At 51.0% G+C, this 117,636-nt stretch overlaps 2 protein-coding genes, 3 long non-coding RNA genes and 1 pseudogene across 9 annotated transcripts in view; 4 read left to right on the top strand and 2 right to left on the bottom strand.

Annotated features, from left to right (window-relative positions):
• Window positions 1–12,893, top strand: part of COG7 (component of oligomeric golgi complex 7) — an 83,092-nt gene extending 70,199 nt beyond the window's left edge. Inside the window, exons 15-17 of the mRNA XM_082714678.1 lie at window positions 2,598–2,712; window positions 9,827–9,970; window positions 12,472–12,893. Coding sequence (XP_082570804.1) covers window positions 2,598–2,712; window positions 9,827–9,970; window positions 12,472–12,638 — 426 coding nt within the window. The 3' untranslated portion in view covers window positions 12,639–12,893. The remainder of the gene's footprint in view (window positions 1–2,597; window positions 2,713–9,826; window positions 9,971–12,471) is intronic.
• Window positions 12,894–15,787: 2,894 nt separating this feature from the next.
• Window positions 15,788–72,922, bottom strand: SCNN1B (sodium channel epithelial 1 subunit beta). Its single transcript, XM_082714699.1, has 13 exons — window positions 72,827–72,922; window positions 38,115–38,433; window positions 35,979–36,255; window positions 33,568–33,758; window positions 26,292–26,395; window positions 23,695–23,858; window positions 23,342–23,449; window positions 21,081–21,198; window positions 20,038–20,113; window positions 19,631–19,688; window positions 18,918–18,979; window positions 17,746–17,821; window positions 15,788–17,480 (listed from the first exon to the last, which is right to left on the bottom strand). Exons 2-13 carry the CDS (start codon window positions 38,423–38,425, stop codon window positions 17,100–17,102), a joined length of 1,926 nt encoding a protein of 641 aa, XP_082570825.1. The 5' UTR covers window positions 38,426–38,433; window positions 72,827–72,922; the 3' UTR covers window positions 15,788–17,099.
• Window positions 21,205–65,458, top strand: LOC309854968. 3 transcript variants are annotated; one of them, XR_014306504.1, is made up of 9 exons: window positions 23,757–23,868; window positions 26,117–26,519; window positions 27,221–27,680; window positions 27,816–27,955; window positions 36,411–37,689; window positions 40,499–40,666; window positions 52,800–52,902; window positions 53,270–53,485; window positions 58,215–65,458. It is a non-coding gene; the product is annotated as an uncharacterized lncRNA (long non-coding RNA). The 3 variants fall into 3 exon arrangements; XR_014306505.1 differs by lacking the exons at window positions 36,411–37,689; window positions 40,499–40,666; window positions 52,800–52,902; window positions 53,270–53,485; window positions 58,215–65,458 and adding an exon at window positions 21,205–22,943 and having other exon boundaries at window positions 23,621–23,868; window positions 27,816–28,050; XR_014306506.1 differs by lacking the exons at window positions 36,411–37,689; window positions 40,499–40,666; window positions 52,800–52,902; window positions 53,270–53,485; window positions 58,215–65,458 and adding an exon at window positions 21,205–22,943 and having other exon boundaries at window positions 23,589–23,868; window positions 27,816–28,050.
• LOC309854980 lies at window positions 29,909–31,364 on the top strand. Of its 2 annotated transcripts, none has more exons than XR_014306519.1 (2): window positions 29,909–30,106; window positions 30,240–31,364. It is a non-coding gene; the product is annotated as an uncharacterized lncRNA (long non-coding RNA). The 2 variants fall into 2 exon arrangements; XR_014306520.1 differs by having other exon boundaries at window positions 29,909–30,116.
• An 8,949-nt stretch (window positions 72,923–81,871) lies between the features above and the next one.
• LOC309854973 lies at window positions 81,872–94,319 on the top strand. The gene is made up of 3 exons (XR_014306512.1): window positions 81,872–82,067; window positions 90,445–90,618; window positions 93,843–94,319. It is a non-coding gene; the product is annotated as an uncharacterized lncRNA (long non-coding RNA).
• A 7,875-nt stretch (window positions 94,320–102,194) lies between these two features.
• Window positions 102,195–103,189, bottom strand: LOC309854268 (protein FAM32A pseudogene; annotated as a pseudogene). The gene is made up of 2 exons: window positions 103,101–103,189; window positions 102,195–102,531 (listed from the first exon to the last, which is right to left on the bottom strand). The product of its transcript is annotated as a protein FAM32A pseudogene (transcript).
• Window positions 103,190–117,636: the final 14,447 nt, after the last annotated feature.

Here is a 117,636-nt window from a genome sequence, read left to right as displayed (position 1 = left end):
CTGAGACGCTGTGTGTTACAGTCGGAGTGGATTGAGGAAATGATGTTGCTGGAAGGGACTGGAGAGGTTGTTGAACGATTTTACAGTTGAGGAAATTGAGCTGTTGGAGGAGTAGGGGAGGCCCAGATTAGTATCCAGGCCAGGGCCCTTGTCCACCTGCCGTAACCCCCCATGAGTTCAGGTCTGTACCTGGGGGCTGATGAGCTGAATCCGGAAATGAGCACTTACCGGACGCACGCTGTGTGCAAGGACAGTGCGCGGCTCACATCACCGCCGTGAGGTGGTGCAGGGTCCACACAGACTTTTATCTTGACAGCAACCATGTGAGCTGGTTGGCGGTAGCGTTCACGGGCAAGCAGTGAGGTTCTGGGCAATGGAGAGGGGCCGCTCTGTTAGGACGCCGGGCGCTCTGTGCATGTATCATCCTTGGCACAGCTGTCTGAAGTCAGTAGGAGACTGTCCTCCTGTCAGAGATGCGGATCCCAGGAAGATCACACAGCGGCAGAGCCAGAACTCAGACCCAAGGCTGTCTGACCACAGAGCTCTTCACTCTCCCAGTGTCACTGAGCTTACCCAAACCGAACAGCAAGGAGTATGTATTGAATACGTGGGAAGAGCAGACAAACGTCCTCATTGAGCCGGTAGGCATCCCTTTCCACACTGACTGCAGAAAGATGAATGTAGACAGAATTCCCGAGGGAGACCTGGAGTCGTGGGGTCTGTCTAGCAACCACAGTGGTCCCCACAGGCTCAACCAAGCAGCTGAAGTTTGAGATGTCAGATTATTGAAATTTTGCCCCCGAACGACACTCTGCCTCGCCGGTGATGCCCTTTCCCGCACAGAGCCGCGTGGGCACTCTAGAGGGGCACCATGGGAGATAAGACTTTGAAAAATGAAAAGCAACATAGATGTAAGGTATAACGATCCTGACATCTCACTGCAGGTAAAACTGGGTGTGTGGGTTTAGCCAGAAGGTATGGCCCCAGAGGAAAGCTGTACCAAACACAGGAGTATGCCTGGGGTCCTTGCACATGGTAGGTGTTCAGGAACGTCTGCCACGAGGAATTAGAATGGAGGGATCCGAGCGCAGAAACCAGCATCTGTCCCTGCCTCCGGCCTTGTGGGGAAATGATGCATTTGTTGCCGTGTTCGAGCTGCCGTGTACAGGGACAGCTGTGACTAGTGAGGAAAGTGGCCCAGATGCCTAGTTTGAGTAGGGGATCATACTAAGGAAATGCAAAGAAAAAATGCTGATTGGATTTATGTTACCATCCGTGTGCCTCCTTAAAGGAAGAGCAGACTAACCCTGTTGCGTTAGCATGATGGACTAGAGGATGTTGGGACTTAACTAGAGTCAGCCCACGGTCAGTGTTTGGAAATGTTTGGAATCTCCCTCTGGGCTGGGAGATTTGGGGAGTCTGGGTGTGTGTGAGGCCAGGACAGGAAGATCTTACTTGGATAATCCTAAGGCTTTTAGTTGACAGAATCAGTATCAACTCTAAGTTTAAAGGTATGGAACAAATATAGAACCAAAAAAAAGCAACAACAACAACAAAATAAAACAAAACAAAAAGCAACAGGCTCAAAGACCTTTTTTTTTTTTAAATTTTTTTTTAAGATTTTATTTATTTATTTGACAGAGAGAGATCACAAGTCGGCAGAGAGGCAGGCAAAGAGAGAAAGGAGGAAGCAGACTCTCCGCAGAGCAGACAGCCCGATGTGGGGCTCAATCCCAGGACTCTGAGATCATGACCTGAGCCGAAGGCAGAGGCTTTAACCCACTGAGCCACCCAGGCTCAAAGACCTTTTTTTTAAAAAAAAACAAAAACAAAAGGCAGTATGTTGTTGTAACCTGAAAATCAACCTTATTTTGAAACAAAAACATATACTTACCTTAAAACACAAAACAGGAGTTTGAATAGAAATTAGCGTCTGACGTATACCCGTGGTGACAGTCATGTGCATCCCGCAGATGTGACCAACATTGTGGTATTTGTGGGCTTATCCCAAATGTCTCGTACGCCTGTCTTCTGCAGTTCCCCACCAGCCAAGAAGGCGTTGTCCATGTTTATTTCTAGAGTCTGTATTATGACATCAGTAGTGTTCCCTCCAAATTAATTTATAATTATAAATGGCATTTCTTCCCAACAAAATTCCTTCCTTCTCTTAGATCCCTTCTAAAGGGGAGACGCACAGCCAAGTTCAGAGGACAGGATTCAGATTCTTGCTTGGCCGGGCACCTCTGGGTGTTAGCACTTTCCTGGTTTTGCACCCATGAATAGTCATCATTTATGTTTATTTGCACAGTTGCTTGTCAGTGTCCATTACCTCATTTCAGGTAGAGATTGCACTGAGTGCATTCCAAGAATAGCGGGGCCAGGAGTGTGAGGGTGAATCTGTGACGTCCATGCAAATTGCCGTTGATTTTTGTAGGGGCCTGTCATGGCAGTATTAGCACAGGCTGGAAAGATCAGAGTTGGGGTTGCCCCAGGCTTCATGCTTTTGTCTGCCCCCGGTTTGCCTTCACACGAACATGCTGCAGAAATAATGACCGTATGTGGCAATGTGGGGCTGAAAGTGCTTTCTTCTGTTTCAGATCGGGCAGTACATCATGTCCCTCCCCCTGAATCTTGAGCCTTTTGTGACTCAGGAGGACTCTGCCTTGGAGCTGGCTCTGCACGCTGGGAAGCTGCCCTATCCTCCTGAGCAAGGTGAGCAGGGCCTGCATGGAGGCCAGGAGGGGCTCACTGTAGCCCCATGCAAACCTGGGGCCCACCTGTTATCCCCCTGGGGAACTTCTGCAGCACAGAGTGGATTAGGGAGGAATTCCCGCAGTGCCCCTCGGGTGGGGAGGCAGGGGCAGGAGGTCCCAGGGTAAATTAGATGTACCCACGGGAGGGGGAAGCTAGCGCTCCAGGCAAGGGTCCCACCTGGCCAGTGCAAGCCCCTTCTTTGGACCATGTGCCGAGTAAAATGGCCCCCGCAAGAAGAGTTTTCCTCATTAGGACAAAAACAAACTCTTCACTGTAGAAGTGCTGTTTTCTGTCCAGACGCCTCTGGTTGGAGCTTGTTCCTCGCTCTCCCGAGGCTCCTGGATCTCTAAACTGACAAGAAGATACAGTAATTACAACTGTTCCTTTTCCCATTATCTGGGCCCTGACACGTTTGAACAGAGACCACATACTTTCTGATCAAAAATCCTCTTATTCCTAATAAGGGATTTTATAGGCCTCCCTTCATAAGGCTGAGCAAACAGAAAAATCACATGGTATAGAAGAGATTTCAGCAGCTTACAAGAAGGTACAACCCTGAGAATAAAATCACACTGAAAAGTTTAAACAGATGCTAAAAGGCATACCATATAAATGCAAATAAAAAGAAATCAAGAAAGTGATGTTGAATCAGAGCAAAAGATAATAGATGGGACCAAAGTGAGTCATTACATTGATAAAAGGCAGATCCCACAGTTAGCCTGTGACAGTCAGGTACACTAACATGTCAGGTGGCACAGCAGTGAGCGCTGTGAATGAGAAGCTACCCAAAATAGGAGAAACTTTTTTTTCTTTTTTGGTTAGATCAGCCAAACATATTTTATTCCATTTGATAAGCGTTTGAAATCCAAGCTGTAATTAAAGCTGATTTGCTGCTTTTGTTTTTGAATGTAAAATAAAAATCAATTTTATATTTTGGTATACATTACATTTTATTGGTTATGTTGTCCATATGACAAAAATTTTTATTATTAGCAAGTTATATTAACTATAAAAAATTGAAATGAATTAAATTGAAATACAGAAAGTTAAAACTAAAGATGGAAATTACACAAAAGGAAAGTGATTTATTGATACATTTTATGCCAACTTGGTTATTCCTATCCCATTAAACTGTTTGGTGTCATAATCCTAAAATTTTAGGATTTTGAGAGACAAAACCACGTGAGTATTGAGAATGTCGTGCACCTCTCTTTCAGGCTTTGAAAGGAAAATTAATGAGGCTAAAAGAGGAATTATTCAGTATAATCAATACACTTGATCACATCAGTACATTGGGCTTTTTAATCCCACAGAGAATAGGCATTGTCAAATTTCTGTAAATCATTTGTGAAGATGTTACAAATAAAATCTCTGTGAGTTTCATAGGGTCATACACATTAAGGGAACTCATCATTTTTGGAAAAAAAGGATAATTGTATACAAATTTCACAGTTAGCTACAGTACGAGTGAATCGCAACTCAGGGGTAGGGAAGGGAAGACTCTTTGAAATGAAAGCTAGAAACTAAAGGAAGTTGAAAGTTGAATGTGAGAGACTAAAGCAAAACAGCGACACGGCTGGTAGTGGCAGTTCATATCCTTGTTGTATAAAAGTGCCCACGGATCAGTAAGAAAAAGATGACACCCCACGGAAAAATAAGTAAGTAAGATGAAGGCATTCAAATAACCTCAAAACAGGAAGAAATGTGTAACTTTAGTAATCCTCAAATGGCTGTGAGGAAAGTAATGTATGCCTTTATTTTTTTTAAAGTAGGCTCCACGCCATGTGGAGCCCAGTGCAGGGATTGAATTTACAACCCTGAGATCAAGACTCGAACTGAGATCACGAGTCGGACACTTAACCGACTGAAACACCCAGGCTCCCTGAATGTATGCCATTTTCTAACCTATCAGACTGACTATGTAGAAAATATATACAGAATTATATATATACACATATGTATGTTTGCACTGAATATTGGCAAGCACAGAGGAGAGCCGTTTAAATTATGCAGTTTGGATTTTTGGAGTTTGATACACGTGCATGCACATGCCTACACACAGACCCAAACACGCCGGGTGTGAGACCAGTTACACTGGAGTCCCAGGTTCTGCTCGTCTGGCTTCCAGAACGGCTTCTTGTTTCTTCTTCTTTTTTTTTTAAAGATTTTATTTATTTATTTGACAGATAGAGATCACAAGTAGGCAGAGAGAGAGGAGGAAGCAGGCTCCCTGCCAAGCAGAGAGCCTGATGTGGGGCTCGATCCTAGGACTCTGGGATCATAACCTGAGCCAAAGGCAGCGGCTTCAACGCACTGAGCCACCCAGGCGCCCCTGGCTTCTTGTTTCTTATGTTCCTCTCATATTTTTTTCAAGAATATTTAAGTCAAATCCCACGCATCCTATTATTCCATGCACAAATACACCATCATGTATCCGAGATCGGACACCCAACCAACTGAGCCACCCAGGTGCCCCACCAACATGTATCTCTTATTGATGCCGATTATGTTCAAGTTCAAATTCTTGGGCAAGAAAATAGTGGTGCTGTGTCTATGTCTGTTACAGCACACCTGGGTGAGTGGAAGGCCTTATTGTCCCACTGCAAGGAAATAACATACACATTTAGTTAAACTGCAATTGTTTTCAGTCATTCATTCACTTACCAAACTGTTACTAATTGCTGGGCATTTGTTTGGGGCATTGTCAGGAGGGAAGAAACTCCAGCCATAAAGTAAATTTGTAGCAGAGATGGAAAACAGCAACAGGCCTTTCCAGGTATTTCCTTTTTTTTTTTTAAGCCTTTCCCTCTCAACATCATATTATGAAAAATTTCAGAGAGAAAACTGGGAAGAATTACCCAGGGGATTTCTAGCATGTTAACATTTGCACATTTTAAGAACTAGATGGTAAGCCGCCAGTAGGAGCTTTGAGGCTTAGAATAAATGGCTTTTCATAATCAGTGTAGTTAGAAGGTAGTTTTAAAAATCCTTACAAGTCTTTTTCCCACAAGGAGATGGAATGTTGGGAACTTTGACGTGATGTGTCCAGAGGTCACACACAGCATGTGCTAAAGCAGGGGCATTTGCAGGGAAACTGCAATCCCTGTGCCCACCACGTCCGCGCTCTCGGTGGGGGTGCTGAGGATGGGCTGCCGTGGGGTGGGGTCCCCCAGAGGTGGCTCGCACCTGCCGGATGCAGGGCAAAGGTGCTGCCTAGGTGTGGTGCTGGGCCCCCTGGAGGCTTCCTTCTGTGTGGCTGGGGTTACGGGCAGAGGGGACAGCTGGTAGGCCCTGACACAGAGTGGCCCTATGGGGAGGCTCAGGAAGGTCAGGACTACACATTCCCACAATCAGACACAAAAGCTGAGCCTGGTGCTTCATCTACCTGGCTTTTTAACACCCTCCTCCTTTTTTGTTTTTGCTTTTTTAATTATTTTTTTTTTCAGTGTTCCAAGATTCATTTTTATGCACCACACCCAGCGCTCCATGCAATACGTGCCCTCCTTAATACCCACCACCAGGCCCTCCTAACCCCCTTCCCACCTCCCCTCCAAAACCCTCAAATTGTTTCTCAGAGTCCACAGCTTCTCATGGTTCTTCTCCCCATCCGATTGCCCCCAGCCCACTCGGCTGTCCTTCACTCAATGTCCTCCATGTTATTCCTTATGTTTCATGAGTAAGTGAAACCATATGATAACTGACTTTCTCTTCTTCACTTAGTTCACTCAGCATAATCTCTCCCAGTCCCATCCATGTTGATACAAAAGTTGGGTGTTCATCCTTTCTGATGGAGGCATAATACTCCATTGTATGTATAGACCATATCTTCTTTATCCATTCGTCTGTTGAAGGGCATCTTGGCTCTTCCCACAGTTTGGCGACGGTGGCCATTGCTGCTGTGAACACTGGGGTACGGATGGCCCTTCTTTTCACTACCTCTGTATGGGGTAAATACCCAGCAGTGCAATTGCAGGGTCATAGGGTAGCTCTGTTTTTAGTTTCTTAAGGAATCTCCACACTGTTTTCCAGAGTGTCTGTACCAGCTTGCATTCCCACCAACAGTGTATGAGGGTTCCTCTTTCTCCACATCCTCTCCAACACGTGTTGTTTACTGTCTTGTTAATTTTGGCCTTTCTAACCGGCGTAAGGTGGTTTGGATTTGAATCTCCCTGATGGCTAGTGATGATGAACATTTTTTCATGTGTCTGTTAGCCATTTGTATGTCTTTTTTGGAAGACATGTCTGTTCATGTTCTTCTGCACATTTTTTAACGTGATTATCTGTTTTTTGGATGTTGAGTTTGAGGAGTTCTTTATGGATTTTGGAGATCAGCCCTTTGTCTGTAGTGTCCTTTGGGACTATCTTCTCCCATTCTGTGGGTTGCCTCTTTGTTTTATTGGCTGTTTCTTTGCTGTGGCAGAAGCTTTTGATCTTGATGAAGTCCCAAAAGTTCATTTTCGCTTTTGTTTCCTTTGCCTTTGGAGACAACTCTTTTATTTTTTATTTATTTGACAGAGAGAGAGAGATCACAAGTAGGCAGAGAGACAGGCAGAGAGAGAGGAAGGGAACCAAGTTCCCTGCCAAGCAGAGAGCCCTGCGCAGGGCTCAATCCCAGGACCCTGGGATCACAACCTGAGCCGAAGGCAGAGGCTTTAACCCAGTGAGCCACTCAGGCGCCCCTGGAGACATGTCTTGAGAGAAGTTGCTGTGGCCGATGTCGAAGAGGTTACTGCCTATGTTCTCCTCTAGGATTTTGACGGATTCCTGCCTCCCTTTGAGGTCTTTTATCCATTTTGAGTTTATCTTTGTGTACGGTGTAAGAGAATGGTCTAGTTTCATTCTTCTATGCATAGCTGTCCAATTTTCCCAGCACCATTTATTGAAGAGACTTGTCTTTTTTCCACTGGATATTTTTTCTTGCTTTGTCGAAGATTATTTGACCACAGAGTTGTGGGTCCATATCTGGGCTCTCTTCTCTGTCCCACTGGTCTATGTGTCTGTTTTTGTGCCAGTACCATGCTGTCTTGGTGATCGCAGCTTTGTAGTAAAGCTTGAAATCAGGCAGCCTGACGCCCCAGTTTTTTCTTTTTCAACATTTCCTTAGCAATCCGAACAGCCCCTCGTTTTGAGATTTCTTTTCTCACCTGCATTTTGTGTATCTTGCTCCCATATCTTGCTTCTTGTCCTTGCCCTCTAATTATTCCTGCCTGCTTAAAAACCCACAGATCCCCTAGAACGTACTGGATGAGATCTTGCTCCTCCCCGGCCCGCATTGGAGACCCTTCTCAATCCCACAGTGCACAGCCCCATCTCCTGCCCCGACGTGCTCACACCCCAGCCACTCAGAGGATTTTTTTTTTTCCTGAGTAAAAGTCTCCTGCCCCGAGAGTCCCACTAGCATCCGAGGAGTGATTGCCCGGGGCGCCTCTCTCTGCAGCTCTGTGTGCACACGCATGTCAGCAGCAGGACCATTTCCCACGTGCCCTGTTTGTCCCGCGCGCTTCTGTAAACCCGCGTGTGTGCGCCATCTGCCCGACTGCCCTTTCTCCTCCCGTGTGTCTGGGAAACTGTCCCTCGTGCTCAGGAAGCCCGGGGATGAGCTCCCACTTCCGGGCTCCTGTTGGTCTTTGGCGACGCCCTGGCTACAGCCCCGACATGGCTGCGTGATGGGGCCTTGTCTGGCCCCCGGCCAGAGTTTGCCTTCGGGGCGCGGGGGGCAGTGTGGACCTGGCAGGGCCTTAGACGGGACTCGTCCAGTTAGCAAGCAAGCAAGTACCTGCCACTCTCTCGGTCCCGCATGGGCGCCCCGTTCCCCACCCCACAGAGCCGCCCCAGGCCTGGTAGGCTTATCCTGTCCTGGGCCAGGGTCTCAGGGAGGGAGGGCTATGCCCCAGACCAGCCACCCTGCCTGGCTGCGTTGCCGGCCACACAACCACCGGGCCAGCGGTCCATTTCCAGGGTGCAGGCCCTAGACCTTGTGTTCTTAGCCTTGTGCTCAGTTATGTTCATCCTATTTTTGGTTTTTAACTTTCTGGTTTGTGTTTGTTGTACAGATGCTACATGTAAAACAAGGTCACAATTTTAGAAAGAAAAACCATGACATCCCATCGGTGAACACCGTGGGGTTTCCATTTTCCCATGTGCGGATGGTATTTGACTTGTAGCTTTGTGTTCTGTATTACTACTGTTGTTATTGGTGATACAGCAGCATATTGCTTATCTTCTCCTACATGTATTTGTTTTCTCTACTTGTCCGCCTGCTTTTTTTTTGTTGTTTAATATCGGGCCTCAGGGTGCAAGGCCTGTCGGGCTAGGATGGCGGCTCCCTCTCCCCATCTCCCTGCCCCAGCCTGACTGGCTCTCGCGACCTTGCTGTTGACCTACAGTCATTGCCTCTTTGCCCTGAGATGGGGTTCCTACGATTCTAAGGGCACCCTCATCGACCCAGGCCTGTTCCCCCAACCCTGCCCGCTCCCGCTCTGTATACAGACTCCTCCCCCTTCCCCACAGGTGATGTGACACGGAGAGTCACCACGTGTGCGGCACTGGGAGTGTGTCACACACTCCATGCTTGAGGCCCAGACCAAGGCGTCACGTGACTCTCACCACAGTCCCGCCGAGTTGGGCTCTCAGCACGCAGCTCATCCATGGTGGAGGGCCCTGGGCCGGGTCTCCTCCTGCCGCGGTGCCTGTGCATCAGTCGTTGCCATGGGCCTGTCTCCTGTGGGCCGTGCTGGCTCGCCCACCTTCTCTGCTCATATGGGCTGCGTGTCCTCTCCCGGGGTCCCCCTCCTGCCCCACTCCCGGCCTGCGTGGCTGCACAGAGCCCCTCGCCTTCAGGCACGCGGAGATCTCTCTCCCTCACCTGACTGCGCCCTCTCCGGAATCATCCTCGTACTCCGTCCTTACCACCAGTTGTTCTCTGTCCCCGTGTTGCCCACGGAGACTGCAGCTCCCTGGTGTGTGCGGGCATATGGCCCCCGCCATGGGCCTGGCCGCCTGGAGGCAAGAGCCGCCGCCGGTGGGGTCCTCCCGACCACGGTCGTTTCTGACGCCCTTCCTCCCTTCCCAGGGGACGAACCGCCCGAGCTGGACAACATGGCCGACAACTGGCTGGGCTCCATCGCCAGAGCCACAATGCAGACCTACTGCGACGTGATCCTGCAGATCCCCGAGCTGACCCCGCACTCCACCAAGCAGCTGGCCACTGACATCGGTGGGTGCCCCCGGGGCAGGCGGCCGGAGCGGTGGCTGTGGCCCATCGCATCTGTCGGTGCCCCCACCCTCCAGCTCTGGGCTTGGCTGCGGAGCTTGTTAGAAATGCAGACTCTCTGGGCCTCGTCCCCAGAGATTCTGACCTGGAAGTCTGGGTTGAAGGCTGGACCTCTGTATTTTGAAAAACGTCCTGGGGGATGCTGGTAGGCTGCCCTTGAGGGGGGCTTCCGTGAGGTGGGTTGAAGTGAGTGACACAGACTTGCCTTTGCTGCCTGGCCTGCTGCTGCTTCTGTATAATTCCCCGAACCAGTGCTGATTAGGCTGCCACCGTGTCCCAGGCATGCCAGGCACTGAGCCAAACCCTCGTACCCACATTGAAGGCCACCTTCAGGGCCCCCCTGTGGGGTTGGTGCACAGTGGAGGTCCCCCCCGCCCCCAGTGCTGGTGAGGACACGGAGGCATAGGACAGCTGAATAACAAGGCCACGTACGATGCCTGTGTGCCTCCCTGGTCAGAGGGCCACATGCCCACCTGCTCCTGCTGGCGCCCGCCCCCCTGCAGGCGGGGCCCTGAGTTGTGGGTGCTGTGGGCAGGAGGCAGGGGAGTCTCCCCAGGGTCTTGGTATCCTTCCGTGGACCCGTCTCCTCTTTACCTGAAGCAGCTCTTGGGGTGGTGGGGAGAGGGTCGTAGGAGCCTTAGAGATCAGCTCCCTGGGGAGCCAGACAGAGCTGTGACCTGGGCATCCACGGGGCCAAACCAGGCTATTTTGCTACAGAAGAACTAGAAGTGAGGTGCTTTCCTCCGGGTCCCGAGACGGGCCACTAGGGACGGAGCCAGGCCTGGAGTCCAGTGTCCTGACTTCACAGTCAGCCCTGCGCAGTCGCAGAGAGCAGCCAGCTCTTCACTGTGGCTCTGGGCTGTGTTTAGGGAGGAAGGATGAGGCAGTCCTGGCGCCCGGAGGCGGCGCCTGTTGGTACAGGCAGGCGCACTGAGGACGGAGCCAGTCGGGACGGGCGAGATGCCGGCATGGCCTGCGGGTGCCGGGGTCCCTGTTCTTTCTCCCTCTGTGTTCAGCTCCCTCTGAACCTCTGGTCCCGCTCGGCACTGACCAAGCAGCCATTCCGTGCGAGCCACAGAGCCTGGAGCCTTAGCCACTCCCTGGGCTTACTGAGCTTCCGCAGCAGGGAGCGTGGCCGGGACGGGCTCCGGATGAGCGGAGCTCAGTTTTACGGGTAAACTCAGGCGGGTGACAGGTGCCTGGGACACCGCTCAGCCTGAGTTGGACGTGAGCCAGCCAGCCCGCCAGGGCAGAGCAGGCACCTCCGGTGGGCTGTGGCTGGAGCCGGCCATGGACAGAAGGGCAGCAGGGGCTTTGGGGGGGGGGGTGCTGTCTGCCGCCCTTGAGGACGGGATGAAGGCGGAGCCAGAGGACACCACAGAGCACTCCCCTCAGGTCTGGCTCAGATGTGCCCTGCGGGGAGGAAGTCAGGGCAGCACTCATTTGTTACCTGTGACACATCGGGTGCTCTTGTGGCCTTTGGCCCATTTCATCCTCTTGACAGTGCAGCATCGACGGATGGATGCAGGGCCTCAGAGAGAGGGGTTCACCGAGCTCACCCCAACCTTGGAAACCAGTTTTCTCCTGCCGCACTCTGCCAGTGTCGCACAAGCTTGCCTGGTGGTTAGAGTCGTGGGGCTTCTCTTAGAAGGATCCTGGGCCCTCTCTCGGAGTTTCTCACCGATGTGGTCTGGGGCGGGCTTGGGAATCGGTCTCTAGCCCGGGCCCCAAGGGGTGAAACGGGAAGTGTGGGAACGTGCAGCGCACCAGGCCCCCAACCCGGACACCGTCCTTGTCTACACGGGGAGCTTGTGCTGGGAAGTCTTAGTCGCTGCTCGTATAAACCTGTGTGTCCCCGGACTCCTTGGGGTCTCCATGTGGTCAGTGGGGTCCACTGGGGAGTGTGGTCAATCGCTCAGGAGTCCCAGTGTAGCACTGTGGGGGGTGGGCTCGTCCAGCTGCAGAGCTGAGTGTGCAGTGCGTGGTGGGGGAGGGCCAGTCCTGTATGCAATTAGAACTCCCAGATTTGGGCCAAACTGACAGGGTTTCTTTTTCGTTCTTCTTCTTTTTTTTTTTAAAGATTTTGTTTATTGATTTATTTATTTGAGAGAGAAAGTGCAGGGGAGCAGGGAAGAGGGGCAGAGGGAGAGGGAGAGAGAGAATCTCAGGCAGACTGTGTGTCGAGCGTGGAGCCTGACGTGGGGCTCGATCCCAGGACCTGAGCTGAAATCCGGCATCGGACGCTCAACTAGTTGGGTCCCCCAGGTGCTCCTAAGCTGACAGTAGGTTTAATCCTCTTGGAAAACCGCTCAGAGTAAAAAGGCCTGGCTGCTCGGGGCAGAGTGGACACCTGGCATTTTGGGGGGTTCGGGGTGGACGTCTGTCTCCGTCCCACTTGGTGCTCAGTCTGTTGAGCTGTGTGTGTCTGCTCCCCATCCGTACAGACTACCTGATCAACGTGATGGATGCCCTCGGCCTGCAGCCGTCCCGTACCCTTCAGAATATCGTGACCCTCCTGAAGATCAAACCGGAGGATTACAGGCAGGTCAGCAAAGGCCTGCCCCGTCGCCTGGCCGCCACAGTGGCTACCATGCGCAGCGTGGACTACTGACAGCCCCCCAGTCCCCCAGCCTGGTTGAGAAGAGGCCTGGGGCTGGGGTTCCGGGGTCACAACAGCTCTCCAGAATGGATTTGTTCAAAAACTTCTGCCTGGGATTGGGCACGGTTCATTTCAAAAAGACTTGTTTCGTTTGTATAATCAAAAGGGGGGGGTGTAAATTAGAGGCGTATTATTTATTAGAGCAGGATTTTCAGATGATTTTCTGAATGATCCGATCTGAAGATTGATAAATACCGTGAAATGAAAGAAGGCTGTTTTCTTTCCTTTGCTCAGTGAATATTTGGGTGCCTTCCATGTGCTGTGCTCCAGGCCCTGGGACACAGGCCAGAAAGGAGGGGGGAGAATCACCAGAGAAACCAGCGAGGAAGAGGCATCAGGGTGGAGGGCAGCCCCAGACCCACAGATCAGAGCCATGCCTGGCAGCGAGGGACCGACGCAGACCAGGCCCTGGGTCACATCCAAGGTCAGCGGCATGGAAGTAGGAAATCAGGTTAGAGGGGAGCTGGGGGTCAGATCACGGACCAGCCTGCCGGCCATGATGAGGACTCGAGCTTTTACTTTGTCTCATTCGAAAACTCAGGGGGTGATGGGGACCTCAGGTGTTTTTGCCAGTAGCTTCTCTGTTAAGACGAACAGAAAAAGGTAATTTGAGTGACTCAAGAAAATAGCATCTGAGCTGTCTCAAGAGCAGGAAGTCCTGTGGCGCCAGCTTTGGGCACTAACTCAGTGGCTGGAGGAGTCCGGACCAGGACCAGCACTTCCTGTGATTTTGACCTTTTCTACACGTGCCGGCTCCTTCCCCCGGGCAGGGTGACTCTTGCAGCCACAGACATCACACCGCGGTCCAGGGGGAGGGACGATGGCAGAAGAGACACCGTCACTTCTCCCTGGAGGCAAAGGCCTCCCGAGGGGCCCCCATGGCTGTCTCCTCGTTTGCTCTGGTGGGTTCTTGGCCACCGGGCATCCTCCCAGCAGCAAGCAAGGCTGGGAGCGCGGGCAGCAGGACACCTCTAGCTGGGGTTCTCTTGGGCAGGATGGTCGTGGGGCATTCAGTGGCATCCCTGGCCTCTGTCCACCAGACGCCGGTGGCGCTGTCCAGCTGGGACAGCCAGGAGGGTCTCCGGACCTTGCCCAAGGGCCAGACTCCCCTCCAGCATGGAAATCCTGACGTGGACCAGGCAGGACTTTTTGCCTAGGCTGGGCGCCCTGATGCCATGTGCAGGCCCGGTTTCTGTTAAAACAAGAGAAGGGGGCACCACTGTGTCTGTGGGGTCCTTTGTTGGAATTCATGTGTCAGGCGTTCCTGCTGCAGCAAAGGCTTGTTTCTCTCTGGGATGCCTCAGCGGCCCCGGGGATTATTCCCATCCCCTATACACACAAAGGCATTAAGGTGTGGGCGGGTTAGGGGCTTGCCTGGTGCCCGCGGCGCCTGTGCTCCTCACCATGGAGCGCAAGGCGAGCCCAGGACACCTATCCTGGCCAGGACAGTCAGCTTGTGCTGGCCTCCGAAGTGGCACCACTGTGCGCACAGCCTCGCGGAAACTGGCCCTCACAGGCGGCCCGGGCCAGTGCCGCGCTGTTCCTGTCACCGAGGGTCTCCCCACCTTTTGTCCCCACACCCACTGGCCCTGAAAGAACCCGCACCAAGAAAAATACTGTGTTTTCTCATGTGGTGGATCATGGGCTGTCCCTGGCAGGGATCGAGCCTGGGTCCTGCCTTGAAGAAGTGAGAGCTGGAAACCTGGAAGGCAGAATGTACTATGCAAAGTGGAAACCTCTTTGGGGTGACCTTTGTGCCAGTGTCCAGGAGACCTGTTTGATTCTTGGCTTCACCACCTCCCGACTGTGTGACCTTAGGGAAGTAGCTTCCCCTCTCTGAGCCTCATTTCCTCTTGTGAAAGATGGGAGCCACAGTAGTACCTAATCAGGGTTATTTGAAGAACTGGTGAGGTCCGGCAGGGGTAAGGCACGTAACAAGTGCCCCTTCCCACTCCTGCTTCACAGTGTCTCTGAACAGAACCTCTCACAGCTCAGGATGAATGTGTGTCCCGGGCTGATTCAGTGACCTCCATTCTTGGGGCTTTTGCTGGGACACTGTGAAGAAGAAGGTTTCTTCCCACCATGTATAGTTGCTGAGCTGAGGGAACGGAGCCTGAACTGTGCAGGGAGGAGCAGCACGTGGAGGGCACCTGTTTGCGAGGGACATCAACATGGAGTCACCTGAGTCAGCCCGGAGCTGGGGAAAGCACCAGATCTAGGTGAACCCCAGGAACAGCCGTACTTGAAATCACTGAACTTTTATTACAAGAACTAACGGACTTCCTCTTTTAGCTTAAGTCAGCTCGAATGAGTGTGACCCAAGAGCTGGCAGAAGGAGCTCAATAATAACCATTGCTCTGCCTGCCCCACAGCTTCAGATGAGACGGAAAATAGGAAAGCTCTGGACTCCTAGAAGGGTATTCTTGTGACTGCTGGCAGCGAGGGGGTGAGGCTGGAGTTTCACCTTCGTCACCTAGTGGGGAAGTGGTCTGGGGCACCTGACTTCACCTGAGTCTCAATGTGCTTACTCAGTCATTCTGAGAATTAATTGAAAAAAGACGTACAAAGTACTTGGCCTAGTGCTTGGCATGTGGTGTTTGATACAGTGTAGCCATTGTTTGATAAGGACAACAAATAATCATTGTGTGGTGACAACTATCCCTAGTAATAAAAGTAGTAGTCGTGGGAGTTAGCGTGGCAGCCACCGAGAACTGGACCCCAGCCTGCAGACTCGCCTGGCCCCGAGCTGGGAAACCCTGTTCCCCCAGGCCCTCCCCACACAATGCTTCCCAGCGCTGTCTTTGGCTGGAGTGGCACCAAGTCTGGGGCACCGCCTTCCTCCACAGGTGCCACTGTGGGCACTTCATGGGAGGTCGGCTTGTTTGCCTTCCCAGCCAAGGACCCAGGTGTTCCCCAGTAGCAGGGCGGGGCCCTCAGAGGTCCAGGCTCTACAGCCAGCGCTGCTTTGTGACCGGGGCTGGCAGGTGGTCCGCTCTCCGCACCTGACCAGCCCCATGCTTCTTTGGTAACAGCTCTCTGGTCTCTCTTTGGAGAGCCATCAGGGTTCCCATGCTTAGCAATTAAAAATACAGGACACGCAGTTAAATTTGAGTTTCAGAAAAACAACAAATGATTTTATTAGTATAATATGTCCCAAATATCTTTTTAAAATTTTTAAAATATGTTTATTCATTTAGAGAGCGAGCGTACACACAGGGGCAGAGGAGGAAGCAGAGAGAATCTGAAGCAGACTCCACACTGAGGCAGAGCCCCATAAAGGACTCAATCTCACAACCCTGAGATCATGACCTGAGCCGAAATCAAAAGTCAGCTGCTTAACCTGCTGGGTCACCTAGGTACCCCTGTCCCAAATACTACTTGCATTTCTCACACTAAAAAAGTCAATTCATAGTCTATCTGAAATTCCTATTTAACTTGGGGGCCTGTATTTTATCCGGCAGTCTTTGGCCTGGTGTCCCCACCACCTGATTCTGCTGGGGGCTGCCTGGCCTCGGGTGTGGGCAGGGTCTGGCCCATCCAAGCAGCCGGTCACACTGATTGGCTCAGAGACAAGCATGTGACCCAATCAGTGACCAGTGAGAGCCTAGGAACTTGCAGAGACAACTGGGAAAGAGGTCCTTACCCGGTGAGTTTGGACTCGCTGGGGGGACTTTCAGTGTGAGGGGAACCTGCCCAGGAAAGCTGAGACCAAGAGACACCGTTTGAGGTCCTTGAGATTCTCTCACTTAAGCCAGCTTGAGTCTCATTCTCTTTCTCTCTGTCCTTGCCACCCACAGAAGAGTGGCGGATGGCACTAAGTCACAAGTAGACTGTGGGGACAACGCCGAAATCACCTGCTTGAGAGCCTTACCGCGGCCAGGCCCTTGCTTTCCAGCCACTATGGATGCTGCTTTTATTTTCTAGAACAAAACACGGGCCACCCGGCAGCACGTCCCCCCACCCCCTACCCTGCCCCCGGGCCCGATACTCTTCCTGCTCTCCACAGATGCTCACCTCACTAAACCCACGCGCAGAGGTCAGCCAAGACGGTGGGGAAAGACAGCACAGCCTGTCGGGCTGTTTGTCTCGGGAGCAGACCGTGCACTGGGAAGAAACTAGCCTGCTGCAGGGGACAGTGTCCCAGGGTCTCTCGAGCCAGGCTGGGGACGTCCCAGCCAAGGATCAGGTCAGGTTGGGGGTGTGGGCAGGAACCAAATGAGCATATATTTCCCACATCTGTACCCGCAACGTGACCCTACAGAGCCCTCAGCCTGGGACTGGCCAGGAGCTGCTGGTCTCTCTGTAGAGAGACACAGACTCTGGCCTTGGATACCCACTGTCCTGGCTCTTTGGAGAGTGAAGCTTGGGGCCACGATCTTGGCTTCTCGGGTGTGAGTTCTGGTTTCCCCGGGTCTAGATGGCCTCGCCCTCACTGTCGGACTCGATGATGTCCAGCGGCTGCAGACGGAGGGAGTCATAGTTGGGAGGTGGGGTGCCCGGGATGGGCACGGTCTGCTCATCAGGGTAGGTGCCGGGGTCGGGGCCAGGCCTGGCCACATCAGGCTGGAAGCCAAAGTTGGTGTGAGCCTCCACCAGCTCGGCCACGGTGGGCGGCGGGCCAGCATAGCGAGCCTGGGCGCGTCTCTGCCGCAGGTTCTTGGCGAAGGCCACCAGCTTGATGACGGTGATCCACACAAAGTCGATGAGGATCTCTCCGAATTCGATGAGGCACAGCACCGAGCCCCCCATCCAGAAGCCAAACTGGCCACCCAGGTTTGAGAGCAGCCAAACGATCTGTGGGGAGCAGGGGGTGGACGGCCTGGTGAGGGTGGGGGTCGGGCCACAGGTTCCTGCCTTGAACCCCGCCTCACGGCTTCCTGGGAGGTAGGCCATTGGCCAGGAAGGGGGGACAGGGTGACTGACTCGACCCACGGAAACCATTTGGGACTCCAGGACTCTCCCAATTCCCCTGTAGGGCTCAGGACCCTCCCCCAACCTCAGGGTGCAGGGTGGAGGGGCAGCGGGGCAGGGCTGAAGTGTCAGGAGCCCCCAGACTCACATTATTGGCTGCCGACTCCTCAATGGTGCGATAGTTGAATTCTTGGAAGTAGATGTTGAGCTTGACCACTCCCTTCCTGTAGGAGCAGCAGGAAGGACTGGTGTCCCCTCCCCAGGACAGACACACACACCCCCATACACACACACACACACACCCATACACACACGCACGCACGCACACACAGGAAAGACAGCCAAGGGGCTGCCCCAGTCCTCTACCTTGAGCTGCTCACATGTCCACTCCCAGGATGGGTGAGGTCCAAGCAAGGGCCCAAAGTGTGGCCCTCCCTGGTCACTCGGGGCCTTGGGGCTACGAAGGGCATCTCTGCACAGCACCCCCTCTGGGGACCCCAAGGACCGGCTCTGAGCTCCCCTTTCCCATCCCCGGGGGCGGGGGTGCAGCACATACACAGTAGGCTCTGCATGGAGTCCTAAGCCTTGTCCCTTCATCAAGGGACCTGGGGCCCAGGCCGCTGGCTGCGTGGGCTTCCCCTTGGCACCCAGTAGTCCCCAGGAAAGCTCCGCTCTCCCACACCTCCAGTCTTCTCCCTGAACAGCTCTGCCTCTCCTTATTTGTCTGAACAGTTCCTGCCCCTCCTCGGAGAGTTAGCTCAAGTCCCCCGCCCTCTCCGGCCACGTAGCTTCTTCCCTGCGGTGCTCCCAAAGGAAAGGTCTTACACAGGCTCCCACCCCCATCAGCCCTGTGGGCCTATTTCTGTTCTCGGCACTGGCGCTTCTTCCCAAGAGTATGGACCTGTGTCTTCTGTGCTCAGTTCATGTTCGTGTTGGATGGAGGAAAAGATGGAGGAATGGGTGGACGAGTAGTTGATGGAGGGATGAGCGGCTGGCTGGAGGGATGGGTGCGCGGAGGAGCAAACAGAGAGATGGACGGGTGGGAAGATGGATGAGTAATGGAGGGTTGAATGGATGGGGGGTGGGGGGTGGTGAACAGGTGACATTTGGAGGACTGGCTCTCCTTGGCGAAGTGGCAAACCCTGAATTCCATGCGCTGGCTTCTCTCCCATTCCCAGGGCCGCCGCCTCCAGGCCTCCTCCTGGACCTGACCAGTGTGAGGTGTCTGAGTCGCGGCCCTGTATCCAAGCCCCTCCCTTGAGGCTCTGGTTCCGCTCGTTCTGTGCATTTCCCCCAGCCCCACCCAGACTCTAGGCTCACCTGCTCAAGGTGATGTTGGTGCTCTGGTCCCGCTCCTGAGACAGGACGTGGAAAATCCAATCCTGGAATCCAAGAAGGCAGCTGAAAAAATATGCACCTGCAGCACCGCCTCCCAGTCACGGGCCCTGCCCCCAGTCAGGGACAGACCACAGCCCCGAAGCTTCCCGAAGCCCCCTGGGACGGTGCTGGCACAGAGAGGAGAAAAGTTCTAGTGCACACTGGCTGCTGCTGCGGGGAGGAGGCACTCTGGGCTCCAGACACCTCCCCCAGAAGCCCAGCCATGGCGCTGGCTCTAACCCAGCTCCGGCCCTCGCGTGTGCTGTGCCTCTGCCCGCGTCACATCCTCCTCCTCAGCCCACCGAGGCCAGCTCAGCTCATGCTGCAGCTTTCACTCAAATGTCGCCTTTGCTGGGAGGTCTTCCCTGACCACTCTGTCTAAAGTGGTTTCCCCTGGTTACTCTCCGCTCACCCTGTCTACTTCCTACCATCATCAACTTGGAGATGATCTAATTTCTGTGTATTGTCCATCTCTGCCACTAAAATGTAAGCTCCCTAAGCGCAAAGGGCTTAGCCTCTCTCCTTCACTGCTGTGTCCCCAGCACAGCGCCTTGGGAGACACAGGTGGAGGGACAAACAGCCTGCAGACCTGTGCCCAGACCTGTCCCCCAGCCCAAAGGTGGGCGGCCAGGAGCCCGGCCACTCCACCGCCTCACCTCAGAGGCCTCGGAAGGCCAGTCGGCCATGGAGATGGTCATCTTATACTGGGTGTCACTGCAAGAGAGAAGGCAGTCCTGTGGCTGTCACTGTCCCTGCCAGCGCTGCCCCCCACCCCGGCTCCCCAGTCCCCATGCCCCCCACCCTTGCCCCCCACTTTCTATGCCCCCCCGGCTCCTCAGCCCCCATGCCCCCTACCCTTGCCCCCCACTTTCTATGCCCCCCACCCCGGCTCCCCAGTCCCCATGCCCCCCATCCTTGCCCCCCACTTTCTATGCCCCCCACTCCGGGTCCCCAGTCGCCATGCCCCACAGCCCTGCCCCCTGAGTCTCCGTGCTCCTCACCCTGGCTCCCCAGTCCCTGCACTCCCGGCCCCTGCCCCCCATTCTCCGTGCCCCCCACTCACTTGCAGGACTCCTTGCACATGTTGATGCAGGTCTCCCTCTGGGCCACACTCATGCGCAGGCGTGAGTAACAATAGGCTGAAAAGGACGAGGCGGGGGCAGGCGGGGAGAGTTAGAGGCAGGGCTTTCTACATGATCTCCTCTGGCTGTCCCCTGCCTTCCTGGCCATGGCCACCGAGGCCAGTGGTTCAGGGGGAGGGGGTGTGTTCTCCGTCCAAGCTCTCCTGCCATGGAGGGTCATCCCCTCCCATCCCGCACCCCTGCCCCCCCCCATGTCCAGCCCTTTTGCCCCAGCCTGACTTTGGGGAGCCTCGACCCAAACATTCCAGACTCAGCTCAGCAGGCTGACAGCAGTTTTCCCTCTGTCATCCCCACTTGGGGCTGGTGGGCAGGGTGATGGGGTCATGCGTGAAGTGATGGGTGATGGGGAGGGAGTTTCCCCTCTCGGCTGCATATTTCCTTGGTTTTATGAGGTGGTGGGGCTCTCTCTGCTCCCCAAAACATCCATCATGTTTGGACTCCGGGGCTGCTTCTGTGGCTTCAAACTCTTGGAGGCCACCTCAGTCTCCCCACCCAGCAGCGCACAGAGAGACCCTGTGAGCTCACACCCATGGACACACATGCTGAGGCTCGTACGTGTGGCACTGTGGTTGCACGCACGCGCACACACACATGGGCACGCAAACCAGCATGCACAGCTGCAGACACTGGAAGCAATCACACCCATGCGTGAACACATGTGCAGACTCGGTCCTGGGTGCTCCCGTGCATACATACAAATGCCCTCTCCCGTGCATGCGTGCACACACACACACACGTGCCCTCACCAGCCATTGCATGCCAAGCTCATGCGTGTGCAGACGTTTACACGGCACACAAACACAGGAGGGAGGGGAGCCTGGGCTGGGGCGCTGCAGACCGTGGAGGGGCAGGACTGGCCACCACCACCCCCGCCTGGCCCTGCTGAGGGCATGGAGCTCTGCCCCCCGCTCTGCGCTCAGAGCCCCAGCTGGCCGGGCAGCAGTGCCCAGGACTGTGCGCTCACCCCAGTCTGGGAACTCCCGGTTGTTGCAGTATCTCTCCCCGCGGGGCAGTGGGTACAGGTAGTGGGCACAGCTGCAGTTCTGGATCATGTGCTCTTGGAAGCAGGAGCGAATACAGGCCTGCGGTAGGAGGGCAGGAGAACACGGCTGTGACTGCGACGCTCCGCCCCCAGCCCCAGAGGGTAGGGGAGCCGGGGAGCCAGGGAAGAGGTCCCTCTGGCCGAGGAGATGCACCTCCTGACCCCTTGCAGCCTGGGCGTCGCTGTGCTGCTCGGTCCCTGGTCCCCACGGAGGGACTCGGGCCAGACCCAGCTCTCTGAGGATGGCCCCGCCACCTTGCAGAGCTGGAGCCCCACACAGGCCATGGGGCGGGGTGGCTTGGTCCAAATGCCACAGCCAACTCTTGGTAGTTCTTAATAACCAGGCTGCCAGCCTTGATGGAGCAGAGTGTCCCCTCGTGGGGACGGGGGAGGAAGAGTGGATTTGGTGCCCTGGGATTGCGTGGGATGACTCCACTCGTGCTGGGGTCTCAGGTCACCCTGACCTGCTTCCAGCGCACTCGGAGGCCAATCGCAGTCACTCATGGGAGGAGCAGGGGTGACGGCTGCCCTTGTGGGCTAAGGTCAGGGGGGCCTGGCACCGCATGGGGAATGGGAGCGGCTGGTACTCCTGTGTCTCCTCTTGTCCAGCTTCGCGAGTCCGGGGCGCGGAGGAACCCTTGCTCCAACTCTTGCTGTCCCCTGCTCTGGGCTCTGCCCCGCCCGGCACAGAGCCGGCCCCTTCCGCCCCAGCTTCTCCTACTCCCCCAGCTGCTCCTTCCCAACCTAGCACGCCCCGTCCTGTTCTCTCTGACAGGGCCGCGGCCTCCCTATGGGCACAGCCGGGAGGGGAAGAGCAGGAGTGAGGGGCCAGCGGGGTCGGACGAGGAGCTCTGATCGGGGGCCAGGGCCTCACAGTGTTCCAGACCTCACCGTGTCCCCTGGAAAGGAGGAGTCCTCTCCAGGCCCCACAGCAGAGGCTGGGGTTGGGGGGGGCGGGGGCAGTGGGAGGATGCAAGCAGAGTACCCGACCAGGGCCTTGGTCTTTGCCAAGGTCTGACCAGAGGGATGGCTGCATGGGACAAAGCAAGAGTGGAGGTTTTTCTGGAACGGGGTCTCTAGGCTGGGCCTGACGGATGTCTCCGTGGCCCCCCCTCCGTGCTCCCCACCTCCCTATGCTGCCTGTCTATGCCTTTATTAGCTCAGAAGGTTCCCCCAAGTTCCCCATTGTAGGCAGAAGCGCCTCCAGATAGAAGGCGGCCAAACCAGCCGGGGCAGGGTGTGGGGCGCACAGGTCAGCCGGACAGGGTGGGCGGGAGGGCGGGGTGGTGCGTGATTTTCAGAACTGGGGCAAAAGGGAAGCCCACACCATGCCCAGAGCTCGCAGGCACAGAGGCAGGCCCTGGAGTTCCCCTCATCAAGCCTCAGTTTCTTGATCTGCAGAGGCCGCCCAGGCTGGGGGAGAAGGGTCAGCCAGGGTCACGTTCGTCACCTGCGTGGAAGCTTTAGATGGTCCTCTCTGCCGGGGCTGGGTCTTGGGACAGGCCCCCCAGGCTGCCCCTGAAGGTCAGGGCGAGAGGGAAGCCCCAGCTACAGCAAGGGAGATCGAGGCCGGATACAAAGAGGGACTTTTCAGGTAAGGTGATGAGACCTTTGTATTGGGGCCTGGACACCCCGATTTCCTCATTCCTGTAAGATCCTCTACATCTTAGCGTCGCTGTGAGGAGTGAATGAAACACTGAATTTCAGTCAACGGCCCCAGCAGTGCCTGCCCGGCGCACGATGTGCCGATCCTCTCGGGATACTAGGAATTGTAGCAAGTAAGTGGTCTGTATAATAAATACTGTTACTGTCCCGTGGGGTGTAGACGGGAAGAAAGGATCATGTAATACACGTGACCCCTCAGCACAGCCTGTCTCCCACACAAGCGTTCTTGGGAGACCCCGGAGTGAGATCCCTGTGTTCTGGGCATCCCCAGGGGCACAGCTGCCTGGTGGGGACGAGCAGTGGCTGGCCCTGGGCCCTGGTGAGCACCCAGGGACAGGCCTGGCTTCGTCCCAAAGGCCACAAACCCCACCAAACTACCCTGTGGTCACCCACAAAAATCCAGTACAGCCAGTCCTGCCCAGGCCCAGCCGTCCCGGACCCTGAGCCCTGAGGCCTTGGGCCTGCTGGATGCGGACTGCCAGGGTTCCCAGGTCCCCAGGCCCACACTGTCTTCCCACCTGGATAGAGTAGGTCGTGTTGTAGTCGCTGTAGAGGTTTCGCACGGGAACGTCGGAGCCATTCATGGTGCACTGGCTGTAGGGCTCCCCCATGCGCTCCAGCTTGTCCTGTGTCCAGAGAGGTTGCTCCTGGAGGCCCCGCCCCTCCCCAGGAAGCCCCCTCGGGACCTCCCTCCCAGCAAGCACGGGGGTCGGGGGGGTGCCACAGGCCCGGTCGGTACCAGGCCGTGCCCACCCTCCCCCCCAGCATGGTGGTCCTGGTGGGGTTCTGGCCAGCAGACACGGCAGGAACGGACCACAAGGAGGCGTCCCCCCTCAGCCCCGCTCAGGCTGCCCCCGGGCCGCGGCCATACCACCAGCACCCCGATGGATGTCTCTGTCCCTGACATGGCGTAGATGCCCTCGTCTTTGATGAAGGGGTAGGACCTCTGCTCGTGGAGCAGCAGCCGGGCACCGGCCGTGGACGTGAGGAAGGGCACATAGTCCTCTTGGCCTATATCCAGGATCAGCTTCAGGCCTGTGGGAAGGTGAGGCTAAGGGCTGCCTGAATTCGCTCCCCAAAACCCATCTGTCCAGGCCTTCTCCCCACCCTCCCAAGGAGACCTCTACGGCCCACCTAGGAAGCTGGTTCTGCCTTGCGAAAATTGAGACTTCTTGCCTTCTCCAAGGCCCCCTCCCTAGCTCAAGCCACCCTGGCTCCCCCCAGCTCCACAATCTCTTTTCCATGTGGCAGGGGAGCAGGACTGCCCTGCCCCACCTCGAATCACATCATTCTTCTCATTCAATCCCTGTTGGTTTCCAAGCTCCTTCCTGCTGCTGGGCCTTTGCTAATGCTGTTCCCTCAAGCATGCTGTTCCCTTACTCTGGAATTATGTCCCCGCCTTCACCCTTCCCCTAGAACCTCCTGCTTTTCCTTTGGATCTCAGCCCAAGTGTCGCCTCCTCCAGAGGCCTTCCCTGACTACCAAGACTAGGTCTCCTATCTCTGGAAATTTCCTCCCAAGCACGTCCCTCACTTATATGACTCTTTTATTGTCTATCTTCCTTCCCTCCTGGATGGCTCCCATTTTTTTTAAATTAATTTATTTTTTAAAACATTTTTTTTAAGATTTTATTTATTTACTTGACAGACAGCGATCATAAGTAGGCAGAGAGGCAGGCAGAGAGGAGGAAGCAGGCTCCCCGCTGAGCAGAGAGCCCGATGCGGGGCTCGATCCCAGGACCCTGGGATCATGACCTGAGCTGAAGGCAGAGGCTTTAACCCACTGAGCCACCCAGGCGCCCCGGATGGCTCCCTTCTTGAAGGCAGAGACTAGACCCCATATCTTATGTACCAGAGGGCTCTGCTGAGTGGCTAGGACAACAGGTTAGCATTCACCGAGCACTTGCTATGTGCCGAGTGCTGGGCCAAATGCTATTCTGTACACGACCCTACTGGTGCTCCCAGGAGCAAAGGCATTACAATCCCCATGTTACAGGTGAGCAAACTGAAGCACAGAGAAGGAAAAGGGCTTGTTCAGGGTCACCCAGGGGAGAAGGGGCAGTGTTGGGGTTCTAACACAGGTGGCTGAGCTCCTTGGTCCGAATCATCTGTCCCTGTGAAGCGAGTTGACCAGCACCTCTGTGACACACAGTGATTTCGGGGCACAGGGGCTGGGTGAGGGGCGGTCAGCATCCCCTCTGGACCCCCTTGACCAACAGCCCTGATGCTCAGAATGACAGCCTGACTCCCAGAGGCTGGGGAGGTCCGAAGCTGATGGGGTAGGGGAGAAAGGCTCGCCGAAGCCCTCCTGAGGCCACCATGACTCTTTCCCCAGAAACAGGCCCACACAGTGGCTGGCCTCTGTCTTCAACCACTTCTGGCTTCACCCCCTCTCTGTCTCGCTCAAGAACCGTGTCACAGTGAGACTCAGTAAGCGTACGGGCTCTGCCATGGGCCAGCTGTGTGCTTGGGCAAGTTCTTTAAGCCTTCAAAGACTATTCAGCATATACTGAGCACATAGGGCTTGCCAGCTTCTGTGCTAAACGGGCGATAGTATTACATCGCAATGACTCTGTGAGCTCTCCTGGGCTACCTATACTGTCTTTGAATGGGGCAACCAGGGCTTCCGGAAGTTCAGTCTTGAGCTCAGGCTCATGGTGTGTGTGTGTGGGGGGGGGGCGTCCGTGGTGGGGCTGGGGTTTCACCTGGGCCCAGGAGCTTGGGCTCTGATCCCTGAGCTGTACTGCTTCTCAATCCTTGCCTTGCTCAGCAGAAAAATGGGAGCACTGATCCCTAGCCCAGACATTTACAGGAGTTCTGGGAGGGTGATAGAGGCGATTTTTGTTCTACCATTCATGGGCCCTGCTCCTGGGCTCCCAAGGGAAAACTATAGTGTAACAGTCACCAAGGTCAAAATGACTCCATTGAAACCTCGGAGGCTCTATTTCCGCCCCGGGCAGCCCACATTGTACATCTCCTCTGTTAAATAATCAAAAGGAGCATTCCAAACATAAGGGGGAAAAAAACCCAAACAAACCCTGATTCCCATATAGATATAGACTTGCACATACTAAAACCACAAGATAATGTCTATAACTTTCTGGAACGGCCTTGCTCATGATAATTTGTAACCCTTTATGTAAAAACCATATATAATCCCGCTCCAAACACTCCCTTCCCCGAGCAGTCTCTTCCTGGTGAAGACTGTGTATCCCCAGCAGCTCTCCTAACTTGGGCTTGAATAAAACGCTTCCTTTCTTTCTAAAATTTTGAACGGATTTGTTCATTTTGCAGGGACAGTGGAACAGCTCGGCGCACACAGAAGAGACCCAGCCGTGGCCATCCCTCCGTGGGCCACCTGCTGTCTCACCCTGGCCCCTTAACAGCTCCCGGTCACTAGGTCTTTTAGCCCCACGTGGTGGGGATTTCAAGCCCCCTGGCTCTGGCCCCAGGGTGAACCAAGACTTACCGAACTCAGCTCCGGGGTTGGCCGAAGGGAGCGCCTTCTCTGTCATGCCCCAGTTGAAGATGTAACAGTTGCCATAATCTGGGTGGAAGATGGACGTGAAGTTCCTAAAAGAAACACCGTCAGCTGGAGAGCACGGCCCACCCCAGCTGGTGCCTCCCTGACACCGTCTGCTGTCCAGGACGCAGGGTGGAGGACAGAGGGCGCAGGGGAGCCACGGAACCCAGCCAGGTGCGCTGCCCAAGCTGGGGACTCACACGGAGAGGGAAGAGGCTGACACGGTGGGGGGCGGGGAGAGGGCGCCCCGGAGGCTGCGGAAAGGCACAGCTTTATAAGGAGGCCCGTGGGGACCCGACGCAGGGTCCTCTCTCATGTCCTGGAAATGTTTCCTAAGGAAGTAAGTCAACTACCACAAGAAACGTTTCCAATAAAGAAGCTCATGGCAGTAGTAGTGGTATCCTGCAGTTTCAAAGAATTCAGTTTGAAAAAGACTTTCTTGGATACAGAACATTTCAAACACAAAAAAGTCGAGACAGTGAAGTCCACCACCAGCTTCAGGAATCCTCACGGCAGAGCCACGAAGGAACCCTTCATCCCTACCCGCCGCGCCCCATCTCCCTTCCGTGTGGTTCTCAAGCAAACCTCAGACGTCATGATTTTGTCTATAAACATTTCCAGATGTACCTTGAAAAGTAAGAACTCTTTTAAAAATACTACTATTACCATGTTAAACATAACTAACAAAAATTCCTTCATATCGTTAAATAATTAGTTTGAAGTTTTAACCGTCTCCTACGTGTCGATTTTTGTTTTTATAATTTTTAAATCGGGGTTTAAATGAGGTTAATGTGATTGGTTGATGGGGCTTTCGAGTTTCTTCTAATCTATGGCTCCCTCCATCTTTTTTTTTTTTTTTTTTCCTTGTCATATAGTTGTTAAAACAGTTCTGGTTTGACCCAGCTCATTCTTTGGAGAAGCAGTGAAGGGATCAACATTTCGTACCCTGGATGAATGAATGGCTTTGGGCAGTGCCCACCGGTGGTGGCCAGTGCTACTCCTCTCCTGATGGACGAGCACAGGCTGCCGAGGAGGTGGCCTTGCTAGTAAAACACAAAAATCCTCCCTGAACAGGATCGAGCATCTGTAACCACCATCTACAGGAAATACTGGAGACAGAGGAACAGGTTCAAAGACACCAAGGAAAAGTCAACTTGTAAAATCCAGACCTTGGGGAAGTCAACAGGATAGATATTCCAGTTTCTTCAACAAACACCCTGTGAGAGAGAAAAAGGGAGACAACCTACAGATGAGCAGAAACTTTAAGACTTGGGTTGCAACCACAACATGCTGCCTTTAGTTGGATCCTAACTCACACACACAGAGGAGCAAAAGGTAGGACATTGATGAGCATGGACGCGACTGGATAGTTGATGGTATTGAGGAATTATTGTTAGTTTTCTTTTTTTGGGTGGGATAATTGCACTGTGGTTTGGTTTAAAAAAAAAAAAAAGTCTTTCTCTCTTGCAGATACGTTCTGAGCTTTTTAGAGGTGAGAGACCCTGGAGTCTGGGCGCTGCTGCAGAATGGACAGGAGGGGGAGAGAGTAGCAGCTCTGGAATCGGGATGGTGCATCCATGTGAGGTCATCGTGCTCTGTTCCTTCTGCAGGTGTGTCCTCGGGCCTCTGTTAGGAATCGCTTCACGGATGTCTTTGCATGATTTTATTTTGTTTTTCTTGTCTTATTAAAACAGGAAGGAAAGGGGCCTGATTGCAACATGGTCTTCTAAGCCCTGGATTTGGAAACCGTGACCGTGCAACTTTTAGGGGCCAGCCCGGGTTGCATAGTTCTGCATGCATTTTCTAATTCGATCCTCAAAGTAACCCCGTGGTGAGGTCAGCTGTTATTTGCCCCAGTGTTCAGATCAGGAAACCATACCTTCCACCTGTGTCCCCCCTAAGCGCTAGCAGAACACGAGGTGGGTCCCGGGCAGGCTGCCACATCTAAGCAGGGAGCTGACCCTGGGCACATGTGAGCGCCTTACTCCACGGCTGGCCTTCGGTGTCCTCAATAGTGAAAGGGAAATCAGAACAAAATCACATTTCTTCACTCCACAGGTGTTTACTGAGGCAGATGCTGGGTTGAGCACAACGGGGGTACAAAACAGAGTTTTGCCCTGGACAGTCACTGTGTAGCGGGGGCACCCGGCATGGCGAGAGCAGCGTTCTGTCCATGCTCCCCTTCCAGAATGTGCCTCTGGCTTGTCCACCTGTCTCCATGGCTGAGGCTCCCCCTGCAACAGGGTTCAAGCCACCAGCACCGGGCCCTGCTCGCCTCCTACAGGAGCCTCTGTCCTTCCCCTCTTGTTCTAGTAGTGGTCCTTCTAGTCGTCTTGTTCTAGTTTTAGTCCTTCCCCTCTTGTTCCCCTCTTGTTCTGCACAGCGGGCAGGGTGATGGTTTGAACTGTGAATTGGAGAAGGGTACACTTCCACTGGGAACCCTCCAGAAGCTCCTTGCAGTTCCAGACGAAAACACCAATGCCCTACGTTGGTCTTCCCCTCCTTGTCTGTTACACTCCAGCCGTACTCCAAGGTGTTTCCAAATTCAAGGTCCCTGGGTGCCCAGAATATTTTCCGATCTGTTAGCCCAGTAAGTGGCTTCTCCTCATTCTTTGGGATTCACCAGCTCTGAGACCGACCCCCTGCACTCTCCAGGCAAAATCACTTCCCTCCCCAGTTACCGGATCATTTCTACCTGCTTATTCCCTGAGAGCATGAGTCCAAATTGGAAATTATCCTCTTTAGTTAACTGCTTGCTTATCAACGGACTCCTGATTTAGAAGGTAAGCCCAGGGAAGGCAGTTGTCTGTCTTGAAGGAGGAATCACATTTGGAGGCTAAGATCCCGGGCCTGGGAGCCAGCCTGTCTGGATTCCAGTTTCGGCTTTGTCACCGAGTTAACTGGTGAGCTTGTGCTCTCTGAGCCTCGCCGGCCCCACCTGTCACGCCGGGGTAGTTAGCAGCACCCATCCCACAGGACCAAGGCGAGGGCTGGATGGCGAGCGTATTGAAATACTCAGCAAGTGCTGGGTTACACACTCTGTCCTCAGAGCCCGGCCCGCACCAGACAGACACTCAGTAAATATTTGTTGGGTGAATTATAATACGGGATAAGTGGATCAACAGAGATAAGCTTGGAGGAGGGACACCTCATTCTCGCTGGGCTGTGTGTGGGCGTGTGGGTCATGGAAGGGTTCTTGGAGGAGGGGAGGCCCGAGCTGAGACTTTTAAGCATGGCTAAGAGGCAGGCGAGCAGCCTCGGGGACAGAGAGGAGAAAGGGCACATCAGGCCGGCAGCACCGCACAGGCGAAGGCCTAGAGGGAAGGAATGGCTCTGGGCGGGTACTAGCGAGTCTCATCTGCGGAGGATCAGGGCTGTGGCCATGGGAGGAAGAGAGCAGAGCAAACCAGCTGAAGCCGGGCACTGTTCTAGAAGGAGAGACCCCACCCCAGGCATGTGGGGACACAGTGTTCCCAAGAAACCGTCTTGGACATCTGCGGCCCTGGAGCAGGCGGCCGCCGCTCAGGGCGTGGCCAGACCCCCTCCTGCCCAGGGCCGTGCCAACTGTCTGCTTGTTGACTGTGCCCTTTCCCTGGAGGGGCTGCTCCCAGCCCCTGCCGACTCTCGCTCCAGAGCCAGGCTTTTTCCCAAAACACCTTCCCGGGACAGGCGTAAGGCATGGTGGCCCCCAGACCGGCGCAAAACCTCCAGAAAAGACTGAAAGGCAGAGCATCCTGGCAGGAAGACGTACAACAGCGGCGGTACTGTGTGGTAGGGGTTGGGAAAGGCTTCCCAGGGCGGAAGCTGGTTAGCCGGTCCCTAAAGCAGTAATAAGCAGTTGCTGCTGCTGGCACATACGTGCCTCGATCTCGGTTTCTAAATACCGTTCTCCAGGAAAAGGAAGCAGAGCTCCTCAGAGAAACGGCGGCTTCTGGGGCTGGGGCATCATCAGGGGCCAGAAAGCAAGGAAGTAGACCGAAAAAAAAAAAAAAAAAGAGAGAGAGAGAGAGAGAGATGGGGATGTGTCAGAGAGACACAGGAGCCCAACGCAAGGCCCTGCTACTAGCCAAAGCTGGAAGAATTTGAGTAAGAAAATAAATAACGTGGGATGGGATCCCAAGGCAAAGATATACGAGTCGGTACCAGGATAAGTGATTGAATAACATGAAAAAGGAAAGAAGACGGAACCCTTCCCCACAGAAGAATTCCAAAGAGTCTATATTCCTGCCTCCAGGAGACCAGGAGCCAAGTGCCCCTTGCTCCCTGTCACCCCATCTCCCCCCGAGCGTGGGCTCCACTTCATGATTTGTTCCGCGTGGAAGGGAAGGCGGCCCCCACCCTGTCCCTTAACCAAGTGAGGAAGGTCAATATCCTGGGCGGCGGTGTCCCCCGCCGGAGGAGGCTGTAAGGAGGTGAGCACCTCACCTCTGTGCCCTTCTTCCCGCAAACCCATCTAGTCTGTATAAACCCAAATCAAGGACCTTCTATAACACAGCATCTAGGTCCTTCCATCCCCACGATAGCTCTAGGAGGGCACGGCACAATCCCCATTTTCCAGATGAGAATACTGAGGCCCAGAGAGGCCAAGAAGCGGGCCCAGCAGCACACAGAGTGGGCATTCAAATTCAGGCACTGTGGCATCGGGGTCCTAATGTGGCTCCTTGTTTCCTAATTACAGCTGCTGTTTCGTGAGCCTTTGTCCCGGTCCAGGGAGAGAGGATGGAGTCAGAAGGTCAGTGAGGAAGTGGAGACGTAGCGTCTGGAGCCCGGCATTGGGAGGGCAGAGGGCGGTGCGTGTCCTCTGGCGCCACATCTGGGGCTGACTCGAGAAGACAAGTGACCGAGAGCAGGCTTGGGAGACGCGGGTGGGGACGGCAGATGATGATCTGGTTTTCTGATGGCCCAGACTGCCGGCTCTGCCACTCACCAGCTGTGTTGACCTCCAAGACGTTGCTTAACCTCTCTGGGCCGTGGCTGCCTCCTATAACATGGGCTGACATAAGAGTACCTTTCTCGTGGGCTTGTGGCCAGGGTTAAATTAATTTTACACCTGTGAAGGGCTAAGAATAGCATCTGACACAGCAGCAGGGCTCGATCCACGCTAGCATTATTATGGGATAGTGAGTTTCTGATCAAATGTGGGTTAATTGGCAGTAATAGCTATTATTTATTGAGGCCAGCCCTACTGTGGGCACATCACCTCATTTAATACTCAAAATACCCCCACCGAGTAGACCTGTTACTGCCCCATTTCACAGAAGAGGAAAACCGAGACCCATCGAGTTTAAGCTTGTTGAGGGTCATATGGCTTTGTAAAGCAGGGCAGGGATCTGAGCCCAGTGGTCTAACCACACAGCCCAGCCTGACCCCCTCGCTAGAGCTACCCCCTGGCCACAGCCATACCACAGACGTGGCGTGGCCGACGCTGGGTGTTCTGCCTGCCCCAACACCATCTGTTCTCCCTTCTCTGCTAAGGCTCCTCTGCTTTTCTTTCTTTTTTTTTTTTTTTAAAGATTATTTATTTATTTATTTGACAGACAGAGATCACAAATAGGCAGAGAGGCAGGCAGAGAGAGAGAGAGAGAGAGAGGGAAGCAGGCTCCCTGCGGAGCAGAGAGCCCGATGCGGGGCTCGATCCCAGATCCCTGAGATCATGACCCGAGCCGAAGGCAGCAGCTTAAGCCACTGAGCCACCCAGGCGCCCCTCCTCTGCTTTTCTTTGGGGGGACCACCCATTCCTCATTCTCAGTCTTGGGGCCCCCACGGGACCTGCTTTGTGGAGGGTGCGAGGGCAGGAGCTGCCCAGGATGGAGCCATGCCTTGTGCACTGTGCAGGCCCCGGGGACTGAGGGTAGAACCCAGCAGACCCTAATGGACCCCTCCCCTACCTACCTCACCGCCCCACCCCGCAACAGCCAGGTCTCTCCTCACCGAGCAGAAGGACCCCAGGCTTGAAGGCAGAGGCTGACCCCTCTCTCTAGCCGAGAGGGCAAAGGTGACGGCGCCAATGTGACACGCTGGCCCACCCGCTCCCTGCGGCCTTCTGGGAGGGCTGCCAGGAGCGGCTGACCACGGGCACGCGGAGCAAAGGCCACCGGCTGAGAGTAAGGGGCTGGCATCCAGCCAGCAGCCACCCACGCCACCAGCAGGACGCCTCCTGTCACCAGGGACACTGGCCTGCTTTTTTCCGCCTGCGGGCCACACCTCTCTAGCTCACACCACGCGGCCGGGTGCGCAGATCTGGCGCCTCAGGGCGCCGGAGTCCCTGGCGCCGCCTGCAGAGTGCCTGCCCCTGTGGGTCCCCCTGGCATTCGGCAGACTCTCCGTAGAGCTTCCTGGGGGCTCATGGGTGGAGAGAGCACGCAGGGGTCAGGCACCGACGCCGGGAGGGTGACACCGGAAGCCTGTCACTCATGACATGTGGCAGGACTCCGTGGACTTCTCCAGGGGCCCGAGGTGCGAGGCCGTGGAGCCCGGACCAGCAGGACACCAGCACGCGTGGCCCCGCAGAGATCTGGTCACAAGGCCCCGGAGGGGCCACCTGGCTGTGGCAGCCCTGCCTGGGCGGAGACTTGGGCCGCGGTCCTGCCCCAGAGACACCAGGGGCTCGGTGTGTCAGAGCAGGGGTGGGGAAGGAGGGGGGACCTGGGGACCCGTCGTAAGAGCTGCAGGCTTTGGGGTGAATGTTCTTCTCCCTCTGCCCTCCTCTCAACCTTGGGGGGTGTCCGGGATGCGGGCGAACGCTCCCAGGGCCCGGCTCTCGGTGCTGAGCTGAGCCAACTCAGCTCTCGTCCCGGGCGGGTGAGGTGGCGGGACGGTGTGGGAAGGAGAAGCGGGGCAGGAGGTGCCGCCTCGCCCGCCCGGGTCCCTCAGCCGCTGGGTGTTGGAGGCCAACGGCTCCCAGGCGCCCCCTCTGCAGCCCCCTTGCCTGGGACGTGAGGGGATCTCAGCCCATCCCCCACGAGGTACTGACGCGGCAGGGACAACTGGCCGGCCCCTCAGGGGGACCGTCCTGTGTGGCTAATGCTCCCGACGCCCCAGGGATGGGGCCTCCATGTCACCTGCCTTTTATGACATGGACCCTCCCCACATCCCTGTCTCAGGCTCTGCCTCCAGGAAACGCGACCGGAGACCCCGAGGCACAGGACACCGTGCTGGTTTGTGGCCACGCCAGGCTGTGACGGGGCAGGGAGGGGTGTTGGGGGGCCGGGGCGGCTCTCACCTGTAGCTGCAGGGCTCGGACCCGAACAGGCAGGCCAGGATCAGCCGCTCGGCAGGGTAGCCCATCTCCGCCAGCTTGTGCGTGGGCACCTGCGAGAAGATGTTGGTGGCCTGCAGCTGGTACCACTCCGTCACGGCGTGGGTGGCGCTGGTGAAGTTCCGGAAAGTGCACGCGGTCCCGTTGAGGCTGCACTGCAGGGGCCGGGAGGGGTTCCGGTGGGCGCAGGTCGGGCTGGCTGGGCCCCCGCCACCGTCCCCAAAGGCCAGCTGCCCTTCCCCTGGTGGCACCTTGGTGCGGGGCAAGCGGCTGCAGAGCCAGTGGGGGATGTGTTCACACGCACACGCACAGGGCTCGGGGGCTGTCCCCTCACACACGGCTGCTCAGTCACAGGGTCTCACACAGTGTCGCCGGCCTCCCGTGTACTAGCCCAGTGCCTGAGAGAGTACGCACACACGTGCACACGCGTGCACACGCGTACACACAGTCGCCCACGTCCTGACATCCACAGCCCCACGATGTCACGGTCACAACCACACACACTCATATCCAATCGTTTTCCCCCGCCCACATACCCCGCTGACCCACAGTCACGCTCCTGTGGCCCACAGACAGACAGACACCCCAGGACCCTCCACTTTCTTCTTTCCTGGCATCCTTGCAGACTTCCAGAGGCGTTTCCTTGGGGGCCGTGTGGACCACGAAGGACTCAAGGCTCAAGGCTCCCTCCCCCTCACCAGGGAAAGGACCTGGGCCTTGTCAGCCTGAGCCCGGTGAGGCGTGCAGGGCCCCCCTCCCCCTCACCACAGCCGGCCCACCACAGCAGCCAGGTCACTGTTGTAGACGCTCAATGGAAGCAACCCCAGGACTCTGGCCTCGGCCACTCTGCCTCTATTGGCCCTCACAGCGGGCCTTCCTTCTGGAACCCAGGAGGCCAGGAGGAGCTTCTCCACATTCGGAGAGTCCCCTCCCCAGGGCCTGCTGCGGGCACTGTCCTTGGGCCCATTCCTGGAGGTCTCCTCTGTCCTTAGGGAGAGGACGATAGTACTTGACACTCGCTCTGTCCCAGACTGTGTTCTGAGGGCTTTCTATTACCGCATTCGATTTGTACAGTCATCCTACTCCATCATCGTGAGGAAACTGAGGCCAGCAGACCTCCTCCCACAACACAGGGGCGCGTGTGCGCGCGCGCGCACACACACACACACACACACACACACACCGTGCACCACATGCACACACACAGGGGCCTGACCCCGCAAGCTGGGGCAGCCAGCGGGAACAAGCCTGCTTCACAGACGAGGAGCAGGACATAGGAAGCCAGGTAACAGCATCAAAAATCAGTAGGGCACGGGATCAGAGTTGGCGCGGGGACTCTGGAGCCTCGAACTGTTCGCTGGTTTTGCAGAGACATACGGGGGGCCCTGACCCGGTAAAGGTCCGTGACCTCCTCCTGCGCAGTGCATGGCCACAGCCCGGGTCCCCAACCAAGGGTGACCATGTGGATCACCAGGGAGGCTGTTAATACAGATTCCTAGGCCCGTTCAGCTTCCCTGGGAGTGGGGCCCAGGGATCTGTCAGTTAGGGAGCTCCCTAGACTGAGAGGCACAGACAGGGAATCTTCTAACCGCTGGCACGCTGGCAGGCGTCCCAGCAGAACCGCCCAGGGCAGTTACGCTCTGGCACTGGACGGCACTGCGCGGCTGTGGGTTTTCACCTGCCCAGTACTTATGCCCTTGTCTTTTGATAGTAGGACTTAATTCCTTCTTCAGGAAAGCACCCTTTTCTGCCTCACTGTGTCCACCTGGTAGAGGCTGACATCACCCCAGCTCCAGGGCGCATGACCCAGGACTGACCAATCTTGAGAGCGCATTCTCCAGCACACAGTGATTGGTTGCAGAATGAGCATGTGACCCAATGAGTCCCTCCCAGGACTTCTGCTGGGGCCATTGGGAAACAGGAGTTCTGTTTCTTGGGGGAGAGGGCTGAGCTGATGGGGTGTATGTCTGGCATTGCCAAGACCCTCTGCATGGAGAGAGCCTGACAGAGAGTCAAGTCAGTGGGGAGAAAAGCTGAACAAAAATAGAGAAAGGTAGTGTCCTGATGACAGCATTTGAGTGCCTGGATCCAGCCATACCTGAACCCATTTTACCCCTCACTCCATCAGCCAGTGAATACCTTGTTTTGCTTAAGCTAGTTTGACCTGGGTCAATGGCATCCAACAGTGTCTTGACTAACATACCAGCTCTTTCTATTAAAAACAAAAAAAAATCGAAACTTTGTAAACATACAAAATGGGCACTGGCTTCCAGCCTACCTTTCCCCAACAAGACCCAGATTATTAAAGGAAAGAAACTCCCCTCAGCCTCCCTGGGTAGGGTCCGTTGCTCCAAGTGTGCTTGGGGACCACTTACTAGTCTCATGGCCACTTTGCACCCCTGGGCAGTGCAGGTCCTTCCTGGCGCTAGGCTGCTGTCTGCTGAGCCATTGTGGACGTCCCCAAAGAGGTCAAGGACCACTGGGTGGTGGGGGTTCTGCTCGTCAATCAGAACCAACGGTGTGTCATTCCAGATGGTGAAGTTCAGGGTCCTAGTGGTGTTGGCATAGCTCTGCTCGGGAGCTAGGATCCTCTCCAGGACCGCTTCCATGAGCTCATCCAGATCCTTCAGCAAATGCTTGACTTTAGAATACCTGGGTGGGGAGGGGGCCAGTCAGGGGGGCAAGCGCAGCTGAGGGGCAGCTGAGAACAACCCCAGTCTGGGCACCCCCCCCCCCCAGCACAGCTGCCAGCCACCTTGTGTGAGGAGAGCGCTGCACCCAAGCCCCTGCCTCTCTCCCCACCACAGGTGACCGTGCCTCCTTCCATCCGCCAGTTCACGTCTTCATCCACCGAGTATGCAGAGAGCGCCTACTAGGTACCAGGCATTGCGCAAAGCACAGAGGATATGAGAGCGAAACAAGCCACATGCATTCCCTTTCCTTTACGAAGTTCACACTGTAACGAGGAAGACTCCTAACAGCTCCTGGCTCCAACGCTCCAGCAGCGACTTTGGGAAGCAGAGGAAGTCTCACGAGGGAGAAGGTGGTCGGGACTGTGGGGCTGGGCTCCAGCAGCTCCTCTCAGCCCCCGCAGAGCTTCCCGTATTGGAAATGGTGACTGGTCAGTCCGGCAGAAATGTGTCCGGACCAGGGAGGGTCCCACCCACGGGCCGGTCAGCTCTGGCTGGAGGACAGCCTGCAGGAGTGTGTGTGAAAGCCTGGCCACAGACCCACGTCCTGCTACAAAGGGGTACAGCAGCCCCACCTGAGAGTGGCCTCAGCTGCGGACACCTCCTGTCCCCAGAGTGTGAAAGCAGCCACCTTTGTGTACACAGCAAGAGGAGGGTTCAGGGAGGGCGGTGGGCTGGGGGGGCGGGGGCTGCTAGGATAGCCCGGATGTCCAGAGCTGCTGTTGAGCCAGGTGGGACGGGGCCTGAGGACTGGGTTCGAATCCCGACATGTCACTTGATATCTGTGTGACCTTGGGGCATGTTAGCGGCTCCGTGGCTCTGCTCTCGTCTACAAAGTAGGAGGATGAAAATATTGACCCTGGAGGGCTGTCGGGAGGATGCGGTGAGGTGAGGTCTCTACAGCATGGAGAACCGGGTCGGGCCAGGGCAGTGCTGTCCTGCGCTGACTGCGGGCTCTCTGGAGAGGCTCCAGGGATCCACCCAAGCAGGCAGGAGCCCAGTCGCGAGAAAGAACAGACTTTCTGATCACTAGGCATGCAATCAGGAAGTATGAATTCCCTTCCAGGACCTTGTTTCGGGCAAGAATGTTCCCTGTGACTCAGCCACACTGGCCCTTCCTGCAGTTCCTGGAAAGCACCAGACTCCGTCTCGTCCCAGGGCCTTGGCAGCCATCCTCCACTGGGGGCCACTCTGCGCCCCACCTAGCTGGTGTCTGCCCATACCTGGGGGTGTTCTCCTCTGGCTGGCCCCCTGCCCCTCCTCAACCCCGGTCAGGCCGGCTGCCTCGCCGGGTCCTGTTCGTAGGCCTTTGCCATCACGTGGCTGCGCAGTGGCAGCTCTGGAGTCAGATCTGGCCGGGATTCCGACGCCACGGCTGTTCGCTGTGTGTCTCTGGGTAAGTTCCCTCACCTCTCTGAATCTCCAATTCCCGCCCTATAAATCTATAAATTGGGGCTAACACGGTCGTGCCCACCCCTAGGGTGGTCGTGTGGATCAGAATTACATAAATCAACCAAAACACAGACGCATGCTCTACTGACCCGAGCCAGCCGGGCGCCCCTCGTTAAGCCTAGGAAGTTTATGAATTTTGAAAGGTCCTTGCTGCAAAGGGATGATGCAAACAGGAAACTAAGGAGAAAAAGAGGGAAGGGGAGGAGGAGAGAGAGAAAGGGGGAGGAGGAGAGGGGGGGAGAGTAGGAGAGCCGAGAGAGATGGGGGAGGGGTGGGGAGGCAGGAATGAGGAGGGAGAGAGACAGAGGGGGAGGCAGGCAGGGGGAGGCAGGCAGGGGGAGCCAGCCCGGCTCTCCAGGGACCACCTACTGGAAGGGGCTGGCATTGCAGATGGTGACGGCGGGGAAGTCCATGGTCTTGAAGCCGAGGGAGAGGGACACGCTGACCTCCCAGCTCAGGTAGGTCCTGATGAAGACGCCCCACTGCCAGCAGACCAGGGAGGTGAAGAGCAGCGTGATGAGGAACCACACGGCCTTCTTCTTGGGCCCCTCGCAGATGATGCGCTTGGGGCCGTGGGTGTTGGTGTTGCTGCAGTACCACACCAGCAGCTCCTTGTACGAGTAGCCCGGGCCCTTCTGCAGCCGGTGCAGGCACTTCACCAGGCACTTCTTCACCAGCATCGTGGCGCCTGCACGGGGACCCCGCAGCCAGATCCCGCGTCGGTCCCCTGCCGTGGCCGCCCCATCCTGGTCCCCATCCCGGGCCAGGGCAGGGGCGAGGAGGGGGGTGGGTACCTGGCCCCGGCTGCTGGGCTGCTCATCCCGGCCCCCCCCGCCCCCCTTGCTCTCGGCTCCTCTCCCTTCCTCCCATCTCTCCTCCAACTGTCCAACCAACCCCCAAACATTTATTGAATGCCTACTGTATACCATGCACTGACTTAGTCCCTCTGGACTCAATGATGGGCAAAACAAACAAGGTTTCTGCCCTCTGGGAATTGTAGCCTGGTGGGGGCAAGTTCCTTCTTAGGTGCGCCAGCTGCAAACTGAGGACAGTTGTACCTCATTTCCAGAACTACTGAGAGGGTGAAACTAGGTGATGCACAAAACGTGCTCAATACGGTGCCTAAACTCAGACCAAGTGCCCGATACGTTGGCTACCTTTATTTATTGTACTTCTGTTTTATTTTTATTTTATTTTATTTTAAATTAATTGTTTTTTTGAGAGAGAAACCACTGGGGAGTGGGGGTGGGAGGGGCAGAGGGAGCACACCCAGCGCTGAGCCCGACGTGGGGCTCGATCTCAACCCTACGATCATGATCTCAGCCGAAATCAAGAGCCTGACACTTCATCGACAGGGCCACCCTGGTGCCCCATCAGCTACCCCCTCACTCACCTGGTGGGTGAGACAGATGTCATCAAATGATCCGCCCAAAATGCGTGGTTATGAAACATGGTAGGAAGTGGGGGGAGGGGACCCCGTGCCCTGAGCTCACAGAAGCGGTAAAGGTGATAAAGGGCCGGGTCTCCGGAGCTGGAATGTCTGCTTTGCCTGTCAGCCCCACCCCTTTCTAGCTGTGTGACTTTGAGCCAGTCATTTTCCTGGTGCCTCCGTGTCCTGCTCTGTCAGTGGGGTAATAATACCTCTCCCTCAGCGGTGGTTGTAAAGACCGAATGAAAATACGTAGCGTGTGGACGAATGCTGGGCGCCTGTCAGCTCTCATGCTTATCAAAGCACCCCTCCCCAGGCCCGAGAGTCCCCGGAGAAGCTGAGTTAAAGAACACAGAGTTGGGGACATCTGGGTGGCTCAGTTGGTTGGACAACTGCCTTCGGCTCAGGTCATGATCCCGGAGTCCTGGGATCGAGTCCCGCATCGGGCTCCCAGCTCCACGGGGAGTCTGCTTCTCCCTCTGACCTTCTCCTTACTCATGCTCTCTCTCAAATAAATAAATAAATAAAAATCTAAAAAAAAAAAAAAAAAAAGAACACAGAGTTAACTAGCTGAAGAGGAGTGTGTGTGTGGGGGGGAGCTCTCGGGAGGGGACGACAGCAGTCTCTGAGCGGGAGGAGGGAGCCCTCAGGAGTGAGCAGGACCCTGTGGGCCACGTTCAGGACCCGGAGGCCCGATGCCGTCCAGTCTGCCGTCTGGGAAGACACAGGCTGGAACCGGGTGAGGGCGGGTCCAGCAGCACCAGGGGCGAGCTGGGGGTTGTTGAGGAATGTCTAATCTTTCTTTCTGAGACTCTGTTTCTCACCTGCATGCGGACACAGGGTTCTTGTGAAGAGGAAGCCTGTCACAGAGCCTGGCCCCTGATGGCTTCTCAGGCAGTATGCGTTTCCTCCTCCTCCTCAGACACAGAAGGAACCTGCCGCTGGAGCAGCCCAGCTCTGTCCTGGGGGCCCTGGTTGGCCAAAGGCCACACCTTCCTGAGCTGTCCTGACTCCCTGGCTGGAGTGACCCTCATCCTCCGGTCAGAGCCAGTGCCTTCCGGGGGGCACTGTGGTAGGCAGGTCAGGGGCTGCTGCTCCAGCATCCTTCCTCCCCCTCGGCCCCACCTGGGTCTGTGTGTCCTCAGGGCAATGCCCCTCCCCCAATCTCAGTTGGTGTGAGCTGCCAGGCTGACTCCACCCCTAGTCTGAGGGGTACTCACATTAACCCCAGTGGGGATTGTTAAGACTCAGTTCTGTTATTTTATACCGGTATAACTGAGGCAGAGACTTTTTTTTTTTTTTTTTTTTTTTTTTTTTTTTTTAGCTAAGACTACTCGGCAGGTGGTATTTGGTGCCACAAATGGGGAGACTGCCCGAGAATTAAAGCCAACACAGAGGATAGCAGAGCCCAAGATGGAGAGAGTGATTTCTGACAACATTGGAACACCTGGATCCAGCCGCTCCTGAAGCCACTTATTCCTGGACTCAGCAGGTACAAGAAGCAATATTCTTTCTTTCTTACTTATGCTGATGCAAATTGGGTGTCTGTCATTTGCAGCCATTAGGATCTTAGCAAAGAAAGAAATTCACCTCTCCCTACCCTGTGTCATACCTACTTCTGCCTACTTCTCATTCCTGTGAGATGATAAGCCCTCTGAGAGTAGCAGCTCTGTATTCCTGATAAGCCCAGCATAGTGCCTGATACTCCACTGAATAGCCAAGTGGATAAGGCCAGACTTTCATATCTAAACTGAGATCTTAAACTTACTCAAGCATGTGTTCACTGCTGACCTAATTTTCTGACACAGTAATATCTCCCACCTTCCTGGCCAAAGCACTAAAGCCTTTCCCCTCCAATGCCCCTGCTCTCTGATGGAAATCAAGCTCCATGTACCTGCTCAGGCCATCATAGCTCTAAGATGGACGTTCACAGATTAACCCAACCCCCATCTTCCCCTAGAGGGCCCATTCCCTGCTCTGGGAAAATAAAGTTACAATGATCAAAGCAGTAACAAGTCCAAGGGCACCATCAAAGTACTACGTGTTTACCATGATCGGGGCAATGCAAGGTGGTGTGTGTGTTATTTCATTCTTAGACATCATCATCCACAACTATAAACTTGGGAAGAACTGGGGCTTTGTCTCACTTTATAGGCCAGCACCCCAAAGCCTGATAGGTAAGCAGCACATGAAGCTCCAGTAAACTGCTATAGAAGAACCAGACAAAGGGCCTCTCTTTGCCGTTCTCATTTAATTAGCCTGGCTCAGCTAAGGAGAAAATCGGCTAAGTAGGGACAGGTATTTAACCCCTGCTAATCTCCCAGATTAACAAGACCTTGGGCTCAGAACTTTACCAGGCAACAGTATCTGGTTAGAATTCACATCACTCTGTTTTCACTTCTTTTTTTCCTGTAAAGATTTTATTTATTTATTTGTGAGAGAGAGAGCACAAGCAGGGGGAGCTGCAGCAGGAGAGGGAGAAGCAGGCTCCTCGCTGAGCAGGGAGCCTGATGCGGGACTTGATCCCAGGACTCTGGGATCATGACTTGAACCAAAGGCAGATGCTTAACCGACTGAGTCACCCAGGCACCCTCGCTGGGTTTCTTTCTTTTTCTTTCTTTCTTTTTTTTTTTTTTTTAAGATTTTATTTATTTGTTTGACAGAGAGAGATCACAAGTAGACAGAGAGGCAGGCAGAGATAGAGGAGGAAGCAGGCTCCCCGCTGAGCAGAGAGCCCAATGCAGGACTCGATCCCAGGACCCTGAGATCATGACCTGAGCTGAAGGCAGCGGCTTAACCCACTGAGCCACCCAGGCGCCCACTGGGTTTCTTTCTAAGAGGGATCTCCTATTCATGGCAAGAGATACTGGCCTTAGCTTTCCGTTCACAAATACACTTAAGTTTAAAAAAAAAAAAAAAAAAGGAGGTGGGAATGTTCTTAAAGAAAATTATCCAGTGAACAATACCCTGCCACACAGTAAACGCCACTATAGGAGTAGATGAGTAACAGAAGTTGGTGAGTGCTGGCTTATCTCCTGCCTCGTTTGCTCCCTTGGGCCATTAACCAAGTAAAAATCAGTCAGTGCTACAAACAACTTTATGCTGTTCCCATCAGATTTCCCCCCAAGGTGATAGATGGTCTGTGTTTGGGATGTATACACAGCTTGTTCAGAAAGGTTTAAATCTGCTTTCGGCTTAAGCCACCCCAAACAAGCCAAGGGGAGATTGGGTCCACTCGTGGACCCGGGAACGGTGGTCATGCTTCAGAGAGTCCCGGACTGCGTCAACACCTTGGTCCGAACTGGTGGTAAACGTTCCTGACCTCAAACACAACAATGAAGGTTGTGTACAGCCGATTCTGATTTCTCCTAAGAGGAAACACTTGCTTTCAGAGACGTTTGTCCTGAGATTTGACTCTGTCTCTCGGTGGGAGGACAACTGGGAACACAGGCTCATGTCTTCACCTATTATCTGGACGAGGGGACATATAAATGTGCTTCTTATGCATTCTTCCGAACCTTCTGAACGAGAGATTGCAACCTGTGACCCTGTGTTGGGTTTGCAAATGTAGTTTTTGTTGTGGGCTAGTATTCGTTTTTAGAATTCTCACTGAGGGGTGCCTGGGTGGCTCAGTGGGTTAAACCTCTGCCTTCAGCTCAGGTCATGATCCCAGGGTCCTGGGATCAAGCCCCGCATCTCTGCTCGGCAGGGAGTCTGCTTCCTCCTCTCTCTCTGCCTGCCTCTCTGCCTACTTGTGATCTTTGTCTGTCAAATAATGAAATAAAATCTTAAAAAAAAAAAGAATTCTCATTGAAAGATAACAGCTTTATGGAGCTATAATAATTCACGTAATTAGATATAATTCATGTAATCAGATAACTCATCCATTGAAAGTGTAGAAATCGGTGCATTTTAGTGTATTCACAGAGTTGCACTGCCATCCCAATAAATTTTAAAGCATTTTTATCTCCCCCCAGGGAAACTCTGTATCCATTAGGGTCACTCCTCATTCCTCCCTCCACCCTCCCCAGCTCCAGGGTTGGTCTCTTTAGATTTGCCTCTTCTGGACCTTTCATATGAACGGAGCCATAGCTAGTGTAGTCTTCCATGACTAGACTTTTGCACTTAGCGTTCTGTCTTTCAAGTTCATGCACCTTACAGCATGGATCAGTACGCCATTTCTTTCTTTCTTTCTTTCTTTCTTTTTTTTGCAAATAATATTCCATATCATGGAATCGATCACGTTTTATTTATCCGTGCATCGGCTGATGGATATCCGTATTGCTTTAACTTTTTGGCTAGTTTGCGTGACAGCACTGTAAACAACCCTGTACACATCTCCGTGCAGACATATGTTTTCATTTCTGTTGGGTAGATACCTAGGTGTGGATAAACCCACTGAATCGTAGGGTAATTCTATGGTTAACCTTTTGAAGAACTGACAGACTGTTTTCCAAAGAGGCTACAGTATTTTCAAATCCCATTAGCAGTGTACGAGGTTCCAAGTTCTTCACATCCTCTTCCACACGGTTATCATTAAAAAAAAAAAAAATTATTATAGCCATCCTAGTGGGGGTAAAGGGGTAACTTATTTTGGTTTTATTTGCATTTTCCTAACAGCTAATAATGTTGCCCATCCCTTCATGTGCTCTAGGCCAATATAACCATTATGTGGCTAATATATCTTTGGAAAAATGTCTATTCAGGCACGTTGTGTGTATTTTAATTAGGTTGTCTTTTATTATGAGGTTGAAAGAGTTATTTATATATTCCATACGAGTGCTTTATCAGAGATAGGATTTGCAAAACTATTCTATTCTGGGGTTATCTTTTCACTTCCTTGAAGCACAAACGTTTTTAAAAATTTTATTTACTTATTTGACAGAGGGAGAGATCACAAGCAGGCAGAGAGGCACGCAGAGTGAAAGGGAGAAGCAGGCTCCCTGCTGAGCAGAGAGCCCGATGCGGGGCTTGATCCCAGGACCCTGGGATCATGAACTTAACCAAAGGCAGAGGCTTAACCCACTGAGCCACCCAGTGCCCCAGAAGGTTTTAATTTTGATGATGCCTAATTTGTCTGTTTCTTTGGTTGCTTGTGCTTTGGTGTTATCTCTAAGAATCCACTGCATAATCCAAGGTCATAAAGATTTATTCCTTTGATTTATTCTAAGGGTTTTATAATTTTACCTCTTCAATTTAGGTCTTTGATCCAATTTGGATTAATTTTTTTAAAGTTTTATTTATTTACATAATCTCTACACTCAATATAATCTCACAACCCGGAGATCAAGAGTCACACGCTCCTCCCACTGAGCCAGCCAGACACCCCTTATTTGAATTAATTTTTGTATGTGGGGTGATGTGGAGGTTCAAATTCATTCTTGGGCACGTGGATACCTACTTGTCTCAACAGCAACACTGTTCTTTCCCCCATTTAATTATCTTGACATCCTTAGTGGTTTTTAAAAAAATGTTACTCAAATTAAGGGGCACGTGAAGTGTCTGACTCTTGATTTCAGCTCAAGTCAGAATCTCAGGGTTGTGAGATCAAGCCCCATGCTGCAGTTCAAGCTGGGTGTAGAGATTGGTTACAATTCTCTCTCTCCCTCTGCCTCTCCCCAACCCCTAAAAAAAAAAAAAAAAAAAAAAAAAAGGAAAGAAAGAAAGAAAGAAAAAAAATCACTCAAATTAAAACCTAATAGAAAGATATACCATGTTCATGGGTCATAAGACGCAATACTGTTAAGATGTCAATCCTAAATTAATCTCGAGTTGATTCAATCCTAATCAAAATCCCGTAGACTTTTTGCAGAAATTGACAAGTTGATTCTACACTTTATATGCAAAAGCAAAAGAACAATAAGAAAAAAATAGTTTTAAAAAGGAAGAACAAAGTTGAAGTGCATATACTACCTGATATGAAGACTTAGAATAGAGTACAATAATCGGAACAGTGTGATATTGGTGTCACGATGGACATCTTTATCAGCGGAATAGAAGAGAGAGTAAGGACATACATCTACAGGGTGCCAAGTTGATTCAATGCAGAAAGGATCGTCTTTTCAACAAGAGATGTTGGAACGAACGGAGATCCATGTAGGAAAATGTGAATCTCAACTATTACCCCACATTATACAAAAATTAACTTGAAATGGATCAGAGACCTAAAGCACGAAAGACACAACTATAAGACATCCAGAAGAAATGTAGGAGAGAAAAAAAAAAGAGAGAGAGAGAGAAAAAAAAAAGAAATGTAGGAGAAAATCTGTGCAATCTTAGGGTAGGCAAAGCTCTTTTAGATAGAACACTAAAATCATGAATCATGAAAGGAAAAAAAAACACTATAAATTGTACTTTATTAAAATATAACATAAAAATCTGCTCTTCAAAACACACTGTTGAGAAAATGAAAGAGCAGGACACTAGGAGAAAATTATTACAAGAAAATACTTGTAATAATATGTCTGACAAAGAATTCATATGCAGAATAAAGAATTCTTACAACCAAATAAGAAGACAAACAACTTGGCAGAATAATGGGCAGAAGATTTGAAAAGATGCTTCATATAGGAAGATGCATGAATGGCCCATGAGCACATGAAAAGATGCTTAACATCATTAGTCACAGGGAAATGCAAATCAAAACCGCAGACGCCATTTCCCACCCCCTAGAAGGACGGTCAATACCCAGTGTTAGCAGGGGTGTGGAGCCATTACGTCTCTTCCTACCCGCTGGCTGGGATGCAAAATGGTACCGTTCTGTGGTTGCCCAGCGAGCTAAATGGACACTTACCCTATGGCGTGCCAATTCCACTCTTAATTATCCAAGAGAATGGAAACATGTTCACACAAAGACATGTACATATATATTCACAGCAGCCTTATTCATTAATAACCCCTTGGAAACAAGCCAAACAGCCACCAGCAGGTGAATAAATAAATTGTGGCAAATCCATACAATGGGGTACTATTCAGCAGTAAAAAGGAACCGACTATCCAGACACACACCAACACAGGTGGATAGAACCAAAGGAAATGTGCCGAGTTTGAAAAGCAAGACATAGAAGAGTATGTAGCATCTGATTCCATTTAGGTGAAGTCCTATGAAAAGACGCACTAATCTCTAGGGCCAGAAAGCAGATCACTGATTCCCTGGGTCCGGGGTAAAGACTGGATTGAGTAGAAAAGCACACAAGGGAACTTTTGGGCGGTGTTATGAAACTACTCTCTATCTTGGGTGAGATGGTAGTTAGCTGGATGTATGCATTTGTGAAAACTCATCAAACTATGTATTTTTTCAAACACTATATTTACAATGGAGGGGACGTATTGTATATAACACATTTAAAGTTCTAACGAAACACTTAAATCCATTGCCGTTTGAAAATTATGAGAGTGCCCATCTTAAAAATGTTGACTTTTCATAAAAAAAAAAAAAGATTTTATTTATTTATTAGAAAAAGAGAGAGAACATGAGGCGGGGGAGGGTCAGAGAAAGAAGCCGACTCCCCAGTGAGCAGGAAGTCCACCCGAGGCTTGATCCCAGGACCCCGGGATCATGACCTTAGCTGACGGTAGTCGCTTAACCAACTGAGCCACCCAGGCACCCAAAAATCTAGATTTTTTCTTTATGTTTTGAAAAATCACAAATACCTGATAGTTGTCCCCATGGGGCAACATTCTGCTGAAACTGAACAGTGGCAGCGCCCCCTTGAGACGGAGAATATACTTCCGGCCCATCCCAAATCTCCTCCATTCCCTATTTTCATATGCTCAGCTCATTTCTTACTCATTTTTCAAATTCCCTGCTTTGGCTTAGGCGGACATCTGACTTTGTGACCCCTGTAAATTGTAGGTCACATGCTTTATTAAAATCCCCTGTACTTATGTTTTGCAGTAAAACCTCAATTATCCAAGGTTATCAGGGAATACAAGTTCTGGGCAGCTGGATTTTTATAGTTAATTGAAGGTTAGCCTGAAAACGGATTTGACTCTGGTTATTGAAAAATCTTTCATGTTTCTGCCGGCCCTAGGGCAGGCAGCCTCAGAACATGACTGACTCATTGTTCTCGAGCACCTGGTCAGGATCGGAGTCATGGATGGGACTCAAGGTACCAGGCTAGAGACGGTGAAGAGGATTTTTTAGGGGAGTGGTCAGAATCCTTCCAGGGGCCAGGACATACCCTGGGTGTCATTTGTTTATTAATGCAAATATTAGGTGCATTCCAGGCACCCAGATTTTGGTCTCTAAATACCATTCCTGACGAAACGGAACCAGGGCTTCTTGGAGAAATGGTTGACACCAGTTTTGGTGCAAGGAAATGTACAGGCTGAGCCTGGGATGCCTCAGACCAGAAAGCAAAGGAAGGGAATCAAAGACTCCTGGGGTCAGTCAGAAGGACTCCCTGAAGGGGTCCTCACTGGCAAAGATGGGAGAATTTGAGCATCTTCTAAAAAAATGCAATTAATTGAAACATATTCAATGCATAAAAATCCATGAGTTCATTACAACACTGGAAAAAGGGGGAAGTGAGTAGAACATTAATGTTACCAATAAATAAGAGTCGGGGGACCTGGGTGACTCAGTCACTTGTTTCTGAACTCTGTTCACGATCTCAGGATCCTGGGATCGAGGCCCATGCCAGGCTCCTGCTCAGCAGGGAGTCTGTCCCTCTGCACCTCCCCCTGCTCAGGCGCTCTCTCTCAAACAAATAAATAAAATCTCTATCTAGCTCTGCCTCTGGCTCACCTTGATGGTGGGTGACTGGGGGCACAGGCAGGGAAGGAGGCCTTTGAAATCAGAGTGACTCCTTCTGCATTGAGTCAATGTTTCATCTATTCATTTATCCGGTCTGCAGATACTTACGAAGCCCTTACTGCGAGACCAGCGCTGTTCTAGGTGCCAAGCAATAAACAATAACAATAAACAAAGGGTAAAGAAATCAATCAATCCCTGCCTCTCTACAGCCTATATGCCCCCAGGAGACAGAACCAAAAAATTAAAAAGAGCAACTACATTTGAGAATTTATGCTGACTGGAGTTCGGTCAAAAAAAAAAAAAATCTGCATAGCATCCCTTAGATACAGAGATTAAATGTTTTCTAACACCAGGCGCATTGGCCAAGTTTTGGGGAAGAGCCCACTTTGGCATGCCGCTGGGGTCTGAGTTGGTGTAGTCGTTTGGAGAGTATCTGGTAGGCTCTAGTGCATTTAAAATGTGGCAGCCGGGACCCCGAGGTTCCACTCTTGGCGCGTGCAGATGTGCGTGCTTGCACTGTGTGGCTATGTGCGTGTTGTACACCGTTATGGATGGTGATGGCGGCCCTGTAATCCCCCCAAGCTGGAAACGACCTCACAGGCCCAGTGACAGGCTGCCGGGGAGTGGGTAGGGTGCAAACCGCTCTACCACAGGGGCAGGGAGCACCTTCAAAGAGCAGAGAGGAGTCCTCAGCCCAGATAAGCTCATGCCACAGCCCTGGGCAGCCCAGCAAATGCTGGATGTTAAGGACCCAGAAGGGACTTGGGTTCCCATCAGGGGTGGATGGCGTCAGACCCCAGCTCAGGCCTGGTTCCACTGGCTCCTCAGGGGAGGGCCTCGGTCCATGACAGTAATAGGTTGGCCCTCCAGATCTTAATTCTGTCATCTGTAAAATGGGGATAACAGTACCTGTGCCTACGAGGTTGTTGTCAGGATTCAATGAGATAATTCATGGGAAGCACTTTGCACAGTGCCTGGCCTATAGTAAGTCTTGAGACTTGCTGAGTGTGATTACTATCATCATCATTGTTATTTTAAGGAGCAGAATTATTATTGCTGTCCTGGGCTGCTGGGCCTGTCATTGGTGGAGAAATGACCCACTGGAGAAGTGGCATGCGGGCGGCTTCCTGTGGGAAGGGACCCTTCCCTGGCAGGGAAATCCCAAGGTCCCTGGGTCTCTAGTGGTCCCCAATGGCTGGCAGCTGGCTTTCCAGACAACTTCTGTAAAGAGCTGCACCTGCACCCAGCCTGGCCAGCACCAGCAGCCATGTACACAGCACTGACAATGCCACATTCCTGTCCCATGGGAAGGAAGACCCAGGAGGCTGCGGGTCCCTCCCCTGGACTAGAGCCCTCACCACCTCAGCCCGTATCCTGGCCCCCAGCGTGCCTCCCTGCAGGATGGTGGGGAGCCGTGGAGATTAGAAACATCTCCGCTCGGCCGACTTTGGCCTTGTGGGTTTCCCCACAAAGCCCCTTGCTTAACCCAGACCTCGTGCTGGTGTAGATTCATCCCAACCCTCTGTGCAGCCAGTCTGCCCTCAAGGATGCAGGTGGCGAGGCCAAACCCTGGGCGATCTGGGGACCGAAAGGCTACGGCTCCCTGTGGAAGGCCGGCTGTGTCAAGCTGGGGGATGGGGGCAAGTGAACACAGCCCAGGAGAGCTCAGAACAGAGAGCAGTGACCCTGGACGCTAGGCAGCACTGGGGGCGTGGGGTGTGGACAAAGCATGCGGGGCAAGGGCTTGCGACCGTCTCCACCCTAACCCCACGCCAGGCTCCATCCTGTCCACCCACCAGCTCTGAGCGGCCCGGCTGTGCCAGTCCGGCTGGTCCTGGGATGGCAGATGAGTCATGGCGTCGGGGAAGTGCTCCAAGCTGCTGCTGGTGCAGAACACGGGCCACGCCTCGCAGGGAGCAGAGTCTTGGAAACCCAGTCTGGTCTCCAGACCTGACGCCGCCACTGAGGTTCTCCCCTTGCCCCAGCGCCACCCCCACCCCTGCCAGCTCCATGGAGGCCTGGGGCACTGGAGACCCCGCTGGTCAGAGCTCACACCCCATATGCCTGTGCCACTCAGGCACTACACGAGAAGCAATCACAGCCTCCAAAAGAAAGAGGCATGTGGGAGGGAACGCTTGGTCCACACTCATGGTGGACAGACCCTCTTGGTGGTAACAAGGCAGCCAGGGCCCCAAGAAGAGCGGCTCACAACTGCTTTCCTCCCCAACTATCAGCGGGCCCAGGATGATTATACAGGCTCGTGGCTCAGGACATAGGTGCTAGAGCCAAGCTTTGGGTTTGAGGCCAGCTCGTTGTGCAACCTTGGGCAAGCTACACGGCGTGTCTTTGCTTCCCTTTCCTCATCTGAATACCGTGGACAGTATGACACCTGCTTCTGAGGGTGCCTAGAACCGTGCCTGGTTCACAGCAACTTACAAGCACCAGCTCTAATGCACTTCTATTCTTTCAAGGGCCTGTGCGACTGAGAAAAAAACACGACGGCTTTCCAAATAGGGAAAGAAAATGGCAGCCATTAAGTACACGTCTGCGGCGTGATGCCAACCACACAAACGGCACCCCGCTTTTCGTGGTGATGTGCAAATGGTATGGGAACTCATTTTTTTGATGGTGAAAGTTAGAAAGATTACAGAGACCCCAAGGACGAGGAAACTTGAACTGCAGTATATCCTGAGGGCACTGACCTGGGGACCTTCTTCCTGGTGACTGTCCACCACCCGCTTCCCAAGAGTCCCCTTTACCAGCTCCAGCCAATAACTTAAGAGTCAAAAGCCTAGAAGCATCCCCTTTTTTTTTTTTTATTTTTAAAGATTCCCACATTCATAAATAGGATCGTCAGCAATGGTCGGGAAGCCCCCTGGGACCTCTTTACATGACAACGTGACAATGGAAAGTCTAAAGAAAATCTTCAACCCACAGATCCATTTAAAAATCTCACTTCCATGGGGCGCCTGGGTGGCTCAGTGGATTAAACCTCTGCCTTCGGTTCAGGTCATGATCTCAGGGTCCTGGGATCGAGCCCCACACCGGGCTCTCTGCTCAGCAGGGAGCCTGCTTCCCTCTCTCTCTCTCTGCCTGCCTCTCTGCCTACTTGTGATCTCTCTGTCAAATAAATAAATAAAATCTTAAAAAAAAAAAACTCACTTCCAAAATAAACGCTCCACTTGTGGCACGGATGACAAAACCATCCGAGGCAGTTACCATGATGTGGCAGGGCAGGACTGCCACGTTCCAAAGTGACCGGACCAGACCAGCTTGCAGGTTTTAGGAACTCATATGATGCGTCTGTGCCGACCGTTTCCAGTACCTTCCAGATTCTCAATCCAGCTTACACTGGAGGAGGGAAGAGGTTCTGAAAAGCTGCCTCTGAAGACAGAGGCCTCTGGTGGCAAAGGCAAGTTAGGAACAAGGCTGAGGAAGGCTGGCGGGCTCCCTGTTCCCAGGATGAGCTCAGAGCAGAAGGGCCCAGGCGCTGGGAGCTGCCTTCACAAAGTGCGCCCTATCTGGGTACCATCTTTCTTTATGTTGACTTACTCTTGTTTTTACGTAAAGACTTAGTTCAGCTTTGTCCTAAGCCAGAGTGTCCACAAAATCACAGGTCTGATGTCACTAATTATATATGTTTTCTAAGACATTTCAATATCAGCAATCCCTGATGAGATGAAAGACTCATCTTTGTCTGCGCACCATCTGAAAACCATCTGTCCACGCCACACTGCGCAGGCAGAACAGACTCAGCAAGGATCCTCCCTGGCCTCAGAAACTCGCCAGATTAGATAAAATACCTCACCGTTGGCAACTCAAAGACAACCCCCTAGCCGTGGTGCCTGGCGGTGGGTAGGTTTCTCCCCGACCAGGTCCCTGTCCCCGGGGAAGCTTGTCCTACTGCCCCAGCGAGAAGACCACGAGCTCCGAGACAGTAGATGGACGACAGCTGCCGGAAAAACCCTCTTTCTTTTTGAGTGGCTTTTTTTTTCCTTCTAAAGATTTCATTTATTCATTTGACAGAGCGCATAAGCAGGAGAAACGGGCAGAGGGAGAGGGAGAAGCAGGCTCCCCGCTGAGCAAGGAGCTCAAAGACCAGAGCCAAAGGCAGATACTGAACAGAACGAGCTACCCAGGTTCCCCCTTAATGGCCTTTTGAAGGAGAAACAAGCATTCATCTGGCCTTCTGGCCAATATGCTAAACCTTGGAGGACCTGGGGATCCTGGTTTGTCATTTCCTTGCTCTGCGGCTGACCTAGTGCCACAGGACTGAAAGGGGATTTATCTTCCGTAAGGATAAAACTCTCACTGCCGGGCTTCTCTACAGGGACAAAGATGCCTGCAGTAAGAAAACCCAAATGGGGGCGCCTGGGTGGCTCAGTGGGTTAAGCCTCTGCCTTCGGCTCAGGTCATGATCTCAGGGTCCTGGGATCAAGCCCCGCATCGGCCTCTCTGCTCAGTGGGGAGCCTGCTTACCTCTCTCTCTCTCTGCCTGCCTCTCTGTCTACTTGTGATCTCTGTCTGTCAAATAAATAAATAAAATCTTAAAAAGAAAAGAAAATCCAAATGTACAACAGAGCAGAAGGGTGGGCCAGAGTACCGTTGAGGCACACAATGAAAGGCTGAAGAGCTCTTAAGAAGGATGGTTAATTATTTCTGTTTAAAACAAAAGTATGGGTTATAGGTAACTGTGTGTACGGGAAAAGAAGTTTGGTGAGATCAACCGAAATGTTTGTAGTGGTTATGTTTCAGTGGAAAGATCCTGGGTTATTAAAAAAGAATGTTTTTCATTTAATCTGTGCTCTGTAATGTTTTTACAATGAACCTATCTTGCTTGTGTAATAAGAAAATGATTTTTTTATAGAACCTGGAAAACAGCTTATGAGAGAATGTCAGTGGATAAAGGTGATATCATAACCACAGATCTTTCTCGACTTACACTGGGGTTACGTCCTGATAAACCCACAGTAAGTTGAAAATGTTCTAAGTCAAAAATTCATTTAATACACTTAGGGCGGGCGTGGGTGGCTCAGTCCATTGAGTGTCTGCCTTCCACTCGGGTCATGATCCCAAGGTCCTGGGATCGAGCCCAGAGTTGGGCTCTCTGCTCAGCGGGGAGCCTGCTTCCTCCTCTCTCTCTCTGCTTGCCTCTCTGCCTACTTGTGATCTCTCTCTGTCAAATAAATAAATAAAATCTTAAAAAAAAACTGCATTTGATACATAACCTCCAGAATATCACAGCTTAGCCTAGTTCGCCTTAAAGGTACCCAGAACGCTAACATTAGTTTACAATTCTGCAAAATCGTTTAATGCAGAGCCTGTTTTATATTCAAGTGTTGAGTATCTCCGTACTCGATCGGATACTACACTGAAAGCAAGAAAGAGGCCAGTCGTCGAGGTGTAGAAGGGTTGAAGCAGATTGACTGTTTGCTCTCAGGATCGGGTGGCTGACGGGACGCTGTGGCTTCCTCCGGCCACTACCCAGCATCATGAGAGAGGATCGCACCGTGTATCACCAGCCCGGGAAAAGATCCAAGTTCAAAATTCCAGGTATGGTTTCTACCAAATGTTTATCACTTCTGCACCATCGTAAAGGCAAAAAATCAGAAGCCTGACCCTTGTGTACGTGGAAACATCGACTGTCAGGAAAAGTGGTAATCAGGGCATTGGGAATTAGGGAAGAATTTTTTTTTTTTTTTTTAAATGTAGGCTTCCGAGAATGTAGATGGAACTCTGGAAAAGGGTGGGATTCTGGATTGGTTGGGATCAACGCAGGCTTGCAAGGGAAGCTCAGACTGGACGTACACTTGAGCTAATGTTCTAATATTTATAAGAATTTTCCAAAATTTTCTGCTACTTAGAGTTTTTTTAAATTCAAGAATATTGAATAAACCCCCAAAGGAAGGCTTTCTTATCCACTAGGAAAATCTGCCTGGGGTTCCGGGTGGCCTGACCATTTCTTCCACAATTTCTGCAGGAGGACCTTGCCTTTCCTCCTAGGAAGGGGGTGAGCCACGGATGGGTTTTAGAGGAGGGGCAGCCTCCGAGCTTGCACATCCTGGATGGCTCCTGTCTTCCAGACTCTTGTTGACAGAGTCTTCATGCTGTGTTTGGTTTCCTTATTGTTGAGGACTTGGCTACACCAAGTTCTTTATCCTGTACGATCACAGTTACATGAGAAAACACCTCACCCACCAGGCCTGCTGCCAGGAGCTATGTCACCTCGTCCTAAGTGGGGGAATGGCTTGGGGGGTGCCAGTGGTGAGGCCACGAGCCCACGGCTCCGCCCCTCCACCACCAAGCAGGTGGCCACTCGCCCAGGGTGGGTGATGTGTGTTGACAGCCGCCAGGGAAGAATGTGGTCCGTTTCATGTGCTCCCTGCTTCTCTCCCTGCCAAGGGTGGAGGCGATTGGAGTGGGCGGTCTCCGCCCAGCCCTGGAAGACTCCAAGGGTGCGGGGAGGGGGGAGGTAGAGGTGGAGTAGGAGTTCCTTATTCTACTGGGAGTAAAATGCAGTGCTCCCGACTAGACTCCGAAAGTAATATCAACCTGATAATATCTTGAGGCTCACATAGTGGGTCCAGCTCTATAGCCTCTCTCTCTGGTTCCCATTGGGACACACAAATTATTCTACTAATTACCAAAATGGTGGACTTCGGAGTGAGCCCGCCTTGGACCTGGATGGCTTCTTGGACCTATCCAATCTCCCCTCTGAGCCTCTGTTGTCTCCCCTGTAAATGGGGCCGGCAGTAGCACTGCCCTCGCCGGGCTTTCATTTTCAGTGGGGATTACAATGAGATCATGCTTGTAAAGCCCTTGATATAGTGTTGACTAAATGTTGGCTATTATGAAGGGAAAGAAAGATGAAAACATGAGGGTGGCTGCTAAGGTTACCTTCTTATAGGCGAGGCTGCTTTAGAAAGGACAGGTGCCGGTCGGGGAGTTTCCCTGGCTTGCTAAATGAATGATTCCGCTTCGGGACTGCACTTCCCAGAGGCTCAGCTGCCTGGGTCGCATTCCTGTGACAAACTTTCAAGGGCTCCAGGTGTCTGCAGAAGGAAGGCTCAACCCTCGGCTGGCTTTGAAGATGCCCTGACGATACGCCCCAATCGACACGTCCCCTCACTTCCCTTCAACATGGGGTAGTGTTTGAGAGTCTGGGTTCGAATCCCAGCTCTGTCCCTTTCTCGCTGTGGGACCCTGTTGAATTGCCTTCTCCTCGCTGTGCCCCAACTGTCCCCTCTGTAAAACGAGCAGAGACTAGTAGCTACATCCTTGGGTCTGGTGTGGAGATTAAACTGTAAATATGAAGCCGCTTGAAGAGGGTCTGGCCCCCAGAGAGGGACGAGTGTCTGTGGGCAAGCTTCTAACACCCGCATCCGGTTGGGACCACTCGCTGAACAGCACGGGTACTCCGGATATGCCCATCAGCACCCGATTACTCATGCTGCTTCTTCCCTGGAGGGCTTTCTCCCAAGCCCAGCTCAAATGCCACATCTTCCAAGAAGCGTCCTTTCCTCGCTGACTGGAAGGCCTCTTCCTCCCTCCATAACCGAATATTATCTGCAGACCAACCCCTCCTATCTCATTTGGTCCCATCTGCCTCCTATCACGGCTCTGTATACCCCTCTCTAATCTGTCCTACGGTGGGGAGGCGCCTGGACAGGTTTTCACATGAACTTGGAACTCTGCATATAGTAGGTGCTCAGTGAAGATGTCTGGACTTCAGGGTTTGGGGGCAGAGTTGGCAATCAGCTGCTTTGCCCTGGTTGGGTCGCAAGGGTTGTTTATGGCTGGAGACCTTTCCAGCTGGAAGGTGACTTTCACCTCAACTTTCCAAATATCACCGTTGCTCGTAGGTGAGGGGAGAGGAGCACCTGGTCCACCCCCGTCCACCTGTCACTCGGAGCTGTGTTACGGGCTGAACCGTGTTCTCCCAAGATTCAGATGTCGAAACCCTAACCCCCAGGACCTCAGCATGGAACTGTGTTTGGAGTGATGGTCTCTAGGGAAGCGATGAAGTTAAAATGAAGGCAGGAGCGTAGGTCCTAAGCCAATCCGACTGGTCTCTATATTTGGACACCCCAAGAAACACGAGGGATATGCACCCCCAGAGGAAAGACCAGGTGGGGACACAGAGAGAAGGCGGTCATCTGCCAGCCGAGGCGTCTGGGAAACCAACCCTACTGACCTCTTGACTTTGGACTTCCAGCCTCCAACACCATGGGAAAATAATTTTTTGTTGTTTAAGCCACAAAATCTGTGCTATTTTGTCAGAGCAGCCCTAAGCAGACCAGTAAAAGTAGTAAAAAGAGAAATGACCAGTGGGCATGAGGGTGAGAAGTCCAAGGAGTGAGGTACTGGCAGACCCCATCCTGAACTTGGGACCGGGAATGACCAGATCCGGGAGTCCGCCCCGCTGCCCCCAAGTAGGAATGATTTATGCTTAGGAGTAAAGCTAGTTTTTTTCCCCCAACCAAGGGATGCTTCAGAAATCCTTCTCTCCAGGTGAAAGGGAACTGGTGCTGTGGTAACTTAAACGTTTTTTTTTTTTTTTTTTTTTTTTTAAATTAGGCAGAGACAAAGGTGAGTGTCTGGCACTTTTGGCAAAAAGTCCTTGTAGTCTTCCTTCTACCAGCTTAGCAGTGGCTTCCTGCCACGGCTAGAGTAAAACCCAAACTTCTTACCATGGCCTCAAGGGCCGGTGAGCCTGGCCCCTGCCCCCTCCAAACTCACCTCCTACCCCTCTCTCCCATCCACACTTCTGGCCCTCTAATATGCTAGAGTCATTCAACCTCAGGGCCTTTGCACTTGCTGCTTGTGCGGAGTGGAACAGGAAAGCTGGCCATGCCTCAGGTTCGCTCAGCAAGCTCTTAGGAGACATACATGCCCGAGCCTCACACAGTGACTCTGGCTCCGCAGGGGGAGGCAGGTCTGGCATCTATACTTTTTTTTTTTTTAATTTCTGCCTTGAGTCATACACAGGCAGAGTTGAGGACTGTCACCCAAGATCTAGCTTCCAAGGGCTAGCTGCTTCTTTGAAGCCTCAGCTCCAGTGCCACCTTTCAGGGGTGACCTGACTCCCAACCCCCTCCCCAGAGTGCCCCAGCCCCCAGACCTATTTACTTTCTCTGTAGAACCTAATGCCCTGGGAGACTCTCATCCAGTCATTCGTTTCCTGTCTGTCTCCAACCAGCCCCGCGGGTGCTCCTTGCATGTCTCTTGCTGCTGTCTTCACCCCAGTAATGGAGCTGCTCTGTCGAGCACAGAAGCCGCTACCACACCCGGCAACTAGGGAGTGCTGGAAACTCCGCTAGTCCAATGGAGATGTGCCCTCGGTGTAAAAAAAAACCCAATTTGGATTTCAGAGAAATCATACAAGAAACAGAGACTTAAAATATTAATGCTTTGCAACATGAAAAGAGTTCTTGAGATGGGCTGTGCAACACAGATGTACTTAGCACCACTGTAACATACACTTAGTGATGGTTAAGAGGGTAAATTTCATGTTCTATATTTTCAGCACAATTAAAAATGTTTAAGTGATGTGCTGAATATTTTTAAAACCTCATTAGTGAGGAGCTTGGGTGGCTCAGTCAGTTAAGCATCTGCCTTCGGCTCAGGTCATGGTCCCGGGGTTCTGGGATCGAGCCCTGTATCCTGCCCCCTGCTCAGCGGGGAATCTGTTTCTCCCTCTCCATCTGCCTGCCTCTCTCTGTCTTTCTCTCGCTCTCCCCCTATGTCAAATGAATAAATCTTGAAAAAAATTTAAAAAATAAAAAATCTCATTAGTAAGTCTAAATACAGATGCCATGTTCATGTTGCTCATACTTGGGATATATGGGCTCGGCAAAACATATTACTGAAATTAATTTCACCTGTGTCTTTTTTCTTTCTAAAAAAAGTACAGCCCTGGGGCGCCTGGGTGGCTCAGTGGGTTAAAGCCTCTGCCTTCAGCTCAGGTCATGATCTCAGGGTCCTGGGATCGAGCCCCGCATCGGGCTCTTTGCTCAGCAGGCAGCCTGCTTCCTCCCCTCTCTCTGCCTGCTTGTGATCTCTGTCTGTCAAATAAATAAATAAAATCTTAAAAAAAAAAAGTACAGCCCTCAGAAAAATTTTAAGTTGCTTGTATGGCTCAGATTTGTGACTTGTGTTCTAATTATACTGGACAGCGCTCACCTGGAAGCATGGCCAAATGGGTGTGGGGTTTTTCTGTTTTTGTTTTTTGGTGTTTGTTTGTTTGTTTGTTTTTGAGTGTAAGCAAGGTTCTGTCTTCCAGGCTGCAGGAAAGTGGGAGGCAGACAGCAGAACAGTTTCCACAACTAAATGATCACAACTAGTATCTACTATTATGCTGACGATAGCAGCTCCCGTTGGTCGAGCACCTAACGTGGTCCAGGAAAGGTCACAGGACTTCACCTGCATCTTCTCCTTTAACCAGTCCTGCAAGGAACCGCAGCCTGCATGGCCCGGCTGACGGCCCCAGGCTGCCCTGGAGGTGAGTGGAGAGCCGGAGCTTGCACAAGGACTGGGCAAGCTTCAGTCCTGTCCAGTGGGACTTGAAGGCTCTGCCTGGGCCTGACAGTAGGTGGGGGTTTCTGGCTTCTGGAGGTGAAGAGCTCCTGAAGTCAGAGTCCCTGCTCTCGGGGGTCCAGGAAGCGAGTGAAATGATTCATAATCTCTCATCTTCTTAAACTCACCCATCCAGATCCAGCTGCCCGCCCTCTCAAGTTCAAGGACTTCAGGGCACTGGCCCTGGCCTGGGTGGTCATTCTTGTTCAAGGCAGTCATGGCGGATGGAGCTGGGCGGATGGAGAGAGCCCTGCCCACATCCCTGAGGTGACAACAGCCACAACCGGTGGCTACAGGCCTGGAGCTGAAGGCCTGCGCCCACCTAACAACTCCCCGCCCCCACCCCGGGGGGCTTGGGGCTCCAATCTGCTTGAGCAGGGCTCCCCCCACCTCCCGTGGTAGCTAATGCAAGACCTTCCTGGAGGAGGCCTTTGTCGTAAAATGCCCAGATCAGAATCCCTTGGAATGGGGAAGAGGTTTGCAACACACAGAAAGTTCTCCAGGCCCCTCTGCTATGTTTTTAAGTGGTGGGCCTGAACTTGAGGAAGCCGCTTGGGTCTGGTCAAAGAGAAAATTGACCAAAGCAGACAACAAAGACCTTATTCCCTTGGCAACAGCTGCGTGTCAAGGAGTCTGACCTCTGAGGGGACATCTGGCCATCTGGGGGACCTCGGAGGACCCTCACCCCTAGTAAGAGCTGTTGGGTCCTGCACACAGGGCACAGCTGCGAACCATATCTCTCAGAGTCTGCTTGCAGATCAGCGGCAGCCGAATCAGCTGGGAACTGGTTAGAAAGGCAAGTCCTCAGGCCCTACTCCAGACCTCCTGAACCAGAAACTCTGGATTTGAACAGCAGCCCAGGAGACTCGGGGCCACGCTGAAGTTCGAGAATGAAGGCGTTCAGCCTACTACTCAAAGTATGGCAGCAGGACCCCAGGTCAGCATCCTCTCGCCGCAACACCCTAGCCCCGCTTGCCCTATTGGATCAGAGTCTGCACTTGCCAAGACCCCAGGGCACGCATACGCGTGTTAAAATTCGAGATGCGCTAGCCTGGAGTTCCCTACCGGTAAGTCAAGGAGTCTCATACTCATATGCTTTCAGGAGCCAAGCAGGTGACGCACCCAAAAATGAAGCCAGCTGGCACACCAGCCTACAAGTGTGCTCACAGGACTTGGGGCAGGAAATGTGCCTTACACTCTGGGTAAGATTTCCTTGCTTGGCCACGGCCCTCCCAGGCATGGCAAGAGGCACACACACAGCAAAGACTCAAGAAGGGCTGGGACAGGGGTTCTCCAACTCGGCAGCATAAAAGTATCACCTGTAGATCTGGGCGAAACGCTGACACCTGACTCCCAACCCCAGATCGCCTAATATGCTTGAAAAAGCCCCCCCCAATTCCAATTAATTCCAATGAGCAGCAGTCTGGGAACGACCAGGCTATAGCCAGTCTGCAAACTTTCTCAGTAAAGGGCCAGATGGTGCTAGCTCAAGTTCTGCGGGTGTCCAGGTCCATCACGGCCACCCCAGGCAGCCACGATAGTGCAAAAGCAGCCAGAGTTAAGAAGGAATGGTTGAACGTGGCTGGTGTTTCAACAGCACTTCATTTATGAACGCTGCACTTTCAATTTCGTTGTACTTGCACAGTAATGGAATATTACTTTTCTCTTGATTTTTTTTTCCTTTTTAAAGATTTTATTTATTTATTTTAGAGAGAGAGAGTGAGCGTGGGTGAGCAGGGTGAGGAGCAGAGGGAGAGAGACAAGCAGACTCCCCACAATTCAGCGTGGAGCCCAGTGCAGGGCATGAACCCATAACTCTGAGATTGTGTTCTGAGCCGAAATCAAAGAGTCAGCCACTTACTGAAGGAGCCACTCAGGTGCGCCCTCTTGATTTTTTTTTTTTTTTTTTTAAGATTTTATTTATTTGACAGGCAGAGATCACAAGTAGGCAGAGAGGCAGGCAGAGAGAGAGAGAGGGGGAAGCAGGCTCCCCGATGAGCAGAAAGCCCGATGCGGGGCTCGATGCCAGGACCCTGAGATCATGACCTGAGCCGAAGGCAGAGGCTTAACCCACTGAGCCACCCAGGCACCCGTCTTGATTTTTTTCAGCAGCAGAAAAACCATGCTTAGCTCGTGGGCTGCACAGAGACAGATGGTGAGCCGAGCCTGGTCTTGGGGCCATAGTTGGCTGATCGCTGGGCCGGAGGAAAGAATGGAGGGCACGAAGGCCAAGAGCGCAGGCCTTCTCCTTCCCGGTATTTTCCCACATGATCTCCCCTACACAATCTCTGCAACCTTAGTAGCTCGTGAATATGAAAAGGTTGTGTTGACAAAGCCCCATCAAGTGGTGGCTTGGTCTGGCTCACGGCCATGGACTTTAGATTGGGCCCCCAATCCCTCATCACCCTGGCAGGAGTTCAGAGAGCTGCCTTCCAATGGGCGACTCCGAGCCCTACTCTCCAGGCTGGTGGCCTCACTGAGGTTTAGCATGGAGTGACCAACTGAACTGTACGGCAGGCACCGGGCGGAGAGCTTGGGTCATCTCAGGTCCTCACAGCAGCTCTGTGCCAGAGAACTAGTACATGCCTGTGTATATTATCAGATACCTGGTTTTTTGTTTTTATTTTTTATTTTTTATGTACCAATTTTTAGACAAGGAGACTGAGGCACACAGATGTCAGATGATTCACCCAAAGTCACACAGCAAGAGTATTAGAGCAGAACTGAATCCATGTGTCTGACTCTGGAGCTGCTTCCATAACCACTTTGCTTTATGGGCTCTCAATAATCTATGTTAAGGACAATCAATAATCCATCACCAGTCACCACAATGCCAGACACAATCTCCTTAAGCCTCCTAACAAGCCTTAGGTAGCACACTTGGTCTCTCTGTATCTCAGTTGGCATCTAGACACCACTCAGTCTTCTCTGCCTTGAACTGCAGCCAGACCTAGGACACCAAAGAGGGATCCAGCACCCTCTCCAGGAAGAAGGAGGCTCAGAGAGCTGCCCTGTACAGCTGTGCAGGTTGTGTACTGCACAACTCTAGGTAGTATCATTCACAGTGTATTCTATGTGAATGACACCCATGGACCTGTGGAGCACACAGCCTACCTAGCCATTCACAGCAGCCTTGGAAATGCTCATATTCCTTGGCATAGGATTGACCTTGGATGCTCACCTATTACTGCTGTCTGGAATTATATCATCAAAAAGGAATTAGGGCCCAGCAGGATAGGACACCTTGGATGGTAGGGGCCGGGCTGGCAGCTTTGGGGAAGGCTTTGGGTCAGAAGCAGGAAGAGGCTGATTCCTCCTGGGACCTCCTTCCTCCATCCTCCTCCAGTTGAACCTCCAAGTTGCCCTGAGCTGGCCCTCCAGGGCCCGTTCTCACGCTGGGCAGCACCTGCCCCTCACCATTGAGGGCTGCTGGGAACTCCTAAACAAACACTCAGGTTCTCCCCTTACCACAGTGCTTCCCTATGTTTGCTTTGCTTTTATGATCTGAGCCAGGCCCTGTGCCAAGGCTTACCTGCGCCAGCTCGTGTGACCTTCATCACAACCCCACGAGGCAGGAACTGTGATCCCCTCCATTTTACAGACAAGGACGCTGAGGTTCAGAGAGGTTAAATCACTGGCTCAAAGTCACACAACTAGAAAGTGTCAAGCTAGGACTCAAATTTGGGCCTTTTGGACTTTGGAGCCCAAACTCTTAACCAGCTCTCTAGAAGATGGCTGTGTCCTGTCTTCTGAGTCTGGCTCCTCATCTGCATGTGGGGTCTTGGGTCTGGGAAGCCATGCAGGTGACCATGATGTTGCTGCTGGTGCTGATGGAGATGTTGGGGATGATGGTGATGGTGATGAAGGCGAGGATGGAGTCATGAAGGTGTTGAAGGAGATGACGGGGATGATGGTGATGATAGTGATGGTGATGATGATGGTGATGATGATGGTGATGGTGGTGATGATGGTGATGGTGATGATGGTGATGGTGGTGATGGTGATGATGATGGTGATGGTGATGAAGGTGTTGAAGGTGACGGAGATGATGGGGATGATGATGGTGCTGAAAGTGGTGGGGACGCCTGAGTGGCTCAGTGGGTTAAGCCTCTGCCTTCAGCTCAGGTCATGATCTCAGGGTCCTGGGATCGAGCCCCGCATCAGGCCCTTTGCTCCGCAGGAGCCTGCTCCCCTCCCCCTGCCTGCCTCTCTGCCTACTTGTGATCTCTCTGTCTGTCAAATAAATAAATCATCTTTAAAAAAAAAAGAAAGTGACGATGATGATGATGATGACGGTGATGGAGGTGATGACGGCCATGACGGCAGGGGGACAGCAGTGATATACCTAGCGGATAAGAGAGCTGTGCAGATTGAATGAGCTAAGTTGGGCCAAACGTGGCTCGCTGTGTCTGTCCTATGTCCATGCCCTGTAAGTGCTGGGTTCATCTGGGCTCCTCTTGCCCTGGATCCACAAAGTGGGTTCCGCTGCACTGGAGTTTATGAAGTGTACACACCTTCCTCCTCAAATGCCAGGTAAAAGGCATGAATCAAAGATAAGAAAAGGGGAAAGGGCCCTTGGCCTCCTTTTTCAGCAAAAGCCTGCATTTTCTGCCAAGCTCTAAAATCCAGCATGGTGTTCTAGGCCTTGGGCCTGAGCTTTGAAACGGAGCTGCTGGGAGGCAGGCCCAGCCCCTGGGCAGGAGGAAGCCAGGCCTCCAGGAAAATGTAGAGGCTATGAATTGGGTGCCCTGGAAGGTGAGGGGCTGCTGCCCTAAGAGTCAAAGCCACACGCAAGCTGGGCTCTGGGGCGGCCCCTCTCTGTTGGGAGAGATTGGAATCGTCACCCGCACGGTGACCCAGGGCAGTTCCTGGGAACCAAACAGCTGAAACCTTACACTTGGCCGCAGGTGAGCCAAGGGCTTCAAGAACCAACTCGGGGAGTAAAACTTTCCACTCCTCCGCACCCACTTCTCAAATGACACCTGGAAGCCCGGGAGAAGCAGGATGGGGAGAGTCGAGGGGGCTCTGTGGCCAGACCGTTTGCTTGGCTTTGAGTCCCAGCCCCACCGTCCGCCCGTTCTGTGTGACCTCGGGCGAGTTACTTAACCTCTCTGAGCCCATTTTTCTTATCTGCAAAACTCAGACAAGGACACCTCCCGTTTCACTGCATTGTGCTCAGTGTCCCCAGGGGCCACATGGGAAGAATACCGGTACCGACCCTTCATGGCTGCTGAAAGGATTCTGTGAAATAACGCATGAGCCTGGCACGGCATGTGCGCTTAAAAAGCACTGTCCGCTTTTATTATTATTACTGTAGAGAAGAAAGCCACATGGGCCTCAACAGTGTTTATCTGACGAACCGTATCACGTGTTGGAAGAGACCCCTGAAGTCAGTTCACCCCCACGGGTAAGGTGAGCAAAGCAGCATGGTTCCCTGGTGCGGTGGCCACACTCCTTGAGGGAACCACAGGCTTCGGGCAGCAGCCTTTAGGCTGGGGCTTTTAGCCAACCAGATCATAAGACCCGACAAGAAGTCATCCCCACCCGTTCAGCCAATGGTGGGCCCCCGTGGGAGTTCGGGAGTCGAAACGAGGATGGAGAGGGAGTCTCCGAGGAGGGACCAAGGGGTTTCCTGGGGGCTGGGAGACGTGGCTTGCTCAGCGCTGCAGGTCCAGTGCCTGGCCCATTGCTGCAGTGGCAAAGCGGTGAAGAAAACAGACAAAACCTTGCCTTCCAGAAGTTTAAACCCCGGAGGACGAGTGTTGCAGCCTTCAGGGAGTGCTCCCTACGTGATCGAGATGTTTCCGCTGCCCCTCAACCACCACCCTGCTCTTCCAGGTTCTGCCTTCTGTATATGTGTCGGGGGGAGACCTTCTCACCGGGCCCGTCCGCCGTGGCCGGGCTGCCACCGGTGTGTTATCTCGTGCCAGAGGTGTCCCACTGGCTCCTGTTCCAACAGCGTGTGAGTTGCTCTGCACTTGAACATCACCCCTCCCTGGACACACACAGCCAGGCCCCGATCTGATCTTTCAACTTTCCCTGAGCTCTCCAGGTGAAGGTGTTCCTCCTGGCCTCCCACGGCCCCACCCTCCTCTGTTCTGGAAGCCCTGCAGAGGAGCACTGCCTTTGTGGAGTTCACTGGAGCAGGGAGAGGGGTAGGGCTGGTGACTGAGGGACCCCTGACCCTGAGCTAAGGTGCGGCACACTCAGCTTGCCCGGAGCCCTTGCGGGGGGTTGGTGCTACGATCCCCAGGCCGCAGGCCAGTCCTGGGGCTCAGAGGCTAAGTATCAAGCCCAAGGTCACACAGAGCCCAGCTCCAATGCCAACTGCTGACTCCCAAACTCAGCAATTGGACAAACTGCCTCTCGAGGACTCCTGGAAAACCTCAGTGCTCATGCTTTGAGGACCTCTGAGGACAGGAATGGCCTCCCCCCGCAGTCAGCCGTCAACCAGGACTCTCCTGGCCCAGTATGCGGCCCCTCCCTCCATTTGAGAGGTCCTTCGTGGTCCCTCTCACCAAACTCCTCAAAGCCCCTGCACAGCTCCTCAGTGCAGCACAAACCGTGGCGGAAGGACAAAGCTGATCCTTCCTGGGGTGGGAGGTGGTGACTTTCAACTAGAAAATCAACAAGGTCCACACGTGGAGCAGAGGTGAGAGACCCACAGTGGATGAGCCTGCAGGAATCAGCCACAGGAATCCGCCTGCAGAGGGCGGGGGCGCTGGTCTGGGGAGGCGGCCCTGCAGCCAGCTCTCCAGCAGCTCCTGCCCAAGGGCGCACCAGCCTTGCCAGGTCTTAGCCTTCCTTCCAGACCTGGGCTCGGGAATGAGCTCCCTGGCACATCAGGAGGAAGCAAGGCTGCCCAGGTTGTTCCAGAAGTCTGCAAGGAAGGGGGTTTGTTTGTTGTGGGGGTACCACTGGTCCACGACTCCCCATGCCCTGCAGTCCTCAAGATTGGGTGGCTCAGTGGATTAAAGCCTCTGCCTTTGGCTCAGGTCATGATCCCAGAGTCCTGGGATTGAGCCCCACATCGGGCTCTCTGCTCAACAGAGAGCCTAGTTCCCCCTTTTTCTCTGCCTGCCTCCTCTGCCTACTTGTGATCTCTGTCAAATGAATAAATAAAATAAATAAAATCTTTTAAAAAGTACGTGGGGGATTGTACAGGTTCCAGTCCTTGGTGCCACCACTTCTGAGCTGTGAATATTTCCCACCTGCAAATGGGGCTGTGCAAGAGGGTCTGGCTCACAGGAACCCTGCAAGGATTAAAGGACTTTGTCCTCGCCAAGTGCTTTCTCTGCATCTCTGGGGCTATCATAGGAGGCCAGGATGAGGAGGACAGGGAGACCGGAAAGCCCACTGGAGCAAATACCAGGACCAGCAGGTCCAGATGGGGACAGGGTCTAAGGAGTTTGCAAAAACATCATCTGTTTTTTATTTCACTTTGTATTTGCAAAGTTAAAAAATTCTCTGTTTCTATAATGTAAATAACAAAATATAAATGCAGAAGAAATCTTCCGAGCTGGTAGGAATACACAAAAGATGCAGGGATTCTTTTTTTTTTTTTTTTTTTTTTTTAAAAGATTTTATTTATTTACTTGACAGAGAGAGATCACAAGTAGGCAGAGAGGCAGGCAGAGAGAGAGAGAGAGGAGGAAGCCGACTCCCTGCTGAGCAGAGAGCCCGATGCGGGACTCGATCCCAGGACCCTGAGATCATGACCTGAGCCTAAGGCAGCGGCTTAACCCACTGAGCCACCCAGGCGCCCAGATGCAGGGATTCTTAACCTGGGCGTGCTAACCTCCAGAGGTCAGAACCCTGGCTCTCTACTTCTCCACTGTGTGACCTGAGGCAAGTTACTTAAGCTCTCTGTGCTTCCCTCCCCAAAGTCAACCACTACCACAGGCTTCCCGAGTGTCCCCCAGGGTTTAAGGTGTGCATGCAATAATCTACATATATGTGCTTAGCTTGTCTTTTTGTAAAGGGACTCTGCGCACAGATGGCGGAGTGCTGTACTGTTGCATACCCTGCCTTTCTCTTTTATCAATAGATCTGGGAGATGGTTCCACACCCATACACAAAGAAGCTACTGCTTTCTTCTGAATGGCTGCATCGTATTCTGTCTCTCTCTCTGTCTTTTTTTTTTTTTTTAAGATTTTATTTATTTATTTGACACACACAGAGAGAGATCACAAGCAGGCAGAGAGGGAGGCAGAGAGAGAGGGGGAAGCAGGCTCTCCACTGAGCTGAGAGCCCGATGCGGGGCTCCATCCCAGGACCCTGAGATCATGACCTGGGCCAAAGGCAGAAGCTTTAACCCACTGAGCCACCCAGGCGCCCTGCATTGTATTCTCTTGTGTGGCTCTTCCCACACCTACTGGACTTCGCTCCTTTCTGATGAGTGTTTACTTTGCAGCTCTCTGCTCTTAGGCACGACGCTGACTATCTTTGCTCAAACATGCTGTGCCCAATGCAAACATATCCACTGGGTAAATTCCTGCAGGTGAAATTGCAGAGCCCTGAGGTATGGGCCTCTTAAATGTCAACAGTTTCCTAACTTCCCCCTGCCCCGAGGGTACCCCAGTCCGTGCTCCCACTGGCAGAGTTGGAGCGTGCTGGTCACCCCCACCCCCATTTCCAACATGGAGCGTAACCCAGGGAGCTGGCAGGTGGAAAACAGGATCACGGTGGTTTGGCGGTGCCATTCTCTTTTTTTTGAAGAGTGGTTGAGCATCTTTTCGTCTGTTTGAATTTATGCTTCTTTCTATGTACTTCTTGTTACGTGAACAGCCAAATCATATCCTTCTCTCTCTCTCTCTCTCTCTCTCTTTTTTTTTCTTTTGTGGATGGGATGCTTGCTTTTTGATTTGTAAGAGCTCTTTATCCGTGAAATCAACTCTTTGCCACAGAAGTGACAGATTTATTATTATTATTTTTTTTACTAGTTTGATATGCAGGCTGATGGGTGCTTTTGGTTTGGGTCATACAGGAAATACTGATTTTTAAGTAGGCAAGTCTCAGCAACTTTGATCTTTAAGACAAGGCCATGCTTCCACACGTTAGGCTACACTGCCTCCCATCCTTTTTAAAAAAATAAGAGAGGGAGAGAGAGAGAGAGAACACCAGTAGGGATAGGGAAAGAGGAATGGGGACCCCCAACTGAGCAGGGAGCCCGATGTGGGGCTTGATCTCAGGACCCTGAGATCATGACCTGAGCCGAAGGCAGACTGCGCCCCCCAAGCACCCCGAATGCCTCCCAGTCTTCATTAGCGCTTCAAAGAGGACACATGGAAGGAGCCTGCTTCTGGACTGGAGGTCCTCTACAGTATGTTACTGTCCCCAGCCTGGACTCACTTCTCTGTCACTTGACCTGGGACTTCCTTAATGGCTCTTGCTGCAGAGTACTGGGGTCATTCCCCACTGCTCAGGACTCCTGCTTGGACTCATGTTCTCAAAGGGGCAGAGGGAGAAGGGACGACCCACCGAGCCCCCTAGGCACAGAAGGGTCTCTAATAACAGGCTTTTGGGGGGGGGGGCAGGGGATGGTCCTCAGCTACCTGGGGTATGCCTTACTTTCAGCTCCTTAAAAGCCAAATCTTGCCCCAGACCCTCAAGGTGGGCAGACTAGAGGCTGTAAAACTAGAAAGGAGAGCAAGTTCCAAAGAATAAAAGCCCCAGGACCTCCACTAGGCCCCTCAGGAACTGCCCAGCGTGGAGGGGGACATGCTTCTGTCTTAGGACATATCCTCCAGCTTTGGACTTCCTGCGGAGAAAATTCTAGTGGGAGGTGGACGCAGCTGGCTGAAGGGGGTCTCATTTGAAGCTTTCCTCTAGGCCAGGGATCCTGAAAATTTCAGCACCCATAGAATCACCTGCAGAGTTTGTCAAATATCGGGCCCCAGCCCCGGTCTCTGATTCCGTAGGTCTAAGGTGGGTCTGGGAATTCACACTTCAAACCAGCTCCAGCTGATGCTGACGCGGATGTTTCTGGTCCACGGACCACAGTTTGAGACCCGCTGGCCCAGGCCATTCATTCGCTCCCTGGACTCCCCCAACTGGTCTGAGTGAGGCTGAGAGGTCTGGAGAAACACAGGCTTTGTTCCAAGGAAAATAACAGAGCAACTGCTCTCTGCCAGGTCGCGTGCCGAGGTCTGTGCCTTAATTTTCTCATCTAATCCTCACAACAAACCTGTGCGGTAGGTTTTGATAGGACTATCTCCTTTACGAGGAGAAACCATGCTCAGAGGGGGGTGCACGGGCTTTAGAATCGGACAGATCTGGGTCTGACCCCAGATCTCCTACTGACCCACTGTGCAAGCTCTCAGGCACGTGCTCACCCCGCTGAGCCTCTGACTCATCAGTAAATGGGGGATCACAGACCTCGTTGCCAGGGGCGTTGTGAGGGTGTGCACCGCCCCCAGCGGGGTGATGATTAAGAACAGCTGCACACAGTAGGTGCGCAAAAAATGTTCATCCCCTTTCCTGCCATAAGCCCCATCATTGTGATCTCAAGGTCCTTTCCTGTCTTCTCTGTGGGGCAAAGCCTTTTTCACCCTACAGCTCCAGAGAAACTCCTATGCATCCTTCAAAACCCACCTTAGAATCCCCTCCTCTGTATCTTTTCCCTGAAAAGCTGTCCTCTTCCTGTCTTTGGGAAGAAAAATTATCAAGGATGGCAGCTTCTTATTTGAAAAAGGGGCTCAAGCTTTGCGCAGTGGCAGTATCGTAGCCAATGAGGTTTATCCGAGGCGCGATTATTGCTAATTGAAAAAGGGGCTCAAAGCATTCCTTTCCTTTCTTTCTTCCTCCCTCACTTGTGTTTCCAGATTGTTTATTTGTATCAAGCGCACTCAGGAGTACAAACTCTGCGATCACAGGGACTGGGTGGCTAACAGCTAACAGAATTTATCAACGCTTAGCGAGGCCTGTACACCACACAATGTTTTAAGAGGCTTAGGTTGTGGACTCATTTAATGCCTAAAATAACCTTTTGAGGCAAGTGCTCACTTTTCCTTTTGGGGAAATGGAGTCACAAAAATGCTCAACAATTTCCCCGAGACCACACCACTGGTCTGTGGCTGGGCTGAGATGTAGACGCCCGCTGTGAGTCTAGGTTTTGAGTCAGATTTTGTGGCATGCTGTTCTTTACGAACGAGGAGTGGGCCAAGTGGGGACCGTGTGGACGGTACCCATCCCCTTGAAGAAGGGGGTAGCTGAATGTTGGGCCTGGAGCTGTCCGCTCTTTTGATTTCTCGAGGGGATCCGGACGTACAGAGTTTTTTTTTTTTTTTTTTTAAATTTTATTTATTTATTTGTCAGAGAGAGAGCGAGCGAGAGCGAGCACAGGCAGACAGAGTCGCAGGCAGAGGCAGAGGGAGAAGCAGGCTCCCTGTGGAGCAAGGAGCCCGATGTGGGACTCGATCCCAGGACGCTGGGATCATGACCTGAGCTGAAGGCAGCTGCTTAACCCACTGAGCCACCCAGGCGTCCCGGACCTACAGAGTTGTATGTGACGTCTCCTACTTTTTTAAAATTTGAGAGTAATCTAAAATGTAAAGAGCGGGATGGGCCTCCCAAAGGCTGCCCACAGGCTGCCCTTGGCAACTTCTGCTGTCTCTTGTATCTCAAAGGTGGGGACCTCGACTCACTTCACGGCTGTGCCCTCGCACGGGGCAGGAAGCACAATTCACCTGCTGCTTCTGGGTGCCTCTGAGCTGAGCCTGGTGCTCAACAACCAGGAATCTCATCCTCCAGCCCACTCAGCACTCAGGATTCTCCAGCCTGGCCTCGGGGTGTGCACAAGAAATGACAGCCCGGTGGTGACTCGGAGCGTCTCCTCCGCCCAGGGACCGTCTCAGGGTCTCCCATGTCCAGGACGACACTTCCTGCTTACCGAGGACTGACGATACCCTGGGTGAGTGTTTTGTTTCGTCATCCCACTGATGCGCTCCGCAGTTTCGGGAGGTTGCCCCGTCCTCAATTCCGGGTGCGGATGCGAAAGCTGCGGCTCATGCAGGGGGAGGGCACAGCCCAGGCTAGGAAGCAGTGGCATGGTAGGACGAGCGCCACCGGCTTCCAGCTTCTCCCCAGCCGGCTGTGTTCAGGCATTCCACCAAAATGCTGGCACACGTTCCAGCACACGCACACTCACACGCTCATCCCCCGGACGGGAACGCGAAAGTGTGTGGGACACAAATAAGACCCAGGACATTCCCCTCTGCCAGCCACATTTCCTAATTACCCTGGCTCCTACTGGGGACATCCAGAGAGGATCCCTGGAGGCTGTCCCTTTTGGGAACTCTGCCCACTGGAGCCTGGACAGGCAGAGCTTGTGGCACGCCTCAGACCCTGGCCTCTGGGCTCAGCAGAGATGGCAGGTAGAGGGGGTGCCATGCTTGTCCCTGCCCACAGGCAGAAGTGTGCATATGTGCACCTGCGCCTATGGACGTGGGTTTGCTTGTGTGCAGTGCACCCACATGTGAACACATGTGCGTGTATCGTGTAGACCTGCATGAAAGCATGTATATGCGAGGTGTGCGCATGTGCATGTGTGTGCACCCGGTGCACATGTGTGCGTTTGTGCACATGTGTAATGGAGAAGAGAGGATGTTGGCCTGCAAATAGAGATCTTCTGAAGTTAGTTTAGGACAAAGCACAAAAGTCCTACTTAACCCAGAGATGTCAACTTACAGAAAAAGCTGAAAGCTAAAACAGCCCCTGTGGGACACTGGGTGGTGGAGGGGTCAAGCATCAGGCTCTTGCTTTTGGCTGCGGGGGGATGAGGCCCCCACTTCTGGGCTATGTGTCATCGCTGAGTCTGCTACAGTTTCTCCCTCTGCCCCGCCCCCTATTCTCTCTCTCTAAAATAAATAAATCATTTTTTTAAAAGGCCCAATTAAAAAAAAAAAGATTTTACTTATTTTTTTGAGAGAGATTGAGAGAGAGTGCAGGTAGGCCGAGTAGTAGACAGAGGGAGAGGGAGAAGCGGGCTCTCTCCCGAGCAGGGAGCCTGATGTGGGGCTGGATCCCAGGACCCTAGGATCGTGACCCCAGCCAAAGGCAGCCGCTTAACCAACTGAGCCACCCAAGTACCCCAAGCCCCCTACTTTTTATGACCAAGTTAGATTTATATGCACAACAGGTAAGTCTCAAAGAAATGATGGGGGGGGGGTCCAAGTTGCAGAATATGGATAGATTATCCCATTTCTGTTACATATTCTGTCTACAGCATCACTAAGCATTTTATATATTTTCTGTAGGTATGCACATATGTGACTGCATAGGTGTAGGAAAGGTCCAGAAGGAACACCCCGAGTTACAAAGGTGGATACCTTCGGGAAGCAGGGAGGGCAGGAGTTGGAAGGTTACAGCCAAAAGGGCTCGGTGGACGGGTCCCTGTGTTCCTCCTGGAATCACAGTTCAATATAGGTAGGTTGAGTCACTGTGGATGCCAGGTGGGGGCCACGGGGATGCTTAGTCCTCAGGTAGGCATTTCCACAAGTCCCCCAGTGGACTCTCAGAGGGCTCTGCTGCCTGAGACAAGCGCTGGCTTCTGGACCGGCTCCCGGGTGGGGATGAAGCAAGGGAGCTGTTGTGCCTCTTACGCGTGGAAGCAGCTCTTCTGCTTCCTGCCTAAACTTTCCGTGCCTCAGTTTCTCCCTCCATGCTGCGGTGGGAAGGGCCTGCTCCCTGCCGCCCCACACACCCACTGTTCCCAACCATCTCCTGCCTGGACTACAGAACTCCCACCCAGCAGGGGGCCACGCAGAGACCAGGCCCAACCCTGGGGCCCCCAGGGGCCGCTGACAAGAGAGGCCAAGACACAGGCTCTGGGGTCAGACTTCTGGGCTCAGTAATTGTCACCCAGACACCAGCAAGGCTGGCCACACTCTGCCCCGCAGTTTCCCCGTCTGTGAAATGGGAACACCGCAGAGGCCCACGGGCCTGGGATGCTCTGGGGCTGAAGTCTCGCCGTTCTGTTTGACGACACGCGGCGGTGAGTCGGCGCTCACGGGTTTCACGGGTGTCACCCTCCCCGGACGACAGCTCACCCCGCCCCTCCGCGCCAGGACACCGTGGCCCTCTCCGCCCTCTCCGGCACCGCGACCCTCCTGGGACTCGCCGGGTCCTCCCCTTCCCTCCGCCTCCCGCTCCAAGGTTTTCTGTCACCAGGCGGTCCTCCCCCTGTGCCCCCAAGCCGGGTCCCTGCGGCGCCCGGGCGCCCCCACCCACCCAGGGAAACTGAGGCGGGGCTGACGGAGCGCGCGGGGGAAGGCGCGGCGGCAGGGCGCCCCCTGCGCTCGCCCGGGGTCGCTGTCATACCTGTTTCCCACTGCGGCTCCGGACGGCGAGGGTGACAGCGGCGGCCGCGGCGGCGGTGGCCGGGGAGGCTGTGGCGCCGGGGCTGGGAGCGCGCGCGGCCACGGGGACGGGGAGGGAGCAGCCGAGGGGGCGGGAAGCCCGGGAGCGCCCGCGGGCGGAGCTTGGTGGCGCCGACTGCGGGCCACCCCCGCGTCCAGGGCCCCGGCCGCCCAGCTTCTGGTCGGGCACACCCACTCGCACCCACGTGCCACCCCCACGTCCCCACAACACCCGACACCCCCACCGCCGACGTGCGCACCCCACACTCTGCGCACGTCCGGACCCCCACGGCACCCACGGAAGCCGCAATATGTGCGGTGGGTCCCCTGCCCCGACTGTCCTCCCCCGGCACATCGCAGGCTACACACACCCTAACCGCTCGGTCCTACCCCACGGGGTACCCAGACGCAGCACAGGCAGGCAACGCACGGCACCCCTGTCCCTTCCGCCCCGCCCCGCACCCCCGCACCCCCCGCACCCCCCGCAGATTGCCCTCTGGGCCAGCTGGGGATTTTAGAAGCTTTGCAAGGACAGACTCCTGCAGGTGATTTCCCCCAAACTGTCCCTGAACCTCCGCGGGCCCAGGAGATGGAATTAGCTCACCTCTTGCGTCCCAGTGACCTTCTCCTTCTCTCTGACTCAGCCGCCCCCTCCAAGGTCACTCCTGGATCCCAGCCATTCCCTGAAGGCCCCGCCTCTGCCTTAGAAATTCAAACAGGCTCCCCGGCCGCTGGGGCCTCGGGGCTTCCTCCCTTGACTCCCACCGCACCCCAGTTTCAGCCTCCACTCCCGGCCAGGCCCTCCCCTTTCCTCCTGTCCTCACTTGCTTTCCTCCTCTAGTCTCTTCAGCAGGTCAAGGTTCCAAGGAAGATCGTTTCAGCCACTTTCTTGCCAATATCCTCGACACGTGGTTCACACATCCCTGGCAAACCCCCCAAAGTTAGCCTTCTCCATACCACCTGTGGGAGAGACTGGATTCCTTTTCTCTCTTGCTTTAACAAGTAAGGACAAATGTATTAGCTTAATACACATGAATTTATTATGTTACGGTCCTGGAGGTCAGAGATCCAACACCCCTAAAATCAAGAAGTGGGTGGACTGTGTTCCTTCTAGAGGCTCTAGGGGAGAATCTCTTTTCTTGTCTTTTCTAGCTTGTAAATACTGCCTCCATTCCTGGGCTTGTGACCCCTTCCTCTATCTTTAGAACCAGCAATAGGGAGCTGAGCCCTCCTACACTATCTGTCTCTCTCCTTTCTTTAAAAGATTTTGTATATTTATTTGAGAGAGAGCGAGAGCACAGAGGGAGAGGGAGAGGGAGAAGCAGACTCCTGCTAAGGGAAGAACCTGATGTGGGGCTCAGTCCCAGGACCCTGGGATCATGACCTGAGTGGAAGTCAGAGGCTTAACCCACTGAGCCACCCCGGCGCCCCTAGTTTTCTCCTTTCTGTACCCTCTTCCACTTCTAGAGACCCTCATGGGTGCATTTGGCCTTCCTGAATAACACAGGATAATTTCTCCATTGCTAGGCCAGCTGGTTGCCTAACTTAATTCTACCTGCAATCTTAATTCCCCTTTGCCATGTAATTTAACAGTTACAGGTTCTGGGAATGAGAACATAGGCATCTTTGGGAGGGTTTTGTTCTGTCTACCAGAGAGACTGAACTTTCTAGAGGCTGAGCCCTGCTGGAGAAAGTGAGTCAATCAAGAAGATTTTTGACACTAAATCTGTGAACCTTTGCAAGTAGAAGGAAGTTTATTATTGCCATTGTTTGTAGTGGAGAAATAATAAAATAAAATGTGGCATGCTTATTCTATGGAATACTATATAGCACTTAACAAGAACAAAGTCTATGTATATGGATGTCCACAGACTTCAAACCTCATGGGGTTCAATAGGTATCCTTATTTTATCGATGAGGAAAGTGGTATAGATAGGTAGAGTAATTGCCCAAGGTCACACAACTAGAAGTGTCAGAGTTGGGATTTGAACCCAGATAGTCTAAATCCAGAGCCTGTGTACTTAGCTGCAGCAGATGGCTGTGTACAGTATTAGTTACTTCAAGTAAAATTTTAAAAATACCTTAAGGAGAGGTACCTGGGTGGCTCAGTGGGTTAAAGCTTCTGCCTTCAGCTCAGGTCATGATCCCGGGGTCCTGGGATCGAGCCCCGAGACTGGCTCTCTGCTCAGCAGGGAGCCTGCTTCCTCCTCTCTCTCTGCCTGCCTCTCTGCCTACTTGTGATCTCTGTCTGTCAAATAAATAAAGTCTTTAAAATATATATAAAAATAATAAACCCAGTACATGTTAATGTAATTAAAATGCTTTTATGAAAAATATTTGTCATAACAAAAAAATATTAGTGGGAAGAAGGACATTGGTTAGCAGTTTTGCAAATTTCTTTTTAATATCTGGCTTAATAAAGAACAACTAGATTCTGGCATCTGCTTTTGTATTCGGTCTGTTGCCTTATGTGTTTTCGTTGAAACACATAATTTTACCTACCGTTGCTTTTGTCAGCACAAATGTCAACATGGAGAAAGAGGCAAATAACACCTTAGTATTATTATGAAAATAATTTTGATCTTATGTTTCTCTTGACCGGGTCTTTGCCCCAACCCCATAAGTCTGTGGACCACGCTTTGAAAACCACTGCCCTAGTAGATTCAGTTGTGGCCATATGAAATTGTTAATATTTTATTGTCATTGACCTACATAATGGCAATCTTATATGGTCCAACCCAATCCATGTTCTATGGGAGGGTTTTCCTTTTGGTTCACACCCTGGGTTTTCCTGGCCAGTTTCTGGTGGTGGACATTATTGGGATGTATCTTCTCTAGGATGATATTATTGTGGGCAGCTTTGTACAGATGATGTGTCTTTCTCTGAGTCATGATGTCCAGTGTGGGAGGAGCTGGCATTGGGTTGTCTAGGAACCATGGACTGGTGATGTTAGGCTAAACAATTTTAAGATATGTATTATAAACAATTGTGAACAAAGAGAGTTGTGTTCTCTCAGTTGGCTTGAGTTCGTGAAGATTGAACTTGGGGCTTTTTGGACTGGGGTTCTGGTCTTTTTTTTTTTTTTTTTTTTTTTTTTTTTTAAGATTTTATTTATTTATTTGACAGAGAGAAATCACAAGTAGATGGAGAGGCAGGCAGAGAGAGAGAGAGGAAAGCAGGCTCTCTGCTGAGCAGAGAGCCCGATGCGGGACTCGATCCCAGGACTCTGAGATCATGACCTGAGCCGAAGGCAGCGGCTTAACCCACTGAGCCACCCAGGCGCCCTGGGGTTCTGGTCTTAAGGATATCAGAGGACGTCCACGTGGGCTTTCACCAGGTGTTAAGAACTATGGATCATGTGGCCAAATTAAAGGAAAAAAAAAATACTTTTTCTAGCTGAAGACCTATGGCACAGTTAGATGAATTCATGTCTGGGTGGATTCATGATGGCCCTCTGCCCTTCCACCCTAATTCCTGCAACTAGCATTATGGAACTCTGGTTCCATAATGTACCCTCTAAGTACCCCCCCCCCCAATTATATAGAATATTTATGTACTATTATAGAAGAACAGTTTTTCTGCTTTCTTTAGTCAGATGAATGCATTTGTGGAAGATAATAAGATAGGAAAGGGGATCCAAGATCAGCCAAGCCAGACCTGGTGATCAATGGGGTGTTTGATGCTGTACTATATAACTACTATTTAAACAAAACTTTGCATAAAAAAATACGGTTATTTATTTATTTATTTTTTTTCCTTTTCAGAAGGAATGAGGCACTGATCATCCACTCATTCTTCTTCAGGCAACTGCACCTGATTTAGCTCTAGGGTAATCACCACTTCCTCATCCCTCGGCCATATTTTGAGATATTTTGAGATGTTCATTTCATTCATCACCAGCCCATTCAGGATTGAGACGCCCCAGCCCCGCGATCGGCACCTTATACTCCTCTTGGGATGCTGATTGGTTCAAAGGAGGGAACGTGACACAAGTCAGATTAACCCAGTGGAAGTCTATACTGAGACTTCTCCTTCGGAGTACCACTGGCTTCTGAGTTGTTCAGACATGGAGCTGCAGCTGTGAGGCTGATTAGGAATGAATCCCAGCCGGAAAGATGACAGGTCATCTGGGTCCCCGCTTGGTCATGTGACCCACATCAAGCACAACCTGAAGGTAGCCCGACCCTTGGACCTTGTAGGTGCCTGGAGCTATACATTTCCCTTTTTTTTTTTTTTTTTCTCAAGCCATCTTGGGTTGGGGTTTCTGTTGCTTGTCCCTGAAAGACTCCTGATTCTGGTGAAAATGTTATCCAAACTACAAAAGGAACCAGGAGGGACAGTTAGTACTTTTTTTTTTTAAACAGAACCTTGACAGTCTGGAACGTCCAGGCCCAAATTAAAGTAGATAAGCTAAGACGAGCGCAGATGTAAAATCCCACAGTTAGGCTCAAAGAGAGGCTGCAGGTGTTTTAAGTACAGGATGGGAAGTGGCGGCTTCGGACGTGCATCTCCCTCTGAGACAGACAGCTTCTTGGAGATGCAGCGCCACCTTCAGGTGTGGAGGCCCCGATTGCGGGAGCTCTGGCTTGGTTGGCAGTTGGAGTCCAAGGGTGGAAAGCGGATGTCTGGATCTCCGGGTCTCATTCCCGCAGTCCACAGCATGGCTCTGACCACAACACACAGCTGACACCATGCTGTCCTTTTTGTTATTCTTCTTTCTCTCCCTTCAATTCCCCCAGGCCCTCTGCCCTTCCAGCCTAATTCCTGCAACTAGCATTATGGAACTCTGGTACTACCAGCCAGGCCCATGTGTGCTACCTCTCCTTCATCCTCCCAAACGATCTTATGCGACAGGTTCTATTTTCATTCCCATTTTACAGATAAATATTTGCAGATGTCGAGGAATTTGTCCAAACCGTGGAAAAACCAGGCCTCTCAGCGACCAAGGTCCGCGTTCTCAGGCTTATTGCTAAACCACAGAGCTGTAAACTGGTAGTCCTAGACTGGGGTGTGTGGGGAATGGGGGAGATCCAGTTTTCAAACATGTTTTGTCAGACCACATGGGATTAAAATAATTTTTGAGCCCATGTTTAAAAGTCAGGAAATAGCACATAAAAATCAACTTCCTGATTCTCTGGAAAATAAGCCGTCAGGTAGACTGGTGACATAGGGCTTCCATTGCTGCTTGGCCTGGGCCGTCTGCAACTGCATGGCAGCTGAGTGGGCCCTGGTTCCCCATGACCCCCACTCCCATGGTGCCCAGTGTTGACACAACCGGCCTGCCCACTTGTCTCTGCCCTGTGGGCATATGAGTGCGGTTGTCCCTGCTTGGCCTGGCCTCCCAACCAGCCTCAAAAGCTTCTGGCCCCTGCCAAGCCTGGCAGTTTTCACTTTGTTCCCAGAAATCTAACCACAGAGCCCAGATCCCACAGGGCACAGCCAGGCTGGCGCTCAGGGTTCACCTGGTCACTCGGAGCACATACCTTTCCATTTTTCTCTCTGCCCTGGCCCAGAGAAAAAATTTAATCTGCTCCGCGGGACGCCTTTACCTAGGGAAGAAGATCTGAGAACAAACTTCCAACTTTGCCATTGAGGTTTTCAGTTGCATCCGGGAATCCTGAGAAAGGTCAGATTGTGGCTTGGAAACTTGAAAACACTGTAACACTCTTACATGCTAGTGAGGGAAGACAGACAGTAAATAAGACAGTCTTTTTTCTACATGGTAATAACTGCTCTGGAGGAAAAAAATGCAGGCCAAAGGAGATTGGATGGAGGTTGAATTTTAAATAGGATGGTCACCCTACAGGAAGTGAGGAAACTAACCCTGCAGATATCGGGGAGAATGTACCAGGCAGAAGGAACAGCAAGTGCAAAGGCCCTGAGACAGAGAGCAAGCCTGGTGTGTTTGAGGAGCTGTCAGAGGCCAGTGTGTCTGAAGTGGACGTGAACTAGGAGAAGAGGGGGCTGCAGGAAGTTGGGAGGGGGGTCAAAACACGGAGGAGGGCCAGTGTAGGAACTTCAGTCCTGAGTCATGAAAAATTTTTAATGTATTTTTTTTTCATTGTGATAAAATATATGTAAGATAAAATCTGCAACTTTAAGCATTTTTAAGTGTATAGTTCAGCACTAAATATGTTCATGTTGTTGTTTGACCGTTATCACTACCCACCTCCAGAACTTTTTCGTCTTCCACAACTGAAACTCATTAAACAGTAATGTATCCATTAAACAATAATTAGCCAGGCCCCTGTCCCTCCAGCTCTGGTAACCAATATTCTACTGTCTCCATGAATTTCACTATCTGTGCTTTTATGTCTGGCTTATTTCACATAGCATAATGTCTTCAAGGTTCATCCATGCTGTAGCATGTGACAGAAATTTCTTCCTTTTTATTTTTTTTTACTTTCTTCCTTTCTAAAAAAGATTTTTTAAATTTACCTTAGAAAGTGTAAGAGCATAGGAAGAAGCAGAGGAAAAGAGAGAAACAGACTGTTGTTGAGCACAGAGCCTGATGTGGGGCTCAATCCTATGATCCTGAGATCATGACCTGAGCCAAAATCAAGAGTCAGCCACTTAACCGACTGAGCCACCCCAGTGCTCCAGAACTTTCTTCCTTTTTAAGAGTGAGAAATATTCCATTGTATGTATATATCACATATTTTGCTTATCCATTCATCTGCTAATGGACATTGGATTTGCTTATTGTGAATAATGCTACAATGAATGTGGGTTTACAGATATCTGCTCATGTCCCTGCTTTCAGTAATTCTGGGTATATCTGACCAGAATTTGAAGAGACTCACTCTATAAGAATTATTATTATTATTTTTTTAAGATTTTATTTATTTATTTGACAGACAGAGATCACAAGTAGGCAGAGAGAGAGGGAAGCAGGCTCCCTGCTGAGCAGAGAGCCCGATGCGGGCCTCGATCCCAGGACCCTGAGATCATGACCTGAGCCGAAGGCAGCAGCTTAACCCACTGAGCCACCCAGGCGCCCTCTATAAGAATTATTGACAATGGATCATAGGAAGGCAAGAGCTGAAGCAAGGACCAGAGTGAATGGCATGGAGGTAGTGAGTAGTAGTTAGATTCTGGGTGTATCTTTCAGGGGTAGCTGACATAATGTGCTGGGTGTGAGAAAATTTAGGACCAAATCTTCTCAAACAATTGGGTGTTTAATGAGTCAGTCTTTGTTGTTGTTATATGCCCTTTTATTTTTTAAATGATGATTATTATTTTTATTGAAGTGTAATTAACACACAATGTTACATTAGTTTCAGGTGTACAGTGTAGCGATTTGAAAACCCTATACATTATGCTCTACTCACCACTACCATCTGTCACCCTACGATGATATTCCAGTATCATTGATTATATTCCCTGTACTGGGCCTTTCCTCCCCAGGTTTCCTCACTTTTGAAGATACTGAAGTAAGTTGCAGAACAATGCCTGAAATACAACATTATTTACATAAAAATCATATAAAACAAAAGAATTCATTTTAATTAGTATATATTTATGTAAATGCAAAGACAGAGTTTTACAAGAATACATGCCAAACTGTTCATCATGATTACCCCCAGAACAAAAGGGAGGAAAGAGAGGTGGGGTGGTCTAGGCTAATTTTATCTTTTGCTCTATTACTTTTCTAAAAAAAAGTAGTATTTTCACAGGGGCGCCTGAGTGGATCAGTAATTGAGCATCCAGCTCTTGGTTTGGGCTCAGGTGGGGACTCCGTGGTCATGAGTCCAAGATCCATGCTGGGCTCCGCCAAGGGGGTTCAGAGTCGCCTCGAGATTCTCCCTCCCTCCCTTTGCCCCTCCTGCTTGTGCACTCTCTCTCTAAACTAAATAAGTAAATCTTTAAAAAGTAGTATTACATATATCACTCATATAATTAAAAACCTGAAAATCCTAAAAAAATAAAAAATAAAAGCTTGAAAAACCCTACTAAACATCGTTTACACTTTAAAAAAAGAACAGGAGGGGCTGATTTAGTTTAGGACCAAGTCCTCTCAGACAGCTGAGTGTTTAATGAGTCAGATTCACTTTTGAAGCTACTTAATTGCTACTGAGATGGCCTGAAATCACTGTTTCATGCTGGGAAAGAAAACAGGAGACCTTCCTTTGGCTCCGTCTACCAAGAGACAAAACCCTTCTGGCTAGTGTGGGGCCACAGCCAGCAACAGGCCGAGCAGCCTTTTAAAAAGCCAACAATTATCTGGCCTTAAAAATTCAGAGTTTAGGGACGCCTGGGTGGCTCAGTTGGTTAAACGGCTGCCTTCGGCTCAGGTCATGATCCCAGCGTCCTGGGACCGAGTCCCACATCAGGCTCCTTGCTTGGCGGGGAGCCTGCTTCTCCCTCTGCCTCTGCTTGCCACTCTGTCTGCCTGTGCTTGCTCTCGCTTCTCTCTCTATGACAAATAAATAAATAAATAAAATCTTAAAAAAAAAATTCAGAGTTTAAGGGCACCTGGGTGGCTCAGCATGTTAAAGCCTCTGCCTTTGGCTCAGGTCATGATCCCAGGGTCCTGGGATCGAGCCCCACATGGGGCTCTCTGCTCAGTTGGGAGCCTGCTTCCCTTTCTCTCTCTCTCTCTGCCTGCCTCTCTGCCTACTTGTGATGTCTGTCAAATAAATAAATTAAAAAAAATCTTTAAAAAAATAAAAAAAAGTTAGAGTTTAATCACATATGGAACAATACCATTTCAACAACAACAAAAAAAGGCAGCAGCCAACTATCTACTCTTACATAGTACTGTTCCTAGAGTCAGATTTTGGGGCCCTACAATGACAGACAGGAGACCAGACCCCAAAAATCAAAGGCACAGGCTTTACTGAGGCTCCCGCCCCCAGCTGAAGGAAGACACTAACAGGACGGACCCAGCCGTCGGTGGAACCCAACCGAGTCTTAGCTCCTGCTCAGGATCCCACTCCCCGCCAATATGCTAATTAGGGAAAAAAAGAAAAAAAAAAGCCTCCTTCTGATTGGTTGATAGGGCCTTGTCCTGATTGGTTGGAAGGGCCTCGTTCTGATTGGTCGATATGGCCCGTTCGTCAGGCCGCTCATTGGTGCTTTTTGGAGCCAGGGTCCTCCGGTTTAAGTCCTGCTTGTGCTCCGGGCGGCGTCCTGTCCGCAGCCTGGTTCTTCTCTGTCGGAGTTGCGGTTTTCCAGTAACAGCCACCAGAAAGTGCTCCAGGTGGGTAATGTTTTTCACTTGGGGCTTGTTCTCACAGCCTTTGTGTCATTATGATGTTTAAGTCATAATATTTAATATGGAGGTAGCAAAGGATGAGGCTGTGGCAATGCTTACAGCAGGCTCCCCTGCCCTGGAGTTGCCACACAGCAGCCAAGAATAATCCTTTTATGCTTTAATAATCCAGGTCATACTGGGACGCCTGGCTGGCCCAGTCAGTAGAGCATGCGAGTCTTGACCTTAGGGTCGTGAGTTCAAGTCTCATGTTGGGCGTGGAGCTGCCTTTAAAAAAAAAAAAAAGATTTAAATAATCCAGGTCGTACTGAGCAAACAAATGAAACTCAACAGTCACCTCTGGAGGCTGCTGGGTGGGGCAGGACAACCGTAGGGTGGCCCCCAATGGTAGCCTCTTAGTGTTAACACCCTTAGTGTAAGACCCTCCTCCAACCAAATCAGCGAGCTCAGAACCAGATCCTTCCCCAGTGCAGCCGTTCCGTGGGACCCCAGCACCCACCAACATCTTGATCACAGCCAGATGAGAGACTGCAGCAGAAGACCCAGCTGAGCAGGCTGGGATTCTTCAGCCACAGAAAGTGTGAGATAATAAATGTGCATTGTTTTAAGCCACGATGTAGGTAATTTGCTATGTGTCCAGAGAGAAGGAATGCACTAGGGACTTAATGCATTACTTTGAGAATTTATAAAGGGAAAGAGCCAGGCATGTATTCTGCTTGGCCTGTGCAGGGTCATCAAATAGCTGATGCAGGAAACTTTTCATATCTGTATATTTCAGCTAATGAAAGAAGGAGAAAATGAAATATCAAGACTTTGTTTTTGTTTTTAAGATTTTATTTATTTATTTGACACAGAGAGATCACAAGTAGGCAGAGAGTCAGGAAGAGGTGGTGGTGAGCGGAAGCAGGCTCCCCGCTGAGCAGGGAGACAGATGTGGGGCTCAACCCTGGGGATCATGATCTGGGCGGAAGGCAGAGGCTTAACCCACTGAGCCACCCAGGTACCCTGAAATGTCAAGACTTTGAAACCTCTAAAGAATTAACAGATCTAGGCAAAAAAAAAAAAAAAATCATTTGTAGCTGCTTTTATAATGACACAAGGGGCAATCAAACATCATACATCTTCCAACAAAAGTGCCCCAACATGAATGATCGATGAAATAATCCTGCCTCTCTGCCCCCGCCAAAAAAAGTAAACTTGAATCTGATGAGGTCTCTGGATATAACTACCAATTTATTTTAAAAAATACAGAAGAATGTGTTAAATAATACCATGGAGATATAAGCAGGAAAATTCAGATGGTAGGAAATTCTATAGGACAAATGAACCAGTTTTTTCAATAGAAAAATAAAACAGAAACATAGATTTGAAGGAGAATCCTGGATCCTCAAAAAATTAGAAGGAGAACTACCACATGATCTGGAAATTTCACTACTGGGTATAAATACAAAGGAGATGAAATCACTCTATTCAAGGGATATCTGCACCCCTATGTTTGTTGCAGCGTTATTTCCAATAGATAAGACATGAAAACAACCCAGTTGCCCATTGACAGATGAATGGATAAAGATGTTGCGGTTTATATATGCAGTGGAATATTATTCAGCCACAAAAAATAAGGAAAGCCCGCCATTTTCAATAACATGAATGAAACTCGATAGCATTAGGCTAAGTAAATAAGTCAGTCGGAGAAAGACAAAAACTGTATGATTTCACTTATATGTGGAATCTAAAAATAAAAACCAAACCAAACTCATAAAACAAGAGATAAGATTTGTGGTTACAAGGCAGAGGGTGGAGTGTAGGGGAAGCAGAGGGAGGTAGACAAGAGGTACAAACTTCAAATTATATAGAAATACCGGGGATGAAGGTACAACGTGATGACTACAGTTATCAGAGCCACAGGTATATTTGAAGGGTGCCAAGAGAGTAAATCCTAAAAGTTCTTATCACCAAAAAACAAACAAACAAAAAACCCAAATTTCCTTTCTTCCATCCTTCTTTTTTTGGCATCTATATGAGATGATGGATGTTAACTAAATTTATTGTGATAATTATTTCACAGTTTATGTAGGTCAAATCACTATGCTGTACACTTTATTTTTTTAAGGTTTTATTTATTTATCAGAGAGAGAGAGAGAGCGCACAAGCAGGGGGAGTAGCAGGCAGAGGGAGAAGCAGGCTCCCTGCTGAGCAGGGAGCCCAGGGGGGGACTCCATCGCAGTACCCTGGGATCATGACCTGAGCCGAAGACAGATGCTTAACCCACTGAGCCACCCAGGTATCCCCTGCTGTACTCTTTAAACTTACACAGTGCTGTAGGTCAGTTGTATCTCAATAAAAGTGAAAGAAAAAAAGAGACTCTTAGGGAGCAAAATAGACTCAAGAGCTTTGTAAATAATTGTGATTCTTTCTTCTTCTTTGGATGCTGATTCAAACAAACTATGAAAATTATTGATAAGACAGTTGGGACAATTATGGAACACTCAATAGTTTACAATATTCAGGACTTACTCATTTTTTTTTTTTTTTTAGGTGTGATGGTGTTTTTGTTGTGGGTTTTCTAAAAGGAGCCTTTATGTTTTATTTATACATATATATGAATATATGTATAGGTGAGATGGTAAGATATCCGGGATTTACTTCAAAATAATCTGTTCTGGTGGTGAGGAGGGTGTGGGGGACTCAGCGTGAACCGGAGACGAAGCTGTGTGATGGGTATGTGAGTGTCGTGTACTGTTCTCTCTACTTTTGTATGGTTAGGTATTCTATACAGAATAATAGCAAAAAACCCCTAAGTCCCTCCTTTAATGGTTTCCATCTCCCTCAGAGTAAGAGCCGGAATGGCGTGTAAGTTCCCCTGTTATTTCTGACCCTGCTTCTTCATGGCTTCTCTGAACTCATCTCCTACTCCTCACCCTCTTGGCATTCCTGTGTGATCCACGTGGGTCTCCTGGTTGCTTCCTGAATGCCCCGAAGCGTGCTTCTACCTCATGCCTTTGCACTTGCTCTTCCTATGGCTTTTATTTATTTATTTTTAAAAAAGATTTTATTTATTTATTTGACAGAGATCACAAGTAGGCAGAGAGGCAGGCAAAGAGAGAGAGAGAGAGGAGGGAGCAGGCTCCCTGCTGAGCAGAGAGCCCGATGCGGGACTCGATCCCAGGACCCTGGGATCATGACCTGAGCCGAAGGCAGAGGCTGTAAGGCACTGAGCCACCCAGGCGCCCCTTCCTATGGCTTTTAAACCCTTGCTCCTCTACCAGGCCTCTCAGCGGCTGTTTTTCTCACTTTTAGGTCTCTGCTCCGATGTCAGCCCCTCAGAGAAGTCTTTCCCCGTTATCCCACATAAAATAGCAGTATCTCCCCAATATCGACGTTCCTCTCGTCCTTGTTCTTCTCTGTAGAGCTTCTCAGACATTACACTTCGACAGGTATTAGAGTTTACCTGCTTGATTGCTTGATTCTCTTTCTGCCCCAACTGGGTGTAATTCCAGGAGAGCAGGCAAGGACTTAACACTTTTTTCAATCCCTACAACCCCAAGGCGTAGATCAGTGCCTGGTACATAGTAGGTGCTCAGTAAATATTTGTGGGCTAAGTGAATTTGCTTGTTCAGCCTGCACTTGTCTTTTGTTCTTTATTATGAATAATTTCAAACGTACAGAAAAGTAGAGAGAGTTGTATAATGAATATCCATATATACATCACTTTTTATACGCAGGTCCTTTTTCTTTTTTGGATGAAGTGTTTGAAAGTATTTATGGTCAAAATACCATTTTATCCCTAAATATTTCAATAGGCATCCTTAAAAAAAAAAAAAAAAAAAAAGACCCTTCTTTACTGAGCCACGACACTGTTGTAACACTTAACAAAAAGAACCCCAATTCTGTGCTCTCATCCACTCTCTCCATAGCCACAGTTCCCCCAAATGTCTTTTACACTTGATTCAAACCAGGACCCAATCAAGGTCCACAAATTGTGTTTGATCATATCTCCCAAGTCTCTTTAAGCCTGGAATCGCCTCTCCTCCCTTTTTTCCAGGTCATTGACTTGTCGGAGAAACGAAGCCCATTGTCTTACTGCTAGAACGCTCTCCCTTCTCGGCTTTGGCTGATTGCTTTCCTGCCGTGTACTTGACCCTTTTTGCTCCTGTATTTGCGGTACACTGGAAGCTAGATCTCAAGGTCTGATCCGATTGTGGCCAGACATTTTTGGCAAGAATTCTTCCCAGTTGGTGCTGTGGGTGTCCTGTTGAATCACACCAGAAGGCTCGGAGACGGGCTGTCTCATTACCAAAGCTAAGATTGATGAGTGGGTTTAGGCGCTGTCAGTTTCTTCACTTGTAACCAGTAGGAGCTCTGTGGGCCGATGATTGGCAGCACATGATGATCCAGCCTGCCTTGAACCTTTCACCTCATGGTTTCAGCTTCTGGAGATGATGGATCCTGAGCCAATGATTTCATCCAGGGTTGTAAAATTCTAGTGCTAGTCTTCATTCATCATTTATGAGGGGACATGCTTCTGTCAGGAAGAGCTTCCTCCCCTCATTGACGAGGGCAGATTAAAGTCTTTCCCTGTAAGGCCATCTGGGCGGCTCTGTCAGTGGAGCTTCCGACTCTTTATCTCAGGTCTTGATCTCGGGTGTGAGTTCAAGCCCCGTATTGGGTGTGGAGCCTACTTAAAAAATAAATTCCTTCTCTCTCTTTTTAAAAAATATTTTATTTATTTATTTGACAGAAAGAGAAATCACAAGTAGGCAGAGAGGCAGGCAGAGAGAGGGGGGGAAGCAGGCTCTCTGCTGAGCAGAGAGCCCGATGCGGGACTCGATCCCAGGTCCCTGGGATCATGACCTGAGCTGAAGGCAGAGGCTTAACCCACTGAGGCACCAAAGTGTCCCAATTCTGTCTCTTTAATCACTATTTTTCAGGGTAAGGATTTGATCCAACAGCCACTTCCAATGGTGACGAATTCCTTCTCGTTCTCTCTCTCTGAGTATCATTACGAACTCAGTGATCTTTGAAAAGACTATTAAGGTGTTTCATTCAGTTGCATTCATTATTTTCTTTATTTTTTTAAAGGATTCTATTTATTTGACAGAGAGAGAGAGAAAGATCACAAGTAGGCAGAGAGGCAGGCAGAGAGAGGAAGGGAAGCAGGCTTCCCGCTGAGCAGAGAGCCCGATGTGGGACTCGATCCTAGGACCCTGAGATCATGACCTGAGTCAACGGCGGAGGCTTAACCCACTGAGCCACCCAGGCTCCCCTCATTATTTTCTTTAAATAACCTTCGATTCTGGAGTAATTTTAGATCTATAGAAAAGTTGCAAAGATAGTACAGAGAGTTCCCATGTGCTCTTATCCAGGTAATAATAATAACATCTTACATTACTGTGGTTCCTTTGAAAAAACTGAGAAATCAGTATTGATACATTACTATTATCTTTTTTTAAAAAAGATTTTGTATTTTTAGTAATCTCTACTCCCAACGTGGGGCTCGAACTCGCAGCCCCAAGGTCAAGGGTCACATGCTCTATTAACTGAGGCAGGCAGGTGCCCTGATACATTACTATTATCTTAACATCACAATTTTATTTAGGTTTTGGTTTTTTAGTAATGTCCTTCTTCTGTTCCGGGATCCATTCTAGGATCACGCATTCATTTTTTCTTTTTGATACTTAAAAATGATCCAGTTCGGGGTGCCTGGGTGGCTCAGTGGGTTAAGCCTTTGCCTTCGGCTCAGGTCATGATCTCAGGGTCCTGGGATTGAGCCCCACATTGGGCTCTCCACTCAGCGGGGACCCTGCTTCCTCCTCTCTCTCTGCCTGCCTCTCTGCCTACTTGTGATCTCTCTCTCTCTCTCTGTCAAATAAATAAATAAAATCTTTTTTAAAAAAATGACCGAGTTCAGTCAATTGGGAGCCCTGGCAGCCTGGCCCTGTGTCCTCTTGTCTTGACCTTGACCCTAAATAGTCTTTGATAAGCTCCCCTTTGCTTTCTGGCCCCACAAGATGTCCCAGGCTCACCTGGATTTGGTTCCTTTGCCAGTATTTAAAAAGTGGTAGATTTAACTGGCTGGGGAGGATTTTCAGTTTTTCCTGAAAAGTCAGCCGATCTGGCAACACTGAGTCTGTGTTCCAGCTTAGCAGAGAGTGGCTGCAGCTTTGTAAGGGCTGCCCTGTTTAGAAGGGGTGTGCACGGTCCCCCAGTTTGACACACCACTCCCTATAACCAGCTTGCACCATGCCTTCGTGGAAGCTGCCTGGATTCTGTAGGCATCTGGGGTTGCTCCCAGAGGTTCAGAACCGCCTGCTTCCCCCCACCCACCCACCCCAACTTCTGTCTTGCCTTCATATTTAGGAAGCGTCTCCTATGTGCTGACCACTATGTGAGGCGCTGCGGTTCCGATGACAAGACAGTACGCAGGTCACTGTCCTGTTCCATCTTGGGTCCAGTCCCTGATCTTTTGCAAGGGAAGCTGAGAGGGCATTTCCGTGGTGCCACCGCCACCTGGCCAGCTGACTTCCAGCTAAGTTGAGGCAAAAAGATGGACGGGCAGGAGATGGGATGGTGGGACGGTCCGCTCTTCCCAAGTCCAGGGGGTATCTGCAGCAGAGGCTGAGTTCCCTCTACGGCTTAGCCTCTCATCTGACAGCCCCGGCTCTGGTTGCTCCTCCTCGGTGGCCCCAGACAGGGGCGCCGCCTGCTCTTCGTGCCCTGGCCGGGAAGGCAGCCACCAACCCCTACGTGGCCCTACGTGGCTTCTCGGCTGTTGGCTCATTTCTGTAATCCATTCCATCTGTGAGCGTCCCCCTGGATGAAAGCCTAGAATTGTTTCTGTTTGTCTGATACCGTAGCCTGTAGACCTGGCTCCTGACCTCACAGCATATACCCATTCCTTTGTCTGCATTTACTTGCTTCGTGACTCTTGGACCAATTATTTCATTCCTCTCAGCCTCCGTCTTCCTTATCGGGAATGCAGGGTAATGAGAGTACGCATCTCGTAACCCATCTTGTACTTTTTTTTTTTTTTTAAAGATTTTATTTATTTATTTGACAGAGATCACAAGTAGGCAGAGAGGCAGGCAGAGAGAGAGGAGGAAGCAGGCTCTCCGAGGAGCAGAGAGCCCGATGTGGGGCTCGATCCCAGGACCCTGGGATCATGACCTGAGCCGAAGGCTGAGGCTTTAACCCACTGAGCCACCCAGGCGCCCCTCGTATTCTTGTAAGGATTAAACCGGATGCTGCCTATAAGGTGCTGAGCTCAGTCCCTGGAACATACTGCGCCTTCAACAATGCTACTTATTCTAGGCTACAGCGTGCAAACTACCCCACCAGGGGACAAGCAGAGATTTCTTTCTCTCTGGCTCCACAGACACACAGCAGGTGTTTACTGAGTACCTTACTGTCACCAAGGTCTTATTTAATTTTGATAAATATCTTTAAGGAATAGGTATTACTAATCTCATTTTCCAGCGGAGGAAGTAGGAGCACAGAGAGGTTGAATAACTTGCTCAAGGTCTCACAGCGAGTCTAGAAGAGGGGGCATGGTTGGAACATGAGTGAGCTGCCTTCAGGGCCCAGGCCCTTTAACCTGTGTATCAGCCCCACCCAATACGTTTGACTCCGTTTGTTAGAAAATGTGCAACTACGTCTCTGCCCTCCAGTAGCTCACAGTCTAGCTGGAGAGACAGGCTTGCTAATTGCTAAGCGCGTTGCGATGTGGTGATGTTAGTCATTCTTTTGTGTGCTTGTTCATTCAATTATCCATTCATTCTGCAAGCTCTAGACACCAGTGATGTGGCAGTCGCTGGGCTAAGAGCCGGTTAGGAGGCTGGTGTTGGGGGACCCTGACCTTCTCTGGTCACTGAGTGCAGGGTAGGAGAATGGGCGGCTTCTGGCATTTGCTGTTTGTATTCCTCCAACGCACAGGACTCTGGAGTCAGACCCATTTGAGTTTGCCTCCTCCTTCTTGACTTACTTGCTGTGTGACCTCATGCAAATCACTTAACCTCTCTGTGCTTATTTATATATGTAAAACTGGGGATAAAAATAATACTTCACGAGTTTAATGTTAGAATGAGATGATGAATACAAAGCTCTTAGCAGAGTTCTGGGCACATAGGAAGGCTTAATTATTAGTTGTTAGTGTTATTTGTTGATGACGTGGTTGATTACCCATGACCCCCAACGATGGAAAACTTTTCCAAATGCTGTGTCCCTTAGTTTGGCAATGTTTTGCTCCTCTAACAGCCAGATGTGTTCCTTCTGGCTTTTCAGCTGACAAGTCTCAGCAGGGTGAAAAAAATGCTAGCAGGCCTGGCCGACAAATCGTTTTGAAGACACAAAATCAGCTCTTGGTTTCCAGGTGCTGTGCAGGGGCCCTGGAGAGAGCTGCAAGCTCTGCAGCCTTCCTGGCCCTCCCAGCAAGCCCAGCCCTGCCTGGCTCCAGATCGGTCATGCCTGGATGGGCTTAAAGAGCCGCAACCCATTCTGATGGAGAAGTTATAAACTTCATTCTGCAAGCTTGGATAAGATACGGGTAAGACTGTTTACCTTTCTGTAACAATGTAATTTCTTTTTCTGGCTGCTTCTTCCAGGAAGCAGAAACTTAGTATCAACCAGTTTGAAGTCTAAAGATGAGCTATATGCTAAAGACTCCCAAATAAATATCTCCAGCATCTTCCCTGAGATTAAAAAAAAAAGATTTTATTTATTTATTTGACAGAGAGATCACAAGTAGGCAGAGAGGCAGGCAGAGAGAAAGGGAAGCAGGCTCCCTGCCGAGCAGAGAGCCCGATGCGGGGCTCGATCCCAGGACCCTGAGATCATGACCTGAGCTGAAGGCAGAGGTTTAACCCTCTGAGGCCACCCAGGCATCCCATCTTCCCTGAGATTTAAGCACACATTTCTCTGTCTTCTTGACAGTCTCATATCGATGCTTAATAAACATCTTCAAATGAATAATCACCCCAGACTGAACACCAGAATTTTCTTCCCACCCCTGCTCCTGTGTCTTCTCTATCACTGGAATTTCAAGGGTGATGGGGTGAGAAGAGTGTTTTTTCTTATCCATAATAGGCCTTTCCAAGCAGATCTGAGTCTATGCCAATGAGCTGACTCTTGGTGGGATACCGAGAGCTTCAAATGGGGCCGGTGGCCAGGGGAAACCAGCCGTGGGTTTAGAGGATGAGAACTTTCTGCCTTATTCCCTCCGTCCACCTGCTGGGAGGAGATAGGGGCTGGGGATGGAGTTAATCTCCAATGGCCAATGATTTAATCAATCATAGCTAAGTAATGGGACCCCCATAAAAACCCCCAAATGATGGGATTTGGAGAACTTCGGGCTGGTGAACACGTAGGGATGCTGGTTTGGGGGGGGGTGGCCCGTTCTGAAGGACATGGAAACTCCGAGTGTTCTCCGCCAATGCCTTGCCCTGTGCTTTTCGTCCAGTCCTCTGCTTCAGAGCTATATCCTTTATAAAAAAGCAGTAAATGTAAACAAAATGTTTCCCTGAGTTTTATGAGCCCTTCTAGGACATTATCAAACCTGACAGGTGGTTGTAGAAATCTCCAACTTTGTAGCCAAGTTGGACAGAAGTGTCGGCATTGGGGGCACTGGTCACTGATGACTGGTGTCTGAAATGTCTGAAATCTTGTGGGATTGAGTCCTTAACCTATGGGATCTGTGCTAATTCCAGGGAGCTAGTGTTCAAATGGAATTAAATGATAGGACAGCCAGTGCAAGTCCAGAGACTTGGAAAATAGGTTGATATGGGGAAAAAACTCCCATGCATTTGGTGTCAGAAGTGTGAGTAGAAATATCTTAAAGAGTACCGCCCCATTAGAAGGCACATTCAATAGATCGGGGGTCTGGGGATCTGGGGACAGTGCTGTAGTCCCATCTGCTTAAGCACCAGCAGGTGATGGCCTGTCACATAGTAAGTGCTTAAGAAATATTTGTTAAATTTTTTTAAAAAAGATTTTATTTATTTATTTGACAGAGAGAGATCACAAGTAGGCAGAGAGGCAGGCAGAGAGAGAGGAGGAAGCAGGCTCCCCGCTGAGCAGAGAGCCTGATGCAGGACTCGATCCCAGGACCCTGAGATCATGACCCGAGCCAAAGGCAGCAGCCTAACCCACTGAGCCACCCAGGCGCCCGAAATATTTGTTAAATTAATGAATTTGGGATTCACTACTCCTTTCTCCAGGATAGTGCTTAAGTTCCAAAGAACTTACAAAGTGCCAAGATGATCAAGGAAAGGTATCTTCCTTTCTTCCTTCTGAAAATGAAGAATGCCTGCCGCTGGCAGATCAAAGACTCCTCGGACGCTGTCCCGAACCCCTTTCTTCCTCTTCAGCCATGCCCTGTTTGAGCTGCGCAGGCGTTTGCCTGCGGCGCGCCTCCTTCTCCGCAGTCCTCTGCAGTCTGGGGGTTGTGAATGCACTGACTTCCCTGAGGGATGGACCGTTTTCAGCTCTTCCTTTACTTTATCCTGTGGACCACTCACACCTTCATGAAATTATTTCTTTTCTTGATTTTCATGATGCAATGTGCTTGTTTTCTTCCATTGGGTCTGATCACTGGTCTGAAGACCCAGTGATAACTGCCTGAAGCGGATCCTTCTCTACATGTTCCCTAGACACCAAAATTCAACAAGTCCAACATTTAAAAACACTCCAGATAGCCAGGGTTGCCCTTCCTGGTAAATGGAATCACGGAATCACCGACCATTCACTCTTCTGAGATGGAAACCCAGCCCTTGTCCTCATTCCTGTCTTCTGCTTAGTTGCACACCTAATCCATCATGAGTTCTCGAAATCCCGTCTCTTCCCATCTGAGACTGTGTACTTCTTCCTACAGCCGCTCTGGTAGCTGACATTGCCGTCTTTTCTCAGACCATTGCTCTTCTGGTATTTTTTCTGGTCCCCTTCCAATCTCTTCTTCACACAGAAGCCAGAGAGATTTTTCTAGAAAGCCAACTTGATCCTCAGTTGAAAAACCTTCTGTGGGTCTTTGATTATTGGGATAAATTCCTTAACCCTTAGGATAACCGCCCTGATCCAGCGCCACCACAGCTTCCCTTCTGCCCTGTAGACAAGCAAAACTTTCTTTCCCTTTAGCTTGCCATGATTGTCAATGTTATGCATTCCTAAAGGAAGATAAGAATAATGCCTTTCTTTCTTTTCTGTCTTCCTTCCTTCCTTTTTAAAGTTTATTTATTTATTTTTAATAATTTCTACACCCAGTGTGGGGCTTGAACTCACGACCCTGAGATCAAGAGTTGCATATTCCTCTGAATGAGCCAGCCAGGCTCTGCATTCTTATTTTTTTTTTAAGATTTTATTTATTTATTTGACAGAGATCACAAACAGGCAGAGAGGCAGGCAAAGAGAGAGGAGGAAGCAGGCTGCATGCAGAGCAGAAAGCCCGATGCGGGGCTCGATCCCAGGACCCTGAGATCATGACCTGAGCCCAAGGCAGGGTCTTCTCAATTTCTCCTTCATCTCCTCCATTTCTTCCCTTTATCTGGTAGATCTTATGTAACATCCCGCCAGGTATCAGCTTAAAAACCAGCCCTCCAGGAAGTTTCCTCTGTCCTCCCAAGTCTGGTGCAGCACCGACTGCGATGTGTTCACTCGCATGCAGGTGGTGGGGCCTTGTGACTCATGGCCACGGCTTGAAGACCTATTCTCAAATCCTAATCAATTAAAAACCTCCTAGGTCACCCTCTCTCTTCAGTCTGTCTTTTCCTCCTCTGCCAGGTGGATGCAGGGGACCCCATGGAGAACGCTGCCTGCGTGGGAGGGCAGCGGACCCCTTGGATAAAAGGACTCTGGATCCCTGAATGACTGTGTGGAGCAGAGCCCCACCTGCCCTCTCCCCAACCAGCACTCAGATTGCAACATGAGTGAGAAATAAACTTGATCGCATGGAGTCACCGAGACTTGGCGGGTGGCGTATTAGCGCAGTGAGCCTACCCCGATGCACGCAGTGGGATGAATCGTTCGTTCGTGCCCCGCCCCCATTCTCCCATAGGATTCTTTAGCTCCCACCAACGCACTTCGCAGAGCGCATAGCAACAGCCTCTCTCCTGGCTGGCTCCTCCCCTGACCAGGAGCTGTGGGAAGGCAGGGATGGCCCATGCCTGTCTCGTCCTCCAGGTAAGCTGCCATTCAGCTCCGCACCTGGCTTGTGGCAGCCACTAAATAAATATTTGTGGAGTTGCTTTATGGGTGTTGAGTTCTCCGTTCCTGAATGCCTATTTTGGTCACTTGCCCAGGACTGGGATTCCTCCTGCATCTTGCCAGGCTCCTCCTCTCCTGATGGCCCAGACCCACCTGTGAACCAGTCCCATGGCCGGGGCTCCCGGGTGACACAGCCCCTGAAGCCGGTCTGCCTCCTGGAGCCCCCCGCATCCCCATGGTTCCCAGGCCTTAGCTTCCGCCCACCTGTCAGGCTCCCTGAGCGACCTGCTTTGTCTCATGCCCGCTGTCTGGCCTCGTGGAGGTCACGTTCCTTTTTGCCGGACTGGATTTCCTCTCGAGTCTTGGAACTTTCGCGGCATGCCGAGGCTCTGGCCGTGGGGGCCATCACCGAGCTGTGCTGTTAGCAAAAAGAAATCAGGGAATGGAAAGGATAGGTATACAGTGCGTAGTCGTTCGGGAAAAAAATAATCAAGACACATCAATCAGAAAACTGGAAACGGGACAGGGGTGGGGGGTAGGGAGTAGAGACCTGGGAGGTGGGGGGCAGGGGGAGATCCTCCCCCCCGGATGTCCACATCCGAATTCCCAGAATCTATTACCTGACTCGGCACGAAGGACTTCGGAGCTGTAATTCAGTTAAGGACCTTGACATGAGAGATTATCGTGGATTTGCGGAGGGGTGGGGTGCTCGGTGTAAGCGCAGGGGTCCGTTTAAGTGGAAAGCACGAGAGCCGGGATGAGGGAAGTGGAGGTGCCGTCGGAAGCCGGGTAGGAGGGGGAAAGGGTGCGCGTGTGCACGCACGCGTGTGGAAGGTGAAGCAGTGTGGGAGAATGAAGGCAACTGGAGGAGGTCACACAGCTGGTTTTTACAGGTTGCCAGGGAGGGCCCTGGGGGCAGAGGAGAATGCGAGAGGGCGGTAGAACCACAAAAATCAGAACAGAACAGACCGCACTAAAAACGCACAACGTGATTCCATGTAGGACTCCATGTAAAAGCAGCCCGCGAGTGTGGGTAAGCATAGGAGGGGAGAGAGAACCTACCAAGCACAACAAGCCCACAACGATCACAAAATGTTGACCCGGGGTGGAAGATAAGGAAAAACATGCAAGAGATCACAAGAGAGTGGAAATTCGGGCTCCGGCAGAACTGACGTGGACAATGATCCTGGGTCCATCCCTTCCTGCCTGAGACTCTGGACAAGTTCCCTAATCCCTCTGAATCTCCACTTCTTCCTTCCCTGGTACACGTGGGTCCTAAAAGAGTCTTCCTCAAAGGCTCACAGTGAGGCGTGAGCAGGGAGTGAGGTCATGTCCAGAAGGCACCTAGCGCCCATGCCTGGTATGCCATAAGGGTTTAATAAGTGGAGGTCCCCAGCCCTCCAGGGCCAGCCTGCCACGAGGCTCGGGCCAGCCCATAGTTCCCCCAGGCTTCGTAGCGTGGCCAAGAGCAGTGGCCCAGGTGTGTCCCCCTGACAACCGCAGACCTGCCGGCCTCAACACCACCTCCCGTGGTAGCAAGGACAGACTCTGGGGCAAGCTTGCGCCGCAATTACTAGCCCTGGGAACTTGGATCAGGTTTCCTCCTTCCTCGTGGCTAAATAAGGTGCCATTGCGTATATACCCCATGCTCTTGTCCTCTGATTCTCCACGTCACCTTGATTGTAGCATAAATTCCTAAGTCTATTTGTGTCCGTGTCTGGGCCATCTGCTCTGTTACGTTGACTTTTTATTTCTGTACTAATGTTGCACCATTTAATTATTATCATTAATATTAGGATTTTACTAAAGGGTAAAACCCTTTCACAACTTCTGTTTTTTTGGGCTGTGCTGGTCCATGCTTATCTTTTTGGTCTTCCAGATGAACTTTGGATTCTAGGTCAAATCTATATCCTTACTGCTCTGAAATAAGAATTCTTTTGGAGTTTTGTTTGGCGTATCTTTGTTTATACAGTGTGGAGTTTTGAGAATTCTTGTGTTCCTATTCAGCAAGATGGAGTGTTTCTCCATCAAGCGTTATTTGATCCTTTTCAGGAGCGCCTGACTGGCTCCGTCAGTGGAGCGTCCTACTCTTGGTCTCACAGTTGGGAGTTCAAGCCCCACGTTGGGCAGAGAGCCTACTTAAAAAAAATAGTTGATCCTTCTCAATAAAATTTCTTAGTTAAAAAAAGATTTCCTGGGGCGCCTGGGTGGCTCAGTGGGTTAAAGCCTCTGCCTTTGGCTCAGGTCATGATCCTAGGGTCCTGGGATGGAGCCCCGCATCGGGCTCTCTGCTCAGCAGGGAGCCTGCTTCCTCCTCTCTCTCTGCCTGCCTCCTTGCCTATTTGTGATCTCTCTCTGTCAAATAAATAAATAAAATCTTTTTTTTTTTTATATTTTATTTGTTTATTTGACAGAGAGCTAGAGAGAGAGCACAAGTAAGCAGAGCTGCAGGGAGAGGGGGAGAGAGAGAAGCAGGCTCCCTGCTGAGCAAGGAGCCCGATGTGGGGCTCGATCCCAGGACCCTGGAATCATGACCCGAGCCGAAGGCAGCTGCTTAACCAACTGAGCCACCCGGGCGCCCCTAAATAAATAAAATCTTTAAAAAAAAAGATTTCCTGGGACGCCTGGGTGGCTCAGTTGGTTAAGCAGCTGCCTTCGGCTCAGGTCATGATCCCAGCGTCCTGGGATCGAGTCCCACATCGGGCTCCTTGCTCAGCGGGGAGCCTGCTTCTCCCTCTGCCTCTGCCTGCCATTCTGTCTGCCTGTGCTCGCTCTCTCCCCCTCTCTCCCTCTGATAAATAAATAAAATCTTTTAAAAAAATAAAAAATAAAATAAAATAAATATTTCCTGTACATTTTTGCTAGAAAGCTGTACAAAATTTGCATGTGGACGTTTCTGGGAAATACGGATAGTTTGTCTACTTAAAAATTACCAACCTCCTCGTGGGAAAAAGTACCACTATCACAATGAAATGGCCCTTGAAAAACTGGGGGAAATTCTTGCAGCATGATTGACTGAAAAGGGTTAATGTCTTTCCATTCCTCTTTGTTAAGAGCTCTTGTAAGTAGACGAGGTGTACTCCGACAGACAAATGGGAAAGTATGTGAACTAGTAATTCACAAAGGAATAAATACAAGTAGACAATAAACATATGAAAAAATCTACCTCAAAGGTATAAATTAACACATCAAAGAAACATTTTTCATCTAGCATAGATTTTAACCTTCTATTGTCAGGTACTTGGGAAAAAATGCACACATAAACCAGTGGGGTTGTTCAACCTTTCTGGGTGACAATTTAACGAGATAGAAAGCCTTAAGCATATTCATGGTCTAGTAAAGGAAGTGATAGGTGTGTCCAAACATTAATCTAGAAGGCTATTATCTGTAATAGCAATACATTGGAAACAACCTATTTGTCAAATAGTAGGGTATTGTTTAAATAGACTCTGGTACACGCTGAAATGTAATGCTCCAGTAAGAATTATGCGGTAGAAGTATCTGACCTGGAAAAATATTGATCATGTGTCATTAAATCAGTGGCTCTCAGTAGTGACTGTATATTACAATTACCTGAGAAACTTAAAAAAAGAAAAAACGTCACTGCCTAGAACCCATAGCCACCGATTCTAATTCTACTGGTCTGAGCTAGTACCTAGTCCTGAGCTAGTACCTAGTACCCAGTGCTGGTATTTTTAATTTTTTCTTTCCTTCTTTTTAAAAGATTTAAAAAAATTTATTTGGCAGAGAGAGGGGGGGAAGCAGGCTCCCCGCTGAGCAGAGACCCTGATGTGGGACTCGATCCCAGGACCCTGAGATCGTGACCTGAGCCAAAGACAGAGGCTTAATCCAGTGAGCTACCTGGGAGCCCCTGTACTGGTATTTTTTAAAGTTAAATTAAAATTTTAACTTGGAGATCATTGTAGATTCACATGTAGTTGCAATAAATAATACAGGAAAACTCTGGTTTCCCCTGATGGTAATATGTTGCAAAATCATATTACGATATCTCAACTAAGTATTGACACTGATACTATCAAGGTAAAGAACATTTCCGTTGCCACAAGAACCCTTGTGTTACCCACAGAGATCTATTTCCTTTTCTTGCCCTATTGTACTATCTAGAACTTTCTATGTTGAACAACAGTGGTGATTCTGAGATCTTTGCCTGGCTTCAAGGGGGAAGCAGTCAGCCTTTCACCAGTAAGTTTAATGATAGCTTAGGTTTTTATAGATGTCTTTTATCAAGTTAAGAAATTTCCCCTATCTTCCTAGTTTTCTGAGTTTTTTTTTTTTTTTTATCATGAACGGGCGTTGAATTTTGCAAGTGCTTTTTCCACATCAATTCTGAACATCATGTGATTTTTTTCCTTCTTTAGCCTGTTTATATGGTTGATTACATGGATTTTTGAATATTGACCCAGTACTGCATCTCTAAAACAAGCCACATTTGTTCATAGTGTATATATATTTTTATATATTGCTGAAGTCTTTTGGCATCTGTATTCATAAGGGATATGAGTCTGAAGTTTTCCATCATTGTGCCGTCTCCGGTTTTGGTATCAGGGTAATACTCGCTTCCTAAAATAATCGGGAAGCATTCCCTCCTCTTTTACTTTTTGGGAGAGATTATGTAGAATTGGTGTTAATTCTCCTTTAAGTGCTGGAACTCTGCCCAGTTTTTTTTTTTTTTCCCCAGGCTATTTTCTCTCTTGTTCAGATTGAGTCATTTCTCTCTTTGGTTTATCTGAAATATCGCTTGTATAACAGCAAAAATTTTTGAAAAATTACCCTCCTGGACTCTGTGCTCTCTGCCTCCTGAGATCTTTCCCATGCATTTACTTCTGATTCCATTTGTCCACAGGACAAGAGCTAGTACCTAGGACCCAGTACTCCCTCACAGGAGAGCCCGGGGAAGGGTGCTACAGACCTTTCACTGTCCTGGAAATTCATTCGTTCAACGCATTTCTTGCATGCCTAACATGGGCTAGGAATCAATGAAGAGTCAACCCCAATTTATTTTTTATTTTTTGTATGTTATGGTGGTTTGATATCTTAAAAGCCTTTCTGGGTCGGGTAAACTGCCCTTCTTGGAGTTAGACAATTCTTAGAGATAGCAAAGGGCTCAGCCAGGAGCATGCCTTGGAGATGCAAACTAATGAATCCATATTTCCTCTATCTGGCCCCTATCATCCAAGAAGCAGTATTTCTGGGCCTTAATCACCCCAGGGCCAGATACCGTGCAACCAGGAATCAAGTCTGTAGCTAAGAGCCCACTGGAATGACTCAAACTAGCCAGTCCTGGCCACACCTGCCTTCGCTCCTGACTTCTGCCCCCTGACCTTGCTGAGGCTTCCCCATTTAGCCTCGCGAGGAATGGCATGCCTGCTCTTTCTAGGACTCGGGATGGAATAAAATCTGTTTTCCTGAGACTCTCCTGTGTTCCCTCTTGTGGGTCCACAGCAGACCACCCAACACAGTGCACGCTCTCATGCACGAGACCGACAGGGATGAGATAGTGCTATCTGTGCAAATGTGAAGCGAGGCCTCGAGGAACCCCCATGAAGGAATTCAGATTTGGCCCAGGTGGCCATCAGAAAAGGTCTCCTTGGGGAGGTGACATGTGGGCGAGATCTGAAAGGATGATCGGAAGAAATGAACTAGAGACGTGGAGGAAGTTTTCTCGGGCAGAGGGAACATCATGTGCAAAGGCTTCCCCACGGGAGCCAGGGCGTGGGGTGACCAGGCATCCTGCTGGGCTGAGGCTGAGCGGGTGGGTGGGGGTGGTTGTGGGCGCCGGATTTTCAGTTTGGAGAGTGGGACAGTTCTGGGCAAAGCGTTCTAGTCCTCCAGGGATGGGATGTGCAGGTTGGGGAGGAAAGGTAGTTCCTGGGACACAGGAGCCTCATAACTAATCCTGGGAAACCCATGGACAAACTGGGATGAGTTAGTCACCCTGCATGGCACCTTCAGGAAGCTGAAGACGGCTCTTAGAGTGATCGCCTTTAGAAGCAGGCCCCAGAGGCTGCCTGGGCAGCTCAGTGGGTTAAGCCTCTGCCTTCCGCTCAGGTCATGATCTCAGGGTCCTGGGATCGAGTCCCACATCGGGCTCTCTGCTAGGCAGGGAGCCTGCTTCCTCCTCCCTCTCTCTCTCTCTCCCCCTCTCTGCCTACTTGTGATCTCTCTGTCAAATAAATAAAATCCTTAAAAAAAAAAAAGAAGAAGAAGAAGAAGCAGGCCTCGGGAAGAGGATTCAGTTGCAAGTAGTTTATTTGGGACGTGGAAGAGTAGGGGAATGGGAAAAAGATGGAGGAGAGAGCGCAGCCCGTCAAGGGTACCCCCTTGAATGGGTTATCTTCTCCAGAGAAATGCAGCCCACAGGAGCGAGCGAGATGACAGATGGTAGGCAGGCAGATAGATAGATAGATAGATAATAGAGGAGATGGCTGGAGATACTCCCATGAATACCGGGCTAGGAAGTCCTAACTCTGCAGGGTGGACTGATAGGCTGCAGACTCGGGCAGGAGTTCCTGCACTCTTGAGGCAGCATTTCTTGGGGGAAACCTCAGTTTTTTTACCTTTTAGACCTTCAGCTGGTTGAATCCCATCTATATTATCAAGAATAACATCCCTTACTTAAACCTCCCTTACTTGGGTGGCTCAGTGGGTTAAGCATCTGCCCTCCGCTCAGGTCATGATCTCTGGGTCCTGGGCTCGAGCCCCGGGTCGGGCTCCCCGCTCAGTGGGGAGTCTGCTTCTCCTTCTGTCCCTGCCCCTACTCCTACTTGTGCTTTCTCTCTCTCTCTCTCTCTCTCTCAAATAAATACATAAAATCTTTTTTTTTAATAACTATTTTTTTGCTTTATTCCATTCATAGGGGACAGCCTCAAACACAACACTTGGGTTTTTCTCTTTTGACTTTGCTATTCTGTCACGACCTAGGTCAACAGAGTCTTCCTCCCAATAGTCGATGCAGTTCGATCCTCAGCAAGTAGGGCACTGGTAGGTCCTCAGAGATCACAGCTCTCCAGCACCAGGATCTGGGTCTTCCCCTTTGACTACACTGTCTGTGCTGGGGGCTCTGCCCAGGTCCTGTCACCCCTGAGGTGTCCTTAGGCCAGAAAGGCCAAGCGGGCTACATGTCATGTAGCAACTCTGAACAAACCCAGGAGTTGCTTAGAGCCCAGGGTCAAGGGTAGTATGGCAGCCTGTGTCAGGGTTCTATTACAAAGGGATGCCATGCTTGATTAGTGATGTTTGCCGTGGCAACACCCTCTAGACATGTCTGGAACAGAGACACCAGGGGAAGAGGCTGCATGCCAGCCACAGGCTCAGATAGGGACAAGGCGTGCGTCCCATTCTTGCCTTAGACAGTTGTTCTGCTTCCCAAACTACATTGTCTCACAAACCACGTGGCTGGGGAGGCATTCTGAAGGCCATGAAGGTTCAAGCGGCTCCCTTAGGCTCTCGAAGGAACAGCCTAATCCCCAAGCTAGAGGAGGCTTGGGAGGACAGCTCACGCAGGGCCCCGTGGCGGCATTAGCTCCTCATCTTCTGGAGTCTGTTTCATCCGGGGAAAGAGAGCTGGCTGACTGTCAGAGTTAGACGCAACTTGGGAGGTAAAGACACTTTTCTGTGACACACAGAAATAACCTTAATCTCTGGGTAAACTTGCAAAAATTTCCAGTCCAAACTAAAAAGGTTTATCGTCTGTGCTACTGACAAGCCAAAATAGAGTAAAAGGACAGTCTTATTACTTTAATCAAGTTCCAGAAAGAGGGCATACTGCTTTGGAAAGCACTTGTCTCAGCAGAAGACGCAAGAGTGTGTGTAAAAGTATGTTTCTAGAAAAGACCAAAGGCACGAAACATAACCCCAACTTTGCCTTCCACTTCCCCTTGATGCCCCTCCAGACCCTGGGTGCGGAGGCTACTTCGTCCAGCTGACTTTGGGAATGTCGTAGTGCTCCGTGAGGGCGGCCAGGTGTCTGTTGAAGTCCTCCACTCTCTGCTTGTGGGTTTTGGATGCTTTCTTTAGGATCCTCTCCATTTGCCGCTTCTCTTGCATCTTCTCGAAGGCCCCCTGGGCCGGGGTTCGCTTGTCCAGGCCGCGCCTCTTCTCCTCCTCGTTCTTTTTGCTCGTTTCCATCGCTTCCGGGAGTTTTGCCTTGTCTTTGTCCTTCTTTTTCTTCTTTCGGTTGGTGACGCCAAGCTCTGCAATGCCTTTTCGTTTCAGGGCCTCAGAAGGATCCACCCAGGTGAGGATCCTGGGCGTTTATGGGGGGCGGCGTAAATGCTCTCATCAGCCATTGTCTGGGGGCTGCTGGGGGTGGGAGACGGCTGGGCGGCCAGTTTCAGAGACCAGAGGAGGCGCTTAGGCAAGAAGAGCAGGCTGGGGAGCTGCAAGTCCGCGGGTGCGGGGGGTGCGGGGCATGCGGCGGGGGGTGCAGCGGGCGCCACGAGATGGCCTCTAGCATGAAGCAGGAGAAGAAGAAAGGTCTCGAGCGCAAAGGGTCTTGCAGGCCATGTGAGGACTGAAGTCCTAGATTAAGGACCGGGGAAAGGCATTATAGGGGCGGAGTGGGGCATGAGCAGCTCTCTGTTTTAAAAAGATCTTCAGGAAGGGGCGCCTGGGTGGCTCAGTGGGTTAAAGCCTCTGCCTTTGGCTCCGGTTGTGATCCTGGGGTTCTGGGGATTGAGCCCTGCATTGGGCTCTCTGCTCAGCAGGGAGCCTGCTTCCTGCCTACCTCTCTGCCTACTTGTGATCTCTCTCTCTCTCTCTCTGTCAAACAAATAAATAAAATATTAAAAAAAAAAGAAAAGATCTCAGGCTGACGTGATAAACAACGGGTCGGAAGGGGGCAGAGAGGATGTGGAGCCACTGGCTGGGAGCATCTTGCTGGAGTCCGGGTCGGATGGCGGCATCAGGACGGAGAGAAGACGGATGTTGGGCCGTTTAGGGAACTAAAGCAACAGGCCTGGGTTATGGATCTGGGGTTATTGGCGGTGTGAGAAAGGAGTGTATCAAAGCCAGCCCCACTCTAGTTTTTTTTTTTTTCTTCCCCATAGAAGTTTTTAAAACTTTTGTTTATTTCTTTATTTTGATAGCTGGGGCTCCGGTGTGGACCCAACAGCCCAGAAGTTGCCTGCAACCAGTTTAAATGACCTTAAGCTGACCTTACCTGCTGCCTGACCTGTTTCTACATCCTAAGATGCTTATTGCACAACCAGAAACCTCCTGTCGAAAATACAGCTGGAAGCCAGCGTAAATGGAGGGTAAGCGTGGAAAACATTCCTCCGGTCCCTCGGCGGGAGGGCACATCTCGGAATGAGACCAGTGGTGGCACGAGGATGAGAAATCAGACACCCAGGGCCTGTCACCTTGAAACAAGCACCCCTAACCTTCTCACCTTAGTTTTCCCAGACACTGGATGTTCATTAAAAACCACCTGTTTTCTGCGTCCTAATTTTGTTTTGTCCACTGTGCAGAACAAAGAATGGATTTACGCACTTGGGTTGGGGGGAGGGGTAGGAAGAGCAATGTCACATTAGGACTTTTGCGGTTGTCCTCGGTTTTAAGAAGCCAGGTGTAATGGGAAACCACGGAATGGTGGTGGTGTAGTTGCCCGAAACCGAAATCTCCTCACCCCTATGCCCAGCACCATGAGAGTCTCCTCTGGAGGGGACCTTGGCCTACCTGGCAAATAAGAGATGGGAACAAAGCATCATGAGTGGACCATAGACATGACTAGAAAACCAGACTGAGCTTTCCTTTCGATTGGCACCTGAGCCAAGGTGGTAGTGTTTATCCCATCAACTCCAACCAAGGAGCTCGAGCTGGGAATCTAAGGGGGTGTGCGTCGAAGGCCCCCTATGGTCCACACATCATAGTATTCACGTCCTTGGGTAGTTGTCCCATGGTGTTCCATGATGGGTCTGTGCGGGGGACAGAATTATAGTTTCCAGAGATTTCATGTCTTCATCCCTGGGACCTGTGAATATCTTATGTTACGTGGCAGCGGGGAACTAAGGTTGAGAATGGAATTAAGTTGCTAATCAATGCACCTGGAATTGGGGGGCGATTATCCTGGATTCCCTGGGTGGACTCAGGGCCATTATGAGTGGCCTCGAATGGGGCAGAGGGAAACAGAAGAGTCAGAACCAGAGAGATCACCTCTTTAGGAAGAGTCTGCTGGACATCGCTGGCTTTGAACATGGAAGAAGGCATGAACCGAGAAACTCAGGCAGGCTCCCGAAGCTGGAGACAAGGAAATGAATTTTCTTCTATTCCTCCAGAAGGAGCACAGCCCTGCCCACAGCTTGGCCTTACCCCACTGAGACCCATTTCAGATTCCTGACATCTAGAACTGGAAGATAATAAGTCTCTGTTGTTTTAAGCCACCAAGCTTGTGGTAGTTTGTTACACGAGCAACGCTTGGGGTAAGGGATGATGATACGGAGGGCACTCCATAAGTATTTGTGAAATAGGATGAATGAAAAGTCTCTCTGCTCCAAAAATCCTGGGCTTTGTGTCACCCGGAGGTGACTGAAAGCCTCTTAGAGACCCACACAAGCCTCAGCCCACCACTTTAGCCCTGTTGGCTCCCCGGCTCCTGGAAGGATCCATTTGGACATCCTGCTCCTCCCCAACTTGGCCATGCTCTCCTGTGCCCGTTCCCTCCTCCGGAACCCCCCTCCCCTCCCCCACCCCAACTTGAGAACAACTTGAGAACTCACCCTTCAAGAGTGAGTTCAGATGTCCCCTCCAGATAACCTTCGCTAGTTACTCAGATAGGAACTTTCTATCGTGTGTCCTGACACTCACTACCTTGTGCCGTGTCAAGCCGCCTGCCCCTCTGGCTCCAGCGCCCCGCAGAGGAGACCTCCACAGGTGGCGCAGGAACACTACCCACCCATGCATGCACTTGGGACTGTTCTCCCAAAGACTACAGGCTAGCCCAAGCATCCTGGTTTCCTCCTTCCTTGAAATCTCTTTCAGACGTTCAGTTCATCTCCGAGTCACTTCTTCTTCTTCTTCTTTTTTTTTTTTTTTAAAGATTTTATTTATTTATTAGACAGAGATCACAAGTAGGCAGAGAAGCCGGCCCCCAGCCGAGCAGAGAGCCCGATGCGGGACTCGAGCCCAGGACCCTGAGATCTCCACAGAAGAAACGAAGTTCCTACCGAGACCACCACCGTCCTCCATAAACCCCGTCTGTCACCCAGAAATGAGTAGCTGACATTTCTCTAGGTCTGACCCTCCTGCTGGGCACCAGGCTGAGCAGGGTCCTTCATCGGCCCCATGTACAGATGGACAAACCGAGGCCGGGGACGTTCGGTGGCAGAGCCCGAGTACACACACACACACACACTTCCGTTCTTCCGGGTCCTGATGTCATTAACAGCAACGGGGGTGTCTCCCTCTATGCGTCATCTGCTGCACTGGGGGCTTTTCATCGCTAACTATCAGGAGCTCCTATCTCTCAGATTAGGAGCTTGAAAAGCAAAGATAAAGGCTTGAAGATTTATGCCACAGGAAGCAAACTCAGAGACCTCTAGGGGCCCGGCACAGTTCCTAATTGGTGACAGGGCCTTGGGGAAGTATGTTTTCCCCCTTGGCAGCCGAGCTTTTGATAACGTCAGTGTTGGTGGCGTTTTAACCACACGTACGTTTGAATTGTGATGTCACCACATCCCTCTCTCTTTCCTCTTTGATGTGTTCTGGGCTTCCTTCTAGGCTTTGCAAGCCCTTCTTCCCTCCCCAGGTCACGAGACTGCCCCCTCCTGCTGTCTTCCCATTGTTTCATATTTTTATTTTTCCTACGTAAAAATTTTAAAGCTAACTGGTCCTTTTTTTTTTTTTTTAACGGACTTTATTCTCTTTTAATTTTTTAGATGGATTTATTTTAGAGAAAGAGAGAACACGAGCAGGAAGCGCAGAAGGAGAAGGAGACAGGGTCTCAAGCAGACACCCGCCAAGCACAGGGCCCAGGGCAGGGTTCCACGGGGACCTGGATCCCACCAATCCCGAGACCACGACGGGAGCCGAAACCATGAGCCAGACACTCAGCTGACTGCGGCACCCGGCAGGCCCAAAAGCTGACCGATCTTTTAAAACATCTGAGGTAAGATCTTACTTCTCCTAAACAAAAAGTCATTGTCTCCCTGCTTTCATTAGTGCGTTTCACTACCGATCTGAAATGCCGTGTCTTTGAAGAAAAAAGCTTTTTATTATGGAAAATGTCAAATGACCCAAAAGCAATATAGTGAGAGCACGATCCCCACCCCCCCCAAATACCTCTCTCCCAGCTTCGACACTGGTCAGTATAAGGCCACTTTCTAAAAGATTGTCGCAAAATACATGTAGCATAAAGTCCAGCATCTTAACCGCTCGGAAGTGTACAGTTAAGTCGTATTAAGTGTGTTTATCCTGTTGTGCAAACCACCTGCCGGGCGGCTGTATTTTTGTATTTTAACAACCTCAGGTGTCTGGACTGGTTCTGGTTTCGTTCCTCTCTTTATTTAGAACTGCACTACCCACTGTACTGGCTTTGCTTATTGATTTTAAAAATTACCATATACGTAAAATCTATAAAATTGATACAAAAGGACTATTTCTTTCTTTATTTATTTGACACAGAGAGAGAGAGATCACAAGTAGGCAGAGGGGCAGGTAGAGAAAGAGGGGGAAGCATGCTTCCCGCTGAGCAGAGAGCCCGATGTGGGACTCAATCCCAGGACCCTGAGATCATGACCTGAGCCGAAGGCAGCGGCTTAACCCACTGAGCCACCCTACAAAAGGACTCTTGAGTGGCAGAGTCGGTTGGGCGTCCAACTCTTAGTTTTGGCTCAGGTCGTGGTCTCAGGGTCCTGGGATCGAACCCTGTGTTGGGCTCCACGCTCAGTGCGGAGTCTGCTTGGGATTCTCTTGTTTCCTCTCCCTCTGCTCCCCCCCCGCCACGCTCACTCTCTCTTTCTCTCTAAAAATGAGTAAGTCCTTAAAAATTTGCTGAAAAATTATGAAAGTTTGCCTCTTTGGGCACACAGACCTGTACATTTCTGTAGACACATTCATGTGATCGTCGCCGTGAACAAAACACTTCCATCCCCCGGCAAACTCCCTCAGACCACCCCTCTCTAGTGTTCCCCGTCCACTCACGAAGAGGCCAATGATCTGTTCTTCAACATAGTTTTCTCTTTTCCAGAAGGTCATATACAGGGAAGCATAGAGTTAGGAAGCTCTCGAGATTGCATTAATCACTCAGCGTACTGTCTTTGAAACTCATCCACGTCGTGGGGTTTTTCTACAGTGCGTTCCCTACTGTTGCAGAGGGTGTCCCCTTGGGTGGCTGTCCCTCACAGAGCTGCTGTCCCACGGTTTTAAGGGCTGTGGCTCGAGAGTGGATTTTGATGTCTGCCCACTAACATTGCTCTCTTTCCATTGTTTTGCCAAAGTGTCTCGGCTGTTCTGTAGACTAATTCCTAGGTCTTCTGTGGTTTGAGCTGCTATTGTGGTTGATACCTTCCATCATCCTACTATCCAAATGGAAAACTCAGAGCTCTCTCCCAGGAAGAAACATGAAAACTGTGTGAGACCTCGCTGAAGAAAACTGTAGAACTACGCACACAGATCCGAGGAAAGACTTGAACGCATGCATGCTAACACACATTTCTGGATGTAAAGACTCAGTTATTGAAAAGATATCTACTCTCTCCAAATTAATGGAGGTATTGTGTAGCCCTAACAGAGTTCCACCTTTTTCATCACCATTTTCAAATTAATGGCGTAAAATAAGCCATTTTAAAAAAAAAAATTGTGTTAACCTCTTCCTTATCACAGTGGCGGTTCCTTTTCTCTTTCCAGAAGCTGCATTTGTATTTCCTTCCTTTTAGCTTGCCTTCACCGTAATCTGAGTGTGTCTGGAGGATCCTGTTGCTGGTCTTAGAACAGTTGCATGTTCCAGAAGGTTCTGTGGTGGGGACAAAGTCAGTGGGAAAGAGTATTTCACCCTTTCCTGCTATCTCGCGGACTATCCCGAAAAGGCAGGAAGGGGGTTTTAATGATGCCGCCGAGTCTTTAAGGATCACTTCTACGTCCCGGGGGCTCCCGTGCCCCCCGCCCCACCAGCTGAGAGGATGCTCCAGCCCCACACCTTGTTCCTGCCCTCTCCTCCCCACACCTTGCTGTCTCTCGATGTTGCACTATTAGAGTGGTTGTAAGAATAATGAAATCAGCTCTCATCTTACTAGAATGTAACGGAGAGAGCAAGGAGCTAGATGACAAATATATAAAGACGGGATTTTTTTGAAAGTAATTCAGAATGAAGGAAGGAGCTCACGCACACACACTCACATCATTTTATTGACTAGTCCTTTCACATAAACAGCTCTTTCAATTTTACCTGTTCTGTTCTGTTTCCTTTCCTTTCTTCAACTTCCATTTGGAATTTTGAACATTTCCCCCTTCTGCTTTCTTTGGATTTTTGTTTCATTTCCCCTAATGTCTTGAGTTGAAGGCGCAGCTCACTTACTTTAGAATTGCTTGTTTATCAATCCAAGCGTTTAAGGCGAGGGGGCTTCCTCTAGGCACCCCCATGGTGACATTCTCCAAAGCTGTGGATGGCTTCATGGGCATTCCGAGGGCAGAGGCCCCCTGTACTTAGGAAACCATCTGGGGGTGCCTGCATGGCTTAGAGCATCCAATTCTTTTCTTTCTCTAAGATTTATTTATCTGGGGGGAGGGCATGCAGAGAGACAGGGAGAAAGTCTTGAGCACACAGAACCCAACGTGGGTCTCAGTCCCAGGACCCTGAGTTCAAGGTGTGAGCTGAAACCAATGTCAGCTGCTTAACTGACCGTGCCACCCAGGTGCCTCAATCCAGCTCTTGAGCTAAGCTCAAGTCTTGACTTGGGGTCATGGGTTTTAAGCCCTGTGTTGGGCTCCATGCTGGGCGTGGAGCCGACTTGACAAAAAGGAAAAAGAAAAAGAAAACCGTGTGTGTGACATGGAGCCTGGAGACCAGCTAGGGCCCTGCAGGCTGAGTCACAGCCCTGAAGTCCCCGGAGTGGTGTTCTGCCTCCCTTTCAGGGAGATATGGGGTAGGGGACCTGGAATGGGGTCTTCCTCTTCTTCTTTTTTTTTTTTAAAACATTTTATTTATTTATTTGACAGACAGAGATCACAAGTAGGCAGAGAGGCAGGCAGAGAGAGAGGAAGGGAAGCAGGCTCCCCACAGAGCAGAGAGCCCGACATGGGACTCGATCCCAGGACGCTGGGATCATGACCCGAGCTGAAGACAGAGGCTTTTAACCACTGAGCCACCCAGGCGCCCGGGTCTTCCTCTTCTAAGCCAAACACCTGATGAGTGTCACAGGGACCAAATATCAGTGGGATGTTTCCTGTCCTCCCCAAAGCCTCTGTGAGCATCTACCCTTTCCCTAACAAGCAAGTGGCAGGCCCTTTGGGCATTAATCTATTTACGGGAATCTTGGGAGTGGGGCAGGTGGTTGTGTGTGACATTCCTTTCAACGTGGTCCAAACTGTCCAATATTTTTCAGAGTTGTGTGCATGAGATTGAGACCTTTTTAAGTTCCCCATAAATGGCAGAATTTTTTTTTCCCCCCACTATTTTGAAGTTGTTTTGGTTGTGTATCTGGAAGGGTTTTTTGGTTTGTATTTTGGTTTTAAAACATACCTTCTGTCTTAGTAGGGACGCTCAATGTGGCAAAAGCCTGACTCAAACCAGTTTAAGCCAGGAAAAGGGAGTTTACTGAAAATAATCAATATTCATAAACAGAGAATAGTCACATTTGCGTGTCCTGCTGGATGAGAGGTGCCGACGTCCTCAGAAACCCTTCTGTGTGTCTTCGCATCCTGGCTCTTTCCCGTGTGTCCGCTGTTCGAGTCCCGGCTTCCCCCCGACACGCAGCTTTGGACCCGACTCCTTCGCCTGCCTGGTCTCCTGCAGGCGGAATCCTCTGCATGGGGTCACGGATGCCGGGCTGTTAGAGCATCCTGTGTCCGTGTGTGGCGTGGACGCCCACCCTCTTCCCGTGACCTCTCCAATCATAGCCAGATGTCTTCAAGTCTTACCGTCCACCTGGCAGGGTGGAAAAAATCTTCCCCGTCAGCTTGGCTCTCCTTAACAGCCTCAGGTCGCAGAGTGCTCCTCTCTCCCACACCCTGTGTTCCAACCACAGCAAACTACTCCCCCTTTCCAAACAAATGTGTCCTTTTACCTCTCGGCTTTGGACACGCTGTTCCTTCTGCTAGGAATACACTCTTCCTCCCCTTACTCATTCTGTAGGATCCGAAGTCATGCCCGGGAACCACGGGGTCATTTGTCCTCCTCCCCGGGCTCCTGCCTGCCCCTGCACGCGTGCTTCTCCAGAAGCCGGACGGCGTGGAATCATGCACGGCAGTCACCCCTTTAAGACCTCAGGACTGGATCCCTGAGGGCTAAAGCTTCGCCTTGCCCATTTCCATACAGTGTCTAGAGTGTCCGTAGGTGTTCTGTAAATGTCCGTTGGCACCATGTGTGGAATCGGTCAGCCGTCCGCGCCCTGCCAATGATTTTATGATTTTGCGCACTATAGGATTCCCGTGCATTTTCCAATGGGACAGTGGGTGCCTTCATCCCTCTGTTGGAGGGCTGCCCTGGGGCCGCCAGAACCTGCTTTTCCTGCATGCTCTAGAGAACCAGAAATGCTTCAAGTTTTCATGGCCCGGGGACAGACCTTAATCAAAGATTATGGGAGGGGGCTACTCCAGCTCCTTTGTCCTGAAGTGACAATTGTAGGTATGACCCACACTGTCCCCAGAGCTCCCCTGCAGGGCTGAGTCACCTTTCAGTTCTTTGTGACTTGGATTCCACATTCTTGCCTGATGCCCTTTCTCTCCTCATCCTACTCTCCACTCCCCTCCCACCTCCACCATGTCCTAATAAATCACCTTTACACAAATCCTGGTCTCAGGTCCCAAGAGTGGCTCCTGGGTAACCCGGCCTAAGACCGAGCCGATGATTGAATGAATGGAAGGAGACAAATAATGAATTCAGAAATCAGTCCCTATTTGTTGATCCCTCACCGCGTGGGAGAAATGGAAGCCGGCGGGGACCCTCCCTACCCCAACCCTACCCACCCCCCACCCCGGGATGTATCTTCCTAAGGAGACGAGATTGATATGTACAGAGAAAGAACCAAGACATAAGAGGAGTGTGATGAAGAGTGAGCAGATCTATAGCTTAGGTAAGGAATGCTGGCTGTAGGCCTGGGAAGCCGAGGGGTGTCTGAGGCTGGTCAGACTTCCCGGGCAGAAGTGGGACTCAGTCTGAGCCCGGAGAGAAGGCTAAGACAGCACAGGAAAGCCCCAGTGACTACAGCAGAGTGGCAAGACTAAAATGATGAGACTTGAAAGCCAGGATGTGAACACTTGAAGTCTGTTCTGATGACTTTATCTCATAGCGTGATTGGGACGAGGGGGGGGAATCAACATCAATTTATTCATTCAACAAACATTTATTGAGTGTAACACGTGGCACACCCAGACGGGAACGAGGTGTGCTCTAGGAGGGGTGTTCTTTGACTGAACTGTCTGTTCTGGCCACCAGAATCGTGACTGTATTTATTAGTTGGATCCACCTATAATTTCTGGATAGATTTTTTTTTCTTATGCAGTTTTATCATGTGTGTCTGGGTTTTTCTGATCGTAAAGCAGAATGTTGTCATCGTAAAACAAATCAAGCCTTTGAAGGACTGTGCATGGTAGGGAAAGAAAGATCTTCTGTTCAAGAGAGAGGAGTAGAAATCTGCTTGAAGGGGGTCGGGCTGTGCCTCACCCCATGGAAGCTTGCTGGATGTAGCAAGCCCCCACACTGGGTTTGGGCTTGGGGTCCCCAGGAATAATTACGTGGAGGGGCCATGTTAGGCACCTTGTGGGCTGTGTTTCCGGTTTTCTGCAAGCATGCAGTTAAGTTTGGCTCAAACATCTTTGTTATGCTTTGAAAGGAGGTTAGAGTTAAGGTGAAGCCTGTGTCTCTAGTTAAAATGGTGTGGGGACCACAGAACAGACGGCTGAAGACAAAGTGGCAAGTGCTGGGTAGGCAATTGGGAGGAAGAGACAAGCTCCCGCAAGTGGCAGGGGATGTGGGAATGTAGCTTTGGAGAGCCCAGGTTGGGAGTGGGGGAAGACTGCACTTCCCGCTCTCTGGGAAAGCTGGGGAATCTAGTCATCATATTAAATGAACGTTTAAAAATTTGATTAGAAAAAAATTTTTTTTTTCAGATTGAGAGCAAGGAGCACAAACAGCGGGGAGCAGCAGAGGGAGAGAGAGAAACAGACTCCCCGCTGAGCAGGGAGCCTGATGCGGGACTCGATCCCGGGACCTCAGGATCATGACCTGAGCAGAAGGCAGACGCTTAACCACTGAGGCACCCAGGTGCCCCAAGTCACAATATTCTAATACCTGAGTTCTTCCATATTTGAAAATGTCTCTTGGTTCTCTTTACACATGAAGAATACTCCAATGAGATGTAGAATTTAGCACTCTGTTGATGTTGCTCTTGGCATTCCAGGCAGGGGAGAAAAAGTGGGATTGAGGAAGGAGAATGAAGAATAGAAGCAGTGAATTGTGTGACTCAGAAATGAACAGGGGTGCCTGGGTGGCTCAGTTGGTTAAGCATCTGCCTGGAGCTCAGGTCATGATCTTGGGATCCTGAGATCGAGTTCTGCATCAGGCTCCCTGCTCAGGGGGAAGTTTGCTTCTCCCTCTCCCTCCCCCTCTACCTGACCCCCACTCATGCTCTCTCTCTCTCAAATAAATAGATAAAATCTTAAAAAAAAAAAAAAAAGAAAGAAATGAACTGAAGACAGAGTTCAAGGTAGAGGCCGCGGTCAGCTTTTGAAGGCCCTTGAGAGCCAGGGTAGAGGGTTCTGAAGGCATCTGATTGGAGGGAGAACACCCACACAGCCAGATCTTAAAAAGATTAGCTGGGCAGAGGTAATGGGAAGAATTAGAGAAGAAGATAGAGGACTGTGTTGTTATGCAATAACAATGTGGAATAAGTGTGGCTACAAGTCCCACAAAGTGGTAAGTAGTTTATTTATATCATGTAACAAGAGGTCCAGAAAAGCAGGGACTAGTGTTGGTTTAGTGGCTCATTGATATTGGGCTGATGTCCTTGCAGTTCTCTTGGCCTTTTCCTCGTGGTGGCAAGATGGCTGCTGCAGCTCCATACATCCTATTTGCATTCAAGGCACAAGATGGAGGGAAGGGAAGGTATAGTCACAGTTGACTCATTTTATTAGGGGAGCATAAACTTCCCAGAACTCTCCCCCTCCCAGAAGATATTTATATCTCAGTGGCTAGAGCCATGTCATTTGTTCATCTTATCTGTGAGGGAGGCAAGGAACTGGGCTCATCTTAACAGAAAAATTACATCTTTGCATATTTAAATGACACATTTACATATTTAAATGGAACATTTGATGCTGTGTGTATTTACATATTCAAATGACATATGCCTACATACTTAAATGACAGATCTACATATTTAGATGACATACTTACCCATTTCAATGACATACAAATTTAAGTGACATATTTAAATATTTTTTAAATGGATATTTACAGACAACTGAGAGGGTCTGCCAGAATACAAAAAGTGCCACCACCGCCACCACCCCGAAATTTAAAAAGCCAAATAAATAAATTGAACTACATTAAAATTAAAAGCTTGTCTGTTCATCAAATAACACCATAAAGAGAGAGAAAGGGCAAACAGTACTGGAAAAAGGGATGTTTTGATTTTTTATAAAAGATTATTTATTTATTTATTTGACAGAGATCACAAGCAGGCAGAGAGGCAGGCAGAGAGAGGAGGAAGCAGGCTCCCCGCTGGGCAGAGAGCTGGACGTGGGGCTTAATCCCAGGACCCTGGGATCATGACCTGAGCTGAAGGCAGAGGCTTAACCCACTGAGCCACCCAGGTACCCCAAGAGAGAGAATCTTAAGCAGACTTCCATACCCAGTGTGGAGCCCATTGCAGGGCTCGATCTCACAACCCTGATGTCATGACCTGGACTGAAATCAAGAGTCAGATGCTTAACTGACGGAGCCACCCAGGTACCCCCAAATTTTAAAAACGTGACTGCCACGCCAGGTGTGAGACTAAGCAAGCAGGTCCTCTTCATTGTCTCCCCTAACAATGGAAGGCTCTGGCCGCTGGACCAGGACTCTTCAGGTCTACTGCACTGAGCCAGGTATCCAGCTGTGCCTACACCACCTGTGCCCCAAGTCAACCAAGCTGGCCGAAGAAGAGATGTCAGTCACTCAGTAATTGCTATGTACCGCAGGGGTCTCACAGTCCAAAGTGGGCAGGAGCCAAGCGGGGTACCTCAATAAATGAGATGACCAGTTATCACAGTAGGAAGTGGTGGGGACTGTGGGGGAACTGGCTTCTAGAGGGGCAGGTGCCTGGAGCTCTAGCCGATTAATGCGTTCCAGAATGCAGCCCAGTGAAGTCATTTTTTAAAAAAAGCATTCAGAAATCCAGTTTGCTCTACCAAACCTTTCTGTTTTCATGGTTCGGCAGTTTTTTCAGATGAAACGGGCCAATCAAAACACGCCCTTGGGCCAGATTTGGCGGACAGGCCTCCTGTTTGCAACCTCTGGGTTGACGGTAGAATGAATCATTCTGGAAACTCCGTCTGCTGGAGCCGTAATAATAAAAAGCAGTAGCTTTATCGGACACTTACTGGGACATTGACCGTATTTCCTCGCTTCTAAGATGCCACCCACACAGTTTATATGACAGCCGCTTTCTAGGAAAAGAAGGGGCAAAAAAATGAAAAGGGAAGTATTACCATATTAAATGAATTCATCCATAAAGACACACCTAGAGACCTTAAAATGTAAAACAAACAGAACAGAACGAAGGCATGCTGAAGAAATAAAATACATGAGACATTTTCCCACTTAATTCTTAACAAAAGCTTGATGTGATAGGCATGATTGCTAGATCCAGTTTCTTTCTTTATTTTTGGTAAAGATCTTATTTGTTTATTTGTCAGAGACAAATAAACACAAGAGGCGAGGTGGGGAATGGAGTGGCCGGCAGAGGGAGAAGCAGGCCCCCCGCTGAGCAAGGAGCCCAATGCGGGGCTCGATCTCAGGACCCCGGAATCACGACCTGAGCCGAAGGCAGACACCTAACCGACTGAGCCCCTCAGGCGCCCCATCCAATGCCACAGGCTTAATCGTTGTAACACGTTGCTTCTCTTTGTAGAATGAGTAACATCGAGAGCAAAGGTGGTCAGTTTTGGTGTTAACAGCAGGTGTAGTGGTTAACAGACCCCTAGATGTAGAGGCACCAATGACATAAAAATGCATTTTCTGCTCTGTTGATCATCTTTGATGGCCGTGCAGGAGTGGGAGCCACTCTCCCACGCGGTCCTTCAGAGCAGTGACTCTGTCATCTTCCACATGTGACTTGGCCAGCCCGGCAAGCTGGGAGGGGCAAGGAGCAAGAGAGAGGCCCCTCTAGACCCAGAAATCTTCGGTAGAAAGTGGTGTCGGCTCACATTCTACTCAGAAGAGCCCAGGCCACCCTAAACCATAAGAGGGGCTAGGACAGCCGCTCTCCTATTGCAGTGAAAGATAGAAATAAATTCTGGGGAGAAGCTACCAGTCTTCCATGGAGTGGCTCGGAGATATCAAACAATACTGGATCACGGAGAAAGGTCCCAGTTTGGTGTTAGTGCGTCTATAACATTTCTCTGGTTTTGCCAACCACGAGAGCCGACGACGGTGTTTAAGAGAGCTCACTAAACATTGTTCTTGTTACATTCTACAGTTGCCTTTTCTTTTTGGCAATGGTTGCTTATATAAAGCTTCCTTTTACAGCTAATGTGTTTAAATTGGAAATCGTCATTGGACAGTCGCTGGACAGGGTTCCTGAAATGGTGGAAAGAACCAGCACAGTGGGGGGCCACCTTGGGTAAGTAGGTTGGTGTGGGCTAGGCTGAGGGCAGACAGGGGTCTGCAACCCCACGAGAACAGCCCAGCTCTGAGGGAAATCTGAGGCCAGGTCCCTGTTCCTCTGTTCCCACTGGCCAGGTCCTCAGGGTATAAGCAGGGGCCCGTGGGCCTGGGCAGGTGCCTGATGCCTGCCCTGGGAAGCTTGCTGGTGTCTCTTTCCCAGCCCCGGTCCCCTTTGCACTACTGGGCCACCCTCCAGAGGGCAGAATTCTTGGGTGTTTTTGGTGGAAGGCTCTGTACTCTGGCTCAGTGCCTGGCTGGCTGCTGCCCCTGCATAGGCTGCCACACTTCCTGAAGGGAAGGGAGGAGGTGGCACCGGCCCCCAGTCCAGGGACTGGGTGAGTCCGGAGCGCGGTCTGAAGCCCGCATCTTCCCTGGAGATGGCTGGTTGACTGAGGCATTTCTGGGGATTCCATCAGGCCAGTGACGTAAAAGAGACTTTGCCCAGGAAACGGAGGCTTTTGGCAATCCCTTGGGAGCCAAAGGTCCCTGAGAGTGATTTGATGAGCTCTGTGCCCAGTGTTGGTGAGGACTCTGGTCCCAAGGGTGCTTACCGAATGCCAGGAGAGGATGGCCAGATAGCGTGGGGCTCTGAGCGGGCGTGCTCACTGCTTATGAGGGAAATGCAAATTCAAAAACAGGATTCTTTTCCCTCTTCAGAGTGGCAAGGCCAAGTTCAAAAGTCTGAGGGTTCGGTGCTCTCCGTGATGAGGGGGGAAATGGAGCTCTCGCACCCTGCGCGTGGGAGATTGTCTGGGGATGTTGACTTTGGAGAACACTCTCCAGAAAAATTTTAGTGCAAAAAATACTGGAAACAACCTAGAGCCCCAGCAGCAGGAGAAGGGCTGATCGAGATGTGCTCACGGCCGTCAGGGTAACTCACCTGTACTATGCGCGCCAACATGGCCAGCGCCGAAAATCACGGTATGGAGGGGAAAAAAGCATGTGGCAGATGATAAGAGTATTAGCTAGCTATTGTCCTGTGACTACTTATCCCCAAATTCAGTGGCGTTAAACCACCACCACCATTTATCGTATTCCTAGTTTACGGGAAGCGTGAATTCGAGTGGGAGGTTCCGGGTGACGTTTCTTATGAAGTTCAAGTTAAGATGTCAGCTGGGGCTTCCGTCATCTGAAGACTTGGTTGGGGCTGGAGGACCCGTTTCTGGGGTGGTTTATTCATATGGCTGTCACCTTCATGCCGATTGCTTGTGAGGGGCCTGAGTTCCTCGGGGACCTCTCCACGGGGCTGCTTGAGTCTCCTTGCAATGTAGCAGCTGACTAGCCCCCAGAGCAAAGCCATACAAGGCAGAAGCAGCAATGTCTTTTATCATT

This window comes from Mustela nivalis (assembly GCF_964662115.1).
Source record: "Mustela nivalis genome assembly, chromosome: 19".
Classification (NCBI taxonomy): domain Eukaryota; kingdom Metazoa; phylum Chordata; class Mammalia; order Carnivora; family Mustelidae; genus Mustela; species Mustela nivalis.
The sequence above is the reverse complement of the archived record's forward strand: the minus strand, read 5'-3'. Positions and strand labels throughout refer to the sequence as shown.

Bases quoted from the DNA above. Each gene is read 5' to 3' on its own strand.
- SCNN1B (XM_082714699.1), bottom strand. From the start codon at position 38,425: ATGCTGGTGAAGAAGTGCCTGGTGAAGTGCCTGCACCGGCTGCAGAAG. The intron at 33,759-35,978 runs GTAAGTGGTCCC...CGGCCCCTGCAG, and splicing joins GCAAAGTGGCCATGAGACTA to TGCAGCCTCAACGGGACCGC. The intron at 26,396-33,567 runs GTGAGAGCCGCC...TGTTTCTTTTAG, and splicing joins TCCGAGCCCTGCAGCTACAG to GAACTTCACGTCCATCTTCC.